This window comes from Anticarsia gemmatalis, chromosome 1 (genome assembly GCF_050436995.1).
Source record: "Anticarsia gemmatalis isolate Benzon Research Colony breed Stoneville strain chromosome 1, ilAntGemm2 primary, whole genome shotgun sequence".
Classification (NCBI taxonomy): Eukaryota; Metazoa; Arthropoda; class Insecta; order Lepidoptera; family Erebidae; genus Anticarsia; species Anticarsia gemmatalis.
The window spans coordinates 4,377,143-4,486,573 of NC_134745.1; the positions used below are offsets into that span (position 1 = coordinate 4,377,143).

Sequence of the window (109,431 nt, forward strand, 5' to 3'; positions counted from 1 at the left end):
AATGAGTAAGTTGCAGTTAACATTGCTAACCACATAAACATTTTTACTTATTTAAAGTCTTTTTTCTAAATAAATTGCTTTAAGAAACCTAAAACACAAAGGATGGGATGTCGTAGAAATGGCTATGCATTAGTGCCACTTCTAGAAATATTTACTTTTTATTACAGGAAGCTTAACTTTGACAACTTTCTGTTGCTCTCACGATTACTTCCACATTATGTCAGATCTGAGTTCTATAGACCTATCAGTTTTTAAAAGTAACATTCCATGTCCATGTCATACAATACATTTAAACTTTAGGAAGAAAATTTGGTGATATATTATATGTATATTTAAAAAAAAACGTGATGTTTTGTTGTCAGGTACAGAATATTGCTTAGTATACTTATAGCTCTTTTCATGTAGACAGTAGCACATTGTCTTCAGTACTCTGTAAGAAGTTGTATCCCACTTTTACATAAATTACTCCCTCGTGCGTCATACTCGTCAGTTTCGGTTGTCCAATACTCTTCAATGACGTCATAAACTTTTCAACTAGGTATTGTACTGTGTCATTTCACTTATTATTCTTCATAATTTTGAGAAAAGATAACATGCTCTTGGTGAGACCAATAGCGTGCCTCATATAAATGTTTGAAGATGAATTTTCTGAAATCGTAGCTTGGAAAAGCGCTACATTTTATTCAAGTGTCAACAGTCACTGAAGCAGTTAAGTATATCACTTGCACTACCCTACTTCTTTAATAAAATGCTTTAGATGAATGTTTTCAGGGGAGACATTGTTTGCAGATTTTTATGTTGTCAAGTAATATGTTGGTATTTGCTTAAACCATGACTAACCTACTGCCGGGCAAGCTTGTAAGGGCTCCTCCAAAACGTGGGCAGATACCCACAAATATATCTATATAGTCATTTATGTATTTTATTACATACACTGTATTCCCCACTGCACTTAAACGAAGCGTGATTTTATTAAACCACAAAACACATAAATTGTGCTTTGCTTTGTAACTTATTTGCATCATAGTTCTAGTTAACGACTATTAAGGATAACATTGTTATGATGTATCGTCGAATTCTAGGGGTTTCTCTTCGGAATTTTTTTGCAGCACTTAAAAAAAGACAATAAATTAAGGTAATGGGAGCTAAGACTAAAATATCGTTCAGTTAATAAGATACCTATATTAAGTGGTTTTTCCGGTGAAGCTCTTTTCTCAACTGCTTACCTAACTTCTGTACAACTTTAAATTGCTACTGGCTATCATATAGCTGGCCAGTAATGATTCTGGGTACCTGTACTTGGTATTTATATCAAGATAAATAAAATAAATAAATGTTATCTCAAAGGTAAAAAAAAAAAGATGAAGATTATTAGACCCTCTCTAGACCATATATTATACCGAATACTCGGATGAAACTGCATTTTAAGTAAGGCTTAAAAGTGTTTATGTACATATTATTATATCTTTATGATATACAACAAAGTGACAAATACAGCACGATACTTGAGTGTTGAACTTAAATATTGTGAGTTGAATGACTATTCGGCCTTATGTAAGTATCTTAATTTTTTTATTTCGTGCCTAGGATATAATTATAGCAATACGAAGATGTGTGGTTTGAAATTAGATTATCTTCAGATTGTATCACAATTGTTAAGAGATCTATCGAGAACATAATGTCAATCTTTGGTCTTGTATCATTATTATTACCAAAACGTAAAAAGATTTGTACAAACCCAATACAGAGATCTATTTAAGGGTGCATGCGTCTTCTCTTGATAAAAAAAATATACTTTTCTACAGCAAGAAGTGACTTTCTTTCTTTCATTATTCTTGACTATACATACTAATAAGTGCAGTAGATGTTCTTATAAATTAGGATATTGGAATATCTAGTCATGGTTTCTAGTTTTCATCCAAACAATTTTAGCATTATAGTGTTTGGTAAGATAATACCTTTTGATGTAAATAAAGCTAATTGTCATAGCAATGGATTTAATAAGCTCTTGCACATTGGTCATACACACCCTATATATATATATGAATCTCCTTGCTCACGTAACACAGGAGTTAAGTTGAGCTAAAGGAACAACACAATAACAACAAAATAATTTAAGAAAATATTTAATTCATCAATCAGAATAAAGGAAATACAAAAACTTAACCGTTAATGGATCACACGTCACTTAATAATTTAAATGCATTACTTGTAATATTTAGAATTACGAATTAAATTTTGCGGCCATTTTGACAATATTATTTGAACTTTATGAAATGGAATCAGACTTATTGGAAGCTATTTACTTTTTTTTTAAATATCCATATATTCGATATAATTATTCAGATGGGTCGTTGAAGACAATTTTTTCCTTCTTAACTTCTCCGTTATCGTTAGTCAAATGCGTGAGAGATCCTCCGCTCTTCTTAACACCGTTCACGTTTGAAGAAAAGCTGTGGCTGGAGACATAGCTGCCTTTGAACTGTTCATTCTTTCCTGGTTTGTATTTCGCTAAAGAATCAGGGTCCATTGTAGGGATAGGCTTCATTGTGAAGGAGTCAAAGTCTAATGGCTTCATGGTGAACGGCTCGAATGTAGGGAACTTGTTGCGCTTGAACGGCCTCAAAGGTTTTAGCTAGATGGGAAAATGTATATTAGTTTGTGATTTATTTACATGTGAACTTGTTACTTTTATTAGCAAAATATAGAACGAAAAACCTAAAAAAATTTTGTGTAATAAAAAGTATCAGAGAAGTGTTTTTTTTTGAATGTGTACTTTTAGTCCAAATCTTAAAAAGGTTTAGGAAAGTCTATTATAAAAGAAAAGCTTTGATCTAAGTGTTGGTCCAGTGGCCCTAATAACTAAGTATTGGTGCATAACAGATAAAAGGTGGTGTTGCCCGTTACCAAAAAAGTGTGCATAGAAGACTGAAAAAAATGTTAACACAAAAAAAGAGAAAGAAAAATATGAATTTTCAATTATACCTTTGGTGGATCGAAATTGAACTGCAACAAAAAATATAAAATATTAGTATATTTTATTTTATTATACATTTTTAATTCTTATTATATTATGTAGAGTGTGTATTTACAAGTGGGTATAGTTCGTCTTTGTGTATATTCTTCAATTACCTGTTTTTGGATCCATATTTTTTTATAATTTTGTAAAGATAATGTTTAAATAGTGTGACGTGTGATGTATGTGTTATTACGACTTGCGGCTTACCGAAGGTGTTCTGAAACAAATATTTAAATAATATATAACACGAACATTATATTTCAAGTAAACAAAAGCTGTGAAATGTTGACATACTTGTATTCAGTTATAACTACGTCCGGTGGAGTCTTGCCATCTGAAAGAAATCATAAAATAAACTTTGTGGTTTTCTTGCTTCCAAATATATTTTCAACAAGAAACTTTAAATTACATTTGACTATATTACTTTATAAGCAGTTACATCAATCAAGAGAGCCTTGTTTTTCACGTATTTTTTAGCTTATAAAGAATAATACTGTGTATGTCCAAAAATAAAGTAGTTGTAGCAAAGGAACGGAGTCCATTGCATAAGCCTGCACGTCACTGATGCTCTATATATATTATTTACTTATACATTTTGTATACCTCCGTCATCTGGGAACCTTGCATACCAGACTCTTTGCTAAATTGCTGGATACCAGGAAGATAAAAAAATCGGTATAAAAATACCCCATTGGAAAAACTTTGGTTTATACGTACGAACTATATTGGTTCCATATGACCCTTTTGTACTTATTTTGATGTGTTAGTTTAATAGTTAAGTTTATCGCAGGATTAGTTCCACGTCACTAACTTAATGTTAATATATTTTGTTTTTCATACGTTGTTATATTGTTATCGATGACGTACAAAACATTCTTGCAGTTTTGATTGCAAGGGCTTTATTAAACAAAATTATTTTGGTAACATAATAGTAAAACAATATTTACCATAATAAGTTATTTAAGTATAACTAATGCAATTCTTTTAATAATAACTATGTCTTACTACTGAGTATGGCTCTCCTATACAAGACAAAAGAACAACCTCCAGTCCACTGCTCAGTTTGAGTGCTTTCTGGAATCTTTACATTCCCCGATATTTAAAATCAGTCATAAAAACCATACATACATTTCTCAACAGTAAGTTCTCCATCATGGTTAGTGACGATTGTAGACCCTCCATTAGTCTGGCTTACTACAACGCCATTGGTTCCTGGTTTCAACGCTTGATTGAATATATCCTGGACAGTCGGTATAGGTGGGAGTGGGGGAGGTTTGGGAAGGTTTGCGAAACCTGGGAAGTTGTTAAAGTTAAATAGTGGGGGGAAAGGGGGTAATGGAGGAGGGGATGGTAGACCTGCAGGCCAGTTGAAGCCGGGGAAGTTAGGGAAAGGGGGTGGAGGTTGAGAGGCACCGCGTGTTTTGCGCAAGGACTCCTGTGAAAGCGACAAAGACGAACTATACTGAATGTTCTGTTGTGTTGTGTACTGTGTTTGTGTATGAGCGAAGAGCCTCTTACCACTGGAGAGTCGAATCTGTAAGCAGAGAGAACATTGTTAAATCAATCTGCCGAAGAAAAGTAATGTGCATGAGACGACTTGTTTTGGAAGTTATCTTTACTGTGTCTTGGTTTCTTTTCATCAAGAGTAGGTCATAAAATATATAAGTATACTGTAATTATTTTAATCTAGTATTACAAAACTTACCCAAATTGATCTTCATCGCTCCATCCGAAGCCGGCTGTAAAAATAAACAAGGATTTTATAAGTATTTTTGGATATAGCAGATTTCATTACAGGCCGTAAAATAGGGCTTTAGGCTTTGCCATCATGCTGCTTTATCATAAATTGTATAAAACTCTAATTGATGTTCATGCTTAAGTTTTATAAAACTGTAAATGTTGTGGATTGTGTCTGTCGTTATATTAATGCTTATATTCTGTTGTTTGTTTGTCTTTGTAGACACAGGTGGCAAAGTGCGTGTTGTCTACGTGTAATTATGTATTGTAGAGTCTATGAAGTTCGCGATTGTTCGGACACGTATCAATATGAAAATTCTAGATAATACTGTAATAAACTTCTTCATTTCACTATGAAGTAGGTACACATTTATTAATATTTGTAAAAAATATATCAGTCAAAAAAATATCTAAATGAAAAACAAAGATATTGTAAAAGAATTTTAAAACTGAATATGTTTTCTATTAATAGTTATAAAAACGAAATCAAAACTGATTAAAAAAAATTGTAAGAATTAATTAACTCCTTAATCAATAAATAAATAATACGTTGTATCATTTTTACCTTTCACCGACGTAGAAGTCATTGACCCTATCCTTAAATAACATCAAAGAAACCCGTAATAAATAAACAAACACTCACCGCTAGCGACAGCCGCCATCATAACAGTAAAAATTATCGTCCAGATAGCCATATTATGGCACAAATTAACCCTCAAGTTAAACTCTTATCACAATATGTGTAGCTTTATCCAACAGTTAGAAACACACTGAAACTCTTCACAATAATATGTTCATTTAAATATAAACTTGTTGTTCAGCCCCCAAGCTGTTCAAACACTATGACGAATCACTTAAAAAGAAACTTATTCAGTTCGAGAACCTGAAAAATACATCAATATAATACATGAAAGAGATGCAGGGTATTGTTTAACGGGCACACCGACATTTGTTTTTGTCCATTAAGTCAGATGTGTGACGAAAATCGACGCCATTGTTACTTAATATGTCAAGTTCTTTCTTAAAGTACGTGGAATACCCCGTGTTCTCGATTATTTTGGAATCTGTGTTTTGGTTCCGTGGTATAAATGTAAATGTTTCTGATGTAAACGTTTAAACAATCTTAGTACGGTAGCGCGATTATTATCAGCCACTATCGATTGTCGACAGGCGGCTAGCTATCGACTAATTTAGTACGAAGATGCGATTAGCGCCTCCTGCGGGCGCCATGGAATCTATTTTTGCAGTACATTTTAAATGTCAACCTCTCAACAAACAGTTTGACATTTATAATGTTGAGAATCGCACTACAGATTTGGTAAGAAGTCACTGGAACAAAGTCATATTTTCATAATAATTTTAAAATTAACGTAGGTAAACTTGCAGCAATAAGAAAAAGCTGCAATACGTTAACTCTATTTGATGCGTGATTTATTTCTATTGGTATTTAATAAATAGCATATATATTTAAAAAGCCTGAATTATAGGCTCTAGAACATTTATTTTTAAATGCCAATTTACTAAGTAAATGGAACGTATCTTTAACCACATAATGGTCTAGATAAAACCAGCAAAAGTTTAAATCAGGACTGACAATAACATACACAAGCGGTCGGAACATGTGTCATCTATGAAACATACTCGGAAATGGAACAATTGCGTGTCGAACTAAATTGACTATAATGCTTAAAAACAAATGCGCAATTGTATATTTTTGACTATATTATCTCTAAACGACTCTTTTGTCGGTTTTAAGAGATGTACTGATGATCTAATAATCGTTTAAGCAGTTCTAGGAATACGACAATAAAAAAAAACCCACGTTAACATAGCATAATGGATTTGTTCCAGATGATATCATAGCATTTCTAACGCCGTAATTGATTTATTATATCGAAAGTTAAGTATTTAGAGCTTGTGTTATTTCAATATTATTGCATTAACATATTTGAAATATGGTTATGCGATTGCAACGATTCTGTCGTGTGTCTGACGGAGTTCATTTTAGAGATTTAGTGTACTCATCAAGCCCATAAGTCCTTTAGGTTATCATATAGTCTAGCTTTTATATACCTATGAATTTGGATCCAGGGACAATAAACAATGTGTGCTCGCAGTGTTTTAAGCACAGCGTGAATATGTAATTGACTTAATTTTTATTGTCTATTGGCATAACTATGATTTCAATACTCAATATAATATGTAGTTTCGCCTAATATATCGAAATTATTGAAATATTACTATTACTTTTATATGTATGACACGTAAATTTGAGGAGCAATTCAGCAAAGCTTATATCTCTATAACATGCACATACATTTTTACATTGTCTTATTTTACTACGCAAAAGCTGGATGGTGGTTTCAGAATAACGAAACGACTACATCACGTTCATGAGACTTTGATTATTCTTAGATCATCTAACAAGCCATGAAAGTAATACCAATACACTCAATGCATAGTGATATAAGTTAATCTCATTTCAAATTCACTGAACGTACACTCGAATCGTTCCCAATGACATTGGTATAAACAAGGGCTGTGACTCATCAAAACAATATTTACATACCTTCATTTGACTTCTCTTCACTGAGACTAAAGTAATTTTACAGTTATTTCTTTATTTTAAATACTTTATTCTGTTAGGGACCAGTAGAGGCCGTCCTTCTTCATTGATCAGTTCTCAATGCTCCTTGTTTTTAACTGTGTTCAAACATCGTGACTCCAACTATGGTTTATGATCAATGACGAGTGGTGTTATCATAAAATACGATGTTATTTCATGTTATCTTGGCAGTAAAAGTTTGTCACATTTTACTCAATTTGTTATTTTATTTTCTTATTTTAAGGACGAGAATAAGTAGCCTGTATTTTTTCTCGATATCTTAATATAAAGAAAAACATCGCGTGCCAAGGCTCTCTACTAAATTGTCGGACTATAGCAGCTAAATGACTGAGCTTTAATGATCGATGTATTTGCTTGAAAAATCGATCTATTCGTATGTAAGAGGTTTTTTTTTTCCTGTTAATGTAGGTACTTATGACCTTTGTAAGCAGGTCATGATTTTACTATCAAGGGATAAAAAATAGTGAGATCGCAAACTTTTGATACTCTAACGTCGGTTGTCGAAACAGAGTCCCTACTTTAATTATTGTCGAGCACCTGTCATACAAACCGACAGATGCTAATATTTTGATGAATGAACTTGAATTATTTCTATAATGCACTTGTGGGCAAGTTTTCTTTACTAGTTGTCCTGGAATAAAATATTTTCTCTTCGCATAATAATATGGCATGGGTGTAATCGATGACCATTCTGCAATGACTAGCTTAGAAACCTTCATGGACCAGTTCTTTCCTAAAAGGGAAGTTCTTTTCTTAGAATTTTTTTCTTCAGAAAGTTTCTTTTTTACAAAGTTCCCGATTACCACATTCAAAGAAACTCATACTATTCATTCGTCAAGGTACAAATTCTTTTAATAAAAAAATAGACATCATCAGATTGAAGTAAAACCACAAACGTCTGTCTACATACATGATAACAGTATGCGGTTTGTCACATGCACATGTAGACGCATTTAGTATAAAGCCGGAGATGAATTGAGGTCAGTAAAAACGTCAGGGTGCTTACGCAAAGGCATCGCAACATACAGCCTACAATCTCCTACCGTGTTTTGATCCTGTAATATGAGATCATGTGGGTGGCAGACGTCTGGCCACTACTGAATGACGTCATTAGATCCGTCCTTGAGATCTGTAGGCTTTAGTCATGTTACATGATTCTGACGTCACGGACTTTAAGAAAGTTGGCATTTTTCCAATGGATGTTACTGAGTTACTTTTTGTTATTATTGGCCTTATTAAGTTCTACTTCTGGATGAATGCTTCAGTTATAGATTAATTGTGTTTCCGTGCCGTTTGAAGTTTTGTGCTGTATGATTTTTGGTCATAATCGCAGCTTATAGTTCATTCGCATACTTCCACACAAAAATAATTGTTATTTAATTTTTATTGATTTAAATTGAGGCTTAGTTCCCAAAATCAAAAACAACTTACTCCTAGTAGCTTTGGCTATATAGAAGCTGTAGCTTTATTCAATATAAAGCTACTATGTGAATAGTTTCATCTCACATGAATTAGCTTTTTGCCTACTTTTAAAAGCTAATGGGTCCAATCAGCTCAACAAATAATTTGTCAATTATTAGCATATGAAAACGCCACAAAATCTGAAACCTGTGTTCGAGTTAAAAATAAATCTGTCACGTTTCTTTCCATGAATGTGCATACGCGTGACACACGACGATGACTAACTAGTCACAAGGCAACTGTGTCTACCTGATGTTTTTACCTGAAACAAACTGTAGCGTGATTTTCAACATTCCGTACTCAATAAAATCGTGTAATAAATAATATTGTTATTGATTCTCCCTTGCATCGAGGGCTTGGCAAATTAAATTAAGACTAGTAATATGTGGTTGTCTTGAAATAGAGAGTGTAGTATATAATCTAAGAGTAATCTAAAAGTAAATTATGTGTTTTTAAAGCTTAATATGCAAAAGGAGGTTTAGAAAGGAGATAGGAGAAGAAAGAATTCCGTAACATATAAATATGTTTTGGCTATATTAATATTTTTATTCGACCAATTTTTTGATCTAGAATACTTTAATAAAACCAGTTGTTCTTTAGGTCTTGAGACATTTCATAAATATAAATCAAAGAGTACACAGCCGGGTCCGGGTGTTAGTTGATTAATGACGTCATCAAACATGACTGGTTCTATTGTTCTTTGATCCTATAAGCGGATCTACCTCAGGCTATAACAGAAGTCGGAATATGAAATATCTGCATACTTTTTGCAATAATTTGAAGCAAATTTTTATGTCTAGAATTACTAAAAGAGCTATTATTAAAACTAGTTTTCTAAGCTGTTTTAAGCAGGAAGATATGAAAACATAAATAGTAAATAATAGAGCAAGCGGCCTTACTATTCCCAAAAATAAAAATAATGTGTAACTCAATGGAGGCTCCCTGACTTTTCCGTCATCTTGAAATCATCACTATTGTATTTCGCCGTAAATAATATCAGTCCCCTGTAAAAGAGGGCAAGCCTATGACCAAATAACTATTAAACAATAATGGGCTTATAACCCGAGCGTGCTCTATGGATTACAACAATAGATTTTACAATAATTTACATTACACGTATATATATGTGTGCAATGTAAATAAGACGGTTAAAGAATTGCCCAACATTTAATCTAGTTGCAAAACTGTGACCAAATCTCTTCGTTCCGAGATTGTGATAACTGAATAAGTAAATGATGGAATATTTGTATTCTAATTGCCTAAGTATCTTGAAAATTTTGAACTTCCGAATGAGTTATTTAAAAATAACGAAAAATATTTTTTTTAAATTAAATCTAGACTCTAGACTGCTTGAAGTATGGAAGGTAGAGTATATGACTGCTGACCACTACTTAACTATGTTTGTATGTTCATCATCTTGTGTTTTCGGCCTGCCTATTTGGTTGTAAAATTGATAAGAGTTGACTAACCAAATAGGTCAATAGTTCTTGAAGTTTGTGAAATAAAGATCTACTTCTGATTGCTACTTAATATTGGTATGGGTCTTCGTTTCTCATTTAATGAGGGAGGTTAAGGCCATCCATTAGTAATTTGTCGCATAAAAGCAAGTGTAAACATTACATAAAGGCGAGTAAGTATATGCTGCTGTTTCAACGCGTATTCTAACTGCTTCTCTCTTTGGTTACTGTCAATTAACAAAATTAGTTGTAGTTTTAACGATTTGACCAACGAAAATTTCAGCACTATGATAAAAGAGCGGTTGATGGTATTCTAGGTATATTTTAGTTGCACTACAGTGTATAATTATAACAACCCGAAGAAAGTATAATAAATAAATAATTTGAATCCTACTGCTGGGCAAGTATCTTCTCCCGGAATGAGAAAAAGTGTAGACAAAAAGTACAGCACGCTGGCCAAGTACGGATAAGGGACTTTACATTTAATACGTAAAATAAGTAGAAAAAGAAAGTATAATTTACAGTGGCTCAATTCTCTATTACTATCGACTACCGTCAACCGACCTGTCATCGATAAATTTTGTATGAAAATCTGATCAGCGCCTCTGACGGGTGTCTTAGGAAATGTTTTGGCAGTACATTCTAAATGTCAAAATTTCGATAGCTAGCCGGTTGTCGGTAGTCGATAGTGGAAGAGAATCGAGGTACAGAATACAGAATTTAAACTTCATATAACTGTAAATCAGTAAGTTACATTGTGAGAAAAACACATTAATTTTGAGGCTCAGTAAGAATATCGGTAAAGCTGAAAACATTTTTATCCAGTCTCAAGTATGAACCCAGCCTAAGAAATCTGCATAATGTATTCAATGGTAGTACATATAAGTAATTGAGCAACACAGTCAATGTCATTGCTAACTGATGCGCACGCGCCGGCACTTGTGAAACACATCTACGCTAAATTAGAAACGTTTTCGAAGACTAACTAGTTAGGTACTGATAAATTGAATGGTGCCACTCCTACTTAAACTAAGTACTTAGGAATTTAGGAATATCACGACGGGGAATAAATCCTGGATCTCGTAATATTGCAGTTGGATATGTTCATATAAAGCATTCCTAGGTAAGGTAGGGTATTATTTGTGAACCATGTAAAGCATTCCTAGGTGTTCACCTATTTTATTATTATTTATTTATAGCTATAAAAATATATTTTGTATACGGTTCACGAAATATTTGTAGGTATTTAGATGGTATCGGTAAATGAATAAGTTCAACGAGTCATTACAAAAGCCATTAAAAAAAATGGTTGATTACTTTTTTAAATATTTGAAACTGTTCAATTAGGGCAACCCAATTTAGAGTCTTGGAAAATGCTTGGAAATTCCGAGCCGCCCTTCAACAAATGCAAAGTGACACAAAGAATTTAATATTTATGGTTAGAACAAATTTCTTCATGACCGAAGGATGTCTGTCAGATATCATTATTATTACGATACATAAGTAACATAATATATGGCAGTAAAATTAGAACACAGATACGAATATTCATCGAAGGACCAAAATGTGTTACCACAGATCCGGCCCAAGATCCGATCATGACTGTATCCAACGTAAAAAAAGATATGGGCCGATTACTCATTGACTAAATATTTGACTTGTCATTATGTCGAACAACATTCATATTGTTTTAGCATAGCATCTTAAGATAAGTAAACAGTTTATATGCTAATTAACAAGTATCATAGCAAGTAGGCGTTCTGATTATGTAATATTTACATTTATAAAACAATTATTAGCCTAATGTTGTCAATCAACTATGAATAACTTACCTAAATATTAGTTAAGCGAATATTGCTGAGCTCAATTCCAATATTTGACGGAATATTTGGTTCACAAACACGATTCATTCTTTAAGTATAATCTTCGACCACAGTTTTAGTTGTCTGATCTACACTAAAAGGTATTTAATAACATTTTTTGATGTGAAATTCAACTTAAATCTGTGAGGAAAGGATCCAAAAAGTGCTATCTAATAAAAAAAAACTGCATCTAAATCACCTGCTTAGCAGCTACGGCACCAGACACACTGACAGACAGACAGACACATAGACACACAGACGTCTAACTAATAACAGCCCTCCTTTTTCGTTGGGGGCTGAAACAAGTTGTAGCATTACCATTTTCAAAAGAAAATTCTTTTAGACTGTGACGTATCTACCGAATATTTGACAAAGGAAAAACAAGGAGTAAATAAGGTCAAGATGACACATTATGTACGCGCATAACATTATATTGGCTAGACTGTTTAAGGTTATCTATTGTTTAAAGGTTTACTGGCGTCCGAAAATATGAAACATGGACCTGTTAGTCACTGTACGCTTCATTCATTATCGGTATCTTATTCTTAGAATGAGTCGTTTCTAAAGGTGCAAGTCTGCAAACTACTCTCGTTAAAAAGTCATGGTCTCGTTAAAGAGCAATCGATGTTTAGCAGACCTATCGTTAAAACACGAATTAATTGCAGTATGGTAAAATTCATACACTTTTTCTTTAACCCATTACTGTCGCACTGTTGCGCTAAGGTCTCCTTTCGAGTTGATGGATAGACCTGAGTCCACCACGCTGGCCAAGTACGCTTGAGTTGGAGACTTTGCATGCTAAAGTAATGTGTTAAACAATTTTTAGGCATGCAAGATTTCCACTAAAATTATTTCAACAAAATTATATAATAATATATATATTATTGGGTACTATTATCTCAAAATTCTTCCTGCAACGTCAAAGGACACTAAAGGTTTTTAGGAACCGGAGAAAGATTAAGGATATTGATTTTATGTTCTACATACTACTACTGATATAACAGTTTTTATTTATTAGTTAAACAAAAATATAATTTGCCAAAAACATTTTTTCTACATTTCAGTGATTAATTTATTGATAATATCGCAGAACAGTTACACCGGTTTATTGGTCACATTATCATAAGTATTTATATTTTCCGTTGGTCACCGGTCACTGGTCACTGGTCACTGCCAGTCATGTGACGGAATATAAATGAGTGAAGATAACATTCTATTTTAACACCTGTGTTAAACTTGTTCCAATGATGCGTATCATTTTGTCGTCATGAAACACCCAGATTTTTTACATACTAAGTGAAATAAAAGTCATCAACATGCACTTGGTTACCATGGTAACTGATGAGGTAGTAATTTATTAGTAAGAAAACAGCTTGGGAAATAGAACGACAACGAAATTTAAATACAAGCACTAAGCTTTTTCTTGTTACTTATACGGGATGTGTATTATTTTCAACTAGTACAATTTATTCCGTTGATCCCATACAAACCTTGTCCCGACAGTTAACAATCATATAAAAAAATTATTTTCCAATTTGGTTAAGTTTTTCAAAAGTTATGCGCGTGCAGTTAAGTGATTCATTTTCATTTATATAGATGAACTGTCTTTTGAATTAGGTAATGGAGTAGCTTATGGTTATATTGTGCTTGGAGAAATAATAAAAATATAATTTAGTTTATATGAATTCAGTATCTGGTGACTAATATAATATACCTTTCGAAAGTACACATTATTGTTATTTATAATGAGTAATATGAGTTATAACAACTTTGCAAGAAACACTTGGTGTGACTCATACTTACATTAGCAACCGTAAACAAATATTACAACATGTAACTAAACTTTTTAATGAATTTGAATGAACTAGCGAGAGAATTTACTTACTCATTTTTGAATCTATCGCATCATACTGTCAATTAATTATTAAGTTACATTATTACAATAGTTTAAGAAAACTATTACAGCTCATGGCAGCTTTTGGCAAAAAGTATTTTGTTACAGTACACAACCGGAACCATTGAATATCGAGAGTTTGATATTTAAAATATACGGGAAAAATTGTTTCTACGACGTCCGCTAGAGGCGCTGATCAGATTCTCATACAATTTTTTTCGATAGCTAGCCGATTGTTGACATTTGACAGTAATAGAGAATCAGGCTACAGTTCTGAGATACAAACGCTATCGAGATGTTTGACGCTTAGACGACAAGAGTTCGATACGATAATATCGAAACTAATTAACAACTGTCAAGTTTTGGTAGCAAGGTACTGCTTCGATATTGCTACTGCTGTGATGGTAGATGATAGGTTATGGTGATAACGTGTCGATGCGCATGCGTCGTGGTCTGGCCGTGACACGGGACGTGCGGCCCCGGCCCTGTTACACTCACCTTACACTTGCAATTGAGACCTGATTAGGGCTATCAAACACATCGCTACTACTGTTTCGTTGCTTTACTGCCCAAGCTTATAAAAAGAGTTTTCTTAGTCGTTTTTATACTTCTGTGGATAATTTTCGAGACAATCCGATATTCTTCTTAGTTAATTCTCAGATAGTTTCGTTCATGGTATAATGCCTGGTGAAGGCTTGGTTAGAGATATATAAAGTAGACCCATTTCAGGATAACTTATAACCAGTATAATAATATATATTATTATACTGGTTATAATAACTTTTACTTTTACTTAATTTATATTGTTAGTTATATGTAATAGGGCGCGAGAATATGCCATAACTTTAATTTTAACTACAAAAAATCTTATATCGAAACTAAATCATTATCTTTTATTGTTATTGGTAATATCCGTTCCATGGTTTTGGAATGCGTCCAAGTCGTCCCATCTCCGGTTGGGATTTCCCCATTACGTCAACTAACTTATGGCTTTTACCGTAACACTAATGTACTTAAAAGGATACATATATATTACATCTTTATGCGAAATCTTAAGAAGTTATTAAATAATGAACATGATGTGATTTTTTTATTAACATACGCAACTTTCTTTGTTATGAATAAAAGGTATAACAGACTTTCATCCATTCTTAACTACGATGTTCAACATATAAGTATATTATGACATCTTTTGGCAAATAGCGTGCTTGCACGAAACTTCGTATCTACTACATACATAGGCACTAGATATTCTTTCCAGACTTGCCAACCCTGAGTAATGATAGGTCAATTTGCAAGCGACCAATGCGTTATGACAAGATAATGCCAGTTAGAGTTACGAGTCCATAATTTTCTTATTTTTCAAGTGAATTATGCATAAAGCAAGGACTAAACTGTTAATAAATGAGCACACTGTTAACTTAAAAATATGTTTATTTTAACACTGCATCACGCTGTTTTCGTCAATAAAAAAAAGCTTAACTTTATTACGACTCTGTTGATACCAATGCTACGAACTGGTGTTCCAAGTGCAAATTTAGGCGTTTAGTATGGAAGTAAATGTATTGTCTGTATGTCATCAACGTTATTTTAAGAGTTCAGTGGTGGCTTCAAAATTATATCGTTTGCCTGCGGTCGGCCCCTACTTAAATCTTCATACGTTCTACTTATTATTCGTGAAAATTTGACCCTAAAAACAACAGATTACTGGACTCAGATTTCATGATTTAGTTTTATTATTTGATCTTTTTGTAAATAATGATAATGATGAAAATCTATTTTTCACAAAGGTCGAGTAGCCATGACAAAGTTAAGTGTCACAGTGCAATCGAAAATATTAAATGGTAAAATATTTTTTTTGGGCAAAATAAAATTTACTTCATTATATTGCAATATTTATACGTTGATTTACGCTGCTTTTTATTGATTATATTATTCAACAATAATTTACGCAGAACCTTTACTACTTATACGGATTAATTAAATAAATAAAAATAAGTACATACATATACGCAGTTAAATTAAACAATATATTTTTACACTGAATAAGATTTCGACGCGTATCTAATGAAATTAAATAGTATGTGAAAATTATGATTATGGCTGTTAATGCTTGTGTGTGGTAATACAGTCTATTATGCGTAAATAATGTAAATATTATTTAGCTTTATTACTTATAAACACTTCACATTCAAAGATTTTTCTTCTTAGAGAAGACAAACTTAAGTTGTACATATACAAACTACAATCAGTCAGACTCTCGAAAAAATCTTTGCATATAATGATTATACTCGCACTTACACGTAAAGAGTCCAATAACATATTAAAAGAGTAAAATAAAAGTAATAATTTTTGCGTGTGTATACGTTAACAAGCCCGCGTTGACGTAAATTTGTATAACTGGTTCTCATAAGGAAGAAAATACCTCTAGATTACAGAAGTAGGTATAAAAACGTACGTTAAAATCGGTATCAGAATTTAGGAAATTCTACGATATTATTAGTGTTCATATCACAAGAACGGTACTCTTGGTAGGTCATGGCTAGCTTTCTTTAAAAAATCTAACGTTATTTTAATTGATAACAAAATATAGATTTAAAAAGTGTTCCAATCTCAAATGCGCCGCAACAACGGGATCTAAATGTTACAATCAAGATTGCTTATTTTAGAATTATATTCGTTTACCCTCTGACCTCTTGTCTAATAAAAAATATTAATTTATGCTTTTAAAATACGCATTTACAACCGATTAGAATAAATGGCCATCGCTCATTAAGTATTCGGTCAGTTTATTAATGGCTTTCATATAATGGACCACAGAGACATGTTTAATGAGCTAAATAAGCAGCACATCACTAATATTTGAACAAAACCCGTTCATCTGCTTCCGTGGCTCATCACACAATGTCAACGTGCTTAGACTATTTAACTGTACAAAGTAGGACACTTGGATTTCCCAATCACGAGCATCAGCCATCTAATTTTCCCGTTGCAGCTTAACTCGCCGGAGACAATAACGTCGTTAAATCGAAAAGGAATACATCTTCTATGGATATGGGCGTCAAGAAGAGGGGATGGATAGTTGGCAGGATGTCGTCTCAGGCGAAGCGCAGTGGGTTTTCTGAAGGCTGCGGCGCGTGCCGCATGCCAACACTGCGGATGACCTCGCACGACCCTATTAATACAAGATACATCGACGATCTCACGTAGTCTCCATTCACAACCATGAGGTTCATCTACAGGTGTTTGTGCTTCGCCTCTGTGCTGAAGATCGTAGTGCCGGCGCCGGCTAGCGGCTTCGTGTTCCCTGATGATAGGAGGCAAGAAAAGAAGTTGGAGTCGGTGATCACTCCACCCGTTCTGCCCGTTTTGGAACATCTGGAGCGTGATCCCAGCACTCTATTGCCGAACGAGCGAAAGCCTCTTACTCCTAGTGAAAAAGTGAAACCTAGATTCGGATTTGGGGGAGGTTTTAACGTGGCTCCCTCTGGAAATGGCGGCCTCTCAGCAAGTATAAGCAGTAGCGCTAATGGTGCAGGAGCCAGTCATTCAGCATCGCAGTCTTTTTCATTCGGCTTCAATGAAGGTTTCAGCGCTTCACACTCCGCTAGTCAAGCTTCTTCGTTCAATGGATTTGGAAGGTCAGTAACCTTGTTGTTAGCGTAGAACTAGTTAAGAATGTGACTGAACGACACGGATAAAAGACAGTGTGTCCTCTAACGGTCATCAATGAGCTATTCTCCTAGTTTCATGACATGTTTTTGTTACAAAATAGCTAAACCGTAATTTTCAAATACAATAAAAACTGTAATTTTGTAAAAGAGCGTAGCTGTTGCCGTCACGCGTGATTATATAAAAGCGTAGAGATTAAGTAAATATTATGGTGACGAATTTAATAACTTAGTTGTTAACAAAAAGTCCAAGATTATGAAATGTGTGGGGAAATAATGTATGAGTATGCCTTAAATGTTTCTAATGTAGTAATTTAGAGAGCCTTATATGGAGCTGGCTTGCTGGGTGTAAAATTAGAATAACTTGGGTTTTCTGACAGTGACTCAATGTTCCATTGGCATACTTTTACTAAAAGAGATATACTGAAATACTTTGTCACTTTATGTCTACATTATATTTTATTAGCACTTAAATTTTTATGCCCAGTCACATTGTAACCAAAACGGCGGGAGATACCTCAAGGTACTCGTTAACGATAATCAAAAAACAATTAGCCTTCTTTAAAGACATAATGTATTGATGGGGATGCTGTACTTTTTTCATACAATACATTAATTTTAATCTTTTATCATGTTCTTGAACTTTTACCGTATTATCATACAGAATTCGTTTCCCAGGTCATAAACTGGTATCAAGATGCTTCCTATAGCGACAAGAATACAAGATTAAATGTATTTGTAATTCAATTAGTGTTAATATTGCGCCAAATTTCATAATATTTTTTATTCCTATTTATCTGATGGTTTTTTGTATCACCCCTTATTATAAATCCTATTAGACCTTTTTCCCGTTCGGGACGGGTACGCTTGCTTTTATACAATCGTTTGTTACTTTTTTAAGGGTTGAACTAACCGACGATAACAAAATTTAAATAATTGTAACTTACTTATTTCTATTAAAAACACACACATGACGTACATGCGTAGGTACCTTTATTATGTGTAGTACATGTGTGTGTAAATTTTCGTGAAAACTAATTTCCTTGGAATTTGTTATTGTATAATACAAGGTGATACATGTTTACGTAGAATTATTACTGTATAAAACTAGGTTTCAGCCTTAAAAACACCTCTACCAATATTTGTTATGAATAAGTAAATTTTGCATAAACACTAATTTATACAACATATGGAAAACATTCGTAGCTTTATTGACGCTAACAATATAATATTAATATTAATTTAAATACGAATAGGCACATGACTCGTCTAGTTTACAAACTTTTATGGATTTTTGAAGTCAGTGACTATTTTTGAAGCTTGGTTTCCAACTACCTCCAATCTTTACGCTCAATTTAAACAAAGTTGGGTCTGTAGTTTATTAGTAAGAGCGTCACAGACCGACAGACAAACCTTTGCATTAATATTATTCGTATCTTTAATTTAACATGAATTTAAAGTTTGTAAGGATCGCACCGAGTGTTCTTTGGTCTCTCAACTCAACTCCTATAGACAAAAGGCGTGATTTTATGTATGTGCATATGCTATGTACGTATGTATTGTACCCGTTTATCGAAAAGTTTCCTACACAATGCATTGTGATATAATTTTACGAGCTCATAGTTGATGAGTTGTGGTTTATTTATGGTCGTTGTCAAAAGGTTCTAGTAAACAATGCTTAGGTAATTCTCCTGAGTAATTTCTTCTCCCTAGTTTTGTAGCAGTTTGTGTTTATGTGTAGCTTAGCGTCTTTAGTTAGTACTAGCTTGCATCACATAAGAGAGAATGGGTCAAAATGTTTCCCGTTTTTGTAGCATTTATTACTAATACTATTACTCCTATTGGTCGTACCGTGATAATATATAGCCTATAGCCTTTCTCGATAAATGTTAATAAATTTAAATAAAACTTGTTTACATACAGCAACTGCTTTGCTGATAATTAAATTCTTATACAAATTATACTTGCTCAAAATTAACGTAAATTGCATCAGCTGCAAATCTTGAAAAACAAAAGCCTGAAAAAAACATTTTGTAACAATATCATGACGTGAAAGTTTATTTACGCAAACACTTAACAGACGCGAGAAATAGTCTAAAACAATGATAACTAAAAACTGTACAACGAAGTTTATTCATTAAGTTCCATTGTTTCATGAAATATCAGCCAGCCTCTATTTAATGTACATATGAAGTAATCGTTTCGTTGTTACACATTTGTACTCAATTTGTAACATTATATATAAAATAAAAGTCTTTTATTATTCTTTATTATATTTATAAACTTTTCTTTACTCGTGTTATAAAAAATTATAACTTTCAGGTTTCAAAATTGTTTAAATTTCGGCTCTACCATAGAATTACTTCTCCTGTAATAAGATTTTAAGTTAATTCAAAATAAATTGATTTTAATCTATTGTGTAATGACAATAATAATATATGTACATACATTTTAATAATCCTGCTTATGTACTGGTACTCATATGCGTAAAACATTTGCTGTTTGTGTTTAAACATGTTTCCACTAGCAGGGTCGCATATTCGCCCAAATACGAATGACTGACGTAAACTTACAATGTACAAAGATTCCTTAGTAGGTTAATCAAACATGTTATTGCGAGTATCACTTTAAATATTACCAAGCGCGATATTTGCTTTACACCAAGCAAGTCCACAACCGCGATTTTTTACTACTATACACTGTAACAACCCTTTGCAATCGACACAATTATTTTGTTTGGAAACTTGATCAGCATTCCTAACGTGTGCCATAGAAAAAAAATATTAAGTACTTTTTAAATGTCAAACTCTCGATACTTGATAGTACCGACTGTAGAATATCACGGCACTTGATCACTCTGTACAAATATGCTTACAAATTTCGACATTTTCTATTTCAGTGGGTTCAGCGGCAGTCAGGCCAGTAGCCAGGCAGCTTCATTCGGCGGTGCAGGCCAGTCGGTCTCAGGAGCAGCCTCCTCTGCTTCCGCAGCTTCTTTGGGCCATGGCTTCGGACCAAGCTTCGGCGGCAGTCAGAGCCAGAGTGCCTCTTCAGCTTTCGGCTTTAACTCGCTGAACGGATTCCAGCAGCCTGATGTAAGTTGAAAATCTTGAATACCATGACCACACATATTTACTTTTAAAAACTAAATAAACAACACAGTTATGAATTAATTGATGTTAATTGTACCTACTATGAATTATAGTACAGTATTTGTAGTAGGTACAGTCAACCTCAAGTAAATCATTTTTATGCACCAACCTACAAGTAGCCTTAAGAAAACCTTCACGTATTATATTGTTTATCTTCTGTTTTCAGTTCTTCGGCGACGGCCTCTTGGACGTCAGACACAGAGGGTTTCCAAACTTCCCTCAATTCCCGACTTTCAATGGCAGAAGCAAGGGAGTAGGCGCGGCAGCCTTCAGATCAGGAAAGATTGGCCCATCAGCCAGGAGTGGCGATGACTTCTTAGCTGTACTCGTATCTGAATAAACTCAGTCTCTCTACTGGTGTAAAATGCTCAAGTGACAGTTCGACTGGATAGTCTTTTTAGACTGTTTGTATGCTATTTATTAGCAGTACTTTAATTTTTATACGTGCTTTCTCACGAGGCGATTATTTCAGTGTGTCATAGAAACGATGTAGCGAAATGAAGATCAACCAAAAATACGCCTCGTGTGAAAACATCAGTGATGGCAATACGTAGATCAGCAATTGTTTAAGCTAACAACATTTATTGTATAGCATGTGACTGAAATATTTTAGCATAAAAACGAAATTGACATCAACAAGCTCTCTACTAATATTTATATTGAATATATCACCATTATATAACCTAAATAACATAAAGAACAAACACTACATGTAATAATATTAAAAAAATTAATGAACAATTATGAAAAGACTGTTGTCAGCCTTTTTAGGCTTAAACTTTAGCAACATTCCCAGTCACACGCTTATCAATGAATGTGTAATGAACACCTGGATGAGATAGTGACTTCAATTTCGCAATATTTCGATACAGTTCAGGTTTATAATAGATTCAAGCAGTTGCTTCATTAGTTAGATACAAGTTTTGTAAGCTGATTAGTTCCATGTATGCATAATTATTACGTCACAATTTATGGAAGCCGAAGTATACTTGTGAGAGACACTTCTCTAAAGTACGGTGTCTTTAAGACCCTAAAACGTAACTTCATTGCATGGAAAAACTATTTCAGATGAAGTGATACAATTTTATTTTTACAGAATTCTTCGTAAATGTGTAAATTTGTTGTCATATTTGTACAAATAGAATCTGATCATAATTTCATTTATTTGCTGATGTTACGTATTATTAATGTAAGTCTGTTATGAAATGTTTTAGGTTACAATTTATTTATTATTAATTTATTACATAAGACTCAATGTTGAAACGACAATACAATAATAATTTTATGAAAACTGTTTTCTTATTCGTCCAATGGCCCCGGAATTTCCAGTTAACCACGGCAGATGAATTGCAGATGATCAGATGGCGTCAGGCAGAAAAATATTTATAACGAGGAAACCGCTTCAGTCATGACTTAAAATGTATAGGCGGGTTTAGGCCTTTTGAACAATGTACATATTAGAAGTTATCAAATAGTTTTCTGCTGAGACTATGCAATAGCGCCCAAAGACGCTTTCTTATATGAGAAGCCAGAATCAGCGATTAGGAGGTCTGGAAATCTCAAGAGGCACTTATTCAGCACAGGGCTACTAAAGTATCTGCACAAAATATGCTTTTCTAACTTACTACTTACTCCATATAGGTAACATTAGTTCTGTATTACACCTACGTCTACATAATAGCAAGTTGCCTGTCGTCGATTCTTTATATGCAACAATAAGCTTGCCCTCTTATTCATAAACATAAACACACTATAAACCTATTTTAGTTAAAACACAATTAAAATATGTTTTATCTTTTTCATTTCGCTAAGGAGTGAAAGAAACAAAACTCTCTATAAGTCTTTCATAACTTCATATATTTTAATTAATAAGAAGATTACTCAATGTAGTTGTTACGTTATAAATATAGCATTTATAACTTTACTTTTCGTAGTTATATTCCTCTCTTGACGTAGGTATATCGTTCAAATAATTGAATATCAGTGAACGTGGATTTGCTAAGATATTACATAATGCACCAGTAAATGGTAAACCAATGCCTGCAAAATGAAACATTGTATTGTTCGTTCATTATTATCAGGCGTCTTAAGAAAAAACTACAATAGGTAAAAGACATAACGCAACATTTTTAAATCTTTAACTAATGTTATTAGTACATTTTCTTTACCTGTAAATTACCAAGCACGAAAAGCTATTAAGAAAAATCTATAAGATTATAAAAAAAGTACTTAAAAAGTTTAAAATAAAATAGTTCTTACAAAAAAAGCTAGGGGCGCTGATCACTTTTATACCGTCGATAGCGGCAGAAACATGCGGCACTGATCAGCGCCTCTTCTGTATTTTAAAGAATTCTGAGGTTAAAGGTTCTGAGGTACATTTAGCGACAATTTATCTATTCAATAGCGTTAAAACTCATACAATAAAAACGCTATTGGATAGATAAACTACCGCTAAATGTACTCGGAAACCGGGCGTTAGTAATTTATTTATTATCAATTGTATTTAATGTTAAGTATTCAGCGAGGAATTGAAGCACATTTAAGGATCGTTTGCATTAAATCGGTGTTGACGGAAACAATGACTCACTGGTATATCTTGATTCTTGTGCGATGATCTGACAGTGCTCTTTGTTTATAACCGAATTACGCAATGCTCTTTGCTAATTCGTGGTCGTTTCTATTCATTCTTGTGTCTGTTAGACTTCAATTGGGTATGAATAGATTATAATCTATTTTAAACACTTTGGGATACTGTACATATAACTAGTTTACGTGATTTCTCACAAAATGTAGCAGACATTTGTATATACTTCTGCGTAACAAATTGTGTACCTTTTGGACATCGAAACCTGTTAAAAACCCAATACATTTAATCCAAATATAAACGATACTTTGGTGTGTAGGGGAACGCAACCAGAGCAGTTTCATTGATTTCCCTACTATTTTATATTAAAGCAATGTAGCATGAGTTTATACGATAACTTAAAATTAATAGTTCCCTATAAGTTTGAACTCTGCCGAAGTTGCGAGTGTAAAGCAATCCAGAGTAAAATGCGTGATGATTCCCGTATAATATTAGATAATAAAGTGTTAATTTACCTACTTCACGATTACATGACATTCTATTCTAGGTGTAACAGGAAAATATCTTATACAATTTCCATTATCCTCGTTGCTATATATGAACCCAGATAGACTAAATTAAACGTTTACATTAACTCCGATTCAACGACCGGTATGTTGTGGAGGATAAAACAAAAAAGTGCAGAAAGCTTATTTTTATCCAAAGCTTGGCTCGACCGGTTCAATGGGTCCTTGAAGATGTCTGATACCTGTTTTACACATTTTATCGCAATTTTTGTAAAACTCTAGAAGTATAGGTATAGTAACTGCTTCTATCTAAAAGGTTGTGTATACTACTGTAGAATATGAGGTCTTGGATTCGATTCCCGTGATCCCGAATATTTTACTCATCAGTAGCCCGGAGTTTGATAACATGCTCAGTATACGGTGAAACATCGATATTTTCTAAAAACAGACAATTGAGAGGTTAAACAAGATTCAGTTTTCGGGCACCTACAATTTTCATGACGTATCTATCCTTTGCAGCCTTAGTTGTGAAGTAAGGAAAATTCACCGTTTACAATAATTTTTGTTTATCACACCCGTCTTATATCCAGTTTAGTCAAATATGCTGATTACCCGGAATACTTTTATAAAAGCATTCGGTCAAACAAGGCACCTCACACCAACTCACATTTTTACTACTACTCTATAATAGCAGTAAGTAAATACAATACATTGTGAACGGAATATTTCAAGACAACAGGTTGCATTACAAGTAAATTTTACCGCCCTTGTACCCAAAATAGATTATTCCATCGGCTTTATAAAGCCGCTTTTCTTACAACTTTATCAGAAGACCTTCACATCCAATATGGAGGTGAAGTGTACGAAAATAGTATTGTTCTTGCTGTTATTATTCTCATTATCATCTGTGACTGTTGTTGGTCAAATGGTCTGGTACCCTCAAGGACCAGGTCCAGGTCCAGTTGAATATACTGTGCCTGCTAATCAATTAAAGTACATTTACAACGGGTAAGAGAGAATTTAAATTGATCGTACTAATAATAATATAAGGAGAGGGACTGACGCAGAGGGACGGATGACCTTACATTTGTGTTTGCGTGGTCGGTTACTCACGCATATATAACGCATTTTTCTATTATTAAGTGAATATTTTCAATTCTGAAATAGGGGCAGTGTAACCTAAACAATTCAATGCTCGGAGATTCGCGTTCTTAAAACAATATATTCTTCCTAAGCCGCGATCGACTAGGGTAGTGGACTCATGCAACGACTTCGTTACTCAAGCGAAAGTGCGTATTTAAGTTTGTTTTACTGATAATTTAATTAAACCAATTGAACCGATATTGGTAACTTTGAACAGGGTTACAAATTATTATCCTGGGGAAAGACCAGCTAACTGTTTCAACAAATACCTACAAAGCTTAGCAAGTCACGGGGACAGTTAAATGATTGTAAATATAAAAGGAAATGACTGGTTGTTAATATTGAACGTGGTTATTTCTAGTCGCACTAACCGGCTATAGTGCGTACAGGTATTACATTCTGTACACTGTAGAAACAAATTAAAATATACCAGTCTTTTGTAAAACATGGTGCTAAATTGTGTATTAAAGAGCTCGCTGGTTGTATTGCTGATTATTACTTTAGCATGTGTCGTCAATGCCACGGAACATAGTGATGATGATAATGCAACTATCGTGCGCGTTAACATGAGACCCGTTTTTTCGCCCAAACGCATAATATTTTTATATAACAAGTAAGTGATATTTGTACGTTAGTTAATTAGATAAATGTATTGGTTAAACGGTTACAAGGATTTTCGTGTTCTTTGCTTTATAACTTTAATTATCTCTATAGGTTAGATTATAGGGTCGTGCATAGTATTTTTGCTCTTTTCAAATGGATATTGGACTATTTCTCAATTTTAGCCCGGAGGTTGGTTGTGTCCGGGAAATGGCAATAGATTCGTTCTCTGCTACATACTACAATTGTTAGTGGCGTGTGTGTGTATTTCATACACTATCTATACCTTCGAGTATAACAGGCGTGATAGTATGCTTGTAAGTTTTTTGGTTGTTGATATATATCTTATATTCATTTAAAGTACATTTATGGAAATCGATTTTAAATCTTTTATCGAATGTGGGCTTCAGTTTTCTAAATAACATTTTCATAGCATTGTGAAATTAATTTTCTTTTGAGCAAAACTTAATGACTGATCAATGCGTTTTCCCTGTTTTGTTTGAACAATTTTGTTTTAGCAATAATGACAGTGACTAAGGGATATCACAACACGAATAGTAAAAACGGAAAGTGCAAATCACAATAACTGAAAGTATATTCAAGGAAAAGTCAAGTTCATGGGTCATGGGTCATTCGTTATATTGCCTTATGTATATTTTTTTTAAGTTACCCTATTAATTCGATACTATCCACTTTATTATACGTCGGCACTTAATATCTTCGAATATATTTACGTCTTGCAAGGAGTGGCCAATATAAAAAATCTTGCTGCATGTAAAGGAGTCATGTAGACTGTCATCGCTCACGCTATGTTGCCGACGCACTTTCAATGCACCCCGGTCTTTGTTCGTTCATACAATTTCATACAATCCATGATTATGCCACGTAAAAAACAGCTGAAATGGCATGTACTCTCGATAATAAACACGACAAATAAAATAATTTATTGAATCTATAAATGTCCCACAGCTGGCCTAGGGTTTCACACCGATTTGTGTATGGGACTGCATTGGCATATCCGATTATAATGACTTATTAATCTTATATTATATCGCTAAACCAATACCAGCACTGACACGATAAATAATTGAAGAAAGTACAGCATATTTAACACCGGGTACAGCAATGGTTTATCTGACGTGCTACAAGCGCAGTTTCGTGATAATTATTCGAAAATTGTATCTCTGTAGTCCCTGTGCATTGTACAAGGTTTTTTAAAAACTCCCAACATCTTTATTGCATGTAAGACACTACGAAAGCTCTATAAATAGGCCGTTGGCAGGCTTATGCCTCATTTATACAAAGTATAACAACTCTCTCGTACATTTAACAATGGCGCGTAATCCGATACCTTTATTTGCGTCTTTATTTGTAATTTTTCTTTTACTCGTGGTGGGTTCGATGTCTGAAACGGTTAACAACGGTAACCATGGTAACCGACCTGTTCGCGGTCTTATTTACCCGCCGAAGACTATTAAAGAGATCTACGTTGCCTCTAGAACGTGAGTAACTTTATTTTCTTGAGGTTGTAGTTGATAGTCGTGTCGCATGAATTTCGTGTTGACGATCTTTTAGTGCATTCACATTATAGAAATCTGAATTTAAAACATTATAGCAGTGATAATCAAGTGGTATAAGTTGGCACTTCCCTCGCAAGTGGTCGACGCCGGACGGTTCGAACCCGAGGCAACACACCAATGACTTTCCGAAGTATTAGAAATAATTACCGCTTGCTCTAACGGTGAAGGAAAACATCGTGATGAAACCTTGCATGCCTAAAAATTTGTTTAATACATTTATTGAGGGCATGCAAAGTCCCCAACCCGCACTTAGCCAGCGACGTGGACTCAAGGCCTAACCCCTTCCTTTGTTTGGGAGCAGACCCTTGCCCAGCAGTGGAACATTAATGGATTTAAAAAAAAACAAAGCGTTAGTAGGGCATAGTGTGCAGTCTGATAATGCACACATCAAACTTGAGGCATAGTGACAATTATAATTGCCATTGAAATCTAATACTGTATTTTTAATGACATTGGTTACTATAAGTAATGGTTAATGGTGGTATTTCCTAGGTATTTGTAACAAGTTTCCTATATAAGCAATTGTTGGTATCCTTGTCATGTTACTCATAAAGCGAGCAGAGACACCGTCTCGTGGTCCATGAAGATGTATGTGTTTTCGCCGTTATTTTTATTGATATTTGTGTTGTGTTTCACGTTAATCAGTGCTTATAGGATCCCTGTTGGTCTCTCAGCGAATCAACTTAGAGAATTGTACATACACGGTCTTAGGTAAGAAATTATAATATCACTGTAATTGTTACCAACTACCAGGAATTTGATCGTATCAATGTTTGGGACCCCACGATACAGGCTCGCCTAGTGTGGGGACCACGGAATTTTACCAATTGTATTACCATAGCAATACGCAAAATGATCTCAGTAGTTGTAAGATAAAGCTTATAAGTAATGTTTTTATTTTTGTCTCAGTCATTTATTTATTTATTTTAAACTTAATATACAACTCTGTATAAAGGCGGACTTATGCCAGGGGCATTTTCTGCCAGTTATCTAGCCAGTTTTGACCAAGATAATTGAAAGAATATGCACTTATACCTTGAGTATAGTTATGTGTGTGTTTATAGTGTATATGTGTGGACTATTGCTATATCCGATAATAATGACTTATTAATCGTATTTTACCGCTAAACAATTACTGTACCGGTTAAACCAAAACCAGTACTGTCAGCCCCTATAAATAACTGCTGAAACTACTGTATATATTGTTACATTGAATGCACCAAATGGTTTAACTGTGGTGTTACAAGCGCAGTTTCGTAGTAACTGTACGAAAATTGTATCTCTCTAGTCCATGCGCTATGTACAAGGCTTTTTAAAAACTCCCAACATTATTATTCCATGTAAGATACTTCGAAAGCTCTATAAATAGGCCGTTGGCAGGCCTATGCCTCATTTATACAAAGTATAACAACTCTCTCGTACATTTAACAATGGCGCGTAATCCGATAACTTTATTTGCGTCTTTATTTGTAATTTTTCTTTTATTCGTGGTGGGTTCGATGTCTGAAACGAATAACAACGGTAACCATGGCAACGAATCTCTTTATTTTAGAATCCTTGCTCTTTTTTACCCGCCGAAGACTATAAAAGAGATCTACGTTACCCTTAGAACGTGAGTAACTTTATTTTCTTGAGGTTGTAGTTGATAGTCGTGTCGCATAAATTTTGTGTTGAGTCTTTTAGTGCATTCACATTCTGGAAATCAACCACATATAATTATTCTATCAACAAATATCTCCCTTTATTTATTAAAAATTATTTAAAAATAATTAAAGCGTTAAGTAGGGTATAGTCTGAAGTCTAATAATGCGGGCACACATCAAACTTGAGGCGTAGTGACAATTATAATTGCCGTTGAAATCTAATACTGTATTTTTAATGACATTGGTTACTATAAGTAATGGTTAATGGCGGTATTTCCTAGGTATTTGTAACAAGTTTCCTATAAAAGCAATTGTTGGTATCCTTGTCATGTTACTCATAAAGCGAGCACAGACACCGTCTCGTGGTCCATGAAGATGTATTTGTTTTCGACGTTATTTTTATTGATATTTGTGTTGTGTTTCACGTTAATCAGTGCTTATAGGATCCCTGTTGGTCTCTCAGCGAATCAACTTAGAGAATTGTACGCACACGGTCTTAGGTAAGAAATTATAATATCACTGTAATTGTTACTAACTACCAGGAATTTGAACGTATCAATGTTCGGGACTCCACGGTTCAGGCTCGCCTAGTGTGGGGACCACGGAATGTTACCAATTGTATTACCATAGCAATACGCAAAATGATCTCAGTAGTTGTAAGATAAAGCTTATGAGTAATGTTTTTATTTTGTCTCAGTCATTTATTTATTTATTTTAGACTTAATATACAACTCTGTATAAAGGCGGACTTATGCCAGGGGCATTTTCTGCCAGTTATCTAGCTAGTTTCGACCGAGATAATTGAAAGAATATGCACTTTTATTTACCTTAAGTATGTTTATAGTGTATATGTCTGGACTATTGCTATGTCCGATAATAATGGCTTATTAATCGTATTTTACCGCTAAACTATTACTGTACCGCTTAAACCAAAACCAGTACTGTCAGCCCCTATAAATAACTGCTGAAACTACGGTATATATACATTGAATGCACCAATGGTTTAACTGTGGTGCTACAAGCGCAGTTTCATGGTAACTGTACGAAAAGTGTATCTCTCTAGTTCATGCGCTATGTACAAGGCTTTTTAAAAACTCCCAACATTATTATTCCATGTAAGATACTGCGAAAGCTCTATAAATAGGCCGTTGGCAGGCCTATGCCTCATTTATACAAAGTATAACAACTCTCTCGTACATTTAACAATGGCGCGTAATCCGATAACTTTATTTACGTCTTTATTTCTAATTTTTCTTTTATTCGTGGTGGGTTCGATGTCTGAAACGAATAACAACGGTAACCATGGCAACCAATCTCTTTATTTTCCAATCCCTGCTCTTCTTTACCCGCCAAAGACTATTAAAGAGATCTACGTTACCTTTAAAACGTGAGTAACTTTATTTTTATTAATATTTGTGTTGTGTTTCACGTTAATCAGTGGTTCTAGTATCTCCGCTGCTCTCCCAGCGGTTCGACTAAAAAAACTGTACACAAATGGTGTTAGGTAAGAAATTATGACTGTAATTTTAACAACTTTTATGAATTTGGAAGTTACACCGAGTAGATGTCTTGATTAAGTAAATTTTAAGAATATCCTCTATTACTTTGAGTATAAATTATTATGTAAATTGCCGTGTTTATACATTTTGATAAACTTTTTGTATTTCTGTGGAATCTAGGGTTGTTAGTTAATATTAACAAAATTCTTAACAACCGACAAATGGAATGTTATTTTCTCTGTTGAGTACCTATCGTACTTTATTGTGGTTTGCCATATATAAATTTTTAACGAGACCTTTAACGAGACTCTGCTGTAGAGTGCCTAAACATTTACCCCTTAAGGGATGTTAGTCAAATTTATTTTTTTTGGCTTAGATCAATGGACGACTTTTAGATAATTATACTAATATTATAAATACTTAACTTTTTCAAAATTTACCCTAGGATATCTTTCCCGAAAAATAAGTCTCACATTTTAATAACCTATCTATGATTAATGTGCTAATCTTGACAATGTGCTCAGACTTGTTACATTAATACCTACTTGTGTTATTGTGTATATTTACCTTTACAAGCAATGGTAGGTATTCTTGGCCAGTTGCTTACGGAAAAGCTTAGAGACAGTCCTGTTCGTACAAAATATGAACTCTTTTTTACTTACTTATTATTATTAATCGTGTCGTATTATGTGGCTGTTTGTGCGTTCAAAGTACCTGGAAAAGTGGGCTTTTCATCTAGAACTATTATAGGCTTGTATAACGTTCATAGGTAAGAAATACCTTATTATCGAATACTTATTGATGCAGATGTATATTGTAACAATTTTTGTTCTTCCACAAGAGGTCATCTCTCAAAATAGATCGATGCGTGTATAAATGTAATATCATATAATTAAGGCGTAATTATTGAATACTATTGAAATTTTATATTTTTGGGAAATCCTGTAAACAATAGATTATATAATTTATTATGTGCAATTTCACTCAATCGATGAGACTAGAGGCCGCCCGCGACTTTGTCCACGTGGAAACTCTTCCCGTGTAAATCCTGTTCCCTCGGGAACTCCGGGATAAAAAGAAGCCTATGTTTATTCTGGGTCTTCAGCTACCTTTATACCAAATTTCATCGTAATCGGTTTAGCAGTATTTGCGTGAAAGAGTAACAAACGTCCATACATACATACAATCTCACAAACTTTCGCATTTATAATATTAGTAGGATGTAATATATAATATGGTGCAACAAAATAAGGAAGGAAAGGAAGAGTTGCGACGAGTTCGAATAGAATGTATAAAGCCAACAAGAGCCATTCATCGTTCACCTTAACATTTCTGTAACGAAAACATCATATTGAGGTTATTGGATGTTTACGTTGACGCAATTTAATTACTCACACGAATATTAGCACGGAGACGGTGAAGTACCAAGTACAAGGAAAACGACTAGTCTAGGGACCCTACTACACTCTCAAGTAAACTGACCTCATTATATTCAAGGACCTCTTTTTTCAAAGTCGGGTCACTTTATTTTAGTTTGTCAAAATTTTATCAAGTAACTGATAAGTACCTCCTATTCACGGGTGTTGTAACTGGCCGTTTTATAATGATCATTTGATCGAAAGCCCTAGTCCTATTCTGTATATTAAAGCTAAAAATCACCGAAATCGTTCCAGCGAATTAGAAATTGTAACAAACAGATATACATACAAAGTTACTTTAGTTTTACAAATATAAACTCGTATGAGTAAAACCAGAATTCTATTTATTTCAGTAAATTCCCATTTCGATAACACTATCTCTGACCAAAATTGTTTTTAAGAAGTAATCATTTTCTTATAGGTAATGATAAAAAAATGCTACTTAACTCAATTTAAACTCATCTCACGCAAGTAAAAATTCCATACCTTAAAGAGTACAACTTTATGAGAAATATGCTACAAAGACGGACACTTGACAATGCAACAGGGGCCTTTATAAGAATTAGTCAAAGTAGGTATCAAGCCAAGCTTTATAAGTTAAATGCGTGTAAACAAGTCCCTTTACAAACAAACAGTCCTTCAACAACAATGTACAGAATAAAAATGTGTTGGTTGTCGCGTTTGTGTTTCATAGTTATTTTGTTATGTGCCGTTAGTTTAGTTCTTTCCAGTGATATGGATTATAATAACACATGGCCTTTGAACCGCAATAACTTTTTTCCACCCGATAAATTGAAGAATCTTTATAATGCTACTCAGTAAGTATATACAAAGTCTCATTTAAGTAAATTAAACGGCTGGTTCTACTTTCTCTTCTTATGCGTATGACTAATTTTTTGAAGTGGTTTTCATGCAAACATTTGCTGCCACGTTGTAAATCGGTTAATAGTCCGTTTGTGAGTGGTGCCACCTGCACAATGTATTTTGGAGAACAGCTTTGAACATTTATTTGAACATTTAGGTAGTCGACAGTCGACAGAACCATTAATCGATTGAAAACTTCCATACCATTAATCGTTTTCAATCGCGTATAAGACCCGTTGCATTGTAATATTATGTGTACTAGTCGCGAGAGTTTAAAAAGGTTAACCATTAATCGAACTAGATAAAAAATACATTTTGCCTCGATAATTTTTATTAGATCTACTTCTTAACGAATACTAGGATGAAGATGAGATGCGATCCAATGTTGACGAATATTTGTAGTTACTCATTCTTCTGTACATACTAGTCTAGTACTGATTTAATACGCGGATCATGTCAGCGGTGTCGCCGACCGATCTCGTTTCAGGGTGAGCGACTATTAAGTAAGAATTTATGCAAATAATCATCTCATCTGTTCAATAGCTCACACATTATAAATTAAATCTAACATCATTCTAGTTTTAACGGTCGACCAGTTCTCGTGTGATATTAAAATTTAAAATGGTGAAGAGAAATTTGCTGGTACTGCTTTTATCTGTTCTGTTTTGTGTTGTCAATGGATGGACTATATTCCCTCTGCCGGGGTCGGCGGAGGTAGCGTCGGCACCGATTAACCATATAAAGCCTACACCAGTATTGCCGATAGTGTCCACCACTGAAGCATATAACCCTGTTGGTGTAACCTTGAAGCCGACTAGTGTTTTTGCCCCAGCTCTTTTCACTGCTGACGTTTCTAAAGTGCCAGCTCTTGCAACCGATTTACTCCCACCGAAGGTAAATTCTATGTGTTTCATCTCTATTTATTTTCTCAGTTCAATTTATTCCAGTCCATTATATTCTACTCAAAATTTTGTTTCAGTCTTTTTTGGGCCGGTTGTGTAATGTGCAGACTCCCGTAAAAAAGTAGTGCTTAGTAATTTTGGTTTTGTTTCCTGAAATGCTTTCCTCGCTGTATTCTATTTTGTATACACACAGAAACTTAAAAAAATTAAATGTCTTAGCATAAGATTTGGAACATTAGTTAACACCACACAAATATTTGCAGTTAAAACAAAAAAACTTTGAAAACAAATCAGATAGCTTTGTTATGGGAAATTTACGAAAAATAAAATTATTATTTATTAATAATAATTAAGCTAGCTACTATTAGCTAATTATTACAAAAATAATATGCAAACCATATCCCGCTGCTTTTTTATAATAATTCATTTAATTAAAAATGTATTGGAATGAAGTTTTAAGAAAAATTGTTGGTCATTCTTTTAAATGTTATATATTAAAATTAGCCTGCTCTTCTTCAAGGTCAGCTGGTATGTTTTCTGTGCCTAATTTATAAAAGTCTAGCAAGTTGTTTTGCATTAATCTGGCAACTATTATTACTTTATTATTTGAGATCATGACTAGTATCCCGCCAAAACAAGCTAAAATAAGTCTATATAATAATCCATATCCATACTAATATTATAAATGCGACAGTAGCTCTGTCTGTCTGTCCGTCTGTTACTCAATCACACCTAAACTAACTAAACCAATTTGCATGAAATTTGGTATGGAGATATCGATACCCGAGTAAGGACATAGGCTACTTTTTACCCCGGGAAAATGAAGCATAGTGGTAAAATTAAGGTGGCGAACGAAGTCGCGGGTAAAAGCTATATATATAAAACTCTTCCGTTTCGCTCGGTAGTTTCGGCTGTGCGTTAGCGTGCGAAACTACTGAGCGTTGAAAGTTGAAATTTGGTATGATGATGCCCTAGGATGTATAGACGAGCACTAAATTTTTTGAAAATTTCCTCCCCGAAGGAGGGAAACCTTTTATATGACAGATCAGCAATATAAATGTTATAAAAACGGGAAAACTAAACTTGTCAAAATAAGTTTACGCTAAACACGCTAGCGGCTGTAGTCTCCCCTCTTATCTACATTTAGGATGACATCGACTAATACCTACATAATTTACATAAACCTCGTGACTAGCTCAACTTAACAAATCACATAATTATGCCATATATTAGACTAAAATATCGTCACAAGATTTTTGCTCTACATCTTCTTCCGTATGCAATCCATCGCCTTTTTCGTCAACATTTTACATCCCACGCCTTTTAATTACGCAATGTATATCGAAATATCTAATTTAGGTTTTTGTCCTTGTCAATATTATAATAAGGCTAATAAATCCTAATTCGTCTTGAATTTAACTTTCGTCCGCCTTTTGGTTCAGAATTATATTATTTAAGTTTAATTGATTTAAAAAAATCGCTTTGACTTTATTGAATCAACAAACAATACATCCAACTAGCTCCTGTGCAATTATATCAGAAAGATCCATTTTTGGTCATCTCGAGTCACTTTAAGTCTTTTTCCCCAAAGAGTTCGTTTCTAGAAGGCGGTACAGGCATTAACACTTTGAGATTGCCAATAAGATGAGAAATTCGACCTAAACTAAAGAATGGATTAATTTTCATTGTGTATTCCTCTGGGTTGAAGTTGTGTCAACGGTAAAAAAGAACTATATTATATATGCAATATTAATTATCGATTCTCCATTTGACAAGCTTAAGATCTTAAAAACTACTTCTAAGTTGGTAACAGTCTACGAGCCTTTGTTTAAAACCTTACAAACTAATGACTGATTTATTTATATGTCACAGACTACTAATGTGTCATATTATTATCTTGACTGCAGTTCAAATGGTTATCAGATTTTGATACACGTCTCGCCTCATTCTCAATACGCCTTGCATTAATTACTATAGTTGCCAATATGAAGACGTGTTTGTTTATTTTCTTTATATTGGTTTTAATATTGTTTTTAAGTGATTGTAAGTTTGTTAGTAACCAAAACCCGGGAAAAATTGTAAAAAATATAGTGTCTTACCAACAGATACGTTTTTTGTACAACCAAACTGGCTAATAAGTATGGACTTTTATGTTTCTCGCAAGATATTATAACAAAGCTTGTATTTGCAGGGATTTTCTAAATTTTCTATTCGTAATAATACGACGGCATATGCTGGTCCACCTTGGTTGATTATGGCACAGGACAGATAGGTTTAGAAGGAAAGAAGGGAGACCGTTGCCCAGCATTGGAAGACATAAAGAGCTACTATATTTTTTAATGGCCATTCTATTCCCATATTCTCATGATAATCTAATGCTTTCCCAAAGTAGACGAGATTAAGCCCTAGTGCTTCGGTAAAAATGTAATTTATGCGTGAATTTGAAAGTAATATTTCGTTCTGCCTGTTCTTAGCTAACAAATGATGGAAAACGTTAACAAATTATTGGAATGGGATTGGAACGGGAAGTTTGTAAGGATCGTACCAAGTCGCATTCTTTGGTCTCTGCCTACCCGTATCCATAGGAAAGAGGCGTGATATTGTGTGTGTATGTACAATAACATTGCATTAAACATATTTTTTTCTCATTTGTTTCAGACCGAGTATACAGAATACAACGCTTAATTCATCAGGATGACAACCGCCATCGAATCCCCGCCTATACACTAAATAATATTCATTAAATACACATCATGACAGAAAAACTGGGTAAACTACCATTTGGGGAGTCCCACTCATAATAAATGTTGCCAATTTATTAACTGTATAATATGTAATTTTAGTTTTTCATAATAAATGTATACCTGACAAATTAAATTACACGTTTTTAGTTATGAATGTGTTGTTAATTATTGTTCGAGAATAGGGTTGTCGTCTTTATTATATAATTTTATATACCTATATTTTGGATTCTTTATCATTATTCTTTTTTACGTTTAGGCAAGTTTACTTACAGTAGATGCGAATGTATTGACTTTATATCAAGTCAAAGCATTGGCTTTATCGCAATTCCTCATATATTGAGATTTTTCTAATAGGATTCACAATAAATAAAACCAGGGAATTACACTGGGACCATGTAAAAACCTGCCACAAAAAATGACCAATTCCTGGAAAAAGGAGACTGTGTGGAGATCTACGAGTCAAGCAACTATAATCATTACACCACCACACCACAGACGTTGAAAAATACATACTAATAATAATATTACAAATACAAAAGTCTGTCTCTCTGTTATAATTTATCGACCAATACGTATTGCGACGAAATACGGGGATAGTCGAAGGCCAGTAATAAAACATGGGATACTTTTTTCACCCACTTTCCTGAACATAATGGGGGATCAAAGTTCGTGAGGATCTGAGCAAGCGAACTAAAAGGTTTTTTTTTTTGGAAACTCCCGCACTAAGCTCTTGTGTCGCGGGGACTTTTACAAACATATAAACAACGGACACAAAACAGACCCTAAACAACTGTTTATGGTTTGCTCGAATATTTATTCCGTGTGGAAATCGAGCTCACGACCACCGGACACGTGGCGACTATCTTGACCAGTGCGCACAGAGGTTCCTAGAAGCGTGAGTGATACCCCTACTGATAATACTTGACGTATCACTATTCACTACAACGCTTTGTCTCGCATGGTGTACGCTGGACGCGGAGAATCCCCGCCGACCGACCAAACCACTCTATTAAATAAACCAAACAAGATCTATTGCGTTTTATTTACATCATCACAATACAATACATGCATAAAATACATGTCTTATAGCTGCTTAGAATACAAACTGATGATTGTATAGAAAAATGACAATGTGTTTCTATAATTTGTTTTGCGACGGAGATCTACACAAGGTTTTGTTTTGGCAAGTTTAACTTACTCCTGACATCTTCGACTTAGCCATGATGACGTAAATTAAACTTAAAATTGTCCCACTGCATAAAAAATAAAAAGTTCTCAAAAGTCTTATCTAGCCTTAATCAATAAAATTCTCAAAAACTTTACTACAAAAAAGGTTGGCTAGTCTGGGCATTGTTCTTTCTACATGAATTTAAGAAGCAAGTAGCAGTTGTTTGCATAAATGTGGAAAAAATCGAGAGCATCTTAGCAAACTACCATGATTTTAGAATTTAAGTGGTGCAGCATACGTTGTTGTTTTTCACGTCACAAACTCAAGCACATTGTTCAGACAACGAGATTCGGTGTATATCACATCAGAAGGCTTACGAAAATGAAGCATAAAAAAACTGTAAAATACTAGTTACTTTACTATATTTATTGATATAAACATCTATATATAGCGCCTACTAACTGCAACTAGTTTACTTACTAATTACTTTACTATATTTATAGATATAAATATCTATAAATAGCGCCTACTAATAGAAGATGAGCAAGTGTCAAGTGATTTACAACAATGTATATCAACGATTTTATGACACTTCGCACGTTCGCTGAGAAATAAATACTTAAGAGCCTTTTCACATAAGATGACATCTGAATCGATATCGGAAAATCAGACTCCTTTAAAATAAAATTAGGAGTCTTAGAAAATTATGAAGTTGCTAAATTCCAGTGTATGTAAAATGTTCCCATTATGTCAGCTGTGTGAATATTGTGGTGACTGAAACTCAGGAGACTAGGTATTTTAAGATAAAACCAAGTTGAACATTTGTAATTTTGTCCCTAAATCATGATCATGATTATTTGTCATCATATAAGGATCATAACTGCAGTATATCTATGTTTATTACAAACAATATAATACACTCCTTAATAATGTTTATTTGATACCTGCTTCGGTCACTGCTTTGACCATAGTTACACGGGCGCATAAAAACAAAGGTTGGTAAAATTGTTTTTCAAAAAACGTTCTAAACGGACCTTAATCAAAAACAAAACAAATTGATCGTATCTCACCGATCTTATATATACGAGTAGCAAAACTATTAAAAAAACATTACAACTTGTATTATCCTTATAACCAGTGATGTGGAAGTATCAAGTCTTGTTCGTCGTTCTTTTCTTGCAATGTATTGTTGGGAAAGAAAATACCGTTTACCAAGTATCTGGGGTTGAGCTTGTGGACTTACTCCGAGGGTTCTACCCTAAGGATGGAAGGTTGAAGCTGACTGAAGTGAAGGGAGACCGGAGCAGCCTGTCTGATGGAATATACTTCGAACCCGAAGATGACGCGTTGTCGCCACCTGATGAGCCCAAATACTTGTATTTGAATGTAAGGTTATTTGTGTTCTTACGATTTTTTTGCATTTACTGTTATTGGTTAGCGTGAAGGATTGTAATAGATTTTTGTAAATCAAATCAAATCAAATAATTCATTTGCTCAAATATGGTGTTTAAAGATGATAATACAAGTGAAAGAGCGTATATTCTGCCACCTGTGGCGTGCAAATATTAACAAATTTTATAACAAAGTGTATACTTTGTTATAAAATTTGGACCAGTTTTTAAATAAGGTAAACGCGTACTTCCAAAATATTAAAGTGGCAAGTGATACAATTGACGATTTTGCTCTGTTTTCGATTGTTGATTTTTCGTATGACAAATCAGTCTAAAAATAACTAGAGCGTTTGATTGGATTTCTATTTTTAAAACAATAATTGTTTTTATCAGATAAGTGCGTAACACAAAAAAATATTTTCGCAAACAAAACAATATTTTTCACAAACATCAAAACAAATACATGCGTGTTATTAAAGTAATTATCTTCAATTATTGAACGAGTATGTCGATCAAATGTATCAAATTGAAATATGATAGTGAACAAAAAATCGGAAATAATTTGGTTAAACTGTTCATAGTGGCCTCGACCCTGGTGATTGAAGAGCGTGGAATAATAGCACCAACCACTTGAACTAACGAACTCATGTTCTTTACGCTAATAAAACTAGCTCTTCTAGAACATGCACTAATGCTTTGGCATTTACGTGAACTTCACATTGAAACCAAACTGGTTATGTTGATAATAACGAGAATTCATGTAATTAAATGTGTTGCAAACATATATAATTAAATTGTTATGTGTGAGGCTATAAAAGCTTCTCTTTCACACGTACAATAATAATCATACTACTTTGAATCTACACCTAACACGTTTTTTGGTTTAAAAACAGGTCTCAATATAGAATAACGATGTTCATCTCATATTAAATGATCATGCGAGAGAAGACTCATATTATTTTAATTAAATTATCCTGTAATAATACTACCAAAACTAGTTTTGCACACATTAAGATGTAATTCGATGAATCCATTGTTTTAATAAGATTTTTTTCTCGGTTTCAGGGGCAAGGAAAAAAATCCAGTTTGGATAAAAAACCAGATGGAATCACGACGGGCAATTAGTATTGTTTTGAACAAGTAAAACATCAATAAATAAATAAAATCATGTATTGAATTGGGCAGTTTTATTTTGTACCTCAGCCACCTCTGCAAAGGTCAAACGGAAATGTTCGAAAAATGATATTTTCTTAAAGTTTTATACAGGAAGTTTAAATAAATTACGAACTTCATATTTAATAACATAAACCTATTATTATTTATTTACGTCCTGACATCGATTATAGGCAAAAAGTTCTGATGAGGTCACCGGTATTGTTGATAAATAACCGCTTGTAATAAAAGATGATTGCACCTGCTTAAAGATACCTACCTATTACAATATTCAATATGATTAATGAGAGGTAAACCCACCGCTGAGTTGAGCCCTTATATATAATATATAACACTGTATGAATATGTCACTTTACCTAATAAGCGTCTGTATTACGTAAAGTGACAATAGGAAGCATCGATAAACTAAATTTAATTACGCATATGGTGATTCTATTCACGCACAGCAAATAGTTTACAACATAGTATACAAATTCTCCGAGCTATAATGCTCTATACCACGAACTTACTGGAAAAAAGTTATGATAGCGCGATTTTCTCCACTCGGTGCTATTGAAATCGAGTCTTTGGCATTTAACATGATTTAATAAAAAAATGTTCTTGCGGAAAAAGGTACAAGCGCTGAGGTCGATAGTCGATTAATGTAGGACTATCTAGTTGCGATCGTAAGAAAACTATAACGAAGAAGTTCATTGCGTACTGCAACGAGCAGATAGCAAGACGCTAATAATACTTGAGCAGCAATGGATTCTGACTGATGAACATCAATGTCATATTGTTAGTAGATCATACAGTAATTCAATTATGACGAATGTATTGTGAACCATTGTCGTTTTTTATGAAGCTTTACTTTAAACCGGATGATTGTTTTTACAATACATGATAAACTATGAATCAGTAAGCGACTTTTTATAGCATTGGAAAATACCAAATGGATACTGTGGAAAATTGTATCAATGTTTAAAATCATTGATAAAAAAAAACAATTGGTTATTAGGCATTTAAGAATTTCAATTTAGGGTCTACAATAATTTTCTCTGTAACGAATAAAGTATGCACAAGCCTAATTAATTAGATTCATCGATTTTTACGACTTTTCAATACGTCCTGATTTAATTAAGGAGCCCAATGCATACAGTTTTATTATTAGCACGGCAAATGAACTTAGTCCGTGACTAAAACACACATGTACATATATCGAGGCCCGGTGTCCATCATTTTATAAATCGTGATGTTCTTGAACAAAGACAGTATAAATAAAGCTCACCGATAATACAAATACGCATTTATATTCACCCGCGATGAGTACTCGTAGCAGATTTGTTATTTTATTCTTCCTGATATGTATCGTGTGTTGTTCAGGTTATAAAATTAGTAGCAATGACGACCGAGTAGTTTTAGTGGCCCCGGTTCTAGCGCCTAATAGAAATTCAAGAGCTCAAAGCGAAACCGCAAAAGATTTTCCTGTTCTGATGGTACTGGCAGGTGATGACAAGACTGCTAAAGAAGGCATGAGTGTAACAGATCAAGAATCAGACGACCCACAACCTGTATATGTACAAGTAAGTTCAGTTTTGTATCATAGATTAAATAACTGAGAGACGTGATTATTTTTTTTCAACAATATTAATGTGCATCTTCTAAAGTACTTCAAAAGTATATCAATATATTTTTTCAACGAGTTGAAAGGTCAATAGAAAATACGCAATGGTAGTATCTAAAGGACACTCAATAATTTTAAACACTGTTAGGGTTTCATAGCCAAAGCGTAAAAACGGGACCCTATTACTGAGACTTCGCTTTCTGTCTGTCACCAGGCGGAATCTCTTGAACCGCGATAGTTAGAGGAATGAAATATACACAGATAATGTATTTCTGTTGCCGCTATAACAACAAATAAAATTAAAAGAAATAATAATTAAAGGTCTCCAAAACCACTGAAACGATTATGAGATGGGGTTAGATTCTGGGGTTCTCGGCATTTTACCTACATATTCGGTGAATCTCCAAATGTCTCCGAATGTAAATCTCTGCTTAAACCCCTAGGAATATGATAAGTTATAAATTTTGGTTCACTTTTAATATGTGTGTTTCAGAAACTGAAAAATCAGGGCAACACTTTGAAGCGACGCAGAGCAGTCAAGATTTAATACGTTCGAAGTAAAAACAAAAACTACCTTAAAACTATTTATTGCCAGAACTAATGAGTGTAGTTTGTCATCTCGTTAACATCACTACTTACGACTAAAGATAAAAAAAAATGTAAGCGCAACGACTCTACAGTGCTTTGTCGGTCTGGTACCTTATTAAAAAAGATACACTATTTTAATAAGGTACCGGACCGAATTAACAAATAAGAGCTTTTATGACAAAATTCATAATAATGGAAAATATTCATAAATTGACAGTTGACCTACTCGTGGCGCTTACGACATTTTACACCTTATGTCATTCAAGAGGTCAAATTCGGATAAATTTGACATTTTCAATAATCGCATCTTGAACCCAAATTTAATTACTATTAAAACTTAAGATACACAATTAAACGCTATTAGTTTCAACAATAAAATAAATAAAGAAATATTTGAAAAAAAAACAACATTGTTTTATTTCTAGAAACCATGACGTATGGAAAATTCCCGTAATTTGACGACTATGATACAAGTTCATACGCTGTATGATGTAAAATGCGTTACTAACTGCAATTATAACATTATGTATTGAAGATAAAATCTCTATATGACAGTATAAAAGGCCGTTCGGCCTATTTGAAGGTTTATGAAAAAAATATACCGTGAGAGAACGACAGTGACGCTTGATTCCAAAATGGCTTATAAAATTTATCTAGTTTTATTTGTTGTTTATTTAAGTGTCACTTTAGTTTTTACCAGGGACAACGCAGTGAACCATCAGGTAATATATTTTTTGTTCTTTTTAAAGGCTATTATTAAATTCTAAATCGTGATATGCAATAAATGTACTGTGTTATGTAACAATGTGAATCTTCATTCGTATCTTATTTTATTTTGCAGGAATTTAAAACAGTATTCCAATTATACCAAAGCCGGTTCAAAAGGGACATTCCTGTATTAAGTGAGTATTTTCAACTTTTTGTCGACAATACAAAATGACTAAACTAGCTAAGTAAATAGAATATTACATAATTAAATATAAAGTACAGTTTTTATCCTTTGTAGGGTCTACAATAATATACATTAAATAATTTATATTCCAGTCACATTCGACATACATTAGATCAATCTTAATTATTATTGTACTTGTTTTATCTTGTAAGGAAGCATAATATTTATGAAATATTCACTTGGAAATTGCATATTGCGTTCATAATAGTCGGATTTCCCAAATAAAATGATAATTTTCGTAATTCATACATCGTGTTAAGTCACGGATATTCCATTTGAACAAAGACATATAGTTGAACAATTAAACATATACACAATATAGAGTCCTTCAAGTTGTGTGAGGTCAACTACTACATATCTGAACTAAGTAATTGGCTGTAACTGAAAAGAAGTTCCCATGTTTAGCTTATAAGAGTAAGGGGATGTTTAGTAACACATTTACGGAGATTTGGACGTCATCATTACCAATGTAATTTTTTTAATCAGATTTGTATCCCTGGTAGTCCTAAAAGGAATAATAAAATGTCTTCAAATTATATTACGATCTTGTGAGATGTTCCCGCCTCTAAAGCTTTGCTCGCAAACAGAATTTTATGAAGACCGATTCTTGATGTATACATAATTGAAAAAAGTATGCAAGTGTATAATCAATGTAAGCGGCGTAATAGTTATTTGCACTACTATAAAAAAAAATCGTCGTTGTTACATATAAATGCAAAGCAGTCAAAACATACAATAATACATTTCAGGTCCTGGCAGTGCAGTGAGACAAGTGCAACCAAATGTAGTCGTCATGCCAAGCGGTAAGCCTATCTGTTTAATCGGTCCACTTCCATATACAGACTGTCGATAGCAACTAGTTGGGTCATTGACCTTTGATTGTTTCATCGATGGCAGTAAGCACAGCTTCCATCTTCTCGTTAGGTATTAATTTTCAATTTCTTTAAGTTACCACTAACGACAACCGGCTGGCGATCGACAAAATTTGTATGAAGAAATTATTAATGGACTTTGCATTAATGATCTATTTCCTTCATACAATTTTAAATGTGAAATGTTTGCTGGTGAATAATTATGGTTATATAAAAAAATTGCACAATTAATTCGAAATCACTTTTTTTTAAACCGTGCCCTTCCCATTGCTGGGCAAGGGTCTCCTTCGGAAAACGAGGAGGATTAAGCCTTTAGTCTTCAACGCTGAACGAAGGCGGGTTAAATACTTTGGATTCCATCACGAAATGTTTGATGTAACTACAGAAGCTAAAAAAGTTATAGCCTGCAAAGTAACTTCTAAAAATAAACCTTCATCTGAATACATCACGATGCCATAAGTGACTAAAATAAAAAAGCCTTGTTCCTTTGTGGTTTTCCTATAGGTACTACGAATCAGTCCACGTTTCTGTAGATATCTGTATTATACCTACTTTTATATGTATTGTATTGTGATTCAAAACCACTGATACAAACACATCCTAGACTTAATGCGATTCTGATGACGTCATCGTTATGACTGAAGCGCCAAACACTTTTGAGACGGAGTTCCCAGTACAATGGTTGAATTTTTATTGCAATTTGATGAATGAGATTTTTATTCATGAAACTGGGATACCACAAATATCACCTGCACATGCACGATTGATGCTACGCTGCACAATATTTGAATACTTTTATGTATATTTTCCAATTATAAATGGTCATATTGCACACTTAATAGTGATTACCTCAAATCTTTTCTAAGTATTAAAAATGTTCATGATAAGTTAAATTTAAATATTTCCTCTGCACAACTCTTATGTGCGCAGTTTCCCTCACACAATTTTTTCATAAAAAACTCTTAAAATATCTATTTTTGGCATTTAGAGGGTTAGGGTTGACATTTAAAGTACTTATCTCTCTTATCTTCTAGTTTACCACTGTAGTCTGTACCTTTATTGTTCTACAGCTTTTTGATATTTGATTTCAGTCCCCAACACCTACGGAACATATCCTGGTTCTTCATATGGCGTCAACAGAGCTCCTACTGTAGTTGTCAGCATGCCAAGTATGTTTCTTAATTAATTATTTATCTTATTATTTATAGTACGAATATCTATACTAATATTATAAAGCTGAAGAGTTTGTTTGTTTGTTTGTATGAACGCGCTAATCTCAGGAACTAAAGGTATGATTTGAAGAATTCTTTCAGTGTTAGACAGTCCATTTATCGAGGAAGGTTATAGGCTATACATCATTACGCTACGACCAATAGGAGCAGGGTAGCAATAAAAAATGTTATAAAAAGGGGTAAAATTGTGACCCATTCTCTCTTACGTGAAGCAAGCGAAGTTGCGCGGGTCAGCTAGTATATTCCATTGCTTTTTACCTTCTACGGGAATATACAAACTACTAAGGAGTAATTCTCGATTATTTAGGTATAAAATGTATTCTTACATAATATACCGTAATACGTCTTCTTCTAGCTATTCATTATATTATTAACTGCGTAATTTTTTGCAATATTGACGCAGGTTTATGTTGACTCTGAATTTTTAGTACCTCGACAAAACAATGTTTAATTAAGTATTTGATGATAAGCTCTGCCTAAGTTTGATGTTTAATTAGTCAAATTATTATACACTAGCTGACCCGCGCAACTTCGCTTGCGTCACATAAGTGAGAATGGATCAAAATTTTCCCCGTTTTTGTAACATTTTTTACTGGTACTCTGCTCCTATTGGTCGTAGCGTGATGATATATAACCTATAGCCTTCCTCGATAAATGGGCTATCTAACACTGAAATAATTTTTCAAATCGGACCAGTATAGTAATAAACAAACAAACAAACTCTTCAGCTTTATAATATTAGTATAGATATAATTATTATTTACATTTAAATATGTAAACACACATAATTAATATTCTACCTACAACTACTAGTTTTGACATAAACGATGGAACGCGTTGAACTCGTTTTATTATCTTGTTCGAAACTTTGAAGTTTCGAGATGAATAACCCTTTAATACACCTAGAATAGCATTTATCTTATAAGGTATTAACTTTTACTTTAACATGCTGTATAAAAATAATGTATTCAGTGTCCGAAAACCGCTGAAATCAGGCGGAGTAAATGTACAGGTGCATGTTTTTATACCGCGTAGCAAGACAACGCTATCTACACATCTATCTTACAGTATCGCGATTACAGTCGGTACTGTCGAGTATCGAAATTTTGACAGATAGAATGTACTGCCACAATATTTCCTACGACAACCGTCAGAGGCGCTAATCATATTTTCATACAGAATTCTCGATGACAGTTCGGTTGTCGGTAGTCGATAGTAGTAGAGAATCGAGCTACAGTAAATTACATTCATTTCTCCTGAAATATTTAAAAACAAAAGTAGATACGTAGGTAACACAGCTATAAACATTAAGATTCTGTATGATACTCACCATAATTATGTAGATAGAACTTCATTTCTTTATTTATAAAACTGAAACGACTTATATGTTCAGAAAACGCATTTATCGACAAACACGTTGTCAAACCCGTGTTAATTATATTACCTTAATATTGACATCTATCTTTTTTATTTAACTAATTGCTAATAAAACGTAAGACAGTCACGTTTTACATTTTAATATAAACATGGTTTTTTTAACGACCAGTTCAACTGGAAATTTGACTATTGGGTTTTTAACCTATGGCTTAAGTAATTTATTCAAATCACATAAATGTTTCTCTATTTCAGATGACGTGTACAACACACCAGTAGTTGCTAACCCGTACGGGCCAACAAGATTATAGGCCGGAATGAAATTGAAAACAATTCCATACATTTGTACTTATTGAACATCAAAAACTATTCCATAAAAATGTATTAATCATAAGTCCATCGATTACAAATAAAACAATTTTTCCCCGAACATGTATGATTTTCTCACGCACGGTTTCACAACCATGTAAACTCATGAAGTCGGGTAATTTACCTTTTCCTTGGTAATGATTTAATGAGTATCTGTTCGTAATTATTAGCTGCAATGTCTCAATGATGAGCCTCACGTAATGATACTCGCTCATGCAATAAAACAGCTGTCTGTTCGTACACATAATTTCCGCTTCTCCTCATCTCCGTAGAGACAAGTTAATCACCCACATAAGAGTAATTAACACACGCCTTCAAGAAATGTTTATCACAATTAAGAAAGCACAATTATTGAAAAATGCCACATTGTGTATGTACAATGTTCGATTGAAACTAATCGCTCACGTACTTAGTTAGTTTCATTGTATTCAATCATTTAAATTCCTTAGTCATTGGTTTCCAAGGAACGATTTTTTGTTACAAATATCAAGTGCTGACATGTCATGTCATCTTCAGAATTAATTTGATAACATCTATTTATAAGCAATAACCAATGATCATTGAAAAAAACGAAACTTGTTTACGGAGTGGATCTTAAAGTATTTAACAACAAACCTATCTAGTAATCTTCAACAAAAACATAAAGAACCTGTTCGGAGTTATTATGTATCCAAACGCACGCCGTGTATCCGGTTTAAGGGAATATCCAACTCAATACGTGCACAGACTCCGCAAATTAGCAGGCGTGTATCATCACGTTTTTCTCGCTATGCCACTCATGCTTATCATCTTTTCATTTTTTATGTAAGGTAAATAATATGTGATGCGTGAATATTAATTATTTCGCGTCATATTGGAAACAATCGGAGTTATCCGTTTGTCTGCGGCGTCATCGTGGGAATCGTTCGTTCCGCGAAGTGCTCCCGCCGACTGGCCGGTATAGTAGGCGGTTAGTGACGTCGTGCTCGCAGGAAAATCGCGTCATATAAATAGGTTTGCTTTGTTAGTCCTGCGTCAGTGATCGCTATGGGATACAGTGGTGTGGTGTGCGCTCTTGCGCTGGCGGCGGTGGCGGCGGCGTCGCCGTCCGTCCGAGACAACTCGTTGGATGTTGGCGAGAGAGTAGTCCTCGTCGCGCCGGTGCTTGCCCCCCCGAGGGACTCCAGGACGCACTCGACGGACCGGTCGCGCCAGTTCCCCATACTCGTGCTGTTGGCACAATCGAACCCATCGGACTACGGCCGGCTCGAGCCCGAAGAAAGATCCTTAAAAGGAAACCCGGTGCCCATTTATGTCAAGGTGATTAACTTGTTATTGGTTTCCTTTTTTAAAGATCCCATCGCTTACAAGGTCTTTTTAACTTTATTCTATGAAATAACTGGTTTTTAACTGCAAAACATATTATAAAGTCTACCATAAATATGTATTGAAACGGTTACCATAATTTCAAATTGACGTTATGATATATTATATTCCCTATATTCACAAAACGAACTCTAAATTAAAAAATCTTAATTTTTTACCAATATGTTTATAATATTGCAACAAATGGAGTATTTAGTATTCATAATACATACACAACTTTTTGAGAATTTTATGCTCGGAAAGTGACATGACTTCACATAGAAAGGGAGAGCAAATATTCAACATTTTATTCAGCTCCTAAAAATATAATACTAAAACTTATTTAAGAGTACTGCGTGTCTGCGTTCCCCAAACCTAAATACATCCCTATATTAATTTGGAATATTCGAACCCATAGCTTTTGCTTAGTGCTAAATTCGATACTAATATACCTATATTACATCGACTATAGTCTTAATTTCGTCTTGATTATTGACTGAATTAGAAGTCATCATTAGAGACTGGTAATTTTCAGTAGGTATGCACACGACAGACAACGTGATCGTAAATTAATATGAATCTTTGATAATATCGGAGTATAAACAACTTGTTACATATCGTTGGACAACTTAATTAAACACGGATTCAAAATAAAAATCAACTTGAAAATGTGATAATAAGAACCTATTTTTTAAATTGGTTAATTGAGACTTTAATTTCACTTAGAATCAAGCAGTGTTACAGAAATTTTCTGAAACTTTTGCTTTCCAATACGAGTAATATACTAAATGCAATGACATGCAAAACATGTCATGAAATAGGATACAAGAGCAATCAAGTGTTTTCAAATTGATATCCACCTAACACCTGTTTTTTTTCTGTACAGAAACTTGAAGACCAAGATGTACCAACTGCACACAACAGGCAGAAGCGCCACTTGCTGAAGAAGAAACTCTTAGGTATTGGCGGAGGAGGCCTCGCCTTCGGTGGAGGTTTCAGCCTCGGCGGAGGCGGCGGTGGATATGACGGGGGTCACGGAGGAGGCTACGGGGGCGGTTACGGAGGAGGCGGTGGGGGAGGCGGGGGCGGAGGCGGCGGGGGAGGCTTTGGCGGCGGCGGAGGAGGAGGCTATGGCGGAGGCTACGGTGGCGGCTATGGCGGAGGCAACGGTGGCGGCTACGGGGGAGGCCACGGTGGAGGCTACAATGTTGGCCACGAAGAACCCTCCAAAACAATCATTATAAAAGTTGTTAAAGAGCATGGTAATGCACTGCACAGCTTACTAGCACACCTACTCACGGCTTTATGTGTTCCTTAATCCTATTGTGATGCTTTCCCCTGTAAATGTTTGTAGTTAATGCAAAATCCCTGTAATGCGTTGTGTTAAAGCGAACGGCTTCGTAGTTTTTTGTAGTATTTACATAATATATTTTAGATTTGTTTGTTTTAGTTTGTCAATTTAACATAGTTTGCACGTTTGATATGTACTGAGAACTTATTCCTGTTGAGGTCTCGGCAGGCTTGTTAAAATTGTTGTGTTTACAGGTCACCACGGGCATAGTGGTGGGTATGACGGCGGATACAATGGGGGATACAACGGAGGTCACGGAGGTGGGAGTGGTTACGGAGGAGGCGGTGGATACGGCGGCGGGGGTGGCGGAGGCGGCGGCGGCGGTGGTGGCGGCGGCGGCGGTGGTTACGGCGGCGGCTACGGGGGTGGTTTTGGCGGAGGTTACGGCGGAGGACCAAGTCAAGGCGGCTACGGCGGCGGCCCCAGCCACGGCGGCGGGTGCGGCGGAGGCTGCGGCGGTAACTACGGCGGAGGCAACGGCTATTCGTCATCCTCTGCTTCAGCTTCTGCGTCCGCAAGCGCGTCTTCCAGCGGGTAAGACTTACTTTATTTTGACTTAATTTTTCTATTTTAATTAAAGATTTTTTAAATCCTCACTCACTAAAAATGAATATCTAATAAACTAAGAATATCCTAACTTAGCATAAACAGATCTGAGTATGTCAGTCGCAAAAACTTATATTAAAATGTTCTAGAGTATCGTACAGAAAGTCCAATTGATCATTTAGTAAGAGTTGCGCAATTGTTTTATATTAAATCGACCTGAGACAATGTCTGACATTGAAGTTCATTGCACTCTCGTATTTTCTTTCATAAATATTCTACTCTATACCGAAATATACAAAACTTACTTTAAAATAATTCCATTTCTTGTCCCATTACAAAAACGTTGGAAACTCGAGGTGTAATTATATCCATCTTTTTAAATTCAGCTCTTAAGATGAGCTTAGTAATTAACGAACTATATGATGGATCCATTAATCATTTAGCAAAAAATAAAGCTTTGTTGCTAAGATACTTCTTGCTTCGTTTCTTTCTTCTTGTAATTATGACGTTCCATTCAACGAGTTAATGCATTGGGCAACCGAAAAAAGTTTAGTTCAGTATTTCATGTTTTTAGATTGCAGTCGTTACAGATAACTGACAATTCTAGTTAATCTTTGTAAATTATATATTATTTATTATTTTGCACAAAGTTTTACAAAGTAATGGTTTTACCTCCGGTTTTTAAGGTACATTTAAAGGTAGTTTATCTTTACAATAGCGTTAAAAATTATATAAAAAACCGGACATTAGTCCTCTAGAAATGGCTGCTATGCATTCGCATATTCAGTGAGAAATTAAGAAAGTTTAACGTTTGTTTTCTCTATGAAAGGTTACCAAATAGATTACATAAGATTAATTTTTACTAACGAATGCTAAAGGAATTAATGTTCTTTACAGGTACGGTAAGAAGTAACTCGTAACTCAGTGTAGAGTGTCCTCGAAGTGCAACGAACAAGCTGTGATTATGGTGGCCGGACGATTATCGCAACACACCAAATAGCATTATCTATTAATTACATACTATGACTACCGTACACGTGGAAAACAATACGGAGAAACTCAGCATACATTGCGTTACCGATCTAAACAAAACTTGAGAAGTTAATGTAGATTGCCAGTATTGTACATACAATGCTTGTAAATTTACTCATTTGGTCACTTTCTTTAAAGAAATATTTTTAAAGCGTTTATCGTTTTTACGTTTACGGTACACATAGTTTGGTTTTCGCCAACAAATTATTGTTATAGTGCCTACTTGTATTTTGATATAAAGTTTTTTTTACACACAACTGGTTTTTATTGATTTATCGATTTTGATCAAATAATTTGCAATGAAGAAAACAGATTTTCATGATTAAAGTTACTGAAGTCGAATGAAGATCCATGAGTTCAAATTTTAGTCATAGAAAATAGTAGTCTTTTACTATCTTACCTAAGCAAATCATTTTTGAACCCAATTGCACTAACGTCAAAGACAATAGGTATATCAAAACTAAAAAAAAATGTGGAAAAGAAACAGAAAATTTGATAGTAATAAGATTCAAATTAATGGTTTTTTTATACAGCCAACAATCGTACAATAATAATGATTATACCTAACACGATTAATGATACAAAGTAAACAATAACCAGATAATATCACTAGATGTAGTGTCTTCCTCATCAGATAAACTTCACATTGGTTACCAAAGTAAGTAAGTATGTATAGACCTACGTCATCATAATCCATACTCTTCATGTTATAATAATCATACCCTTCTCATTACTTTATTAAATCTAGTCGTATGGGTATAATACGACTAAATTTAATGAAGCGAAGAATTGAGTGAATGCGAAGTTAACTCAATGCTTTCACGTTTTAATTAAAAAAAATTGCAGTATGCCTTTTATTTTTATTTATTTCTTTATAACTAGCAACATGACTATGCGGCCAACTTGTATTCCAGAATGAAGTATCACAACTTTAAAAATTGTTTTCACTTCCCCAAAGATAGTCAGACCGTCTAAAAACTCAGTTATAGAGCAAAATAAAGAGATAGGAAAGGTACAGAAGAAAATGTATTTACATTAACACAACAGTCTTTCATGTATATGAGTACGTACATAATAATAATATATTTGATCGAACATACATTCATGCTCATAACTTTTTGTTACACACCAGACACTAACAAAAACATGCGTTTAAAAGAAGTAAATTATAAAAAAATCACTAGTTTTTGTGTTCACTATCATGATCAGAGATACACACATACATCACGTTTTAACTTCGTACTTAGTAAACAATTGTTGCTTCCTCATCACTCCACTTGAACAAAGCTCTTCAGAAATATTCATACATCAAACTTTATTACGTTAAAATTAAATTTTACTTAAAATAATCTTTGTAAGCTTAAAATAAACGGATATTCTTTAAAATTTCATAAGATTACGCAATGTTTTGTTTGTGATATTTGTTTCAAGTAAGCTTTACTATAAGACAGATTATTGAGAGTAAGGGATTTGGAGTCGTATACCTACAAAAAAAGCTTACATCGTATTTATTATATGCTAAATAAATATATGATTAGATTAAGCATATTTTGACTGAATCTGATGACAAGGTTTTGTTCTTGTTCTCGTAAATTGTCATATGAATATACGCGAGCAAGAAAGCCTCGCCGATAATATTGCACAATATACCGTAATGCACATAGATTAGAACCTCCTAGTGGGAAAAGCGAATATGTATAGCATGTAGGTACCTTCTAACTAGTTTTAAGAACTGAAGATTCCATCACATTTTCAAGAAAATATTCTATTCAAATACAGGAAATATTCACACCCGGATGACGTACAAGTGTTAATCTGACCTCATAATTAATTGCTACACCTGATACCTACGATCTATAAATATTTCCCAGTAAATTCTATGCGAAGTAAACAAGATTATCTTATTGTTATACTGACCAGAAACCACAGAAGCGCGGGGAAAACCAAGCGGAAGATACCCGAATAAAAAATATAACATTATAAAAAGAACATTGATACTGATTAATTGTTCTTTTTATATGAGAATTCACGTTTATTTTAAAATATTTTTATAAGTTATACGACAAAGATGTTTTTCTATGAATGTTTAAAGTATTATAGTTAGGCTTGTCGAAAGTTCGTTAACAAACTTATTACTACTTTTGTTGCCCGCCCCGTGATGAAAATCAAAGTAGAAATCACTTAGTATAAAGACGTACGTAAACAAATACATAAACCAAATATCAATCGTAAAGTCGCCTTTTAACATATTTTGATGATAGTGTAACTGTCTATTGCCTTGGTTTTTTTTTTATTTTTTTACCCATTTATATCCTACCGCAGGGCAAGGGAGGCCTCACGCGATGAGGCCTTGAGTTTCATTACCAGGCTTAAAAGATTCCGACACCATTTTACTTGTAAAATATAGGAACGGGTGAAACACAGCATTTCTTATCGTCTTTTGCCTAGCCTTTTTTCCAAACTATGTTCGAGTCGACTTTCAATCTCGTCGATGCAGCTGAATATCAGTGTTTTACATAGAGGGACTGCCTATCTGATCTCGACAACCCAGTTACCTGGGTTTGAACTATATATCCTTAGCCGAGACCCACAATTTAAAGTGCCTTCCGAATCACGGAGGCACTCGATATGTATAAAATGGTCACCCATCCACAGAACAACCTCGGTAAGCGTAGTTAGTAGAGATCGATCCCGACGGCTGTTGTTAACTGAGCCATGAGCTCCTCGAGCATTTCCTATTGAACTATCGTAAATTTGCAATGACGTTGATCTTATTCTGTTTCTTAGATTGCATTGATCATAATTACGTACGATGAACGTAATTGACAACAATGAGGATCTTAGCATAGAATGACATAACTAAGAAACTGGTTTAGAAGTATAGTAAATACTTGTAATAAGATTGCACATTATAACAATTATACTAAACACTATGATTCCGCATTTAAATACCATAAAGTATTGTAATTAAATACAAACGTATATACTTACAGCTACTAATACAATAATCACTTATTTGTTTACACAACACACCTTGCACCTTAGAAGAGGTTTTTAAATTGCCTCAGCTGTAAAACTACTTTATTTAGCAAGGCGTTGAAAGAATACCCAAAATAAATTTTGCTCTTTCCATTCAAATATATAAAAAAAGTCGGCAAGTATAGTTAATACGATAACGAACTAATATTAAAAACAACAGCTTGCTAAAATACTTGCTTCACCCGAATACTTCTAACTTTGTTTTATCTAGTATTAAATTGCTTTCCAAAAGACCAATATCCATTTAAAATGCCTTCGGCAATTTAGAAGCTTTGAATATAAAACTTAATTAATACCGTAGAATTAAAGCGCCTAAAGCGCGCGAATATATTGAAAACAGTGGTCTGAGTCGCACATCTACAGATTGCTCGTAAGTATAAAACTATTTTATAAGAAACGTTGCTAGTTCTATAGTAGAAGGCGTTATTTTGTATAATATCTACAAAGAAGACCTTCTAACAACAATAATTGTTATTTTACTTCATAATTGGACCCTTTACCTAAGTACTGAACTTTTAAAATGTGTTCGATTGACTTGTTAATAAACAAATGTCAGAGAAATCTTTAAACATGATCCATTTTCATTCGAAAGACCATTCTTGAAACATTCCATTAAGAAAAGTCTGATGTTTGCTGAGACTTAAAGGACTTAGCTCATAGAGTACCTTAAAGAGGCTGGTATCGAAGTCAGATTCTGATCTCATAATTCAAAAGCAATATACCTAATTGCGTCATTGTACTTATACGGAATACTTAATTATATTATTAAATCTTAATGTTGGACGTCGTGCATTACTGTTTTGATTCAGAAGATAAGGTCCATGATGCAATGTGGATATGAAATGAATAATACTCCTCATCGTGAACTCATAGTTATTGTTCTTAAGTTAATTTATTGCGGACACGAATTGTTGGATCACCAGCCTATAATCTTTATTCTTACCCCAAATAAATCTTTAAAAAGGACGCCTGATTATTGATTTAAGATATGCAATAATAGCTGTACCTTTAACTAGTTTTAAATATTGTTATTTTGACAAAAACAAAATGTGTGTCGATGTTTTATGTAACCAGATTTTAATCATTCCCAGTTTAAAATTTATCTTAAGCTATAAAGAAAACTTTACTTCTTTTCTCTCTCAAAAATATTTTTTTTGAGAATAAGAGAGACTTCTTAATCAAAAAATTCAAAATCACAAATCAGCTATGAATAACTGGATACAATAATATAATTCCGCACTTACTTACAACTCATTAACATACTCTTATCTCTGTATCAACCATTCATACAAGCCAAGAATAGCCGTTAATATCCTTACAATTATTTACAGAACAGTAATAATTTAGTTTAATTATAATAAACGAAGTGCGAGATACCGCATCAAAGGCGCAAAGCTAAGGTTATCGAGTGAGTCTATAGACAGTTAAAGTATTGAACCTATAACTTAATGTACTACCAAGAAATGTGTCAATAAACTTAAAAGTAAAGATAGGATTCAGGGAAAATCTGTTGTTTGTACATACTTCAAAAGGATCAGAACGAACAACAACTGATTATGCAGTAAATGTTTCCACGTTTTGTAATTGGCGTAGTTCAATAGAACTATTTTTTAAAGTGCAAAGAAAATCGAGATGGCAAGACGAGCTTAATATATACTTAGTGTGACGACTGAATGACTTGGGAAAACGTGCTACCGCGGGTTTGGAAGTCTGTAGGAAACAGGGTGGGACACTGACATACTCTAAATAAAATCAAGACCTATATGATACACAAATTAGATGACTAATAAATACACTCATATTTTGGAAGCGGCCACATTAAGTAGAAGTTTCTTAACTTACAACAGTAATTGGCATGCAGACACTACAAGTAAATAACTAAGAGACAGTAGGTAGTATTGAAAATGTATTTATTTTAAGTTATTTCTTTCCTTTGCGCTCCTTTGACTTCTATAAAAGTCACACATGTATCAAGGTTAGTTATCTTGAAATAGATTATGTACTAAGAAATAAGGTCGTAGGATCAACTATTAATAACTAAGACCACCCAAGTGATCGCTACAAACTTGATAATTACGTTATTTATAAAAAACATATCAAATTCCTATAGCCGGCACTGCAGGAAGATACTTGACAATCAAAATAATGATCGTTTCCGCGAATTCGTATCCTCGTAGGAAATATCAAATATTTTTTATAGTTCCATCGTGCATTTTTTCATAAACGTTATACTTGAAGGTACTATGGCCGTTGATACCGTCTGAGCTAATCGACTAAAATATGTTATATAAAAAGAAAAGTTTTGTTATTTGCATAGAGGTTTGTTACTCCATCACACCCCAACTGTTAAACGAATTTTGTTTTTTTTTTCATAGACCTACTCATGTAGTTAAGTGTTAATTCCATAGTGTACTTTTAAACTTGGAAAAACTCTTTACGCGGACGAAGTTACCAGCAAAAACTAGTGATATTTCTATGGAAATACTAGAACATGATACATAAATATGAAATTCCTAAAATTTCAGAACTTAAGAGACTCATGAGAAAGAATAAGTATAGGAAGTAGTCTCTTGCTCTAAAAGTTTACATTTTGTTGCCATACAAGTAAAATAACAGCGTCACTTATTTTAAGCTTAGTTAGTATTTGTATGAAACATGACATCAGAAGTATGCACAAAAAAGCCTTTTCTTAACCGATGCCACTCATATTGCACAACCCGACATTATGAAATAAATATTATAAGAAAATATGTATACTGTGTTGGTACAATCATGATAAACAAGGAATCCTATTTGTGTATTGTAAATGAGTTGAAAAATATTTGACATGATCAAATGAATGACAGATCAATTAAAAACAGGTAAGGTAGCTTTTTCGAGTTATTCCGTTCGGATCCCCAATACTGATACCCTAGGCGATCAGTTGTATTTTAAAATTATTTTCTATTCCGGTCTGATCCCCCGTATTTAAAAACAATAATAAATTAAAATATTTTATTCCGATCGGATACCCTGACTGTCTATTATCACATTTTTAGGACAGTCAATAACAAAATATGTATACAGGTTCTATTAGATTTTTTTTTATATATTTTTTTTATTAATCTCATCTCTCTTTTATTTTTTTTTTTTTACCCGTTACTGTCCCACTGCAGGGCAAGGGTCTCCTCCGAAACGAGGGGAGGGGTAAGGTCTTGAGTCCACCACGCTGGCCGAGTACGGGTTAGGGGACGTTGCATGCCCTCAATAAATGTATTAAACAAATTTTGGCTAGGCTGTTGGTGTGTGAATGTATTGTCTATTGATTCCAAACTAACCAATCATTGATGAGTTAAGTTCGTAATGTCGTTCTGAGAAATCGGTTATCAATGAGACTGTATTAGTCTTATTTCTACACGACTACACTGAATATGATTACTGTGATAATTTTATATCAGTATTCAATCATTGAAATTTGATGTTTGTTATTTGATTTGTGTTTACATTTTTTTTATTTGTATTATATAATTTTTTTCAAATCCATGTTAAAAAAAAAGATCATTGTGCGATAATGTGATTACTGTTATAATGTTATATAGGTAGTACTTTTATTTCAAAAGACCAAACAATATAAATCTGCGATGATTGTAACTCGAATCAGTTTTTATTTCTATAAATAAAAACTGATTCGAGTAGTTAATACTGATTCGATACGTTACAAGGCTTTTTACCTATAGATGAAACTAATGTGTATCGATAGGATTATAAACCCTAAGTTATATACTGAAGTATAAAGAAATAGGACGTCAAGTTTTTGAGATATTTAATGTAATACACTTAAAAATATATAAAAATACCATATTTTTGCCAAAACTTTTTGTATGAGACTCACAAAAAATCAAAAATGGCACAGGCACTCCTTTTTTTAAACCGATTTTGATCAGCGTCTCTTAAATAACAGTAATCGACTAACAAACGTTTATCCCAATAACCTTTGAACTTCTCTTTACAATTTTTTTTTTTTTAAAGTAATGAATAAAATTTGTTTTTTATTGACTGTACTTATCCATTAAATATAGGAAGGGGATCAGACCGGAATGATAAAGTTTAAAGTAGATCAGATAGGAATTAAAAAATAATATTAATTGGTAGTGGATCGGTTTGGGGGATCAGACCGGAATAACTCGCTTTTTCTAGCTAATGGATCTGAGATGTTGTGTTTTGCGTGAAAAACGTGACTCTGCTTAATTCTCAATACAAAATTTAGGGAACAGTCAGATAGTAGGTACAATCTACCAAAGAAAAATATTGTTAATACCAAGAAACCCCCTAATGCACCATAACATACGTTGGTACAAACATTTCCATGTCATAATATTTTATTGTTACCTACCTACCATTTCCTCACTCGGTTGTACTTCACAAAATAAAATGTAAAGTTACAATGCGCAATGATTACAATCAGCAAAAAATGTTACCGAGCAAATCAATGGTATTTTTGATGGAATACAATTTACGTTAATTGGCAGTCGTGATCGACACCTCGCGGCTGGCTCTGATAAACAATGATAAAGAATACCAACTTGAGTTTAATAAAAGGTAGACTTTTTGAGGTGGCGGAGCGTAGAGCGAAGCTTTGTCTCAAGATATTGTCAGTACTGTCACTGAAAAAACTGTTGAAGAGATCGAACGCAGTATTTGCAGCGTTTTATAGCTAAGTTGCTTGTTATCGAGTTAGTGTATTAACATTCATGATCCTGCGCCAATAAACTTAGAAAAATAGACGCTCTATTGATAATAAGCTTTGATATGACACGATGATTTCTAAGCAGATTTGGTGCAAGCCTGTCTTTAAGTGTGTGATTAATTATTGAAGTTTAATAGACTTTTGGTTATGTATCTCTTGGAGGATTTATTATTTCTAGTTTACTCGCTCTTCTCTAGTCCTGAGTTGCAGCCTAAGGGTCAAACAATGATTCATGTAATAGTCACCTTATTTTGACCGTACATTCTCACGCCAGTGTAATTCAATTAGAAAAATATTTATACAAGCGTAAAATTTTGCCGTTTATAATCGAACTTTGTTTAAGTTTTTGCTATCATAAATAATATTATTTATTTCAAAAAACGATACACTCTGATCTTTATGTGTGACTCACGCCGGTTTATTTGCTGCGTAAAAACATAGGTTTCTAAGTATTTTACATTTGAACTGGTATCTTTTGAACTACATGACCTGTAGGAATTCGATGATAAAAATGCTAACACAATAACATTTTGAAACTAATGGATCTCTTGATGTAGTTTGTTACTTACTCAATCAGATTTAAGCATTGATGTTGTAATTTATGAAAGAATAATTTTCTTTCACTTCGCAAATACTCAAAGAAACAAGGTCGCAAGGTCGTCATTCTAAATGTGTATCAAACAAAACAATACGGCCCTGAACTTGACCGAGTTGTTCACAAGGCCGCCTTAGACTTGCCGTATAATATAACAGTGAAAATCTTGTTGTACAAATAACATACAATGAAACAACTAGGACTTCCAATTTTCATAGAGATGGTTCTGGCTTTGAAACCTATAAGCTAAAGATTGGGTTGAAAGTTGAAACATGTTCCTATGAGAAAATTTTCGATATCAATCCTACTAAGTGTGTACCCGATCCACAGCAAAATGGAATATACATAACTGGGTGTCATAAAATCGTATAAATATTTGAAAAATACAAGTTTCGAGTATTGATTTACTCGTTTACTGTTAAACGCAAACGTTTGGAGTTAAATCTTAGTGTTTGATTTGTCATTGAGACTTCAAGTTATGTTTTTAAACGAAGATCCTTAGTTATTTCGACCAAATATACTCAAAATATTCGTGTGTAAAAACAGTTATTTGTTCGCAATCAGACCGAGAAAAAACAAATCTGCATTTTCAAAAATCGAGAGATACACGGTAATTAAGAACAGTGCAGTGGAACAAATGCTATTCTCAGCAGACCGATGTTTAATGTCAAAGTTTGTGTAGTTTTTTAATGCTGCTCTGCTTGAAAGGAAAATCTGAATTTGTTAAAAGGTCTGTTGCTACCATGTCTCAATCATATATAAATAAATATTATTGGACCACTCACACACGGTCATCTGATTTCAAACTAAGCAAAGCTTGTACTACGGTAAGCAGGTAAGTGATAAGCATACTTAAATACTTATTAATACATATTTATATAGAAAAGATACTCGTGCTCATCACACAAATATTTGTCCTAAAACACGCGGTACTTTGGTTATTGCAGCGAGATGACCACTTTTAATTACCACTACGCTATAAGTAAAAAAACCTTTGAACTGTCTACAACGACTTACCAACTTCTGTGTGTATTTACGCAATAAAAATACAGCATCAAGCTTCCATCAAATCTGTCATTCTATTCAAACAAACACATCCGTTAAATGGTTTCCAGTAACATTGTACTTTGATAACTGGAAGCCTTCACCTTTAAGCTCATTGCTATCTATAGAGCCGTTACATCCAGACAGATGAATTGCATTCTTCTAAATAAAATTAAATTTTACGACGCACGGTATCAATAATGTATTGTTTGTTCTGTATAAAAACATGTTTGCTTTACGGATTTAGTGTACACCGGCGGAATAATGGCTCGTTAAAGAGCTTTTATACATATTTAAGTATTTTTCGTTTTCCGATTTGTGTAATAACTTATTACTGATTTGCTTTACTTCATTTTAAAATGTAGTTTGTGTAGACTATGTAGTTTCCGGTTCTGATTTTTGTGCTGAAGAAATTAGGGGTCCCAAGTAGTCGTAACTCCTAGTTCCAGCAGCAGAATATTAAGTATTTCAGAGATAATGATGATCGTAATTTGTAAACAATGCTGATACAAAGATGTATTAAAAAATATGGAGTAACATTTCTTGAAAAAGATTTTCCCCCGTGGGCGTAAAAGGTAATATTGATCACGCTGTGCAATACGTTGATTTCAATGTGGTACTCCTTTATTCGCGCTTGCCTACTACGAAAAATTCTAAATGTCAGTCAGGGCCGACAAGCTTTCAAAATAGTTTTCACAAATCAAAAGGTCTGGTTAAAGACACACCAAAATGGGGCGATATTCTCGAATACTCTTTAATCAATATTTTGTATGATTGCTTTCTCGTTTATTTTGTATATATTTTTAAATAAGCTTAATAACATCAACCTTCGCCTGAACACGTCTGTGTCCTTACCTCGTCCTTCCGATTAATAATAATTGCTTTGTTTTCGCATTTGATCTTAACTGTTGAACACTTTACACCTTTATAATAAGACTACTTTGAGTATCTTATTGTATTTAAATAAATACTGACAATATATCTAACGCTTACTCTCGTTCTCCGTAATGGAATTTGGTAAAGGAACAGAAATGTTTGTAGACCTTTATTTTGTTCTGTGAGTATCGGACGAGCACAAACATAGGTATGGTTTAAAAAAAATACGAACGGTTGATGAAGAAATAATATGAAAATCTTATACCAAATATTGCAAACTCAAACATCACGAACAAAACATCATCAAACTCATCAAACTGCACGTTTGGCGCAGTGGTTTAAGCGGTCGCCTTGCCGCAACAACCGTAGCGCCACGTGTGGTGGGTTCGAATCCCACCCGGAACAAATCTTTGTGTGATGAGCACGAGTATTTGTTCTGAGCCTGGATGTTAATGTATCTATACAGGGTGTCCCAAAACTCAACGATAATCTGAGACAGGATGAAAGGCCAAGTCATACCGGCTATAGGAAAAATAAAAAAAAAATTCCATATCACTTAGTTCAGCAATAATAGACACTTTTCAAAAAAGTTGAAAATCCACACCCTTGGTCGCATTTTCAAGTCCTGTGATCACCAATGTCACAATTTCGCTGTGTTTTTTTGAATTTCGTGATCTTAATTAAATATGCTATTAATCGTATAACAAATTAATGCACAAAACATTGTTAATTTAATAAAAAAAGTTAAGTTTTAGTGAGTCATCTTTCTCAAAAATATCGTTAGTCAACTTTGACGGTTCATACTGAAAAAAAAATGTACTACACTACCCTTGGCAAGTTATTTCAAAAGTTGGCGCATTTAATCAAGATTTCAAAATAGTATAACACTTGCCACTTTTCTTGCCATTAAAAATGTTATTTTTATTTAAACGAAGAGTATCGTCGCAAATGGATCGGACGCAGTGGTACAATTTTATGGCATCCTCGTTCCGCCGATCTAAATCTAGTAGATATTTTTTACTGGGAATGCATAAAAGAAAAAGTCTATTCAAAATCAATACAAAATCTATCAGAACTTCGCCAGAAAATTGACACAGCGTCAGAGGAAATAAATGCAAGGAATTTTGATTGACTGGTGCAAAGGTCTTTTGTAAGGCGTTGCAGAGCCTGAATTCATGCTAGAGGTATTGTACCACTGCGTCCGATCCATTTGCGACGATACTCTTCGTTTAAATAAAAATAACATTTTTAATGGCAAGAAAAGTGGCAAGTGTTATACTATTTTGAAATCTTGATTAAATGCGCCAACTTTTGAAATAACTTGCCAAGGGTAGTGTAGTACATTTTTTTTTCAGTATGAACCGTCAAAGTTGACTAACGATATTTTTGAGAAAGATGACTCACTAAAACTTAACTTTTTTTATTAAATTAACAATGTTTTGTGCATTAATTTGTTATACGATTAATAGCATATTTAATTAAGATCACGAAATTCAAAAAAACACAGCGAAATTGTGACATTGGTGATCACAGGACTTGAAAATGCGACCAAGGGTGTGGATTTTCAACTTTTTTGAAAAGTGTCTATTATTGCTGAACTAAGTGATATGGATTTTTTTTTTATTTTTCCTATAGCCGGTATGACTTGGCCTTTCATCCTGTCTCAGATTATCGTTGAGTTTTGGGACACCCTGTATAAGTATGTATTTAGAAGTATATAAGTATGTTTATCAGTTATTTGGTTACCATAGTACAAGCTCTGTTTAGTTTGGAATCAAATGACCGTGTGTGAATTGTCCCAAAATATTTATTTATTTATTTATTTATTAGAAGAATGTGTAATAGTGTTTAATGTATAGAACACTTTGCGGATCCTATTATCGCTCACTAGTCGATTGATCAATGAAAATGTGGTTTTCCAATAATCGATAAAATTCTTTGATAATGAAATGTTCCTCGTGTCAATTACTACGAGGAAGTGATTATCAGCAATCTTGTACATTGTTATTAAATTAGTTTATTAATGTTGCAGTGCTTAGAAAAGTAGCTTACACGTTTCATTTTCGTTAGAGGAACAATTGGAATTCTGTATAAGCAATGAGTACACAGAATATTATATATTAAACCAATACCGTCCCTCTGACCGCGGGTCTCTATTTAAAATAAGATAGAGCCATATTGGCCAAGTATAGGTTGAGGAAACTTTCAATTTCAAAATTTAACAGTCATCTTTTAGTGTAGCGATACGCCCAAACTAAAAATTTAGTCTTATCATAATCTATACTAATATATGTTTGTTTGTTTGAACGCGCTTATCTCAGGAACTACTGGTTCGAATTGAAAAATTATTTTTGTGTTGAATAGACCATTTATCGAGGAAGGCTTTAGGCTATATAACAGATCATTACGCTGCGGCCATTAGGAGCGGAGTAGCAACGAAAAATGTTACAAAAACGGGGGAATATTATGACCCATTCTCTCTTATGTGACGCAAACGAAGTTGCGCGGATCAGCTAGTAAAAATATAAAATAAATTAATATTTTAAGGTTCTAAAATAGCCTTGTAAAACAAGGGTTATGAGGGTTGCATCAGAAGGCCGAGCAAGGCCGGGGGCAGGTGCGTCGACCTGCGGCCGCGCTGCGATCATTGACCGTCGTCGGTGCGCACTGACCGACCACCATACCGGACTACAACGGTTCGTGAAGCAGTTTGTGTTGGCTGGGCCCACGATAGCGATCTATTCAAGTTTTATATCATTTTATATCTCTCTGACGCATAGGGATCTTTCAAACACTGGATGGTTAACGCTTCTGTATTATGTTGAGGGTGGTTAATTGTAATTTTTTGTCGTCTCGATGCTTTTAAATTTGACTTTGTATAAATATTCCAGTAAAGTATGGTTATTTAACAAAATTTCGTACCACAATAAGAACATATTGTTTTACACTTATTTGACGGAAACGTTTGAAAAAAGTAGTTGCTAAAAATGACATTTATATGTTACTGTAAAAGCCCGAACGGTGGTAAATCCTAAGATTTTCCGGTATAACCTAAGATTTACCAACTCGCAATGGTAACCTATATTCCTATTCCTTTAAAGATTTCTATCTGCATATTTTTCTAATCCTCAAATTCCACAACATAATTGAACGATTAAGTCAGCTATGTCGAGCGTTTAATTGAATATCCGGGTAGACTGATTCTGCGCAACAAATAGAGCTAGAATTCTTAAATTCAATTAACAACGTAAAACGAAGATCACGAATTTTGCATATTAATTAATATACGCCATAGAAGATATTTATAGTATCATAATTTATTTATTTTATATTGCAATAACTATTTTTCTTCATATAAACATTTTTCCAATCCGTCGCAAAATTGAGACGTTATAAAAATGCAGTTTCATGGTTCGGTTGACTTAAAGATTTTTAATGAAATAAATTGGGATAGAATTATGATAGCGCGATAACTTAAGCTTAATTGGTTCAGTGGTTTACCCACGAAAGTGTGACAAACGAACATACACAGTGCGAAATAGTATGAAAGGATGTCAAAATTAATACTGTATGGCATATTGTTCCAGGATTCGCTCATAATGAAAATAGATTAGATTGTCATTGTTCTCTAGAGAATATGTTGAATTGCATCTATAAAAACACTATATTATTATAGCATCTGAATAACGTTGAGTATTTTCTAAACAATAAGTTGTTCCCTGCTCGTATATTATTTTATAATTTCATCATTATTTATTGTTTACGAGCTTCAACATGACACTGCTATAGTAATCCCTTGTTATAGCAGTCAATAAGATTGTGCTAATACAGCGCTATAAATATACCCACGTTTTTTTCAATATGTCTACCCACTAGACTGAATGACTAATAATCAGTCAAGAAAGCTTGGTCTCACCTTATCCAGATGTAGTTCTTGTGCTTATTATAATTAATTTGCACTGTAGGTTCCATAAAAATAAAATTAAGGCAGTAGTCGTTAATAGAGCTGAGAGTCTGAACGATTTAACAGTAACAAGCTTTAGTTCCTTGCGGCGAAATAAGAAGCCCAATTTGTAGAACAATGTTGACCTTTAGAAACACATAGTTGAAGATCCCTTCATATATTATTATCAGTAAGTTAAATGGGAAGCAACTGGTTACATCGTGTAACATTTCACTATTTTGTTTCGAATCCTAATTACATATTTTGCAAACTGGCCCATTTAAACCGCTACAATTGCACGTGTAGTGGCATTTGTATTTCAAGTACAATGGTACCAATCAACAACTTTGTTCTTTATTTATTTATTTATTTCTGATAATCATGCCTTTTACAACCGAAGGTTGATATAATAAAGGGCGAGTCAAATGCCGTCATTATTTGTAGGTGAACTGCAGTGTACACTTCCAAAAATATACAAACCGATATTCGAAACATTCAATAGCAGCTTGCCCGACTCCGATATCCATCCTAACACTAGGATGGAGACAGTCAAAAACTTTGTAAATTCATAAAATTATACTATAGATAACAGGTAGAAAACTTTGCATATCAGATCATACCTTAAAAGGTTCAAAAAGGACCACAAGGCCCGCAACCCGCACCTACTTCATGTTATTGAGCAGCCAAACTGTCACTCATTTCTCAAGAGAACACCCTCGGCCAGCAATAGGACAGAATCTTATTCATAACTTTGAGATTTCTAGAATTCTTTTCGACTCTAAAATACATTCATAGGTTATATAAATATAACAGTGGCCCAGCCTATCTTATAAATAGCAATCGTAAAACGATATTATTTCTACAACGGTTGTTATGGTCATGTTTCAATGGTGATATTTTATGTGAGAAAAGCAGAAAGTTAACTGTTTATGTTGACTTTCACGTGCTTTCAGGTTTCGTTGTAAAACCCAGTGTTAGATCTATACTAATATTATTATTACGATATCACTTTGTCTGTTTGTTGTTATGATTTATTAAAGAAAGCTTACATTTTGAGTGGTCCGAATATTTTGATAGAACCCTTGCAGCATAATATTATTGTGTATGTGTGTGTGTGTGTGTCTCCGCTTAAAAAACAGTAAAACAACAAATGTAAAAGATAATGAACCCTAAAATCAGTTTTGGTTCTGTTTCAGTTTATAGCTTTCACTCGCAAAGAAAACATACCCAGATATTACCAAGCTTATTAACTAGTAAGGAAAAAATAAACTTAAACTCTATATGCATTAAAAATATATAATTATAATTATTTTCCTTCTTAACACATGATAAGTTAAATAAATAGTTAAGCATTTTCAACGCTCAAACGCTAAAAGTCCAAACAGGATGAAGCAGTTATAATTTAAAATCTAAGTTTTAATGCTATACATATAACATAATATAATTAACTGTCGTGGTCGGAGTCGCGGTAAAAAGCTAACACAGTATATAATAATATTTACGCTAATAAACTTGAATTGCCCGCTTTTCTGTGGCTTAGGAAATTATCAAATAGACACCATGATATCGGATCTGTATTAGGACATTCGGGAATCGATAACTAATAATTTTCCGCATCGAATAAGGAGTTATATCGATTATAACAAATATGATATACTAGCTGACCCGCGCAACTTCGCTTGCGTCACCTAAGAGAATGGGTCAAAATTTTCCCCGTTTTTGTAACATTTTTCGTTGCTACTCCGCTCCTAATGACCGTAGCGTGATGTTATATAGCCTATAGCCTTCCTCGATAAATGGGCTATCTAACACTGAAAGAATTTTTCAAATCGGATCAGTAGTTCCTGAGATTAGCGCGTTCAAACAAACAAACAAACAAACAAACTCTTCAGCTTTATTATATTAAGTGTAGATTAAGTTGTTCGTTTTATAATTTCCTGGTTCTTTAATTAGTGTAAGTTTTTCTGTAGTAACAAATATCTGGAAGGGAAAAACAAACCTTAGTGTCCATACATTTACCTAATATAGAATTATTTGTTAAAATTGAGTATTTGTTACAAAAATAGTAGTTTAATGATACTAAACACGTTAGAGTTAAAAGTTAAGCTACTGAAAAGTTCCATAAGACCTTTGACTTCCGTCAATACTCAGATTGTCCTAGGGGAAAACCTAGAGACAAGAATATATACGTTTCTTAATTTATCAACCGTTATTTCCAAATTGATATCAGAACAATGTTTACATTAAGTGCGTGAGTAATGAACTTTATTTAAGCATTGGTATATTAGTCACTCAGTTATCTTTATAGGTAACTGAAATTAAAGTCATGCTGGCAGTTTTAATAAAAAAATTACACTATTTTTCGTTACTAGCAGATCTGTTAAACATTGATCTACTTGAATGTGGATACCTGTGCGCCATTTTTTTGGCATCTTTAACTTATTATCATATTTCAGCTAATCTTCCTATTAAATTTTAACCCATTAATATCGCTCTGTTAGCCAAGTGTCTCTCCCTAGTAAGAGGAAAGGATAACACAACATCTTTTAACACAAAATCTTTTTAATCACTTAGCCTTTTGGAAAACTAAGTGATTCGCAGCATTCACTTCTTGCGCGAAAAAGAACACAAATCAAATATGTAGTGATTAATAACCAAATAGAGCCTAATACGAATGTAATAACAAGACTATAGTCGTTCAAATAAATGGTAAACCTACTCATGAATAGTAAAATTTCCCCGCACAAACACTGTGGAAGTAAGATTTAAATCTTGCTTCGGTTAGTAATGAGTTGTTTTACCAAGAAGCACATGCTGCAGCAATCTTGTACATTCATGATTTATGTTTGAACCATGTTCCGCGCACGCAACTTGGACTAATAACGGCACATAACGTGAGAGTACAGGCTTTTACAAGCTTCATCAGGAAAAGTATTATGTAAAGAATTTTTCTTGATTTATTTCTTCACAGATACAGGAATATCAGATTTTATAACGAGAGATTAAAGAAATGTTGGTATTAAAATTAAATGCGTAATTAATTCATGTTTTAATCATATTTTACTGTCATGAAGCAGGCAGGATTTCCTGTATAATTTGTCAGATTAGATTCTACCGGGAAATGTGTTACGTCTAGGATGGGAAAATTACTGAGAGCTTTTATTTTTCAAAAACGCTGACGCTTAAATACTTGCTTGAATCTACCTGCTTTCTTTTACTATAATATTTCTTAGACGTTAAGACCAGTATTTGTATGAGAAAAAAAAACAAAATATGAAAAAGTTTATTATCGTATCATGTTTTCGAATTGTGCTTTTAAATTACGAACTAGCGTGTGATTAAACACTAGTTAAAAATGAAAATAATCTAGCTCGATTTGACATTACCTCGAACGTGATACCTACAATCGAATTCGAATTCAATTCTGTCAAGAGTAAGCTGGCAGACTCGAGTTAACTGCTAAAAAGTCCATAAAATTAATTTAAATATATAGGACCTAGTTAATTAACGCTAATTATTCTATTAAATTATTTAAAAGGGGATATTATGTATTATGCTCTATATATAACAATTAATTACGCGCACTAAAAAATACCTAATGCGATACAAATATTATGTTTTGATTGGCAATAGGTATCAAAGGTCCAGCCATTATTTAAGATAACAACTCGAAAATATGTTTACCTACTCAGTTACAAATTGCATTCTGGGAATTAACCAAAATAACAAAGATGACTACCTACAATGAGAAGAGTTAATAAATAGCATATTTTTTCTTAAAAAATAGTTTTATGGATTTATTTAGAGTCAAACATTTTAGAGAGCATACGCGTATAATTCATATTTCGCTAAACTAAAAAAAACAATAGATTAAGGTTTTTTGAAAAAAACATGGTGATGATGATGGACAGGCGATGATCGTAGATTCATATGCTCGACTCAACTTACCCAGGTTTCTGAGGTATATTTAGCGGTAGTTTATATATTCAATAGCATTTAAACTTATATAAAAAATATTTTGAATAGATAAACTATCGCTAAAATGTGCCTCGGAAACATTAGTAGTTTAAAAAATAAATAAGAAGAAACGAGCCTTTATCTGTACTTCTCGCTTTACTTTGAATGTGATAAATGTTATAATTTTCAGGGTCTATCTATCTATTAGGTAGCACGTGCATGTTGGAAAATTTGCACACGCCAAGATGAGCATGATTTAAAACACGAACTAATTAACAGCTAACATTAAAACCAAAATATAACCCAATATGTAATGAGATAGTTAAATTTCTCCGATGTTATTGGGAAGTTCGAAATAATATTATAAATTTGTAAATAAATAAGTATTTCAACATTAGCGCAATGTAATGTTTACGCTATTTAACTTAACTTTTCACTCTAAACACTCATTATACTGAAGTAAGTTTGTAAGGCCCGTGAAAGTTACACGAACTTTCTCGTAAACAATGAAGTGCAAAGTGATCTAGTGTTATGTAGTGCAAGTGACGATTGCCAGTGTGTGCAGGTCCTAAGTCCTTTTATTCCGGTTATGTAGCGTGCGCGCATCACTCGCTAGCCCGCACTCGAACTAACTCGTCGCGCTATCAGACGTATACGCGAATAAAATCATATCAAATATTATTGTATCAAAATGTACAAATCACTGATTGTTCTTTGTGTGTTTTACTGTGTTCTCATTGGTGAGTATTTTACGTTTAATTATTTTATTACTAATTGATTTTAAATTAAATTTAAGTGAGTTTTTTTTGTATATTGAGATTTTTTTTTGTTATATGTGAAAATTTTAACGATCTACTTTCAACATTACATTGTCGATTTTCATGTTTGTTTAACGCAAATCAATTTATTTTAATAGCCTATTAAGTTCTAACATACAATGTAAGACCAATTACACACGATTACGGAATCATAAATCATGTTTTAAAACATAATATATTTTTTACGATAGGCCGTAATCGACACGGAGCAAAAAAGCTTCTATAGAATAAAGTGCTAAAACAAAAACATATAAGACGTTAATTATTGCGTTTTATCAAAGTTATTCATAGTTTGAGTCACGGAGATGTCGGGTGTGGGCCAAATCGTGACACGGTGATCCTTTTCCGCGATCGTGAGCCTGATTCTTATGTTCTTTTTTCAAGATTCAATTAGAGACTATATTCATACCTGAATTATAATAAAAAATAAAGGGTCTTTATTTTTTAAAGTTTATTTTCAACGTTTATTCACTAGAATGTGAAAAAATCATGTACGTTTTCAAGCTGAAGCTGTAACTACATAACTCTAAATTTAGAGGATGTAATCTTTTTTTCTTTAATCATAATTAGTTTCAAAAATTCCAATCTGACACCTTATTTGAAACGGTAATTGGTCTCGTTAAGTGAAGAGTATGTACCGTAACGTTTGGCCAATTTTACATAATTGAGTTGTAAACGTTTTGTAACTGCGTATTCAGTTATACAATTTATTTTAATTAAACTCTATTTTAATTAATTAATAACGTTTTGCCGAAAAAAATGCAATGAGCTAACACGTAAGTCACGATCAGCGCAATTATTAAGTACTAACATTGAGTTGAACTTCCAAAATTGTATATGCAGCAAGTACCAACTACCTACACGATACCTTAACCTTTAGTAGATATAATAATTACAGACATAATTGAACTCGTCAATTAAAAGAAACACCATAGATTCACACTGAGCCAATTATTTTCAAAATTAAATAACTGCATTGTTCGAAATAGGTATAGACTGTTGAAAAACATGGCCACATTTGAATTCAAAGCCGTTTTTATTGGGTTGAATGAATAAAGTTAAAATTAACAGGACTTAACGATGGATTCAAGCGGCTTGATGCCAATGGAATGCAGCAGACGCAACACCTGAGCAATCTATGATCTTTTACGAACAAGTTAGACTCGTCCGTATTCAGTACACACCTTTATCTCATAGTTTAATTTTAGTGTTTTACTCAACAGGAATTGTTAAAGAACCTTGCCAAATTCATCGCTTCTTGATTGCCTAACCAAATATCCTTATTTGTATTTCAAATGTTAATTAAACACAAATTGATTTTATATTTTTGTTACTAATTAATACCCTTCAAGATCTTGTAACAAACAATAAGATAAATCAAATAAACATCATAAAAACTTAAAGCTCATCTGTGAATTAATATGAATATAATTTAAACGTTTAGTACAACATTATCTCATAACACGTCGATTAGTCATCATAACTCACGTCTTTTTTACACAACCACTTTTTGTTTTAATCCAACCTAAAGAAAATGATATCATCGGTTAAAGCTTGATAATTCCGGGAAAGAATAAGTACCTACTAAAGGTATAATACTATAACTACTTCTTCAAACAAAGTGAGGATCGGACTACAAAAAACTTAATTGATCTCACCGTGAAGGCGTAATATCGGCGAAAATATTGCCTACTCATCCAATTCTGGGAAAGCTTTAACAAAGCTTACTTGGATAAAAACTTGGAAGGCATTGGATTGTGTACATAGCAGTAGTGAGATACTCGAGTCTTTTATGGAAGGAATTTTATAATAATGCAAAAACAAACACGATTGGCCCGACCCGACTCTGGTTGGGTTACACACCACTGGACAGGACAATGACTTCTTACATTACGCTCCTCGACGCGATTAAAAAGCTTTTATCATCAGCCATTTTCCTAGTAAAAGATGTTATAATTGTTCTAGAAATTAACCGCTTATAATGGCTGTTATTTTGATAACATCACCTAGTGTTAGTTGATGGTGTTCCAGTGACTGATTTTCATGCTTTTATAACACTTTCTTAGGTGATACATGAGTTATCAGCTTTTCGATGTCTTGCGTTAAAGTTACTAAGTACTTGATATTGACATCAGAGCTTGAAATATTTAAGAAAGTTTAGTTACTATTATAGTTTAAAAAAAACTACACTCGATCTTATAAATAATGGAATCGTGTAGCCGTTAAAAAATAATTGATGGATCAATTTGACAGCGATTTCAATCTATTAAGAACTAATGTTATAATAAGCGTAGCGAACTATCAATCAAACTGTTATAATTTAGCTCACAAAAGATCTATAACCGCTATAATATATAATCACTAATTAAGCGCAGACAGGATTGTCGCCGTTTGTTCAAAGTTGTTTAGACTTAAATAGATAAGAAACGCTGTGGCTTGACTCTTCAATGACCTACTTTCTTAGTAATATTATCAAGACTCGTTGCATTTCACTGCTAACGATTTAATTAAATAAAATAACTGTAGTTTTATGTGGGTAGGTGCTGAAAGTAGCCGAACTGTGGCGAAGATTGTTTGACTATGTAAGAAAGTATGCCGTTGCTAATACTCTGCTTTCTTTTTAAAATAAAACACAATTTTTTTCGAGTCATTATAGACTTAAAACAAAAGTCAATATACTTAATTGTGTAAAATCGCAATAGCGTAGTAAGATGGAACATTATTAGTTTATCGTTGGAATTGAATATTGAATGTTTTCATTTTTCTTCGTTGTAAAAAAACCCCGTTTTTAATTCAATTATGTAATTTTCAGAGCAACATCTGTAAAAGTAAAAGTGATGTTACAATACATGACTAAGATTAGGAACGAACAGTTTTCTAAGTTTCTATTATTCAAAATTATTAATGGTGTGTTCGCGTGTCGTTTCGGATTTAAAAAGAATTGAGCATAGACAATTATAATTACTTGCTGTCTTTAATTGTCTTACTTTTTGCCCTATCTGTAAAATTGTAGTGCGCAATATGATCATGTGTTGACCGCCTCTGATACCTAAGTTCAAGACATTCTGCGTCTTAGCCGAGTTGTTTTCGGTCTATTTATTTACGAGACCGATAATACAACACCAACCGTTTACAATAACAAGGAAAAGTTCAATAACACATGTGCATGTACATGATAAGTACGGTAACTAACTGCCTAAAGTGGTCCAACGCAAAAAACTAATAAGACAATTTTACCGAGTTCGGATATTGAAACTGGGTCGAACACCAAAGTTAAAAAGCGTCGGTAGACACCTTCACTTGTATGTATGTATGTAGGGCACGTTGTAATATAACTCTTATCAGAGGCGGTTTTGAGAGCAAAATCGATAAAACTGGGTAATAAATAGGTGAGGCGCACTGGACAAATGAGGCAGGTACAGTTAGCGTTTTGACAAGCAAAAAGTCAGCCTTGAGTCGGATGGTTCGACCGTTAGAAAGCCGGTGTGGTCATACATTCACATCAACATCTCGCCGCCGACACAAGCAAACTGGAAGTTGTTAGAAAAGTGTGAAGGTAATCAAAAAGGCATTTTAATTTTAACGGTTTTAGACACAGTCGGCTCTCGTATGTAGTTTTGAGAGAAGGAACAACAGACTGTCGGAAATGCAGTTCTTGAGTTCAAATAAGATTTGTAAAAGTTTACATCTAAAATCGTAAAATGTTAGTACCTGTATCGTATTCAGGGTAATGTTGGTAATTTGAAGTTTACTGATCGTAACTATTAAATAGGATAGGTATAATAATATATGAACGAATATGTTTGTCGGTTTTGAGAACAGTTTAAACACAATTCACAAGCGGTTATTATATTCAAAAGTATCACGCAAATACTCGGAACCTGTTGGTTGTCGGCACGAATATTTTGTTTGCTTAAATCAGACTCTACATAGCTACTTCGAAATGACATCCATGTTGCATTGTTTACAGAGGATTGTACACAACTCCTACTACTCCACTTTTATGAAGACGACAAAACTACGTTTTAGCGAGCTATTTAATACCAAAAAACTAATACCACTGGTATTACTTAGTTAATTATCCCAGTGAATTTCTATTCCGAACGAATACCACTCAAACGTATCTCAAAATTAGTAACCTGATCTATTCCCAACGAATACCAAAACATAACTCCTGATAGGTACAGCTACAAAAAACATTTATTTTGCTTTTTAAAAAATAATTTATGGACGTTAAGACAATTATAAGACGTTTATTTTTAGCTCGTTCCTTATATAGCTCGTCCGGTTACAGGCAATAGACACATAGACATAATCATGGGAACGAGCTATATAGATAAAACCAGCTCCTAGAAGCCTTAATTAGAGCGACAGAGTCACTAATAAGTTGTTAATCTAACTTCAGAAATGTTATCAAGTCCATAATAATGTTACAAATATCAAAATAAATAGAGTTAGCTTGTCGTTCTTCGAATGGTTTCAAAGCCATGTAGATTAAACTGTGTAAGGAAATAGGGTATACGAAAGGCCAAATAATAACACAATAGTAAATATTCAATTACTTACTTACAGCGGAATGACCGGCCGAAGCCATAGACATGAGCTAGTACTAATAAAAGAATATTCGCTGTCAGTCTAATGGCAATACGTCTGATTGAATCTAGTCCCCTATGCACGGGTGCAATGATACAAAGACTAACATAGATAGGTATAACAAATCAAATGTGTGCGTCAATCGTCCAAGTGATCAAGTGGAACACACGGTGACCCTTACGCATCGCCAGTTCGCCACACGCTGCACACGTGACATTGTGCACTCTGTATCTATCTTCTACAGGAAAGTTTCTTATCACTGGTGAAAGTAGACAAACAAAACATCAAAACATCATACGTGATGTAATAGAAACTGCCTTTGCATGCAATTTTGTTTTGTTGCTAGAGGTGACCTATGAGACCTCTAAGCTATATTTTAACATACTTGAAGGACGTAGTCTTTTTGACTTTTTATGTTTGCGAGCAACGACTATTGTCTGATTTATCAAAAATCATTTACTTCCATTGACCTAAAATAATCTGACTGAGCGACTCCGATACAAAACAGAACCTTATAATTTTGTCCGGTAAGATATCCTGTACCGCATTCACAGATAAATTAGACATTTTAGATACCCTATATAACTAGAACAACCTAACAACACGAGCTAATCTTACAAAGATCTCTCCGCAAAAACAAATTAGAATTGCTGATCGCTTTTATAGCCTTTCAGCATTTGTTCTAAATAAGGTGAATAACCTTTGTAGTCTGTAACAAGGAAAGCGGACTAAACAAGCTGCCGGCCTAGCTATTATCTAGATATTAGCAAATTTACGATGCACGGATGCATGCCATCGGGACGTGCAGTGCGACCGTGCTCTCCGGTTCCATGTAATTGCATAGATACTCCGACAATCATGGTTTACAACTGTACTATGCGCCACTATGGTACACGCCACATAACTTTGTATCGGAAAAAACTGTAAAATAATAAAAACAAAGGATTTAGAAGGAGTGTAGTGTGGAGTTCATCACTCGCAAACTTCCCTAAATCTCTTGTTCTTATTATTTGACACCTTCGCAAAAATTTACGGCCATATTCAGGCACGATATGTAGCTACTATATGTACCTCTATATAGTAAAGCGAAACCAAACTTTGAGTGTCTGAATATAGCAACAAAGAGACATTAACCCATTTAATGTTCTACACTGCTGGGCAAGGGTCTGTTAATATTCCTCAACTTGTGGTCAAACGGCCATAGGTAGTAAGTTAGAGATTCCCGATAACAAATCGTTTTTGAAATCGTAATTGACGTCGTAAATTGCACGCCATTGGAACATTGACAGACCGTTAAATACCAGACGTATTATTCAGATAACATGCTACTCAGTGTCCTGGATCAAATATGACGTCTGACGTCGACGATTGACGTAGGTACTTTCATTCGCGTCAACAATTATAGGTCATAGGTTGATCTTACGTGAACATACCTTGTGCTAATGATGCCGTATCAGTCTGTATCACTGACGTTTGTAGTTCGAAGATCAACAGTACAGACATCTACGTCAATGGCTAGAGTTATAGACCACTCATACGAAAATATTAAACATACTTCTCACGATAACCCTTCGATTATTTTAATCCAGAACTTATGGCGTCTCTACAATTTCACACACCGTTTCACAATTTATGTCATACAACTAGAAATACTACTAATATACCTACTAAGTATATTACATGATCGCAAAAGTTTGTTACTCTTTCAAGCAAAACTACACCATGTATACCGACGTTTGTCACACTCGTAGAAGTACGTTTTAACCAGTAGTATTAAGAAATATTGTATGAAAATATGATAACGGGCGCCGTATGAACTATTATTCCAGTATATTTTAAATATCAAACCCTCAATAATCCTTAACACCGACTGTATCGCGCCACTGAAGTCTTTCCAATCGAACGAAAACGTGGGCAGAAAGCTAGTTAAATTAATGGAGTCTATTATCGTAATGTCACGATATGAGAATGTATTGAAATTAACATAGCGGACATGGAGCGTAATAATAAACCTATAATTATGATGATAGATGAGTTGTTATAACGGTTCATTTGCTATCTCCCGGTCAATTAGGCATTCGTTATTAGTATGTAATAGAAGTTTCTATCTATATTTTACAAGTTGTATGTACATATTACGGAAATGTCACCTGATAATGCAAATTGTACCTACTAAACTTATTTTATATTTGATAAATATGGTGATCCTAACTTTTTGTGCAATGCATTTTTTTTAATGCTATGCTTTTAAAAAAAAGGAAGTGCTCAGTTTATTACAAATTATTCGTTAAAGTGCAGGCAACCATTAAAAACACAAAATAAACTCTCACGCTTAACTTTGTGCGGAGTAAATGACCTCTCCAATATCTTAACACCTTATAATCTGTCAAGTAAAAAATAGATTTAAAATGTAATTACCGATACATAACCTACGTCAATGTGTGTTTCAGAGGCACGTCCCAAGTGGCAGCACCTGCCAGCTGTTCCTGGCTACGTGCCGGTCTACATCAGGACCGGGGACACACCGCTCGAAGAAATCAACCTGGACTTAGCCGAGGCCTTCCATGAAATACCTGCCGGCCGAAGCGCGGGGAAAGAACTCGAAGCGTCTCCGGAAACACCCGAACAGGCCGACCAACCACAGCCCGACGACATCCCTGTACCTAGCGAAGAAATCGTAGACCGCCGTCCCTATGAAAAGAAACTTCTCGAAAAGAAAAAGAAAGCCAACACCGAAATCCTTAAACCGATCGAACGTAGATAGATTAACGTACTCAAGCCTAGTTTGTAAGTTAACTACTTAAGTTTAAACCCCAGTTTAAAATACTCACTGTTCAAAAAGCTTGCCACTAGCTTTATTTATTTGATGTTATTTATTAACTCAATGTAATCGTAGCAGTTTGCCATTTTTTTATCTAGAATACCGACGAAACTTGTTGAAGTAAAGTAATTTATTTATAATGTGATTCATATTTATTTATTGTTGCATCCTAAATACCCAAGACTACACTTCTAGAGTGTATTATTATCTAAAACACATATTAAGGCACACATATTCTAGTAGGTAAGGATTATTTACCTCATCAAGTAAGTCTTATTCTATCAAAATTTGAATCAAGAATATTAGGTTTAAGCGAACGCTAAGTAGGTATACAAATAAAACAACAAAGTAGAAAATATGCCATACCTATAGGCATCGGCTATATTCCTCCGACATAGGTACACTTATACTTATATTAACACTTAAATATATTTACAATGGAATACAAACACACGATGGGAGACTCACAATTATAATATTTTTTCAAGAACCAAACCTAGATTACCTAGGTGACGCGGAGTATCCGATTAGAGGTACCGCGACCTCGCCACTTTATGAGTTGAGGAACACCGTCAGGTTTTTAGTCGGTTTGCCCAAATTTAAAGCCGGAACGCCTAGCCGACGGGAGAGCCCGACAGACCCCCGCTTCCTCCCTGGAGCGGAACACGCAGTCCCATATGCCCCGGGTCATGGTTTTATCAATTAGACTATAATATTAGCATACACCTACAATATTCTAACTACTTAATACAATTTAGGATCTTCTCATAGTGAGCATGACATTTATCTCCCAAATAATAGTCCTGAGGTTTGTGATCACTTCCTTCAGCTGCTTGTTTTTCAGCACCACCTGACAACAATAAGAATGATTTAAAAACGATAATATAAGAGAAGGGCTCTAAGTTGTCAGACTATAATATTCCGTTTATACACATTCATTATTACTATAGCCTACCTGTTCTGTAAGTTCCCTGTTCTCTTCTAAAGCTAATCTGTATGATTCCGTGTTGCGTCTCTCGTCGAGCGCCTTGTTTTCCGCTTCATCCTTCAACGGTATTAAACTTTCCATGTGAGTGTACTCCATGCCCTGAAAATAACAGTAATATGAATCTCTTGTAGCAATAATGCTATAAAAATTTCAGCGTTTACCAAATAATTGATACTTAACCAACGTGAAGACTTTTTCATTAAAAACCACCACATCAAACTTAACATAATTATGCTCTAGGAAGCATATAGTATCACAAAAAAACAATCACGTACATATTTGGCTACCTCACGAGCTCACGGAAAGAAATCTAATGAACCGTGTACTCATTTGTGATTCTTGAAGCCAAACAGATTTTATTACAAGTTCATACATATTACATACTATAATGCGAAAAGACTTTTTTCCCAACCTAATATTAAGAGATTAGTTGATTATTAAGTTCATAACATACCTGACATGTTTCATTGCATTTCTCGTAAATGAGCCTCAGTCTTTTAAACAGCAGTCTTATAGTGCGGAGCTGTTCTTGCATCTTTGCTTTCTTATCGTTACTCGCGTTCTCACCGTGTTGTGTACCATTTGGAGGCTAAAACAAGTCAATTATTATTAGATGTTTTTATAAACAGTATTTTTGTCACACATGGAACAGTTCATAGCAACTTACTTGTATAGCTTTTAAAGTTTGAAAGACATCTTGCGTTCTGCTTACGATATCTTGTACTGTTTCCTGACCAAACCTGTAAAATTGAAATAAATAAACTGTCTAGTCAGGTTAGACGGTGATATAACCTTTTAGCACAATTCACCCTTTGACCGGTGCAATGACTGTGACATACAAATGACTTAAATCTATACTAATATAATAATGCTGAAAAGTTTGTTTGTTTGTTTGTTTGATCGCGCTAATCTCAGGAAAAATAAATCTTTCAGTGTTAGATAGTCCATTTATCGAGGAAGGCTATAGGCTACATATTATCACGCTACGCCCAATAAGAACAGAGTTACAGTAAAAAATGTTACAAAAATTTTGTCGCTTTCTCTCTTATGTGACGCAAGCGAAGTTGCGCGAGTCGGCTAGTATATCCTAAAGAAGTCATAAGCCATGATGAAAAGCTAGTTCTCTTATAAACTGTAGAACAAACTTGCACAATGAAGCAGTATTAAACTCCTTGTTCTGTGGTGGTTGTGCCGCGGCTGGCTGCGTGGGTGGAGGAGCAGCTCCAGCTGACACCACTGCACCACCTGCCTGCATACCACCTACAAATATGAAATGGAATGTTTGAATTAGGTGAAGGTAGACAATCCTAGGACTAAATTAAGCATTTAGTGCTGTATTCTCATGCGGGTAGTTTAGATTCGAGTAGAGAACAATACAAATATTGTACTGTGCATGACCAAATTAAGGTCTTTATTTATTCATGAAGTCAGTATGTAACTCATTTTGGCATGGTGCATAATGTACTATAAAGTATAGCCATATTAAGTGTATGAGAATGACAACAGCCAGTGTATGGTTTTAGTTATTCATTTAAATGATTATGGTATGGCATTCCCATAGCAAACATCTAAATAATACAAGCATTTGAAATAAACAAAAAATAACATAAATGTAGAGAAATTAACTATCCTTAGGGGATTAAAACATGATAAGAAACATTCAACTATCTAGCTACTTTTACTATCTGCATACAAATACCTGTAGGTAACAATTGATTTAAAGAAGCAAAATATATTTATGTAATAAGAAAGTTCAACATAGTACCTGTTTGTTGAACTGTTTGAGGTCCCATACCTGCTCCTGGGCCACCCCCCACTACACCCATAGTCTGCAAATTAAAATATCATCATAATTAGGAAAGTGTATTTTATAAATGTCTCATAGACAGTTCATTATATTTTTTTTAATAGAGGAATCAGGTCAAGTGCAAGTTATCAGACACATTAAATATTATATCACTAGAGTAACATACATAATTACATATATATACAATACTGACTATCAAAGCCCTGAACACAAAACCAATCAGATAAAAATAAAATAATTCGCCACGCCGATACCACTGCAACGGGAGGTCGTGGGTTCGATTCCCACACGGAGCAATTATTTGTGCGATCCACAAATAATTGCTTCGGGTCTGGTTGTGCTTTGTGTCCGTTGTTTGTATGTTTGTAAAAGTCCCCGCGACACAAGAGCAATTCTTAGTGCGGGAGTTGTCTTTTAAAAAAAAGCGGAAAAAGCGGAAAAAAGCGGAAAAGCGAAATGTCATTCCGTTCCATCCAAATTCATTCCAAAGTGAAATGTGTGTTCTCCATTATTCTCTTATTCTTCTACTTAATAAATAATGTCAATTTTACACTATACAGTTTGTAGTACCTGAGGCCCCATGCCCATAGTGCCCATCTGGTTTTGCATAGTGGCTCCATATGGTGGCACCATCTGATTACCCATTCCCACCATACCACCGGTGTTCGCCATGGGTCCTCCCATTACTCCTGTAAAAATGACACAATGGTCAAAATGCTAAACAAAATATGGTTTGAAAAGAACATAGTTACTGGCTAACGTGTTGAAATGAATGAAAATGTCACCAAAGAATTATGATGACCTCTCAAGTTGGTTAATGTGTTAAAAAGTAAGTAGGCGTAAGATAGTATAGTGCCCTTATATTTGCAACATCGAAATGAGCAACTGTTGGTTCTCATATATAGCAACCAATGTACACAGATTTTCAGATGCAATAAATGTACGTCTATGTCAAAGTAGTTTAACGCAATGAAAGTTCTATCTCAGCACTCGGCTTCTCTCGCGCTTGATGCCTTAGTCCTTGGCGCTATGAAATACACCACTTAGTAAGTAGACTTGTAATTTTTACCTGCTAATTGGTTGGGCATCGACTGCATCTGACCGCCCATCGGTCCAGTGCCAAATCCTGACCTCATACCGCCGGCATTGCCTTGGAAATTACCCGGAAACTGGTGGCCTTGTCCAGCCATTGTGACACAATCTTAATTAAAATCCTTTATTAAAGTTTAACAAACACAATCGGCTTTATTTACAACCGTCCGTGAAAATAACCTCAAATGCTGAAGAAGTACACTAAAACTGCTTGTCAGTGTCATTTAACATGACATTTTAAACGTCAAAAGTGGAGATACCAGTATACGCAGTCAAAACTCCTGTGTAAATAAAAATAAACTGGGCCAATATTTCATTAATATCCACTTTACTACTATTTCATTTTTGTAGATAAACCTACTGCACTAATTTAATGGTAGGTGTGTATAGTATAAGCCATAGAAATGAAAGTAAAGCAATATTGGTATATTAATTATGTACTAAGAACCCTTGAACAGACTAAAGACTAAGACGTTACAATGCGCGCATGGTTTGTATCGCTACAGAAACATGTACAGAACAGTTTCTTGACGGTTTTATAGATTGCCTAGAATGATATACCTTAAGTCTTCAGAGGAATCTGTAAAGCTAATGGGTCTTATTTTCCTTCAAATATAGTAAATTATTATCATGTGGCAACATTATTTATTTATTTTTAAAACTAAATACTTGAAACCTTGTTATTTTGGTATCGCTATTAGATGCATGCACTGTTGGTCGGGTATCTTTAGCTCCTATCCCAAATCAATACATGCCTTCATTAGACGGGATTATTTTAATAACGTGTTTTAAACTTGCCATGTCAGACCGGGGCGCGTGATGGGGACACGGCTAGGTATTGGACTGCACCGAAATTGAGTGGCGGTTCAGTGATCTGTTTCGAAGCAGTCACTACTCGAATCCTATTTTCAGTAAGTTATGAAAAGTACCTCATTTGTATTCAGTATTTTATTAATCACATCGACCACAGGCTACTTATTCGTTGTAAGTTCATGTTAACAGCAATTCTCAACTCTTCATTGCAATATGTGCTTAAGCTAGTCAGTTAAAGATAAAATACAACCGGAACATATGTGAGATTCAAACCTACGACCCCCCACAATACTAAATCCCCGACAAAAGTACCACTTGCCCGGCTTCTTATAAAGACCTGCAATAAATAATAATGATAGATAACTAATGCTCTGGTGATCAATTCATTGACTTATAAATGTTTACACTGCCTCTACACTAATTCTAAACTATATGAAATGAAGAATCGTGGATTAACACAGGTACGCTCCTACTCACTTAGCTAGGAGCAAATAGCTAGTCACATAGGTACTAACGTTTGAAATACGTAAATCAAGCGTTGGACGACTTTGCCGGAAATACTTTAAACATGAGTAACGTCCTATAATTAAAAACATATCATACTTTTTGGCACATATCGCCCTAGCAAGAAGCTGTTTAATAAATTCATTTTGACGTACATATATGCTTATTTATATATCTTCCTTATACTAAGCCTGGTATGGACTAAGCCACGATTAAAAAAAAAGTAGGTAGGTACTACAATACAATGTACCTAATATGTATAAAAAGGAGGCATTTCTGAACACTTCAATTAAAAAGTTCTCAACATTTCAGAGCCCAAGTCAGTCAATGTACTTATATTTGTTGGCTGCCTGCCAGATGTTTGGCGACACAGATTTTTTCACTGCAAATAGTATTCATATATTAAGTTTATATTTTTAAATAGACTGAGGTGTACCATCAATAGTATAAACAGTAGGGTGTATGTTGTGAAATAAAAAACATCAAATTGTACCTTAAAAATTTATTTTCCATTTTAGAATATCCTATATTAAGTACGATATTATAATTTTAAATTAATTATAACAGTTATTAAGTATGTATTTAATTATTTATTATGAATTCACATTTATATATAGTTATGTAACGCATAATATATATAATTGTGCTTAAAATTACTGTGAAGTGAAATGCACTATTATGGACTGTTCGGGGCTTCGTGCCGTACCGAATATTTTATACAATGATGATATGTGTATATATTTTTGTATTATAAATAACTAAGTACAATATGATATCTGTGTAACAGAAGATGGCCACTTGTATGGCTAACATGGTACTATGTTCTGTTTGGTAGGAATCTATTATATTATTCTACTTATATTAGAAGTATAATGAATGTATATATTTCAATATATTAGACCGAATCTTGCTTTTTACTTTGACACCGCAAATTGTGGCGTTATAAGAGCTTCAATTCGGTCAGTAAATATTTAACAATTTTTATTTATCTTCCACATAATAAATAGTTATCAACATGTAGATTTACAAATATCAACAAAATAAATTACGAATAACAGCATATTACAATTAAAATTAAGCTTACATGCTATATATTGATGATAACTACACGATCTATACCACTAACTTGTACTATGTCGCCGGCCGACACCCCGCCCTGGCGCCCTCCGCGCTCTGGTGAATCTCATTCCCGCGCTAGCAACTGTCACAGCTGCCAACTGATAGGTATAAACAGCCACTCAGGTGATGCATCATGCCTTACACCTCTGCCATGGCCAAAGTAAACATCGCTGACTTAGCGATTCATTATATTTGCCCACTCTACTGTTCCCCACTAGCATGAGATGGCCGGCGACCGTCTATAATTCATTACATTATAATTACATGGACTAGTAATTGAATTATCCTAACTATTAAGTACCCTATACCGCTTTGGAGAACAAATTATAATAATAATTATATTATAAGGGCGTATAGGTAGTGTACAAAAAATATTGTTGTATTTTCACTGAGACAATAATATGTTTCTTACTTAAATTTACATTAATTACTTAGCCCTTTATTGCTCTCCCAAAATCTTAAGCTAAACAATGTCCATTTTAGGACTTATTGAGCAATATGGACATGTTAATACAGAACTAGGAAACCTAAGAATTAACTATGGCGTCTTACAACCAAAGCGAATTAATTAATATAGTAGATAATAGTAGTTTTAAATAGAAGCAAAGATACCATGTCTCGTGTATCTCGGACGACTCTAGCTGTCATAGCAAAAGTGGCTGTTAACAAGCAGTTCGGATTTTATATGGTTTCCTTCCTATATAATAAGATGTGTTCCAAACATTAGTTAGTGCTATGCAAGACTATGTTATTGCGGATTCTTTCATCTTGGAGAACTGTCAATGATAACGTGTTATCGAGGCATTCGTTTAATTCTAAAGCGTCCTATAGATCAGTAACAGGAATAAACTGTTAATTATATCTTAACAAATTAAAAAGCTACGTAAAATGGAAATTATGTATAGGAAGTATAATAATGTAATGATGGAAAAAGGTTTTTCAGTAAACTTATTCTAACATAGCTGTCTGGCAGTTATTGCGATTTACGCTAGAGGCCACTATTATTGATGATTACGAAGAAAAGCATTTTGTTAAAGCAAAACCGTAGGCCAGAAGTATTGATTAAAAGATGATAATTTATATAGAGTCTTATTTTACACCTCTGTAACCTAGAAATAGGTTTATAAATGAATGGGATCACTTCTTATAATGCTTCGGGCAACGTAACATGTTAAAATTTTCAAATTCAACTTAACTCTTGTATTCTCTTTGAATGTTAACCTACGACATGCAGTTCATGCTTTCTTTATTCATATTTATTGTCCTTTAACAGCTGTTTAAAATGTAACTCTCATTTCATAAATAGATATTCGAATATGAAGGGTATCTACTATGAAAATATATCTAACTAATCTTTAAAGTATAAAAATATGTGATGTTAGGAAGTTGAATGAATGAGGCAAGAATATTTCAACATAGCTATCGTTATTGGTGCTTTTTATAAATATACGTACGAATCAGTACGTAATTATTATCTAAGTGGTTCATCACCTATGGACTGGTAAAAGTACCAAGGTCTTATTCCTAAATAAAAAGCTTATAGCCTTTGGTCATTCTTTAACTTTTTGGTTTACGGATTCAACTAGATTATAGACGTTTTAGTCTAAATATTTGGCTTCTCTTTTATCTGTGTTTTATTTTTTTTCTAATGACATGGTTAGCTATCATCTTTATCTACCTAGCGCTCGACAATAGTCGGGCGACTCGCTGTAACAGCTGTGTCATTATCTTTTCATTTAACATTCAGACCTATAAACGTGTGTTAGTAGTTCACGGCTTCATTACTGGTGGTACTTTCTATTTACAGACACTACTGATAAGTCATTGTTTCGTTAAAACTCAGATCTAAATTCCACCAGCGTGGGATCGTGTCATCAGTAATGTGTCCGGGAACTAGTGAGTAGTCAAGTCTATTGCATCCGCGCCTCTTGGAGTTGCGGAGGGTATTGAAGCGGAGGCAGCAGGGGAGCCTGCACTCCTCCGCCGGGGAGCGCGTAGTACGGAGATACGTATCCTGCACCGCTGGCCGCCGCTGCCGCTGCTGAAACGAACACGATCATAGATTTTTAACGAAGAATAAACATATTATTATATTCGAATTAAACTGATAGTTGGGAAATATTTGCATAAGGAATTCTTTTAGTCTATGAAAATGTAAAATACCCACCGGCAGCAGTGGCGTAAGGATCAAATCCCGCGGCTGCGTACTGTTGCTGATAGGCGGCGGCGCCCTGAGCCGCGGCCGCCTGGTACTCGTACAGGTGGTTGGCGGCGGCCACGGCAGCGGCGTGCTGCAGCTGCGGCAGCTGCACCAGGCCGCCCGCGCCCGTGCCCACGCTCGCGCCCACCCCGCTCATCGCGTTCACGTAACTCGGCGTGCCGTACACGTATCCCGGCGACAACCTGCCAATTCATAACATTATCATTTACAAGAATCCTGCATCACCACCGACGTCACAAAGTCCAGCAACTAGAGTAACTGCACCCGTAACATCTTCACGAGACACCCGCGATGCCCCCTCACTACCGATGACTACTGGTGACTCGTAGTGAGCAGACATCGTACAATTAATACTGTTGAACACGTTCACACTCTATACCTAGCCCCAGCAGCCTCGACAGGCACGAGCATCTAGTTTTGTTATGTTAGTAGACATCGATAAACTGTTATCATTATGTAAGTATGCGACGTTCGCCTATGTCGCCGTAGTGGGACCGCCGCCGTGCGTCATTGCCAGAAATTTGAAAGAAAACGTTATAAAAATATACAACGAACGGCACTCCGCCTCGACCGAAATATCCGGACCACTCGGTATTTGCCTACTTATCGCTACATCGGGAACCGTCGAGGAAATTAAGATTTAGATGGCGGTCCATTTCTGTTACGAAATACGAAATAACTGGACGTGGGTTGCTAGGTACAATCATGTTTAGAAACCATTGCTTAAAAATAATTAGGCAGCTCTATGTATTTTCCGAGGAAAACATGTTGGCCTCATTGCATGTTTTTAATTTTATTTTGTAAAATTTATGGTCTGAGACGTTTGCCAATTCAAATTCTTTTATATAAAATGTTATAAGACACTATAAAAATTGTCATGTCTATAAAAATATCTGTAGGTAGGTATAATAGAAGACGGAGTGAAAGAAAATTAGATGATTCAGCTTAATTCTGTGAAGGCGGTCAAGTTGTATGAGAGCATCTCGAGTTAGCTTCCAGTCGCGTCAGCATTCCTGAAGAGCCCTTACACCCTATAGGTACTAGTAACCGTCGCGCCACTTTGCAATCCAATTATCCGTCTTTTTCTATCACTATAACATGCGATAGAGATGGGTTGATTACTGTTTGTTCTATTTCATCTGCAATAGCTTGGTGCGGGATTCAGAGAGCAACACGCATGCGTGCTCCCCGCCCGCCTTGACGCCCCGCCCGCCTTCTACGCCCACCTGTGGTCTACTGCTATACCGCACAATACCTACGCACTTTTACCACTAAACTGTCGTCAAACAAAAATATGAGTCTACTCTACTTCAGGAACTCGTGTATTAAAAGATCCCGTTCGTTAAGTTTTACTTTACTTAATATAATGTAGAGCTTTCTACAGTCCGTTCGTTTTCTAGTATATTTTTGTACAAGAGTTAACATACTTTAAATACCATATAATATAGTAGTAGGTGAAAACAAACAGCATTATAAAACTGGCATATACTCACACAAGCTGAGCTGACACATCTACTAAAATACAAACACAACCACTTACTAGACTGACAGCTAATAGAGGAGTATGTTAGATGCCACTTTCAAGGTTTCTCAGAGAAAGTATATATATATAATTACATAAATGACATGCAATAAGTTATCGCAAGAATTATCACTAAGCTGAGTATACAGTGGACACGTTGGAATACATTAATCTATTTCTAATATAACTGATAGCAGTAACAATGTTCGCCTACATCATTTACGTACATACCTACAGTGTACCTGAGGCCAACACTAGCGTAAACTGTAACCATCAGTTTAATGTCATTAGAATCTTAATCAATCATATAAACTGCCTAGCATTTATATATCTACTAATGACCGTCTTGATCGAACGACTAGTTCGTGGATCAGTCGTCAGGACTTCCAACCATCTACTCTATCGGAAACGAAAACAAAAGCGTTAATTCGATTGAAGCTTTCACTTGATTATATTCCATTAAAACAAGAGTGTCGGTGAATAATATATGGACAGTTGTGTTGGCGTGGCGGCTGAGCATCGATCGGGCGCACGTCAATGTGTAATTAACCGGGACACGAGGCCTGCACGGCACTGATGCCTCGATCAGCACCGGGCAGTACTGGCCATCAATGGGCACTAGGAGCACTAGTAGGCTCTAGGGCGCAGAGGTCGCGGGACAATGCATGTTAGACAGCAGGGCGGCGGCGGCGGCGACGCTGGCGGCGCGGCGGCGCGGCCGGGCGCGCGCACACCTACGCACACACCGCGCGCCTCGGCCGCGCCGCCCCGCCCGCCCGGAGACTTAGTAAGTGTATTAAACGAAATCCACCACCAACAAAACTCAATTCAAATCAACAAAATCTTACACGAACACGGCATAAAACATAAAAGTAAAGAAAACATTGAGTGTCGAGAACGATGCGTAAAGTGTGACGGCGGTGGGCGGCGCCCGCGCCCGACGTCGTCGCCGCCGGCGCCGCCCATGCTCCGGTATAGCTTTGTAAAACGTAAACATTAAAAAACCCAATCGACTAATTCACACCCAAAACGAAAAAAAATCCACTCTCACGCTCACGCTTGCCATAGATACCTATGTGAAAATGTTTGATAATTTAGTCTAGGTGTGGTCCGCCGGCCGCCGCGCCGCTAGCCGTCCGGAGACGCCGCTCGCCTCATCTACCGAGACAAAAGTCAGCAACTATCAGCCATACCGTGCATAGTCTCATCCTACACTCTCATTTCCAGATATATGCGATATGCTAACCCCGAAATAGTTTTGCTGTTCCCGGGGAGAAACCCGTAACCCGCCAATTGTTAGGTGTTTGAGATACTCGACAGATTACCAATTATTTTAGGTACCTACTTATAGGTTAGTACGAAATATGGTTTCAATATTAGGACTATTTTCCTGGCCCCTAAGAATTTTCCTACATGAATGGTAATTAATTCGTTTATTTGTTAGCTAAGACTTTCCATCTTCGGAAAACTTTATTAGTAAAGTCTAAGTCTGATTTTTGTCTCGTGAGATGTATTCAGAGCGGCATGCGGCGCCGCTAGTGCTGGCAAATATCGAAGTGTTGAACCACTGAACATTGATACATGATACAGATATGGTACACAGTTAGCGACCGACGGGCACTTACCCGTAGGGCGACTGCAGCACGGTCGGGTAGCCGGCGCGCACGCCCGCCGCCGCCGCCGCTGCTAAACCGAAACCTGCAACAGACACAACTATTTATAATAATGTCGCCATAGCACCGACATCAAATGAGGTGTCACATAAAGAGGGCACCGAATTCCTCGAAAAAATATATTTACAACATTACTCTTTCATCATTATCGTTGGTAGAGTCGTTATTTTCTGTCTCACTTAACGGAAGTGGCTAGAGCAAAGTCAAACTAAAATATATCACGTTGAGATTGGACCACATCCAAATGTCACAAGAGTCAACTTAGCGCAGGCAGCGTCAGTGTTAATTTCTTTTTATTGCATTGTTAAGTCGCGCGAGGCACCATCTATTTCGGTCGCTCGCCGCCCGCCCGGGCACCGGCATCCAGGGACATACCTCTTGACAAGAAGACGACAAACACTCGCTATAAATGGCTTACAAAGTTTGGCACCGGGCGATGCACGATTACTGAAATGCCTGCTGAGGTATCTTCTACCTTGATACGGTGGTAGCAGCCAAGTCCCGATGCTTATAGCATACCTACGATTATATTCCGCATAGTATGCTTCTATTGTTAGAGGTGGCTACGTGTAGATGTAGCAATTATGTCTAAAACTAAATGATATGTCGTATTTAGGAAATGTGCAATCACAGTAATGACACGTATAAATCATAATCTGTGATTAAAGGCTAATGGGCAGAAGAGCGTAACCTCTGCCGGTCTGTAAAATACATTTGCTATTGTGTGGTGAAATTTCACCGGTGATTACAGTGGATCACATCCGCAGTCACTCCGGATGGTGTCGCGGTTCGTCTGCTGCGAGAGTAGATATGGTGACCTTGCTGCTTCCAATACCATTCGTATATTTCCAACACTTTTGTGACACACGAATAATAAAGTTAGGAAAATTGAATTTTAATCTCATATGATCACATAATGTAGAGTTCTGCGGAAGCCAAATATAAAACGATGCTGTCCCGTCGCGTATCTTTCATCGCGGTCATTAAGTAGTTAATAAAACTATGGTGATCAGTTCCCAATATAGGGGGTTAATCGCGTGCCATACAGTGCGCGTGATGTGCCACCGCATTTGTTCGATCGATGCGATGCCATTTGACGGCCGAGGTCGAACCACTGTCCACCACAAAGCTTATCTTGATTCATTAAATTTTTTCTCTTTCCTTTTATGTCCATTGTTCCATGGCCTAAATGTGGCGCGATGGTCTTTTGTCGCTCGTATGTGACCCAGATAGATTTTAGTCGTAATCGATTGTCAGATACGGTACAATAGCCAAACAGTTGAATTTACTTACAACAATGTAGAACAAATATGACGCAGCGCAAACTCGCTTTGAAGCTAAAACTCCAATGAATCAATGGTAAAGTTTCGTGGAAATTAGTCACGGGTCCACTCGTGAAAAACATATCAGCCGTATGCGTAGGTGTTACAAATAAAGCTTTGTTTTGAATTCCTGTGTGCGTCTTTTTTCAGGACGACTTCTGAGGCTCAGGTCGTCGAACTGCAAAGCCGACAGTAAGTGCTTAACGTCGCTTGTAAGGATTCTACGGAAATACGATTTTAGACGCAAGCGGACTGAGCGGGACAGAAAGAGAGTATTATTATATGTCTAGGTATTCGGCTCGCTCGACGCATGTATGTATTTTCAATGCCATTACCTTCTGTGCAATCTATCTTTACTTATATATCATAAAGTACATAAACATGTTTGATTTCAAACAATTGAAGCATCTCGGAATGTAATTATTTCGTTTACGAGTTCTAGATTTAACACGAAATGTGCTGGTGCCGCCAAAATTTCCCAATAAAATGGTGTAAAACCTTTCAAATTAATATAAGAACCCGGTTTCGTAAATACATTGTAGAATAAATATGTCGTGTTAGTTTATCGGTTCGAGAATAGAACTAGATGTGTCGTGGCCCAGTTTCGTATGGCCAAACTGGTCGAGTTAAACTCACGGCCGTCACGGTTTTGTGAGTTGGCCAGCCTTTGATCTGACCGGTGTCGTCTCCGACTTGGTCCGCCATCAATACGAAACCATTACGATTTATCACATGCCTCTCATGTTCACCGGGAGCGATTAATTACACCCCTCCCCGGCGCGACACCAGTTCCCGGGACACTTATTTTTGGACAAAACACGTGCGCGGCATGAGCCAACGTCGATTTTTACGCTCTCAGCCTTAGTTAAGTCATTTGAAATTACTCTTTTTGTTTAAATTTTAATGATGTTCAGTTGTGTCTTTAGGTCAGTCACATTAATCTTTTAATACTTTCCTTTTTAGCTTAAAGCTAATTTCTCCAGACAGTGGTATAGATATAAAGTAAGTAGGTATGCTTTGTAGGTCCCGACAAAAGATAAGCTGGCGAGGAAAGATGAGGCTCTGGCTCGCTGCCAGAACTGGTGTCGCGGCAGAGTCGGCCGCGACGACGTTCCCAAAACTGCGTATATTTAGACAAAATAAAGAGCGCGCCGAAGACAAAACGAGACGCAACTCTGTTTTATAAATAACCACGTCGTTCGCCGGACGGACTCAGCCTCGCTCGACCAACCTCTGCTCGCCAGCTGTTGTACATAAATAATAATTAAGACACGAAGAAAGCTCCACGCGTCCATCTTTCGAGGATCATCAGATCAGAATAGACAAATTAGTAGAGTGTACAGTCACGTTAATATAAAATTGTAAGTGGCTTAAAGTGTCGCTAGAACCTATCTACGAAGTAGCAGGATTATCGGAGGATCGAAGGGCTTCGTGCGGAAGTCGCGGCCGGGGATCGAGTTTCAGATGGTGACAAAGGGAACGGAACTACTACACTGAAGTGTTCCTGTGAACAGGGTCACTGCACGATGCTACAAGTGAACACAGTCTTGTGCCACTGCCTACGCTCATAGCTCATAGTTGCAACTGCGCTATTTATAAACGTACCTTGGAGGAAAAATAAGTGTACATAAGTTGGTAATATACTTCGTAGCGGCGTGAAATGAACTAAGATTTGGGGCCAGATGCCACACATCCGCATGATACGGAAGACGCTGTTATTTACTTGGACCGCGTTCAACAACTTCGAGGTTATTAGCGTGGCGACGTCGCAAATTAATTTATCTTCGCGCACACTTTACATACGTTAAATCTGGTTTACTTCTAATTCACTCTAAATTCACAAATATCCTTAGACTATATTAAATGTGCATGCGAATGGGTTAACTGACGCAAAATGTGACTTGTCAACTAAATAACATGACTATGATACTAAATTCATCGAATTTGAAACGTAAATATCGAGTAATGCTGTTAATTACAGTCATTAAACGTTTGCCAGAGGACGAGGGTCGGAACGCGGACACGAAAGCAAATACAGTCGTTAACCTGGATGTCTTCCCACCTTCCGAATATAAAAAATACTATCAATCGCAGCCAATAGTAAATAAACAGATTGTTATAAGAGTTTTATTGCTAATTTCTGGTTGAAATCAGATCAAAGCGACAGTGTTTCTTTCTGTAATTACAAGTTTCCTGACAGCGATAGAACAAAGATACATGATTGGTGTGAAGCAGATCGTATCACGGTCCACGCAACCGTCACTGGCTGACCATTATGGCTTCGCTTCATACAATTATAAACGATGCGCGGAGGTATCGATTTGTGACCATAGTTTTTAAGTTCAGTTTCTAAATCCAATCGTATTACAACGTGAACGGCTTTAGGTAGCTACCTACATTATTACTGAAAACGAATGATCTTAGATGGATACTTTAACAATATCTATTATTGATTTGTCACATGTTACGTACACATGTAATTAGGGTTTATTTGTCACATTGATTGCAGGTGCAATGTTGCACAACGAGTATCTACAGCCATACAGATGATAGAACAAAAGTATGATATTCGCCGGGCAAATGTCCAACGGATCATTACGTGACTCATACTATTGCAGAGGGAAATAATCAGCCAACCCAAAATTTACATGGAGAACTAAACACAAAAGTTGTGCTCACACAGACGTAACGATATCGATTTTGAGCGAGCGGCGCGTGCGGACTCATCAGTGCATTCGTCGCCTAAATCCCAAAGTCTGAATAAAAATAGTCGCTGGGGTGTGTTGGCCACCGCGGGGGGCTTGGGCTCGGGCACATGCATAAGTAATGCACAAGCGAAGGGCGGCCGGCGCACGCGATCCGACTGCAATGCCAAACACAGGGACAACCCCTTCTGAAGTATTACGAACACCACAAAGGGCCAAGCCATCCATTAATCAATGATGACTTACACGCTCAATGCTCAGTTCTTAAGTAGGATATAATGACATTTAAGACTGCTCTAATTGCAGGCAGAGAGAGACAAATAAGGCATTACAGAACTAAAGCCCACGTTGGCTCCACAGAAGAACATTTCAGAATATTTTTCCGTTATAGCGCCTCAAGCTATCATACAAATAAATAATTCAACAGAACTGTTTTAAAATCCAATCTTGTTTATTGACGTCAACAGTTAATTTTCATAAGTTTGAAATTTAAAATAGAGTCCGGTGTAAATAGAAAAGCATGTAGATTTATCAAATGATCTGTACGAGATATCGTTGATAGATAGCGCTATTCTATTGAAATAAAAATTGACCGGCCATGACGATTGTAATTCTAGTAATATTTCGATAAATCTACCTAAACATAGGAATGAAAAACATACCATGATGAAAAATTGTAACGTATATTACGTGGATATAGATCTAACACATAGCTGGAATGTTCAGAAAGCGACCTTTTACATTGCCTTTACGATTTCCTAGGTTTATAAACTGAAAATATCTGATATCTGACAAGTAAAGTGCAGTCGTTTGGTTGCGACAGACGTAACATGTAATTATTGGTATGAAGGCTAGACAGCGGTGGAATGCTTTCTATTGGAAGGTTTTCATAGACAGGTGTGAATCGATTAGTGCGGTGCTCGTTCCACTCAATAATTCATAGTGTCGCCCCGTATGTTTGGACAAGTGGCCCGTTCGGCCTTCATCAACACGCCCATATAATAAAACTTTAACAATGTTTTCATAATCGACGCCTGGCCGCTCGAACGCCTGAAATCGTCCATTGGTAACCACCACGATGTATTTAGAAACTGGGCTACACCTTACCGCAGCAGTTAGCGTGTACATAATGTACGTAAACATGCCTACCGCCGCGGACAATGTAACAGCAAAACTCATTCTCATTATATTGTGTTGTGTAACAAATAAAGTCACCTAATCAAACAGTAATTGTGGTGTGTCGATACAAAAACAACTGTGCGCATGTGATCGCGATACCTCACCTACAACTTACACGGCTGAAAAATTATCCAACAAAGTTATTAAATGTCATAAAAAACGAGTAACTATCTAACTTTACGTAGTAACAAATATAGATGATAAAATGATTGTTAAACAACCCCATCCCATCATAGCACACAATTAAAATGATGAATTTTATCCTTATTTGAAGTTATTTTGAATTAAAATGTTATCTACTAAGTATATTACTTACCTAGTAACATTTTAATTCAAAATAACTTTAATAAAGTGCCTGCTGCGTTAGTTTCAAGAACACAACAAATTACTTTGTGTTGTTTAAAAGCAGCAATTACATACTCCATTATATTGCTTTCACTACATTAGTTTTAAAATAGATTTGTTAAGTACGAGTAGGTATAAATGAGTAAGCTTTTAATTTCTTTTTATAAAGTTTAATCATTACTGTAGTTCGTATAAAACGATATCGATTCCCTTCAACATGCTCGCATTGCTTATTTATATTGGCGCGAGCCGCGATGCGCGGGCGCCGAAGACAGACACGCCGTTACGCCTCCATCAAAGCCGTTCAATGGATTTCCATAAAAAAATATTATTCTATATTAATCTAAACCAGACAAGACTTAGCCGAACAAGACGGATTTCACTTTTGATTTTGAAACTGAAGCCAAGTTTCGTCCGTGAACAGATAACTTACAATCTCATATATTATTCAATTATTATGCAAACACATTGTCATTTAAATTCTGTTGTTTTCAAGTTATCGTCACAAAAACAGATCGTATTTTTTTATAAACTTAGCATTTGTTTGGTGTCACCGTGTGCTGTGCGCATGCGTCTCTTTCACAGAAAATCGCAGCCCCTTTGTAACGGTTACGGCTGTGCTGCACACATTTTATAATGGAGAGAAACGGTCTCCCTAAAACCGGCCTAGTCAACGGTCACTTCTTTTCAAAAGCTTTGTAACTGAATCTAGATTGTTGAGAATGACTCGCTACACTGGTTTCGACTGCACGCAGACTCTGGGAATGTTATTTCAATGTATTTTAGTATAAAGGTACACGAATGAAGGGCTCCATAAACAAATACAATGTGCCGCTGGCGTTGTGTGTAAACCAATTTTACAAGACACAGAATGTAGACTAAACAGGGTATGCGGCGGCAGATTTAATGCGTTTCCCGCACTGTTTCCAGTGCTGCGCTAAAACGAAACTGTTTGAATCAGACATGCGCACTGGCTACTTTCAGAAGAGGCTCACGGAGATACGAACAATGAAATTATTTGCTCGAGATTTGAATACTTGAGCAGGAATTGAAGTCTTACTACTTAGCAACCTTCAAGCAGCTTAAAAACTTAGGATTCCAATAAAAACATTACAGATTTTCTATTATGTTAAATATCTGGGAATCTTGACCTGGCTTTTCAAAGCAAAATGTTAAGAAAAGAAAGCTATTACACAAATACATCGAGTTATGAATCATGTCACAAAAATGCTCCATAAAAAATGTGGCTGATTTCTGTGTACAGGTGCTTTTTGTGCTCAATGTAGTTTAGAAGCAGCAGATTAACTTTGTCAAATTGTCGTTTCAATTTCGAAAGCTACGTCATAATGTAGTACAAAGAGAATGAAAATGAAAACGAAGTAAACAATGAAATCCAACAAATCGCTAAAGCGGTAGGGCTGCCACGCGTGGTGGTCGCGACGCCTGCGCAGTGCGCATATCACAGGGAACGTGGCATATGGCGTAGCCGGTATAGCGAACCAGGTGTCTCGTCATGCGCGCCCGCACCCATTGTGTGGCACCCCTCCCCGCGGGGCCCGCGCAACTGTTTTCAATGTGTGCACTACCCGACACATCAACAATGCCGCGACCTCCACTCAACGTAGCCGTGCCGAGGATGCGGATCCATTCATACGCTCTTTAAATTTTTCTCAGACATCTGACAAAGATTCGGCGATCAGCTGTTCCCGTCGTGAATAAACGGGTTTCGCTAACGGCCGTTTTAGATCTGGATTGACGGGAGCCATTCAAGATCAGCTGTGATATACAAAGCCGGTGTGCAAAATCTCAGCTTTATGGGTTACTTGTATAGGATCGGAAGATTAATGCAGCTGATGTTTATTTGATGCCGTTAAACAAACACTGCTGAAAACCTTTCATATTTATAGGTATCCAATACATCAGTAGGAAGTGCAAGACAACAGAACATCGTGCACATAATTTGGACGCGCAAGATTGGCGTGACGTCCGAACCGTTTGACAAAATTACATAATATTTCCACGGACACGTTCAGCTGCAATCACTTAACAACTGTAATGATTCTTTTGCATGAAATTATATGTCGCACGGGTTGTTATCAAGGCATTGTTGATTGCGTATGTGCGGAAGTTTCATTATGCCGTGTCATTCATGTAAGTCGCTTACTGACCATGATGGCCGACGTTTATAGTAAATTGGTTTATGTGCTGAATCGTTTGAATGTCTGCCAATGTGCACTGCGCTCGGCCCGAACAGATTCGTCACAGAAATTGTAATTACACTAATTGCATGAATGAAATAGTTATCATTCATAAAAATTAATTCTGGAGGCGTTTGAACAAATTGATGCGCCTTAAATCTTGGGTTCAAATCAAAATAATTAAGAGAATTAAAGTCGGTACCGCTTGGGTCTAGAAGCGTCGTTTACAAAAGGTCGATTGTAAGACTTTAGCAAAATATACAATATCATTTCTGGGAAACCAACTTATGACCCCGTCCAGGTATGTTCCCAAAAACAGTCTGAAATCTTCATGGCTTATTTAAAAACTCACGCGAACATAGAACTTTATACTTCAATCGTTTCCAAGAATAATTAAGCACCATTATATCGGAGTCATAAGTGTGTTTATGTTCGAAGTGTTATAATGCTATTGTTAAAGATAATATTTCATATCCAATGCTGTGGTGCATAACGGCCGATCAACAAGCCATTCATTGTAACGGTCCTCTATAATCTTCAACACTTAGGCCTGTAGGACGATATTCTTACTGTATTTTTCTCAAATGGAATGGAGACTTTAGTTTACTTTGATCTTTCCATAATAGACACTTATGACGTCAACTTGGTACATTTTTGCAAGCAGCTCTCGACGTTTTATGTCTTAATTTAAGATCCCTGGTGGTAATGGTTCATGATGTGTAATATTAGGTTTATTGCAATTCGTGACAGGAAGCTGTCTTTTAAATAATACGTTCTTTATCTTGCATCAAATATGTAAATGCTGTGATTACATAAAGGTTACAGTATGTCACCTTGCAAGGGTTGCGGTGCATGTCCGTGGGGCGCAATCAATTAGCGAGCCGCGTATACCGAGCACTTCCGTTTCCGAGCGTTTAGGGACTTCCGGCGGGGGCGGGAAGGCTCGCTCCCCATATTACACCATACAACCAGCTGTATACAACCTCCAATCTAATCCCACCTTTAAACTCCTGTTAATAAGGTTCGAAATTAATTAGTGGTTGTAGTGTATCCTGTAACGTCGGTAGTACTAATCACAATCTTGTTCGACACGTCACCACAGAATGCAATAAATTAATTGTCCTGCACATTAGTTTGTAGACAGATTAAGTTTTATATTTAATCATCGTTGATTTATTAGCGCGACGTGATTTATGATAACCTCATTATATGTAATTAATCTTATCTTGAGATTAGGATTCGCCGTACAAAAGCGCTGCATTTTTGTGACGTTGAAACAAAATATGATAGCTACAGAACATAGCACGTGTGTGTTTCCAAAAGTCTAAAGTCACTGGAACTTTCACTAAGTACACTCACTTCACCGCCAAATTAAAGCATTGTACTTAGACATTAATCTTTTCTTTACGATCAAAATAGTTTTTTCTAATTTCTCATTCATTGTTCTAGTCTGGCTTTAGTCGAACATATTTCAGGCATGATCGTTTTTCAAACAGTTTACAGGTAATTGCTCGGATCCAAAATTATCTTAAATTAGTTTATACTTATATGTGGTCCAAAAAGATAATAATATCTTTCAAAAGATCTACCTTGACATTATGATTATTCTCGCATCCTTATAGATTACATAAACCAAGTACTTTTGTCACACGAACGATCTCAACATCCATTGTTATTAAAACATTCTTCTAAGTGCCTACACTAAGTACACACGTACAAACGTTTCCTGCCATTCAAACACTTTATTAAATATCCACATCACTACACTCAGAGATAAACATTGAATGTTGTTATCAATCGTTATCAGATCGCTATCATAATCGAACGATATAAATACTGCCCACTTGTATGGTAGCGGTAATTAATTATATATTTCTCATTATTTGGGATTCGTTAGTCATCTGTGCATCAGGCGTATCGTTTTATAGCATCCGTTGACGTGGTCATGGCTGTGATTGGACTTATTTATTTAATTTGTCGTATGGAAAGTGAAAAGATTATTCGTCGATAAAAAACTGCTAAACTCAAAAGTTACTTCCATGCTTCATACAATGAACAGGGTCCGCATTTCTATAGAGTATATATAGAAGATCTGTAGTACCCACATGGACTCCGATTATCTAAATCTGTTACCGGAACATCCGACCTCAAGATCACGGCTTGTGGCAGCGCCACTGTTTTCATTCTACATTAAAATCGAGCAAAATTGTCAGACCCGCGGGTTCAAAACTACCACATTAGAATATATTTTACAAAGTTTTAGTCAGTTGCCATTAACATACATAAATGTTAATGTGCCAGCACATGTACGTCTGACCCCCACGATGTTCATTGTATCACACACGAAGCGATCTCACAATTTTTTGTCTGTTGACAACGACTTGGAAAACGAAGTAAAAAAAGGTATCACGTGTACATACAAGCAAAAAATGCTCCTTTTACAAACAGCTGAGCTTTGATAAGATTCCGGAGCGCGGGAGACAACCCTTGATAATGTGATTTCTAGGTACTGTAGCATAATTTTTATATTACAGAAATATCAAAATTTACTGCTTATCATTAACCGAAGATTAGTCTGATTAGTGCGAATAATTTCCTTCTAACAGCTACTTAATCAAATGTAACATCAATTAGAGGTGTGTTAATGAAAACTGAAAACTGTCAGCTTGCACCATTTATTTAACAAAATATATTTTTGTTAGAAATCTTTAAGTGAAAGGATAATAAGTTAGAATTTCTTATTGTCTCCTTTGCACTAAGAAGCTTGCTTAAAAAAGTCTTTGTTTTGACGATTTCAATTTTAAAATTTCGTCATCGCAAGGCTAAGTTCAGTATTTTTTTAATTGTTCATTCGTTTATCACGTTAATGACTTGGTCACAAAATAGAGACCATTGTTTTGTTTAGTTTTGCATATTATCGTCGTCGTCAATTGTTTCACACCTCTAATCTCTAGTTTTTGTCTGCGAGTACTGTTACAATTTCGTCTCTCAAGAGGTAAAGCGAATATTTGTCAAAAAAGAGTCTCACAATATATCCGATTTCACTACCAGATCATTATTTATATTCACGTACAACGATTGTGCGTGCGAAGTAACAAAACAATGCCATCAAAAACATTCTGTAAAAACCTCAAGTCTCGCCGTAAAAAGTTGTGAGATCTATATAATACCAAGTCGATTAATCTATTTAGTCTCTACTTAAAGGACCTTCTGTCTTAAGTTATTACGTATGTTATTATCATGCCAATTTAAAAAACATACCTCTAAAACAAATAGACCGACCTGGCCATCGCATGATTTGATTATTAGTATGTATCACACTACACAGCACGACGAGAAGTTAATGCTCCTGAAATGTTAATGGCGAATTTGTGTTTTCTTGCGATGACCAAGTCGATCTATTTGTTTTAAAGGTATTTTTTTTTTAATTGGCATGATAATAACATACGTAATAACTTAAGACAGAAGGTCCTTTAAGTAGAGACTAAATAGATTAATCGACTTGGTATTATATAGATCTCACAACTTTTTACGGCGAGACTTGAGGTTTTTACAGAATGTTTTTGATGGCATCTCACTTCTTTTTGTAGTGCGAATAGAGCAAACATAAGTCCAATTTGTATGGAAAGCCGTATTTTTTTCATAATTCAACATATTTTCCTATGGGAATGTTGTTCAGTTTCATGGGCTAAACACCCTTACCCACCCTATACCCCCTCCCGTTATGTCTCATATAGTAGATACATATTTACACCTATTTATTTTATTTTCTACAGAAATAATAATTTAATTCATTAACTGCAAATGTAACCTTGTAATCTTATACATTTATATGGGATTACAAAGTTATTGTTGCAGTTAGTGTATTTAGAAAACTTGACCGAAATTAGAAAATATTGAAATTTTCCCATGATTAAGACACTAAACCCTATTTGTATTCTAAATTTTAAGCTTCTAAGTCTGCTAGAAGTACCTTAGACTTTTGATGATCGGTGAGTCAGTGAGTCAGTGAATCAGTGAGTGACAAAATTCAAAATTTTAACAAGTTGTCATTCTTAAACTACTGGTTCAAATTGACTGAAATTTTAAATATACCGTGTTTATACAATGACTGATTAGTTGCTGAAAATCCAGGCTTCTTGTTTTATTCACTACGAAATTATAGGGGTGTCAAAAATAGCCCGAATTGCTTCGAGAAAAGGATGTTACGGCCGTGCCGCTTTTTTTTTGCTCGACTTGCGGGGGCACTTCCGTGCCCCCAGATATTATTTTGAAAAGTAAGAATGAACACGCCTGCGCTATGTCGACCTATTTCCTCTAAGCAACTGTTTCTTATCATGTACTATTGATAAGGTAATCGAGTCACTAACTTGGCGCCAGGTTCCCTCTTGGTTTCGCTCCGAGGATGGCAAGGTTGACGTTTGCTTTCCTGCCGTCGATGATTGGATTGGGGTCCTTGCATGCTCTCTCCGCCGCCGCCCGATCACCCATTATCACCTGCGAACAATTGTATTATTCAGTCTCGCTTGTATTTCATGAAACTTTACACTGAATCAATTTAAATATCAAACAAGTTGAGGAATGACGTCGCATCGGCATTACCTATTGTAATGCATGCGCATGCCGCGGGTCGCCACCTTTTCGGTCCCACTCTACAACCGACCAATTCTAAATGACCTTCCGTATGCCTCGATTTAGTTCGAACTACAAACTATTTGAATACATGAGTGTGACATGCGGGAGTTCTGTTTGTAATGGTTCACGGAGCTCAAGCAAATGCTTGATGGCCTCCAGATATTGAAAGTCTGGAACAATTGAAAATTCAAATGTTCCAACGGGTGTATTTTTTTAGAAGTGAGTATAGAACGATTTGTATTGTGTTAAATTTATGTAGGTTTCAGAGCGAAATTTCCATAGCATTGGGAGAATAAGATAAAACGGATTCAATCGGTTGCGATTTAAGTGTAACAGTATACTTTCATAACTGTTGCATAATAATATGAAGTTTAAACTGTAAAACACGGCTGAATTTCAGGACTTCAATAAATACAACTCCTTCACCTTTCAATGATATTCACCGACAATCGCACATTGAACAGAAAATTCATCGAATTTACGAATATAGTGAGTATTGTATGCAAATTGTTCTTCGATAAAAGAAACTGTGTAATTATATGAATCGGTTAGGTGCACAGAGTTCTATAACGTTTGTAAACCATACTAATCGGAGTTAGGTGCGGCGGGCGATAACGAAAACTATCAACGTTTGAACTAACAGCCCGTTAGCTGATTGCCGGTCGCTATTGGCTGTGTTTGATTGTTTTGCCGAACTTATCTATTAATAGCTGCAAGCGTAAATACTTTTTACCCGCAAATCCGCGCTCTTAGAAATGTATGTCGTATCACTCTAATTAAAGAACTCATTAGTAATGCTGATACGGGTTTATTGTAGGATGAATAGGTTTTATTTCAATAACCTACTCAAGAGAGAAGTAAACCTATCAGCAGAATAACATAGTATTTTATTTATTATCACGAAATAAGTTGTTCATAATTTTTCGATGCAACTGTGAAGCAATCGAAGCGCCCTTTCATTTACTACTTACGCCTTAGAAACAAGTTTTCGTGTATGATAAAATGCCACACATAACGATACAAAACACGTATGAAATTACAGAAATAGTACTGTGCGTCTTAAAACTGTAATGTGGCAAAAAACAAGCATGTTTCCTGTCTAGCGATAACAGTTCAGTTTTTTTCTACCAAGTAGCAATAGTAAGGAGCTTGTACTGTTTTACTAATCTACAGATAGTAAGTATACAATTAGCTATTACTAACTAGCACCCGGGAATTCGTCCGCATTAAATAGAACACCCGGGATAAAAAAGTAATCCATGATTATGTCAGTAAGCAACTGTCAGATTTCATCTAAATCCCTTTAGATTTTTTTGGTACAACATAAATATTATAGACATTAATTTTTATGTTTATAACATTAGCAAACAATAGTAGAATTGTATAGCATACAATGAATTTATTATTAACATATTTAACATGAAACTTGTTAATAGCATGCAGTACAATATTTGCCGTGAGTGACCTTTAGTACGTGACTACGTGTGTACGACTGAAAATGTAAATGATTCAAAAATATATGTTTTCTCACTCTTTCTAGTAAAAACTTTAAGCAGTTTGAACTTTTATTTAATTAATTTCTGCAGTCCGATATCTTAGTAGAAAGTCTAGAGAGCCTTGTACGCAAGATTCGCAGCTGTATGCAACATTCAGAATTTAGAACTTGAGTGACCCGCAGGTTTAAGCAGCTGAAAACGGCCTGACTGATACATCTACTTTATATTGTATACTTTCATATACATCTATTATATACTTTAATTACACATCAGTACTAATTACAATTAAGACAGATCGTCTTTGCCATAGATCTATACTAATTGTCGAAATATATCACATAGGAAGTCCATTTACTTTCACAGCTACTGAATCATATTATAATTTTACCTACAAATGTTAACATAAATAGCTATCTTTAGATGGTTATCTATAATACTTATAATGCCAGGGTATCGTCGCCAGTAATCGTTACGCGGCAATTAATCAGATTGCACTGATTATTAAATGCAAACTAACCTACGTCATGACTAGTTTATTTTAACTTTCGATCATTCAGTTATATGAATATCGGATAGTTTGACTGTGAGATTCTTCATACATTAAATGTTAAGGAATAAAAAAAAATGCTTTATTTACGATATCTGATAATGCAATAGTCTCTAAGAAAACAATTATATTTTATTTATATTGAATATATTTTAAATTCAAGTCTAATTTTGCCATAAATAGTTTTTGTTTGTTTAAAATTCCAAATTGAACAATTATAAAAGTCTTTACTTTTCAACAATTCTAAGCGTATTTTTCCGCTACTCTAAAATCCAAAGTTCATCTTCAAAACTTACAATGCGTACAGAAATTAAATAATTTTACATTAAACAAAGATTAAAGTAATAAAAGAAAAGACAATACATTTTCTTGAAAGTGCGGTTACGCCAATGAGGTCTACGGCGTAGCCCGTAGCCACGGGAGGCGTGCCGGAGATCCGCCCATATCAACCTCTACACCACACGATCGACCACAATTAACTAATTACCAATACAAACTAGTTGTTAAGTACTGTAATGTATTAAATAGGTGGAATATTTTATATCAACACGGGTAAAATATACAAATAGCATATTGCAATATTTTTTTAACGTTGCAGCAATTTTCCTTATGATTTAAAAAACCAATGATTTACAAAAATAGATATGGAACACAAAATCCTTTTTTTTATGCAGCAAGTTTTTTACGTCTTTATAGGTGCTATACAGGAAAATACGAGCTACTAGAATTAGAACTGGCTTGAAAACGATTCGATTGGTCTTATTATAAAAAAACAAAAACAAAAGCGAGGTCCGCATCACGAATTATATAATGACGTCATAAGGTAAAAAAGTCTAAAGTTCTGTATAGTATATATCGGCAACTAAGCACTATACAGATAGTAGGTACTATAATATCGCTAACTAAAAAGTTTAGCTGCTATAGCTACAAAGTAAATGAAATCACAACTTAGTTGAAGTTTTGAAACGTAGCAGGATTGCTTTTTGTTTGGGTCGAAGACTGGTAAAAGTTTGTAATATAACATAACTATAATTTAGCAGTAGTTCAGATCCAAAAATGAAATGACGACATAATTATGTATAAAAAAAATCTGTCAAAAATCCACCTGCTAGGCTAACCAATACTTAGTCAGAGATACATTTCCTCTAAAACAGCCTTTCTAAAGTAAATATTATGCATTATTGACAGGTAGTCGTTGAAGTGTTTTTACTTTTTAAACGGTATGTCAAAGTTCATGGCCATTACTATACAGCCAGACACTTGCAACAATCATCCGAGATGATGATAAGGTCAAGTAAATGTTCGTGTATTAAAACCTTATTATAAAAAAGTTAGCGCAATCGGTGAATGTCCAACATGTGGGTATATGAAGATTATTGTAGATACAATATTTTTATAACATGACTACTTATGAATCACTTACAAGAAGAAACGTTTGTGACAAGTCATTCGTACTTGCATTTTCCTATAAGAATTGATCAAATGTGAAGATTAAGCTCCGGTTTTACTTTTCTGGATAAGCATTTGGCTAGTTTATCGGGCGTAATTTTTTTATTCATGAGACCTGAACGTAGCCCTTATCTTCTTCGGAATACAGAACAATAAAGAAGTAAAAAACAGTAGTAAACTGTAATTTTTCAGAATTGTGCGAGTAGAGTAATAATTCTACTTTAAACCATTAATTTAGTATCTAAATACGTTAAGCTATTAGTTATTAGTTCTAATTTATCCACAGACATGATATAAAAACATATTTATAAGACAGACGCTTGAGAAGCCTCCCTTACCATATGAAATAAAATAATATCCTAAAGCGGATCTTTACAGTTTCCTTTAGTAAAATAAACAGGCATTGAATTAGCCAACATCGGATCCTGTTCACAAAACTATCGGAAAAACCTTAAGAAAACAAGAAACATTAGTATCAATGACCCGTGAACATTTATTTAAACAAACAAGCCTATTGAACGATGAGAAATAAATGAATTGTTTAAGATCACACGGTGAAGGAAGCTGCAATGTTCCCAAGTTAATATTAGGACCAAAGCGAATTGAAGATATTTACATAAGATCTAGAGTTGTTTGCCATGTTTTAGATTAAGATAACAATAGTTCTTGTTAAATGCAAACATCCTAACAATTTTCTATGAAATTACCATGCGGGAATAAAATAAAATTCTGTAAATAAAGGGATATTTTACGAATACCATGAGATAATATTTTCTTCCCGGAAAGTTTAGCTTTACTTTTTAACACACTGTAAAAGAAAAACCAGAAACATTTAGCTAATGACCTAAAGAAGTAAGCTTTTTTACAAACACAAAAACGTTCTAATTAATTTGTTATCATCCATGCTATAAAGTAGACTTAGTACTATACATTTGGAAGTTGTACAAACGTTCTTACTAATTAAGAGAATCGCAAAGCAATCAAAGAAGCCGATATTCTTTTACCCTTGATCTTTATCTCAATGTTTCTCAACGCGTTCTAATCAAACTTTATTTTATAACCAAGTAATCTAGTTACGTAACATAAACTTAAGTAGCATAGTGAAGAAATGGAAGTTAGATTTATTGATATAATGTATTTTTTATGGTCGAGTGAAGTGACCTACTTTAAATAATATACTTAGCCTAAACTAAGACGGAAAATAAACTTTCGTAATTTTAGGCCCTAAAGTTAAGTTTTCGCCCTTTCACTTTCATAATAACTAACTAACCAAAATAGGTACGTTTATATCAATAAAAATATTTATTTGGGCCAATTGATTGCATGGACCGATTGAATTCGATAACGATTGCAATAAGTGTCATCATATTATAACCCGTTATCTCTACGTATAGTTAACTGATTAATTCATCAAACAATAGTTTTATCTTTACCTAACGTTTTTTTTTAACTTTTTACATCATCTATTTGTTTCTAAAAAGGTTACAAAACTTTAAAAACACTATTTCTTTTATTTCAAAAATAGAAAGTAGCAAAGAGGTTTTAATTAAAATTAATTATTCAAATTTGGAAGTAAAGGGTTTAGTTTTAACCGTGTGGCATGTCATGTATTGCATTAGTAGGTGTCGTTAGATGGCCGCGGTACGTACGACCCGTACGGTATCAGATGACACTCTTTTGTTTGACACAAGTACTCCAGCACGTCCCGCCTGAAGCCGGTCGCTTCGACCCACCGGCTATGTAGAGCACAGGGACGACGCAATAACATGCTTGCAGAGTTAACTCCAGAACGACGAAGGGACTCGTGATGTAACTTTAAAACTTTATTTGAAAAGTTGCATTTTAGCCTGCGTACTACGAATTTCTGTACTTTCTCTGATTTTAAGTAAACAGGAATGCCTAATGAAATTGCATAAACATATTTTTACAGACTTAAGTTCTCAATGTCGCAGCAAAAATGCATACATTTAAGATATATGCGCAGAAAGTAAATGCTGAAAAATTATTGTCGCGTTGTTTCATTAATTTACAAAACATTCATAAATGATAAGTGTAAATAATTTGTTCAATGATATTAACGAAACTTGTTTGTCTTTGTTAACTTTTTTATTCAAAATATTTAATAGACAATCATCTTCAACAAAAAAAGAACAAAATTGTTACCATGTTTGGCGTCTATTTGGCATTAGGCTAACGATAGTAAATCGTATAACTCAGATGATGTGCATAAAAAGTATAAAAACAATAAATAACACAAATCAATAGGTCAAAAAAGCAATAATTGCCTACAATATAAAGTTTACAACAGCGAGGTGAAACTATTCGATAGTTTATAACACATTTTGTAGTTTTAAAGTGTTTGGAACGATGAATTGCGATTATTACAGTTATTTGGATGTGACAGCGAGGGTGCTGCGCGTTCCCTCTGACTCCAACCCACCCTTGCACGAATTGAAAATGGGGTTGTGATTCATTTCCCACGAGCCCCACGCTGCACTAAACAAAAAGCCTCAAACTTTATTACATTTAACTGGTTGCATTGAAAAAAATGCCATTCACTGCATCTGTTGCTTGGATAAAATTGTCTGGCGAAAACGCTGTTCGACAAGCAATCATCGAATTATACTAATTCGTTCTTCACACAGTAATTACCGCCAAATTATTGACGTCTTATTTTATTCTGCAACACCCATTAGAAACATTAAATGTCTGAATATTTGAAATTTATTGTGTCCGTGACATTTCTTTAGTTGGCACACTGGCAAATATTAAATTTTACGCATGACATGGTGTGAATATCGTCAGAAATGATGATGATGATGCATCTTAAGGGAATTGCGCATCACGTCCTCTATTTTCAGTAAGAGCTTTGTTTGACATTTATACCTGCGTTGACCAACTTCCGTGTTTGATGTAATTTCGCGATATACCTTGTATGTATGCATAGTACATGTAGTTACTTAGCCGCCGGTGGGTTAGGTATAATGTAGGTAGCAATGAGGTGCGATAACGCGCTAACTGTGCGATACGGTCGGTGTTTCAGTGCCGAGTTGCCGACACGAGTCGACTGCGCACGAGCATTTAAGTTTACGTGTCAATTCAGTCCCATATTACACCTTCGTTTCATGGGATGTAGGTTTATGATCTCCATCCGTTGAGCCCGAAATCTGAGAGACTCGAACAGCATGGGAAACAGAATCAAAATTAACTTACGAAGCCATATCCTCTGCTCTTGCTGGTCTGCCTGTCCGTGATGACGACCGCTTCCTCGATGTCGCCATACACAGCGAAGTGTTCCCTGAGACTCTTGTCGGTGGTGTGGTAGGGCAGGCCTCCGACGAAGAGTTTGGTCCAGGTGGTGTCCTTCTGGCCGGGCAGCGCGCCCAATGCCAGCAGCCCCTCGGGCTCGGCCGGCAGAGCGCCCGCCATCAGCATGCCTTGCACCGCGTCCGTCGCGCCGGCCACCGTTGCACTCTGCTAACACTGTCACTGCGGCCGCTGTCGCGGTCTACCAGTCTACGAGCGGCGCGAGTGTGTAGGTTAAGTTACAGTAGTAAACACTGGTGCGTGCGCAGCGACCGGTCGTCGTGGTGGTTGAGCGCGGACTGATGCTCGGTCGAGGCGCACGTGGCGCTCCGCTACTAATTTTAGCCCCCGCCGCGCCCCCCTCGTCACCAGATGCGTCGCCATCGCCACCGTCCCGGCCACATGCGTTGCGTGCCCTACCATGCCCTACTGCCTGCTACCCTCCACTCACGCTTAATGATATGCCTCGTTATCACAGCCGTGTACCTCCTTGCTTCACACTAACTTCATCGTATCGCAAACATAATTGCAACCTAGACAACTCACTACTGAACTTAATAATAGAAGAAATACTTTTACCGGGTTGCTTTTACGTGAAATAATACAATTGTTTACCTCACCCGATACATTAGAGTTAATAAATAATTACAGGAATTCATCGATAACAGTGAACTTTATCGCGTTTTTATTATGAACTCGAGTACCAAAATAATGAAAACTAGGTCATTGGATCCCAGTGAT

The 109,431-nt window shown here is 35.0% G+C and overlaps 8 protein-coding genes across 11 annotated transcripts; 5 read left to right on the forward strand and 3 right to left on the reverse strand.

Annotated features, from left to right (window-relative positions):
* Nucleotides 1–2,110: 2,110 nt before the first annotated feature.
* LOC142972486 (uncharacterized) lies at nucleotides 2,111–7,475 on the reverse strand. 2 transcript variants are annotated; one of them, XR_012959457.1, is made up of 9 exons: nucleotides 7,326–7,475; nucleotides 5,400–5,639; nucleotides 4,725–4,758; nucleotides 4,538–4,553; nucleotides 4,148–4,454; nucleotides 3,314–3,353; nucleotides 3,133–3,236; nucleotides 2,986–3,006; nucleotides 2,519–2,635 (listed from the first exon to the last, which is right to left on the reverse strand). XR_012959457.1 is itself a non-coding variant. In XM_076113669.1 (6 exons), the coding sequence occupies exons 2-6, from the start codon at nucleotides 5,449–5,451 to the stop codon at nucleotides 2,339–2,341; spliced, it is 420 nt and encodes a 139-aa protein (XP_075969784.1). In that variant the 5' UTR covers nucleotides 5,452–5,639; nucleotides 7,326–7,468; the 3' UTR covers nucleotides 2,111–2,338. The 2 variants fall into 2 exon arrangements, 1 of the variants encoding a protein (XP_075969784.1); XM_076113669.1 differs by lacking the exons at nucleotides 3,133–3,236; nucleotides 3,314–3,353; nucleotides 4,148–4,454 and having other exon boundaries at nucleotides 2,111–2,635; nucleotides 7,326–7,468.
* A 9,681-nt stretch (nucleotides 7,476–17,156) lies between these two features.
* LOC142972464 (uncharacterized) lies at nucleotides 17,157–22,164 on the forward strand. Its single transcript, XM_076113626.1, has 3 exons — nucleotides 17,157–17,697; nucleotides 20,627–20,822; nucleotides 21,046–22,164. Exons 1-3 carry the CDS (start codon nucleotides 17,282–17,284, stop codon nucleotides 21,217–21,219), a joined length of 786 nt encoding a protein of 261 aa, XP_075969741.1. The 5' UTR covers nucleotides 17,157–17,281; the 3' UTR covers nucleotides 21,220–22,164.
* Nucleotides 22,165–38,627: 16,463 nt separating this feature from the next.
* LOC142972513 (uncharacterized) lies at nucleotides 38,628–40,098 on the forward strand. Its single transcript, XM_076113721.1, has 2 exons — nucleotides 38,628–38,916; nucleotides 39,987–40,098. The coding sequence occupies exons 1-2, from the start codon at nucleotides 38,671–38,673 to the stop codon at nucleotides 40,044–40,046; spliced, it is 306 nt and encodes a 101-aa protein (XP_075969836.1). The 5' UTR covers nucleotides 38,628–38,670; the 3' UTR covers nucleotides 40,047–40,098.
* Nucleotides 40,099–41,304: 1,206 nt separating this feature from the next.
* Nucleotides 41,305–47,145, forward strand: LOC142972492 (uncharacterized). Its single transcript, XM_076113683.1, has 6 exons — nucleotides 41,305–41,656; nucleotides 42,191–43,007; nucleotides 43,127–43,187; nucleotides 43,987–44,040; nucleotides 45,201–45,278; nucleotides 46,971–47,145. The coding sequence occupies exons 2-6, from the start codon at nucleotides 42,873–42,875 to the stop codon at nucleotides 47,024–47,026; spliced, it is 384 nt and encodes a 127-aa protein (XP_075969798.1). The 5' UTR covers nucleotides 41,305–41,656; nucleotides 42,191–42,872; the 3' UTR covers nucleotides 47,027–47,145.
* Nucleotides 47,146–48,085: 940 nt separating this feature from the next.
* On the forward strand, nucleotides 48,086–51,614 carry LOC142972419 (uncharacterized). Of its 2 annotated transcripts, none has more exons than XM_076113528.1 (4): nucleotides 48,086–48,383; nucleotides 49,315–49,690; nucleotides 49,974–50,313; nucleotides 51,223–51,614. In XM_076113528.1, the coding sequence occupies exons 1-4, from the start codon at nucleotides 48,111–48,113 to the stop codon at nucleotides 51,236–51,238; spliced, it is 1,005 nt and encodes a 334-aa protein (XP_075969643.1). In that variant the 5' UTR covers nucleotides 48,086–48,110; the 3' UTR covers nucleotides 51,239–51,614. The 2 variants fall into 2 exon arrangements, with proteins under 2 accessions (XP_075969643.1, XP_075969651.1); XM_076113536.1 differs by having other exon boundaries at nucleotides 48,087–48,383; nucleotides 49,315–49,387.
* An 18,500-nt stretch (nucleotides 51,615–70,114) lies between these two features.
* Nucleotides 70,115–77,914, forward strand: LOC142972495 (uncharacterized). The gene is made up of 2 exons (XM_076113697.1): nucleotides 70,115–70,277; nucleotides 77,399–77,914. Exons 1-2 carry the CDS (start codon nucleotides 70,229–70,231, stop codon nucleotides 77,710–77,712), a joined length of 363 nt encoding a protein of 120 aa, XP_075969812.1. The 5' UTR covers nucleotides 70,115–70,228; the 3' UTR covers nucleotides 77,713–77,914.
* A 204-nt stretch (nucleotides 77,915–78,118) lies between these two features.
* Nucleotides 78,119–81,868, reverse strand: MED30 (Mediator complex subunit 30). Its single transcript, XM_076113548.1, has 8 exons — nucleotides 81,634–81,868; nucleotides 81,135–81,253; nucleotides 80,523–80,586; nucleotides 79,903–80,017; nucleotides 79,425–79,497; nucleotides 79,212–79,346; nucleotides 78,725–78,856; nucleotides 78,119–78,619 (listed from the first exon to the last, which is right to left on the reverse strand). Exons 1-8 carry the CDS (start codon nucleotides 81,752–81,754, stop codon nucleotides 78,524–78,526), a joined length of 855 nt encoding a protein of 284 aa, XP_075969663.1. The 5' UTR covers nucleotides 81,755–81,868; the 3' UTR covers nucleotides 78,119–78,523.
* A 1,592-nt stretch (nucleotides 81,869–83,460) lies between these two features.
* LOC142972457 (RNA-binding protein 38-like) lies at nucleotides 83,461–109,081 on the reverse strand. Of its 2 annotated transcripts, none has more exons than XM_076113613.1 (5): nucleotides 108,598–109,081; nucleotides 101,628–101,754; nucleotides 89,461–89,533; nucleotides 86,260–86,495; nucleotides 83,461–86,130 (listed from the first exon to the last, which is right to left on the reverse strand). In XM_076113613.1, the coding sequence occupies exons 1-5, from the start codon at nucleotides 108,817–108,819 to the stop codon at nucleotides 86,003–86,005; spliced, it is 786 nt and encodes a 261-aa protein (XP_075969728.1). In that variant the 5' UTR covers nucleotides 108,820–109,081; the 3' UTR covers nucleotides 83,461–86,002. The 2 variants fall into 2 exon arrangements, with proteins under 2 accessions (XP_075969728.1, XP_075969718.1); XM_076113603.1 differs by having other exon boundaries at nucleotides 83,461–86,133; nucleotides 108,598–109,078.
* Between the last annotated feature and the right edge of the window lie 350 nt (nucleotides 109,082–109,431).

Coding starts and splice junctions, on each gene's coding strand:
- LOC142972457 (XM_076113603.1), bottom strand. CDS start 108,819: ATGCTGATGGCGGGCGCTCTGCCGGCCGAGCCCGAGGGGCTGCTGGCA. Junction 101,755..108,597: donor AGAGCAGAGGATATGGCTTC/GTAAGTTAATTT, acceptor AATTGTTCGCAG/GTGATAATGGGTGATCGGGC. Junction 86,134..86,259: donor TCCTTACGCCACTGCTGCCG/GTGGGTATTTTA, acceptor TGTTCGTTTCAG/CAGCGGCAGCGGCGGCCAGC.
- LOC142972464 (XM_076113626.1), top strand. CDS start 17,282: ATGAGGTTCATCTACAGGTGTTTGTGCTTCGCCTCTGTGCTGAAGATC. Junction 17,698..20,626: donor TCGTTCAATGGATTTGGAAG/GTCAGTAACCTT, acceptor TTTCTATTTCAG/TGGGTTCAGCGGCAGTCAGG. Junction 20,823..21,045: donor ACGGATTCCAGCAGCCTGAT/GTAAGTTGAAAA, acceptor TTCTGTTTTCAG/TTCTTCGGCGACGGCCTCTT.
- LOC142972419 (XM_076113528.1), top strand. CDS start 48,111: ATGGGATACAGTGGTGTGGTGTGCGCTCTTGCGCTGGCGGCGGTGGCG. Junction 48,384..49,314: donor CGGTGCCCATTTATGTCAAG/GTGATTAACTTG, acceptor TTTTCTGTACAG/AAACTTGAAGACCAAGATGT. Junction 49,691..49,973: donor AAAAGTTGTTAAAGAGCATG/GTAATGCACTGC, acceptor TTGTGTTTACAG/GTCACCACGGGCATAGTGGT.
- LOC142972513 (XM_076113721.1), top strand. CDS start 38,671: ATGTGGAAGTATCAAGTCTTGTTCGTCGTTCTTTTCTTGCAATGTATT. Junction 38,917..39,986: donor CCAAATACTTGTATTTGAAT/GTAAGGTTATTT, acceptor TCTCGGTTTCAG/GGGCAAGGAAAAAAATCCAG.
- MED30 (XM_076113548.1), bottom strand. CDS start 81,754: ATGGCTGGACAAGGCCACCAGTTTCCGGGTAATTTCCAAGGCAATGCC. Junction 80,587..81,134: donor CTATGGGCATGGGGCCTCAG/GTACTACAAACT, acceptor TTTAATTTGCAG/ACTATGGGTGTAGTGGGGGG. Junction 78,620..78,724: donor ACAGGGAACTTACAGAACAG/GTAGGCTATAGT, acceptor TATTGTTGTCAG/GTGGTGCTGAAAAACAAGCA.
- LOC142972495 (XM_076113697.1), top strand. CDS start 70,229: ATGTACAAATCACTGATTGTTCTTTGTGTGTTTTACTGTGTTCTCATT. Junction 70,278..77,398: donor GTTTTACTGTGTTCTCATTG/GTGAGTATTTTA, acceptor TGTGTGTTTCAG/AGGCACGTCCCAAGTGGCAG.
- LOC142972492 (XM_076113683.1), top strand. CDS start 42,873: ATGAAAAAAATATACCGTGAGAGAACGACAGTGACGCTTGATTCCAAA. Junction 43,008..43,126: donor ACAACGCAGTGAACCATCAG/GTAATATATTTT, acceptor TTTATTTTGCAG/GAATTTAAAACAGTATTCCA. Junction 43,188..43,986: donor AAGGGACATTCCTGTATTAA/GTGAGTATTTTC, acceptor AATACATTTCAG/GTCCTGGCAGTGCAGTGAGA.
- LOC142972486 (XM_076113669.1), bottom strand. CDS start 5,451: ATGGCTATCTGGACGATAATTTTTACTGTTATGATGGCGGCTGTCGCT. Junction 4,759..5,399: donor GATGGCGGCTGTCGCTAGCG/GTGAGTGTTTGT, acceptor TTATTTTTACAG/CCGGCTTCGGATGGAGCGAT. Junction 2,636..2,985: donor TCAATTTCGATCCACCAAAG/GTATAATTGAAA, acceptor TTTCCCATCTAG/CTAAAACCTTTGAGGCCGTT.